The 144,179-nt window shown below is 38.1% G+C and overlaps 1 pseudogene; it reads right to left on the bottom strand.

Moving 5' to 3' along the window:
- Positions 1-123,805: 123,805 nt before the first annotated feature.
- Positions 123,806-124,178, bottom strand: LOC110219445 (small ribosomal subunit protein eS25 pseudogene; annotated as a pseudogene).
- Positions 124,179-144,179: the final 20,001 nt, after the last annotated feature.

Below are 144,179 nucleotides of genomic sequence, written 5' to 3'. Positions count from 1 at the left end.
AACAACAATACCTTACATTTTATAGCACTTCACAGTAACAAGGTGATTTCTGTCCATTATCTCATTTGCTTCTTCAAGCAACTCTGTGGAGTTGAGAATGACAGTATTGTAATTAACATTTTAGAATGGAGGAGCCTGAGGATTAGAGAAGATTAGGAATCTGCACCCCAACCATAGCTCCTGAGTGGCAAGGCCAAGATTCAAACCTGATTCTTCCCCCTCCCTCCATCCCTCCCTCCCTTCCTTCCTTCCTTTCTTCCTTCCTTCCTCCCTCCCTTCCTCTCTCCCTCCTTTTCTCCCTCTCTCTCTCTCCCTCCCTTTCTTTCTTCCTTCCTTTCTTTCTTTCTTTCTTCTTTCTTTCTTCTTTCTTTCTTTCTTTCTTTCTTTCTTTCTTTCTTTCTTTCTTTCTTTCTTTCTTCCTTCTTTCTTCCTTTTAGTTCCTTCCTTCCTTGCTATCTTCTTTCTTTCCTTCTCTCTCTCTCTCTCTCTCTCTCTCTCTTTCTTTCTTTCTTTCCTATTTTTCCTTTTAGTTTCTTTCTTCTTTCTTTCTTTCTTTCTTTCTTTCTTTCTTTCTTTCTTCTTCTTTCTTTCTTCCTTCTTTCTTCCTTTTAGTTCCTTCTTCCTTCTATCTTCTCTTCCTTCTCTCTCTTCTCTCTCTCTCTTCTCTCTCCTCTTCTCTCTCTCTCTTCTTTCTTTCTTTCCTATTTTTCCTTTTAGTTTCTTTCTTTTCTTTCTTCTTCTTTCTTTCTTTCTTTCTTTCTTTCTTTCTTTCTTTTCTTCTTTCTTTCTTTCTTTCTTTCTTTCTTTTCTTTTTCCTTCCTTCCTTCCTTCCCTCTCTCTCTCTCTTTCTCTCTTCTCTCTCTCTCTCTCTCTCTCTCTCTCTCTCTCCTCTCTCTCTCTTTCCTCCTTTCCCTCCCTCTCTTTCCTCCTTTCCTCCTCTCTCCCTCCCTCTCTTTCTTCTAATAGTATTTTATTTTTTGTAATTACATGTAATGACAGTTTTTAATATTCATTAAAAAATCTTTAGTTCCAAATTTTCTCCCTCTCCCCCCTCCCTAAAAAGAAAAGAATTTTAAATGGATTATATATATGCAATCATGTAAAACACATTTCCCTATTAGTTCTGTTGTGAAAGAAGGAACAGACCAAAAGCAAAAGAAAAAAATACAAAAAAGATAAAGAAAGTGAAAATAGTATGCTCTGATCTGCAGTCAGACTCCATTAATTCTTTCTCTAGATGTGTGAAACATTTTCCACCGTGAGTCCTTTGGAATTATCTTGGATCATTGCATTGCTGAGAAGAGTTAAGTCTATCATAGTTGATCATCACACGACCTTCTATTACTGTGTACACTGTCTCCTAAACCTGGTTCTTTCGATCTCCAATCTATCCAGTTTATTTTCCACTTTGTCAGGTTTCCTCCTTTGAGCTGTGTAATAACAAAGAAAGGTGTTTAATAATAAATAAAGAAAAATAACAAAGAATAACTTGGTTACCTTGAAGTTAAGCTATGTCACACCTCATATGCAATAATGTCTCATAAACAAATACAGATAGTGGAAATCCTGTGACTATTAGAATGTTTTAATGCCTGGTATAACTGGACATTTTAATATTTGTCCTATTCTAATACATTTATCTAAAACAACATTCAGGGCAGCTATGTGTTGCAGTAGATGGAGTGCCATGGAGTCATGAAGACTCACCTTCATGAGTTCAGATCTGACTTCAGACACTTACTAGCTGTGTGACCCTGGGCAAGTCACTTATGCTTGTTTGCCTTAATTGCTTCATCTGTAAAATAATCTGGAGAAGGAAATGGCAAACCACTGCAGCATCTCTGCCAAGAAAATCTTAAATGGGGTCATGAAGAGTCAGCCATGAATGATAATGACTCAACAACAACAACAACAGAATTCAATAGTCAGATTAAAAACAACACCTTGAGTAACCTGGCCTGCTCCTTCTAAAAGCTGCCTCATAGAGTTGTTCATTTCAATTAATGGAGAGGTAAAGGGGATGTGGCTGTCCTTTCACATCAGCAAGGGCTGAGGAGTGGGATCAAAGTTAGTTTTATTTACATAGAGTCCCCAGTGGGCTGTTAATTACCAGGGTTTCAAATCGGATGGCATTTGAAATAGAATATTGAATTACACCTGTGTTTGGGGTCAGTTTATCTACTGATATGAAGGTAAATTTGCGGCAGGAAGGAAAGGGAGGAAATGAAGTTAGAGTTCTTCCCGTATTAGATGGAGGGATGGTCTTTTTGTTAGGTTCCTTAGGGATTTGTGCACTAGGTTAAGCCATTAGGGAAAAGAAAACTTCAGAAATCTATAGCAAAAGCAGACCTCCAATTATGCTTCAAGCAGATTTTTAAAAAAATGTCATCTTAGACTTGTTAATATAAAATACAGTCTGTACGCTTATGTACAATGTTGCTTCAGTGAATACCCAATTTGGTGCAAAAGGAAAAATGGAATAATTTTGTTTTTTCTATCCTCAATTGATATCCTAATATTTGGCCTGATATTTTGAATTGCAACTGTAAATTGAGGACATAAATGTTGATGTGGGCATACATATTTATTTTATATTTGTTAGTGGTAGAGATATCAGTTTGGGATATTCAAAGGAAAAGGTGTGCGATATATTTCCTAGTGACAATTCCAGTAAAAAATACAAGCTCTTTGGTTATTATCTCATTGTCTTCTACTTTGGATAGCTTCCCTGTGGTTCTGCCTTGCTTCCTAAAGCTTTGCAAACATTCACCTACTAGACTTCTGCAATTTGGGGACAGACTTCAGCAGTTGGTTCCTCACCCCCCCCAACTCTTACCCCTTAAAGACCAAAATTGCAGAATTCATTTTATCTGGGAACCATAAGTTTAAGAAATCAGGCATTTTGAACTCATGTTGCCCCAAGAATCAAATGGTTACAGCTCTTCTACTTACAATGTGGTCACAACTGGCTAACAAAATGCTGTCTGCCAACAAAACTGTTGTACTATGGGTAATCTGCTGGTAATTAACCTTGTAAGCTTATTCTTTAAAAAACACTTGTATGTAAACAGAATGGAAGCTCAATAGAAACAAGGGTGGAGTGTTTATTTAGGAGGCAAGTTAAACCCTAGTAGCTATGAGAAGGGTTGTAAATCCTTGTGGACTATGCACGGAATAGAAGTTAGCAGCAGATTGCTCAAATATTAACGTACCATCAAGGGGGAAAGATTTACTAATGGACACAGAGCTAATAAGTGGCGAGGTTGTATTTCAAACTCAGACCACGCAAACTCTAAGATTCTTTTCACTATGTACCACGCTACCTATAATTTTCTAAACAAGTTACTTAGATGCATGCGTTGGAATGCAGTGTGTAAAAACCTTAAGATTTTTCTTATTGACATACAGTGCTGAGTTTTAGGGCCTCTGGTTGAAACAGAATTTGTCATCCTGGACATAAGAAAAAATAACCAAGATCATGATGAGTTCAGACAATGGCACCTAGAAGAAAAGATTAATGGAACTATATTTAAATGACAGAAGAGTTAGCTGAGGTTTTTGAATAAATGTTAGATAATAGTTTTTGAATATATGTTCAATAATAATTTTTGAAAATTTAAAGTGATATTATAAGAATGTTGGCAAGTGTATTTGCTGCCACTGAAGACAGTGTACCAAAAAAAAAAAAAGGTCTGCTATGGCAGCAGGAAGCATAGGGAGGGAGAGGGATATGAGACATTGGAATAAATTACCAAGGAAGGCTAAGGAAAATCCCTCTGGGAAGATTTCTATTTTTTTAAATTTTTTTTTTTTTTTTGGCTAGGCAATGGGGTTAAGTCACTTACACAGCTAGTAAGTGTTATGTGTCTGAGGTCAAATTTGAACTCAGGTCCTCCTCACTCCAGGGCGGCTGCTCTATCCATTGCACCACCTAGCTGCCCTCATCTATCTTTTTTAAAGGAAAGCAGCTTTTTTCCCCCCAAGAAACTTTGCATAATTAAAGGCATGAGGCAAACAAACAAATAAATAATAAATAAATAAATGGATAAACAAATAAATAAATTATATCTATATCTATAACATATATATACATACATATACATGGATATATGTGTATATATACACATGCGAATATACATATACACATAATATGCACAAGTATACACATATAATATGATATACACACCTATATACATACACATGTACATATACAAGCAATAGAAATTTTAATATATTCACATACATGCATCTATGCATGTATGTGAATATACATGTATATACCATTGCCTTCTTGCCTTCCATTTGTGTTTCATAGTTCTAGAATTCTGTGACATTCCTAATGTGCTTTGTTCTTCCATACAGAAGGGAAAGGATGCCATTTGAAAAACAGGATGATAACATCTGATGGAAAAACCACTTTACGTCTCCCCTTTAAAAAAAATGTGTAAAGGGTATTTCAGTGTGTTGAAATGTAATGTTCTGGTAAACTTGGCTTTATAACTCAAAAGTCTTCCAGAAGACAGACTCGTATAGAATTCTATGGGCATGATGTTACTAAGGGACTAATTCAGTGTAAATTAGGAATGATACAAGTTCTAGATTTAAAGGGCAAAAAGATTAAGGTTAAAAGGGGGAAAATTATTCCCTCCTGATTAGAATAATTATAATCATTGGTTTCATGCTGACAGTTTAAGAAATGAACTATGTATTTTTTTTCTTCTTTCTCTTGTGACTTTTGAGGTACATAAAAACTTGTATTTCTGACCATGTCATATTCTAGCAACTTAATGCCTTCTTTTGGGTTAGTCTAAGGGCAGTCACATATCTCCATTAGGTGAAAGAGAAGCTCCTGGAAAACGTTAAGTTGTTTTTAAAGGCTTTTGACATAAAACTTGGCCCAATATGAGAACTATTTAGTTTTTCACTAAGACTGAGTTTGTGTTCAACTCAAAGGTGGGGAACAAAACAGATTGTTGAAAAATGTATCTTATTGTACCTAGGTGTTTGCATCTCTTTAAATCTCATAAGAATAGAGACTAAATGGTGCAGTGTGAAGTACACCAGATTTATAGTCAAATGACTTGGAATCAAGAAATCTGGCTCTGTCACTTGCTAGTCAGGTGAATCTAGTCAGATCTGATAATATCTCCGAGCCTCATTATTGTCATCTGCAAAATGGGACTTTGTGTCTCTTGTTTCATTGACTTGTTCAGAGAGTGATTTGTAGATCATAAAATGATGGATAATAAGATCACAGGATCACAGATCTAGAGTCAGTCAATGAACATTTATTAAATTCCTCCCACAAGACACTCCATCTCATGACTCCTGGCATTCATAGAACAGGTTAGGAAAGGCTTTGAAAGCTAACCAGTGAGTTTTATAATTCATCTTGAAAGTAATAGGGAACCATTGGAGTTTATTGAGTAGAGGCATGGCATAGTCAGACCTGTGCTTTTGGAAGATCACTTTGACTGCTAAATGGAGGATAGATTGGAGTAGGGAGAGACTTGCAGCTAGGGGATCAACCAATAGGCTATTGTTATAGTTCAGAAGTAAGACAGTAAGAGCCTGTCCCAGGTTGGTGACAATGTCCAAGGAGAGAAGGGGGCATATGTGGAAAATATTACAAAGGTATATTTGACAGGCCTTAGCAACAGATTGGGTATGGGGAGTGAGAGTGAGGAGCTGATGTTGAAATCACAACCCAGGTTGTGATCCTGGGTGATGGGGAGGATGGCAGTGCCCTCAACAGTAACAGGAAGTTAGGAAGAGAGGGGATTTTGGGGGAAATAATTAGTTCAGTTTTGGATGTAGTGAATTTAAGATTTTTTATGGGGCATCATCAGTTCAAGATGTCCAACAGGCAGTTGGAGATGTGTGTCTAGATGTCAGCAGACAGGTTAGAGTTGGACAAGTTTTGGTTTGAAAATAATCAGCAGAAGTGATAATGGAATGAATGCATGGAAGCTGATGAAATCGCCAACTGACAAAGTATAGAGGGAGAAGAAAAGAGGGCCCAGGAGAGAGCCCTGTGAGGCACTCACTGTGAGCTTTAGAGCTGAAGGTGATTTCAGAGGCCATCCAGTCCAACACTTTTATTTTATAGGTGAGGAAGCTGAAGTCAAAGGAGATTAGGCGACACAAGTAGTAAGCATCAAAGTTGAGGTTTGAACTCAAGTCCTCTGCCTTTAGAGTCATCTCTTTCCTTTTCTTTTTTCCTCAGCTAATAAATATTTTTCTCTCTCCCTCTACTTACCTCTTTTCATTAAAAAAGAGGAAAATAAAAATATTTTAAAGTAAATATGCATATTTAAACAAAACAAATTTCCCCATATTTTGTTATTCAGTTGTTTCAGTGATGTCCAACTCTTTGTGACCCCATTTGGGGTTTTCTTGGCCGAGATACTAGAATGGTTTGCCATTTCCTTCTCTAGTCATTTTACAGATGAGGGAACTGAAGCAACAGGGTTAAGTGACTTGCTCAAGGTTACGCAGTTACTGTCTGAGGCTGGATTTGAACTCAGATCTCTCTGACTCTAAGACTGGTCCTCTGTCCACTTAGCTGCTTTGGTGGTGAAGATGGGATTTCCCCATTGGCCATGTCCAAAAATGTATGTCTCATTCTATATCTGGATTCCCTCACCACTATGTCAGCAGTGGGCAACATTCTTCATCATCAGTCCTTGAGAATCATTGTTGGTCATTGCATCGATTATAATCTTTCAAAGTCTGCATTTAACAATGTTGTTATTGTACAAACTGTTCTTCTGGTCTCGTTCGCTTTGTTATAAATCAGATTATACTTATCTAAGACCTGAGTTAAAATATGATCCCAAATACTTTCTAACTAGATAACCTTGGGCAAGTCACTTAATCTCTGCCTGCCTCAGTTTCCTTTTCTGTAAAATGGGGATAACAATAGCACTTATCTCCTAGGGTTATTGTGAGTATCATTTGATATAACGTGCATAAAATATTTTGCAACCTTTAAAGTACTATATAAATACTAACAATTCTAGTTATTTCCAGGTTTCTTTGAAACCGTCTCTTATTTTTTTTATGGCACAATGATATTCCATTACACTAATACGCTATAATTTGGTCAGCCATTCCTCAGTTCCTCCCATAGTTTCCATTTGTTTTCCATACAGAAAAAAAAAACAACCCCACAACCCTCCTCCCTCCCCCATAAATATCTTTTTACATGTGGGTCCTTTTTTCCTTTCATTGATCTCTTCAGGGTATAATCCTCATAGTGCTATTGCTGGGTCAAATAGTATGTATAATTTAGTAACTTTGCATCATGGTTCCAAATGACTTTCCAGAATGGCTTTGCTGACCCACAGCTCCACTAACAGTACATTAATATGGCTCTTTCCCATAGTCCCTCCAACATTTATATTTTCTTCAACTTTGCTAATCTGATGAGTTTGAGGTAAAACCTCAGATTTACTTAATTTGCATATCTCTGACTGTTAATGACTCCCCCCCACCACACACATAGATATTGATAGCTTGGATTTCTTCCTTTGAAAACCACTTGTTCTTATCATTTGACTATCAACTAGGGAAAAGTTCCTGAACCAGTTATATTTCAATTGCATCAGTATTCACGATTAGCTCTTTTGATAAAGAGTTTATAGAAATAAACATAATTGAGTAGAAAACCATGCTCTTCTCTTTAGGGAAGCTTTGCTGTTGAGACCAGAAATTCAGACCCAAGGTAACACTATGCATTTAATTGTAGTCATAGTGCATAAGAGGAAGTAAAATGCCCTTTGACTGCTGGCCTTGAAAATTTGTACCTATTTAATGGAAGTAAACAACACATACTCCCCAAGTGCTATTTGAACAATTCAGTCAATGAATTAAAAAATGAATTTAGCTTAAGTTAGATGTTATAGTGGCATTTATTTCCATAATAAACTTTCCTTAAAAATCAACTCTTTAAAATTTTTTAAAAAATAAAATGTATTATGATATTAAAATATTTAAAATAAAATAAATATGATGTTAAAAAGCAACCTATTTTACTTTTCTAGGAAATTAGTAATATTGGCAAAGACCATCAGATTTGGGGTTCAGAAAACTTGGATTCAAATCTTTTCTCCATTACTTACCATCTATATGACCCTAACCTTAAACCTCTATGGGTGTCTGTTTTCTTATCTATAAAATGAAGGGGTTGCTCTCTAGGGTCCCTTCAGGCCCTAAATCCTATTACCCTATGAGCTCAGATTATCAAAATGGGTATACATAGCTCCAAATGAAATGGATTGTGGATAATGGTCTGGCTAATTGATTTCAGACAGTCAAAAAGAGCTGTCTACATTGATCAGATTAACTGGGGAATTGCCTCTTTCCCACTTCACTTTCTGCTGAATAGACTGTTCTCTACTCATCATTTGTAAGTTAAACTGGAAGATGCATATTTTGCATTTCAAAAAAAAAAGCCATGTTGACAAGATCTAATATCGATAAAATCCCAGCATATGAATATTTATGGCAAACGTGCAGCCTTATATAGATCTCCTGCTGCCTCACAAAGAGCTTCACTCTTTGGGACTTTTCACCACCAAGGGAAGAAAGTTTTCCTACCGATTTGTGCCTGAATCCCAAGAAAAGCGTTAACAGACGCCCACTGCATTAAAAAGGGACGTAGACATGCATTAAATCCCTTATGTCTTACTTTTTAATGATGCAATTGTGAATTATGTTCTTGTTGCATTTGTAATTAGAGGCTGGAGCAGATGGTGAAGACTTATTTTAAAGTGATGTGTCTATTAAAATAAGCCACACTGCCAAGTGATTGCTCACTGTAACAGCAGCTTTATGCCCCTGAAACCCTCCGAATCTTTGTTGATGTGCACTTGATTACCACAGCTGATTACATATCTGCACATATTTGCCAGAGAATGTATCAGGGATCTTTGCTATGTGAGATACTTTATTTCAAAGTGTGCGTTACTACAATTAGAGATAATGAAGCTTTCAATGAATTATTCAGGCCCACCCTTGACAAAGGGAGGGTACTGATTTCCCTTTTCAATAAAATTCCACATGAATCTCTCTAAACCGTGGAGGCTGATTCTCCCCATGCAAAGAGGGAAGCCTGGGTAGTCAGCATGAGGTTTATTGGTTGTAGAGGATGTGTGTGTGTGTGTGTGTGTGTGTGTGTGTGTGTGTGTGTGTGTGTGTGTGAGAGAGAGAGAGAGAAGCAGGGGAGGGGTGCTTTATAAAGGCGGTCCCCAAAAGGAGAAAGAGTGAAGAAGATATTTAGGACAGGCCCTGTCTGTAAGCAGAAGGAGTGACTTCCTACAACATCCTTCATTGTGATCAAGGTCTCATCTCCCCACAATTCTCCCTCACTCATATGCTCTGGAACTATCCATTCCTTCTACCTATATCCAAAATTTTCATGTTAAAGCCACTCCTTTAAGTAAAAAAATCCACACTAAATGGAAGAGTATCCTTTTCAGAAAGCCATTACGGGCTTGTTTTCTGAGAAAGCAGGGCAGGGAGGGCCTTAAGACATCTTTGATGACCAGATATACTCATCTCTTATGAAGCACAGAATTCAGTTCTGAGAGGATGGGTTACACAAGAGATGTGTATTAGAAAAAGGAGAAGGCCAGATGCATAATCCCAATGGCAGAAAAGTAGGCAGGGAGGGAAGATGAGGTGGAACAACGGGTGGAATACCAAAGTGAGTAATTCTGTTTGTCTACAGAGAAGCATCGTGTACTAGTGTATGGTTAAGTAGATAGAAGGGTGGCCATGGAGTCCGGAATACCTGAGTTCAATCTCAGATATGACACATACTAGCTGGGTGACCTTGGGCAAGATATTTCAGCTTTCGGCACCGTAGGCAAATCTCAAACTCTAGAAGTTAGAGGAAAGTTACTGATCCACATTGATGGAATGTTCACACAGAGAGTTCTTTAGAAGACGCCTTCAGGGACTTTACCTCATTCTATCTTTATAACCCTTGAGGTACATAGTTACTGTTGTTTTATAGATGAGGAAATGGAAAACAGAGAAGTCAAGAGCTTCCTTTAAAGTCACACAGCTAGCAAATGGTGGAGCCAAGATTCCAATACAGATCTTTTCATCCTAAGTCCAATCTAAGTCTACTCCTGGGATACTGTGGATAGCGAGAACAAAGATATCAATTTAGCATTAGCAGATCTGTTTTTTCAAGCCTCCATGTTGTGATTAAGTAGCTGTTATGTAAGTTAATTTTCTTTTTTTTAAATAGTATTTTACTTTTTCCAATTTCATGTGAAGACAAATTTTAAATTAAAAAATTTTGAGTTCTGAATTTTCTCCCTCCTTCCTTCATCTCCTTTCTTCATAAGATGGTAAACAATTTGATATGTTATATATGTGCAACCAGGTAAAACAAATTTCCATATTAGTCATATTTTTTATATATAAATTTATTTATTTTTAATTTTCAACATTTACTTCCACAAGATTTTGAATTCCATATTTTCACCCCATCTTTCCCCTTGCCCCACCCCAAGATGGCATGCGTTCTGAATACCCCTTCCCCTAGTCTGCCTGCCCTTCTCTTATCCCCTTCCCCTTCTATTTTCCTGTAGGGCAGGATAGATTTCTGTACCTCATTTCCTGTATATCTTATTTCCCAGTTACATGTGGAAACATTTTTTTTAAAACATGTGTTTTTAAAACTTTGGGTTCCAAATTTTCTCTTTTCCTCCCACCCCACCCACCCTCATTGAAAAGGCAAGCAAATCAATACAGGGCATACATGTGCAGTTATGCATATTAGTCATATTGTAAAAGAAGAAACAGACCAAAAGAAAAAAAAACAAAAAGAAAAATAAAGTAAAAATAGCATGCTTTGATCTTCATTCAGACTCAAGCAATTTTTTCTCCAGAGGTGGATAGCATGTTTCCTCATGAATCCTTTGCAATTGTCTTGGATCATTGTCTCTGAGAATAGCTATGTCATGCATAGTTGATCATCATACAATGTTGCTGTGTTCTTCCGGTTCTACTCACTTCACTTCACATCAGTTCATACAAGTCTTTCCAGGTTTTTCTGAAATCTGCCTATTCATCATTTCTTTTAGCACAGTAGTGTTCCATTACACTCATGTACCATAACTTATTCAACTATTCCCCAATTAATGGGTATCCCCTCAATTTCCATTTCTTTGCCACCACAAAAGGAGCTGCTGTAAATATTTTTGTACATGTGGGTCCTCCCCTACTTTTTTTTGATCTCTTTGGGATATAGACCAAGTAGTGGTATTGCTAGGTCAGAGGGTATGCACAGTTTTATAGCCTTTTGGAAATTGTTTCAAATTGTTCTCCAGAATGGTTGGATGAGTTCACAATTCCATCAACAGTATATTAGCATACCAATTTTCCCATAATTCCCCAACATTTATCATTTTCCTTTTCTATTATATTAGCCAACCTGATGGGTATGAGGTAGTACCTCAGAATTGTTTTAATTTGTATTTCTCAAATCAATAGTGATTTAGAGCATCTTTTCATATGACTATGGATAGTTTTGATTTTTTCATCTGAAAGTTGTTTGTATCCTTTGATCATTTATCAGTTGGGGATGTAAATTAATTTTCTATAGTAGATAGGTACTCTCTGCATTTGTCATCTGGCTTCTCTTCTTTGGGTCTTCTCTGACTGGCTTCTCCCTCATTCCCCAAGAAGACCATTATTGATCTCATTTATCTTGGGACTCTCCTCAATTACTCCCCTCTGCCTCTTGGATAAGAGGATAGGGCCATGAATTCCAAATCAACATTTAAGGAGAGAGCCCAGCTCAGACACCTCCTCATTTCTCAAGTGGCTGCACTACTTTGGGACTTCTCTGATGGACTACACCATGTGTCATGATCTTGTACTTCTCCCCACCTTTTCAGCTTCCTTTTTGTGTTATGTCTTCCTGTACTATATTGTAAGTTCCTCAAAGGCAGGGACTGTCTTTCTTCGTATTTGTATCCCCATCACTTAGCACAGTGCTTGGCACATAGTAAATGCTTAATGTTTATTGTCTTTTGAGTATAGTTTGGTAATGCTGTATTTGTGCCCTCCAAATCTGGCAAAAGCTACTAATGATGTGTGTGTTCTCCAAGTCTGGTAAGTAACTGATAAAAACTGGCTAATGTTGCTAAGAAAATAAAATTTTGATTGGTAGCTTCCTTTTATCATAAGCTTAAATAACTGATCATCAACCAGGACTTAGATATAACTTATAAATACCCTTAGCCAAAGCCATGAACAAAGCATGAGTGGGAAATGGCTGAACAAATTGTAGTACATGAATGTAAAAGCATAGTATGGTGCTGCAAGAAATGAAACACATGAAGAATTCAGAGAAGAATGGGACAATTCATAAGGATTGATACAGAATAAAGTAAGCAGAACCAAGAAAACAATGCCTGTAACAATATAAATGGAAAGAACAATAATAAAAAGCAACTGAACTAAGTGTAAAAAGGCCTTCCTGTTGCTACAGAAGAGATGAGACAACATATGTCCTTCCCTTCTTTGAGAAATTGGGCAAGCTTAGATATGGAACTTTGAGCAACCTGCCACAGTCAGTTGATATCTTGGTTAGTTTTGCATATGTGTTCTCCCTCTTCTCCTTATTTGTTACAAGGAGTGGTTTTCTGGATAGTGAAATTGGAAGAAATATATTTAGAAATGAAGGTGATGGGGAAAAAACAATAGAAATAATTAAAAACAGCAAGTTTTAGACTGAGAGGAAGAAGATCTAGGTTGGAGTCTCATCTCTGACAGTAATCAACAGGGTGACCTGAAGTCATTTTATTCAGTTCAATCAAGTTCAAGAAGCATTTATGAAGTCCCTAATATATTCAAAGAGTGTCAGATGTCCCTGAACCCCAGTTTCCCCATCTTTAGAATGGTGTTAGACTAGATTATCTAAAAGGTTCCTTCCAGTTCTAATTCCTCTGATCCCAGCTTATTAGAAGGGGGATAGGGTGACAAATATGATGGTTCTGAGATGAAGGAGGGAGGAGAGTATTCATGGATTGGCCAATTTTGCTTAGCTGAAATGAAAAAAAACCCATAAATTAGAGATTTGAGCATGGTGAAGGCAATTAGGAAGAGGTGGAGGTGAGCCAGCAGAATCATTTTACCAAATGCTTTGAAATGGGACTCATGGAGTACCTTCATATTTTAGCTCAGCTGAAAAAAAAATCCACATAATAGCTTAATGAAATACTCTCTCAGAAGGGAAAATGGAAATGTGGAAGATATAAGCAAGTTGAAGACAGAAAGAGACAATGGGTGCCATTCAGCACATTGAATCTGAAAAAATGAAAGAACAAAGCTCAAGCATGATTCATAATAACAATACCTACCATTTTACAGAGCTTTACAAACTATAAAGTGCTTAACCTAATAACAATACTGGAGAGGGAGTAATATTAGTGTTACCATGCCCGGGTTTAAAATGAAGAAACTGAGGCTCATAGATACGAAATGATATACCTGTGGCAATTGTCTGAGCTAGGACATAAATACGTCTTTTGACTTTCACTCTTATCATTTTTCCACCCTATCAGCTGCCATGATTAACAACAACAATAATGATAACATTAATTTGTTAGTTTATGTTCATTTGCAATCCATGTTCATTTTAGTATTAATGATATGTAAATTAACATTAATTTAGCATTAATTATTAATTATTAATAATATAAACAACAGCAACAATAATCTTCCAGATTACAGAAAGACATGGTCATGTGGCTAGAATTATATGCCAGGAGTTCTGTATCCTTTATAAACATGCAGATGGTATATTCCTATATTACAAATACAAATCCCTGAATTATGCCTGAGGTTTTAGAAATGACAATAATGTTCTGAAACAACAACATCCTTACAGATAGAATTGTTTCTCACATCTGTCTCGATATCACATTGGTCCTTAAAAATTTAAGAACAATGTTTTTAATAGATGTCATGTTAGTTAATATTCAAAATCTCTAGACATGGAAAAGCTTTCCAAATACAGAGACACAGTCGAAGAAATTTAAAGTGTGCAGGAACAGGACAAGGTCCAAGGAATGTTATCTACTGCTGGAGTTGAATGAAAGAGGTTTTCGGGGGTCTACAGAATATCAGCTTATGCATCAACTCTCTTATTCATACAGCCATAGATCTAGAGGTAAAGGTGACCTTGTTCAACTCTTAACCTTAACTCTTAACTTCTAATCATTCTCAAGATGTGGAAACTGAGACACAGAGAGGTTAAGGATTTGTCTAGGGTCACACAGCTAATAAATAAGCACGGTTGGATTTAAACCCAGGCCTTTGTAATTCCAAGCCCTGGCCATACCACCTCTGATGGACTTTTCTTTCCACATGATAAAGGATCAACATCTATATCAATATCTATCTACTAATAGATATGGAGACATCCGTATTGTGAAGCTGTTCCCTTTAAATCAAGTTGACTCATCAATATTTTGCCTCATTGAGCTGTTTTGTTGGGGCACACATGTTTCTACTCCTCACTAAACAGTTCTCATTCCAGAGCCAAAACATCCCTCCCTCCCAGACAGGGAGTATTATTAATGATCAGACCCATGGAATCAAGTTTTTGACCTTGTGGGCAAATGCAGCTCTGACAATTAAAAGTCTTAAGCCAGATTCTAAAATAAGACCATGGGATTGTATTTGTTTTCTTTTCCCCCTAGCCCTTGCCTCCCAGAGGTGAGATCACTTCTTTGGTCTGATTCACCTTTTCTAAAATGAAAGAGGATTAAAATCCTCTGGCTATATGGATGCAGTTGGGAATTCACCCTGACTCCATGCCGGGGAGGATCAGATGGGATCTTTGAAAAATCCTAGAAAGAAACATGTGTAGACATTCCAGTCATTAACCTGCCATTGATTGTTGCACTGATTTAATTTCTAATTAGTTCTAATTGCTGAAAACACACAGATTGCCCCCAGTGGGCTGAGTGCATCTTCCTTTCATACAGACAGAAATTGTGGGTGAGAGAGTGAACATACTATTTGTCCCTCTCCTGATGGTTTTATATTTCAAACTATAAATTTGACTGCTTTTCTTTCTGACTCCTGTCTTGTAGGTTATTGTTATGTTAATTCTGATACATGTCTTCCTGGACCTCATAAGTATATAAATCTTGTGTTCTTTTGAACAAATTGGGTGGTTAATCCTTTAATCAGCTACTGAGAGACTGCTACCAGCATAAAGAAGGCAGAGGCTCTAAGCTCAGCGATTTGAAGGTCATCATTGTTATTCATTTGGTGTTTCTTCTTGGTTTTCTTTTATTCTTCTATTAAACAATAAAGGTAGCCTCCTCTGACAGTGACCTAACAATTTCATCTAAAGCAGAGAGATTGAAATATGGTGGCAGAAAGAAGTATGGGTAGCTCAAACAATAAATGAAGATGTGAAGTGAGGTGCAAGGTGTTTTCTCTCTCTCTGTCTCTCTCTCTCTCTCTCTCCCTCTCTCTCTCTCTGGCCATTCATCTATATTTGTGAATTGTGAGCACATTCATGAGTTACAGTTGCTGGTTTGTGGTTCCATTCTTTTCACTATGCCATAACCAGCCAACTGAATATTCATCAAGCCTTTATTAAATGCCAAATATGTGCCAGTCACAGTGCTAGAAACTGAGGATATGAAGGAAAAATGGAAACTCCCTGACTTCAAGTGCCTTTCATTCTATCAGGGGAATCTACAGATACACATAGGTATATACAAGGAGATGCAAGTTAATTTGGCGGGGAGGAAAGGCTGTAGCAGCTGGAGGCAGTGATCTGGGAACCTAAAAGATTCTGCTTTAGATCAAGTCTTGAAGGACTTAGCTATCAGAGGGCAGATGTGACTATCATTCTCCCCAACCCCACCCCAATTCAGTCAATTCCAATGGTTCACTATTACATCCAAGATCAAATATAAAATCCTCTGGCTTTTAAAGCCCTTATTAAACTGGCCTCTTCCAACTTTCCAGTCTTCTAACACCTCACTCCCTTCCTAACATCCAAAGACACTGGCCACTTTGCTGTTTCTCTCACAAGACACCCCAGCTCCCAAATATCTGCATTAAACTGGCTGTCCCATAGTCTGAAATTTTCTCTCTCCTCATCTCTAGGACCTGGCTTCCTTCAAGTCTCAGCCAAAATCTCATCTTGTGCAAGAAGCCTGGTCCTCCTTCCCTCAGGGATAATCTCCAACTAACCCTTATTTGTGTCCATGGCTGTCTGCAACTTGTCTCTGACATTAGATTGTGAGATCTTTGAGGATAGGAACTGTTTCTGCCTTTCTTTATATCCCTATTGCTTAGAACAGTGCCTGGTATATAGTAGATGCTTAATAAATGCTTATTGAATTGCCTTATAAGAATCATTGCCTGAAAATACTGACTAAGGCTCAATCCCTAATAGGAAATAGAAAATAGATCCAATTATATATTTGAGGAAATTCAGATTCACAGACAGTTGCAAATGATGACAATATGATGAAAGGCATGTTTAATCAAATGATTAAAGTTAACAATAAAAGTATAAGTGGATTTGCTATAAGTTCTTACTTGCTTGGACATCATCCCTGACCTTATCCACTGTCCTTTCTCTATTAAAGTTAGTTATTACAGAAGGTAATGTCTCCGGGTGACTGACGCCAACCTTTAATTATTTCTGTTGGATTCACACCATAAGGTGCCAGATCACCCTTCAGCTACTCTAGTCAAGGATATCTCACATACCCTTTCTCCTCAGGACCAATTGAATAATGAATAGGAAAGACCCTCCATTGAATTCTTGTCCAATTTAAACCCTGCTGTGGGATTGCTTTCAAAAGGAAACATGCTACTGGATTTCATCTGGAAAAATGAAACAAAACAAGGTGTAGAGATTGGATGGAATGATAGAAATGGAGATCTGGACCTCAAAGGAGAAAAAATAATATAAGCTTTCTCCCACCGAGTGAAGCTACAGTGCTATATCAGAATCAAAAGTGCTATGCATACTTCTGTGTGATATTTTTGATCTACTGTTCCCATGTGTTTTTTTTGTTCTTTTTTGTTCTTTCTTTTTTTTTTTAAAGTTACTATGTGATATATTAACTCCTTAGCTGGTGTTCTTCAGCTCCTGAGAAGGGAGATGATAGTCACCAGGCTGCCTATGAAGAGGGCAACTGGCCCAGGTTGGAAACGAATCAGAGTCAAAGCTACCTTGCTATAGGACCAAGCTTATTAGTGACTGTTGCACTTCTGGCATGGTCAAGATAGGGAAACCCAGGCTGGTTCCAAAATCAAAGGAAACAAAACAAATAACAATCAAACAAAACCTATTCCATAAGCATTTCTGTGGCCCAAGTGATACAAAATTCATGCCACCTGCCCTGAGATACTTCCATACTGAAAGGCTCTGGTTTTATTGAAGTGGAAATTCCCTCTACAGGTGACTATTCTCTGTTTCCACTTTAATGAAAAATCTTCTTGAGATTTATGTGGGAAAAAAAAATCCATCACCTGATGCCTAGTCTTTTGATAGCCTCTCCAAACTTAGTGAAGATAGTGTTTAGAAAAAGATAAACCATCTGTGGACTGGACCCACAGTCAACGTTTTTCCAGCATGGCTGGACCTGACAGTGTTCTGCAGATGTATCCTCCAAAAATGGTGGTCACTTCTGCTGGAGCATTAAAGCAGCATTTTTAGAGGAGGAATTGGAAGAAAGGATATTCTCATAGCTATGAGGAGGCTGAGTTATAGAGGTGTATTTTAATCTAATAGAAAGGTTGTGACAGAAACAGAGGACCTGGGTTGAAATCCCACCAACCTTGGCCTTAGTTTCTACATCGATAAAATTATGGAATGGAACAAGATGGCTACCAGCTCTGAAACTCTGGTTTTAAACTTTACACTTGTGTATGGGATACAAAGTGGGGTGAGACTAGATCCCAGAAGAGATGGGATATGAACAAAAACTTATAGCAGCTTTCTTTGGATCATATGTAAGCCCAATAAGCCATGCTTTCATGAGATACTTCCCTCTAAGTATAGATATAAGAAGAAAATCTTTGTTCATTTCTTTTTGTTCATCTTGACTCTGAAGGGAGACCTAAAGCTTCATATGGAGACCACTCTGCACAAATGCTGACTCCCCCTGATTCCTACATTCATTTGATTTAGAGCTGGGAAAAAACAAACAAACAAAAACTTAGAGGTCATCCTTTCCACCCCTTTCATTATATGGAGGGAAAACAAAACAAAGCAAAACAAGGCCCAGAGATATTAAATGCCTTGTCCAAGAACAGGTAGTAAATAACAGGGTTGAGATTGGAACCCAAGTCCTCTGACACCAAGTAGAGTGTTCTTTTCCTTATACTCTTCTTTACCTTTTGTTGGTGTTGTTGTTATTGTTCAGTTATTTCAGTCCTGTCTGACTCTTCATGATCCCCATTTAGGGTTTTCTTGGCAAAGATCCTGGAATGGTTGCCATTTCCTTCTCCAGTTCATTTTATATATGAGGAAATTGAGGCAAAGAGGTTAAGTGGCTTGCCCAGGATCACACAGCTAGTAAGTATATGAGGCCAGATTTGAACCCAAGAAAGAGTCTTTCTGACTTTAGGCCCAGCACTCAATCATCTACTGTGCAACCTCGCTGTCCTGTTTACCCTTAACCCCTAACAACAATCCATCAACCAATGGAAAGAGAGCCATACACCAGTCAACAAGCATTTACCAAATGCCCAGAATTATATTAGACATAAGAAATATGAAGACAAAAATGAAATAGGCTTTGCCTTTAAGGCCATTACATTCTATTGGAAGAAGGTACTTTTATATCTTTTATATCTGTTGTGCAAATTAATTAAGACAAGGTAAAATCATTTATTATTATTCATGACAATAACAATGGCATTTATATAGCACTTTAAGGTTTCAAAGCACTTTATAAATATTATCTCATTTGATCCTCACAACAATCCTTGAAGTTAAGTGCTATTGTTATCCCCATTTTATGGATGGGGAAACTGAGTCAGACAGAGATTAAGTTTCATGCCCAGGATGACACAGCTAATACGTGTCGAAGGCTGGAACTGAAAACTTGGGTATTCCTAACTCCAGGTCTATCCACTGCGCCACCTAACTGCCTTTGTTGCCATGTAGTAAGCCGTATAATGTTTTACACCATGAATAAAGAAAACTTAAAAGTATTCCACATATGTTCCTTTTGCTGCAATCATTTATTTTTATACGATTCGGCATTGAGTTCACAGGATTTTGATGCCTATTCTTTAATTTTCCATCATGGTTACACCCTTTTCATATTGAATTTAAGCCCACCTTTGGGAAATTGTACATCTTTCCAAGTTTAGCTTTGATTAGTGTTTTTATTTTTAAACTGTGGTTTAAATTATTTGAGTTTCCAGGCATTTTCAGTTTTTGATAAATTTATTAACTTTTTATTATGTGTGGCATAACACAAGACCATGTTGTAGAAGAACATCTTGATTTGGGAGTTTCTGTAATTTGGGAACAATTGTACTTCTTGGTATATTAGTATATTTATCAGAGCTCATCATCGTCTCCACAGAGACAAGGCTTCTAGGACCACTGGCAGTAAAAATGAAACAAATGAAGAAAACGATACTCTAGATATTTCTTTAGGTTGACATCTTATAGTCTGATGAAGATGCCCAAATCTTACAGTCTTACCAGGCTGCATCTTGATGACAGCCTTGGTGTGAACTCAAATGAAAAAAAGGAGTTTCATCAGTAAAAAATTACCTTTTCCCATCTTTGGCATTATAGTCTTTGGATCATCTTGTTTATGACAAATTTTTTTTTTGGTTTTGTTTTGTTTTGGTTTTTTTTTTGCTAGGCAATGGGGTTAAGTGACTTGCCCAGGGCCACACAGCTAGTAAGTGTTATGTGTCTGAGGCCAGATTAGAACTCAGGTCCTCCTGAATCCAGGACCAGTGCTCTATCCTCCACACCACCTCGCAGCCCCAAATGTTTTTTTTCTCTGCAATGTTACCGATTTCCTCAATTACTAGTGCTCTTCCCCCATACCAACATATTCAATTACTTAGCATTTATTTATATTTATTCTCTTTTCATTTACTCTTTATGCATTTATGCATATCCTTACTGTCTCTCCCATTAGAAACACAGGCAGATAGAGATTAAGTTACATGCCCATGGTCACACAGCTAGTAAATGTTTGAGTCTTGAAATGAAAACTCAGATCTTTCTAATTGTGGTTCTAGCATTCCATTTACTGCTCCTTGCAAATAAGGATAATTTCATTCACTATGCTTGTATCTTCAGTGCCTAGCACAATACCTAATACACAGTATGCACATAATAAATAATTACAGACTCAAAGTTATGATTAGCAAATTTTATTGGTCTAAATGATGTTCTTTTTAACTTTAAGAAAACTATACTCTACTGTGGAGGAATCAAAAACAACCTAGCTTCCAGGTACTTCTGAAGGTGTTTGTTTTCTGATGTTTAGAAGGCTTAGAGGATTAGAGGCTATTTTGTAGCAAAAATTTGTCACTTCTGGTACTAGATTTTGTTTTAATCTCATTCTCCTTTGTATTTTAGGTGTGACTGATCTTGTATCCAAAGTGGGCTTAAATCAACCTTGAAATTCTTAACTTTTCCACACCAATATTTACTGTAATATCCCTAACAGTCATTGAAATGTCCTCTTTAAAAGCTACAATGTTTCTTTGGAATATCTGTACTTAAAAACCATAAGATTAAAAAAAAACCAAAAGGAAGTGAAAGAACATGTGTATGGCATGGAATCTACCTCTCAACTAATGGGAACTAATAAAAAATAGGGAAACTAGATCAGTCTGGTAAGATGTTCTGAATCATTCTAGAGTCAGTAGAAACACACAGACACACAACTATTGTTATCACAAAATGAAACTATCAACATTTTTGCTTGTTCCAAATAATTGTCATACCACTCTCCATATATATGAAATTTAAAAAAAAATTTTTTTGAGGAGAAGGCACTAGCAGCTAGCACTTTGGAGGAAGAAAGAAGAAGCCACGGACCAGGAGAGTCTTCCTGAGAGTGCCAATGAGAGCCCTAGATTAGAGAGGGCTTCCAACATCTGTCTTCATCTCCTTGAAATCCCTTTTGATCAGAGGGAATATGTTTTTCCTTAAGGGTTTATTAGTTGCATGTCTTCTACAACTAACAAAGGGATTTTAAGAGTACCTTAGACCACAATAAGTCATCTGGATTGTCTGCCTCCATCGGAAATTTTGCATTGCTGCCATTGCTTAAATTGGGCTGTTTTTTTTTTTTACCATCAGTTGAGGAGAGAAAACCAACTTTATTATAATTTAGAATAGAAGTCAAGAAAGGCTTTATTCTACAGATTGTTATGACCCAAAGGAAAGAGAAACATCAGCTGACATATAGAGATACATGTCTCTGTAGGCCAAATGGTCATAATATGCCATTTGCCACAGGTCCTTAAAGCATCCTGAAAATATTTATGCTGGCTCACAACTGTTTAGTCCCTGGCTCTTCAGAGAAAGTTCAGTGTGTTTCCTGAGGTGTTAGCATGTTGCTGGCCTTGAATATCTAAAACAGAGTGACCCTGCTGGTCTTTTAGTTGACCTTGCAGAAGAACTGGCTTGTGGTTGATAGAGAGGGTTTGGGGGCTTATTTTAAAATGACATTACTAAGGGCAAGAAAAGGAAAATATAGTGCCCTACCCTACCTGCCACTTCTGTTATCTTTTGCATTGCTTTTTTTACATTTTGAATTTGCCTTTTAAATTTAAATTGAACCTTTTTTAAAAAAAAATCCAAATCTGTTTTAACATTTTGTTTTAGAATTGCTTACTTAGATGCTTTACATATGCGTCATGAAAAGTACCTGAAATAATTTGGTCTTGGTTTTAAAACCAAGATAATCTTTGTAAAGTGCTTGGCACAGTGAGTCACATATAGCAGGTACTTAATAAATACTCATTTCCTCCCCTCTCGCCTTTGATGTTATTGATCCTTCATAGAGGCAGTTGGCTGAGTTTCAGAGTTTCAGCTTCTGGCTGGTTTACTGTTTCAATCTGTACTTGAATTTGTTCTTATCAAAAACTCTCTTTAGCAATTTGTTTGAATTTAAATAAATGAATAAACACTTAATCAAGAGCCTGCTGTGTGACAGGCATTGTGCTAGGTACTAGAAATTCAGATACAAAAGGGAGTGGGTCCTCATGCCCAAGGAACTTCCATTGTTGTAATGAGGTGTGATATTTATAGGGAAGTGAGGGGACAGCAATGGGAATTTAGGTCTGGGGATTCAGCAGGTCTGTGAACAGAACCATAGGAGAGCCAACTGCTCAGTAGCAACGGTAGCATTGATTTGATTACTGTTCCCAGAGCAAGAATAAGAATTTGGGATTGGGGTTGAGGGTGTAGCTTTTTCTCAGGGGAAGGGTAAAGTTACAGAGAAGATGGCAAGATGTCTAGGAAGATGCTGGTTTCTGTATAGCTAAATGAGATACACAGCAAGGTATGGGGCTAGGTAGAATGGGTAAGGTCAGTTTGTACTTATTTATCAACCAATCAGAATAGCTCAGTCTCTGGGTGAAATCCCAGAGGTGAGTGAATTTTCCCAGTCCTATCGATTTTACCTTCATAACAGCACTCACATACACTCTTTTCTTTTCTCTGACACTAACTATATCAGGGTAGTTTTCCTTGATAATTTCTTGAAAGATGATGTCTAGGCTCTTTTTTTGATCACGGCTTTCAGATAGTCCAATAACTTTTAAATTCTCTCTCCTGGATCTATTTTCCAGGTCAGTTGTTTTTTCCAATGAGATATTTCACATTCTCTTCTAATTTTTCATTCTTTTGGATTTGTTTTACTGTGTCTTGATTTCTCATAAAGTCACTAGCCTCCAATTGCTCTATTCTATTTTTTAAGGAAGTATTTTCTTCAGTAAGCTTTTGGACTTCCTTTTCCATTTGGCCAATTTTTCTCCTCATTGGCTTTTTGGACCTCTGTCATTTGGGTTAGTTAGGCTATTTTTTAAGGTGTTATTTTCTTCAGTATTTTTTTGGGTCTCCTTTAGCAAGCTGTTGACTTGTTTTTCGTGATTTTCTTGCATCACTCTTATTTCTCTTCCCAGTTTTTCCTCTACTTCTCTTACTTGCATCTCAAAATCCCTTTTGAGCTCTTCCAAGGCCTGGGACTGATTCATATTTTTCTTGGAGGCTTTGGATGTAGGAGCTCTGACTTTGTTGTCTTCTTCTGGTTGTATATTTTGATTTTCTTTGTCATCAAAGTAAGATAATATAGTCTGACTCTTTTTGCTCTGCTTGCTCATGATCCTGGCCAATTACTTGAGTTTTAAACTCTTTGTTAAGGTAAGAGTCTGCTTCCAATGTGGAGAATGTACTGTCCCAAGCTTCGGAGGTTTGTATAGCTGTTTTCAGAGATATTTGTAGGGGCCTATAAATTTTCAGTTCTTGCAAGGTGGTATGATAAGGGGCTAGGTGTTTACTCCTTTTCTGGCCTGTGCTGTGTTCTATTAGTGACCACAAGCACTCCTTTCTGTCCTGGAACTGTGAGGAAGGTTTCCTGTCCACAGCCACTACAAGCTCCACCATGCCAGCGCTCCTCCTCACCCCAGGACCCTCGTCCAGAACTGTGACCCAGATCCAAGCACGGGCAAAGCAAGAGATTCCTGCCTCAGCACCAGCAGACAGATCCCTGCAATAACCCTCTGATCAGCCACTCGATTCCCCCTCAGTCTGTGGGCTGGAAACCAGGAAGCAGCTGCCTACCCCCAGGGCCACACTCTTGGGAAATGGAGCTGAGACCCCACCTTCCTCTCTCAGCACTGCATCAACAGACTTTTCCCACTGACCTTCTAAGTTGTCTTTGGGGTTCCTGGATTGAGAAGTCTGGAAACCACCACAGCTGCCCATGATTCAGTCCTCTGAGGTCTGCTCCAGGTTTGCTGTGGCCTGCACTGTGCTCTGCTTCCAGCCTGCCGAGATATACCTTTCTGATCAACCATCCAGGTTATCTTGGGCTGGAAATTTGTTTCACTCTGTCTTTTTGTGAGTTAAGTTGCCTTAGAATTTGTTTAGAGCCATTTTCATAGGTATTTGGAGGGGTTTGGGGGAGAGATTAAGCAAGTTGCTGCTTCCACTCTGCCATCTTGGCTCCATCCCCCCAGAACAATATGTTCTGATGACCACCAAGGTAGCTGAAGCAGGCACTGTGGAGTACCTAGAACTTGGTCAGACATTGAAGATGCCAAGGTCATCCACTGCATGCTGGGCTATTGCCGGTCTTCTTGCCACTGGACTTCAGTAACTCTGGAAGAGAGGGTGAGGCTGATGACTTTGTACAACCCTGCTTCACCCAAATCCAATTCACATGCAAGTCAAGACATCAACCCATGATGTCATTGGTTCTCTTTGAAAATGAAGGACAAACAACATGTTCTAAGAACTCTTCCAGTCAGTAGAGAGACAAAGACAAGAATGAAACTGGGAGGGTAGCACTGCCCTCAAGGACCTTACCTTCTTTTGATGGAGGCAAATATAAACAATATGTATGTATAATACACACACACACATATGTACATGCATACATGTGCCAAACAGCGTATTTTATACTTTATTTTAGAGGTAACAGGGGTCACTGGAGTATATTGATGAGACTAGTGACACGGTCAGACTTGTGCTCAAGGAAAGCCATTTTAACATCTTTATTTTCCTAGAACAGTTATTCAGGTGGTATATTTCCTGAGAAATAATGAATTGTAGAGATCCTCTTTGAAAGTCTCTCTCTATTACCTTCTCAGAGAAAATAAGTAGGATCATGGTGGAGGACATGGCCAGGCCAGGGCTTAGTAGCATTATTAGACTTTACAACCTGTTATTTTTAAGTTCTGGTCTGACCCGGGTGATTTCACTGGGTTTGGAAACCTCACTTCAGAGAAGCAGCTTCTCTGTAATTTATAGTGCCTGTGGCGCTGACGGGTGGTTGCCTGCCCATTATTACATAGTCAGTATGTCAGAAGTAAGACTTGGTCTTGGCTCTTCCTGACTCAAAAGCTGGTCCTGTATACTCCATGCCATGTTGCCTGCATTTTGCTTTGTAAGTTTTAAACTAAGTATGTTTTTCTTCCTTTTTTTTTTTTGTTATGCTTTGATACTGGAATTCCATCAGTGTGGTTACCTTTACAGAGACCTCTCTGAGTTTCTCTTACTACCTCTGTGGTGTTATGACACCATCTGATGCCTCAGTATATATTCTTATTATTGTTCAGGCTTTTTCAGTCATATCTGACTCTTTGGGCCCCATTTGGGGTTTTTTTTTTTTGGTTTTTTTTTTTTTTGGGGGGGGCAAAGTTGCTGGAGTGATTTGCCATGTCCTTCTCCAGTTCATTTTACAGATAAAGAAAATGAAGCAAACAGGGTTAAGTGACTTGCCCAGAGTCAGACACTTGTCTGAGGATGGATTTGAACTCAGGTCCTCCTGACTCCAGGTCCAGTGCTCTATCCGATGCTATACCTAGCTGCTATGGCTCAATATACACTCCAACTTTTTTCTTTTCTGGACAAACACCCTCAGTAATGTCTTCTACATTGTTTCTCACAAAGTAGTCTTCCCTGATATCATGGAGAAGCCTTCTTACACTCACCATGGTGCTTTTATTGCCATTTGGGTTGGCTTATTTTAATCCTTCTTAGACTGTGGAATTTGAGGTTGCACAGTCATGTAGCTTCCACTGGAGAGTGCTGGGGATAAGGAAATGGACTTATTTCCCTTTAAATTTACCTTCCTAAAATAAGTTTTGCTTTTTAGAAGCTTTGTTTGTTGCCTTGAACATTGACAATCTGTGTATGTGTATTGCTATTTTAATCCCCAAATCTGCTTCTGTCTCATTCTCCTATCTATTGTCCCTCCCCACATACACCAGCCCATTTTTATAATTTATTGTAGCTTCAATGTGTATTTTGGCTGCTTAAATTCACTCACCCACTTTCAGGCTCTCTGTCTAACATTAGTCATCCAGTGTTCATTGCTTTGGGGTCTATTGATAGAGAATGTAGAGTAGAGGAGTTAGGGCACTGGACCTTAATTCAAGTAGATCTGGGTTCAAATCCTGTCTCAGACACTTTTGAGTTGTATGACCATCAGCAAAGTAACTAGGTCTCTCTATGCTGGTTTCCTCATCTGTAAAATGAAAGGGTTGGACATAGTGGTTCCTAAGGCCATTAACTCTAAATCTATAATCCTATGATTTCTCCTGAACATTTAATGATGTTGGGTGGTTATATTTAAGCTATCAAGTCTAATCATTTCATCTCAGTGGTCCTCAGTTTCCTCATCTGTAAAATTTCAGAGTGTTTTGTAATAGTTCTCTGGTACATGGGAGTCTCTCCTGGGAGGACATAGGTTTCCCCTAATGACCCTTGCTTTCTACAACTGGGACCATAGTGCTTTCCTCCCCTCTCTGATTCCTACACCATTATAGGTGTGATTGTCAACTGATTAAGTCCTTATCTGGGTACCCAGTTTATGTCTAAGAAAAGACCCATGGGCCAACCAGAGATGTAGGGGAAAACAACCCCTTAATAAGTTATGATGCTGATAATAACATGTGAAACAATGGGAATCATTTCAATGAAAAGTTTTATTTCAAGCAATGGGCCAAGGGGGAAGAGAAGAGAGGAAAAAGGGATCCGGCATACAACTGAGACATACATACTAACATAGAGTATAACTCATATCAGGACAATGTTGTTTTGAAGACCTTAGAAAGAGGTCCATTCAGCAGAAAGGAGGTACTCCAGTGGAAAGGGGTGCTCTTGATGGAGGCGTGGGTGTGCTCCAAAGTACTCTACTTAGAGTGGGATTCTTACATTCTGATTTTCAATGGCCTCCTCGGAGCTGGCCTAATTGTGTATCAGAGGTCAGGGCAAACTATTATTTTGAGGACTTGTTGCCAGGCAGAAAAAAATGAGCTGGTGGTAGACAAAATATTATTTGGGGGAACAGATGTGTTAATCTTTGAAAATGATTGTCAGTATTTTTTCATTGGTAGGTTCTATAAGCTTACAGCTTCCCTTAATGTCATAATGGCCTCAAGATCACCAGCCCCACCTTATGACAGGGAGGTTAATGCCTGAAATGAGTTCTAAGGTTCCTTCCAACTGTAACATTCTAGGATGGTCTTTGTTTTCTGTTGTCAATTAATTGACTATTCTGGTTATAGGTTAGTCTTAGTTAAAGTTAACTATGATACAATCATATAAATTTCCCATAGTGATAGTTCAAAGACTGTGCTAGGGAGGCTGAAGGGGTCAGCTATAGACTTGCACTAATTATTCTTATCTGCATTTAATAATGATGATGATAATGATAGTTGACATTTATATAATTTTTAACGCAGGCAAAACATGTATGTACGTTATATCAACTCCGCAAGATAGATGCCATTCTTCTTCTTCTTCTTATATGAAAGATGAAACTGAGCCTCAGATAAGTTAAATGACTTGCCCATGGTACCACAGCTAGTAAACATCTGAGTTAGAATTCAAACCCAGGTCTTTCTAGTTCTAGGTCCTATAATCTATTCCCTATGTCAGGCTGCTAAATTTGGGGTACAGATGCATTTCAACTAACCAGCATTTGATGAGGCTCAGGAACCAAAAATATGTATCTCAGATTATTTGGACAGAGGACAAAGTCTCAGAATACGAGATAGTCCTAAGCACATAGGCTGTGTTCTCACCTTAATGTAGCCCTAAGGAAAATACTACAGGAGCAGCAGTACCATAGAGCCTTGGCATCATCATTTTCCTGTAAGAAGATGTTTTTCCATTACATCTGGCTCTATGGATTACCCAGAGTCAATGTGTGAATGCATATACATACATATACATACATACACATGCACATATGTACATATACACATATAGGGGTGGGTATATGTGTGCAGATACATATACACACACACACATGCATGCTTTTGACTATCTTTGTTTCAGTTTCCCATTTACCGTTTTGTTCTGTCATTTCCAATAAAAGGGTAATTTTCTTTGTCAGGGAAAATAACCAAAATCAGTTCTACCCTGATGTATATATTTATTGTCTCTCCTGTTAGGATGTAAACACCTTATAAGTGGGATTGTTTCATTCATTGTATTTGAATCTCACCCCTAGAACAGTGCCTGACATATAGCAGTAATAATAAAATGCTCAATTTATTTATTGATTGACTCCCCATTAGCTATTATAATCAAAACCAGTAATCCTATCTTCTCCCAAATAGTTACATTTTTTCACTATTCTCCCTTGCATCCATTGGCAGCTCTAACTTATTCTGAGCTCCTACTACCATTGTCCTTACAGAACCACCCTCTGATTTTTCATTCATCCTTCACTATCTGCACCATCTCTTCATGTCATTTACAAATCTGAGTTGCTTAATTAATTCCCTATGCATTTAAATCAGTCTCTTTTCACAACTCTACTTTTTCTCATTGACATTTTTTTTGTTTTCTTTTTGTCTTCAAAGTTATGCACACTCTATCCCTACTGGAATGACTTCCTCTGTATGTATTTAGTATGTGAGACCCTCCCTACTCTTTCTCTGATTCCTCTGAGATCATACCTACCAAAATCTAGGGGCCAGGTAAAACCACACCCAGCTTTCTTTTCCTCTATCAGGAATTCTAATTAGAAGTGTTCATTTCTGTTATGGTCCCAATAATTTCTGCTTCAGAAGTAGGTCGAGGATAGTGGTTACCCTTGTCACTTCTTTCACGTTTTTGAAGGATAGAATTATCATTAAGGTAAACCAAGAAATTGCTAGCTTCTCTTTTTTTTTTTTGAGAGAGAGAGAGAGAGACAGCTTTAGCAGATACTGAAGAACTGAAGTCTCACATCACTACTATATTAGGTCACAGAATCATGGATATAGAGCTATAAAGGCCCTCGGAGCTCATTCATTCTGACTCTTCCATCTTGCAAATGACGATACTGAGGTCCAGAGAGGCAGACTTGCCCAAGGTCACATAGCTTATAAGTGGCAGAGTCAAGATTTTAACCTAGGTCCTATGACCCCTGAATCCAACACTTTTCCCCAATGCACTGTATTACTTCTCTGCCTGGCTTGTGATATTTCCCAAGCATTGTCTATTTCTTTTTTTTTCTTTTTTTTTTTTAGGCTATTGGGGTTAAGTGACTTGCCCAGGGTCACACAGCTAGTATGTGTCAAGTGTTTGGTCTGAGGCCGGATTTGAACTCAGAGGTCCTCTTGACTTCAGGGCCAGTGCTCTATCCTCTGGGCTACCTAGCTGCCCCAAGCATTGTCTATTTCCTCCTTCAGTCCAGAGCATCACTGTTTCTTTTTTTCTCTCTGAAGATCTTCCTTACAGATGATCTCCACTGTATTTCCCTTCTCTGATTCCTGGCTCTCTGTGGATGAGTGTAGTTTTTTTATGTGCAATCCTACTCCTCACTCTTTTACCTTCTAATGTATAACTTTCCTTTTGAAAAGTGTCTACTCATCTTCGTAAGTTCAAATCTGGCCTCAAACACTAGGAGTATGACCCTGGGCTAGTCACTTAACCCCGTTTGTCTCAGTTCCTCACTTGTAAAATGAGTTGGAAAAGGAAACTGCAAACCACTCCAGTATCTCTGCCAAGAAAACCCCAAATGGGATCACGAAGAGTCAGACAGAACTGAAACAATTGAACAAAAATCCCCAACTATCCATCCAGAGCCAAACTGCAGTCTCAGGGATGCTAAAGATGTTAATACTTTTTCCTTTCATTAGCATCTCTATTTCACTTTCTTTAGTATTCTCTCTCTCTCTCTCTCTCTCTCTCTCTCTCTCTCTCTCTCTCTCTCTCTCTCTCTCTCTCTCTCTCTCTCTCTCTCTTTTTGCATTTGTTAGATACCTGAGGTCATGGTTTTGATGGCTGACTCTTTTCTTGGTTTTTTTGTCTCCCTTGAATTAGTGAAAATCTCTACTGCTATCCTCCTTTCTGTATTGTAGCTACTACTATATATAGTATCTAGCTGTTTTCAATATCCCCTGTCTGTCTTTTCAGTTTATAGCTCTCTTAATCAGGCTTTCAAGACTTCAGGAAAATATATATATATATATATATATATATATATATATATATATCTTAAAGCCCTTGTTAGTTACATTCCTTCCCTGGCCAAGAGCCCATTATTCCTGTATTTTTAAGCTGTGGTCTGGAGACCGAAATCTAGTTCTCAGACACCATCTTTTTCACTTCCTAAATTTGCCTTTCTCTTCCTAGTCCCTGCCTTCAATCATTACCAGTGATGAAAACAGCACCTCTGCCGCTAAGGTCTTCAGTTTCTTTTCCACCACTTCATAATCCCTGCCAATTATGCTTTCCAAATTCCTTCGGGCTAAATCACTTCATAGGCTCATAGTATCATAGATTTAGGGCTGAGAGAGACCATAGATCCTCTCTACCTCTACACCTTCATTTTCCAGATAAGGAAACTCCAAATAGGTCAAGCAGCTTGCCACTTTACACACATACCAAGGACAGAACCAGAACTTGACCTCTCTTTGAGATCTATTAACTCCAAATCCGACTTTCCACCAGCCCACACTGCTGATTATTTATCTCTATGTTCTCCTGGCCCTGGTCCTGACTTTCTAGACTTCAAAAACAAGCATTCCACCCATCCCCTTTTCTTTACCTTCCTGTCCTGACTTTTTCATTCCCTCTTTTCCCTTGTTGTTGTCTTCCCCCATTAGAATGTCAGCTCCTTGATGGCAGTGACTGTCTTCCTATTTTCCTGTGTTTGTATTCTCAGTGCTTAGCATAGTGCCTGGCATGCTGTAAACAAATGCTTGTTTCCTTCCTTATTCCTTCCTTCTGTGTGAATCATCAGATGTGGGGAGTTTCCATAAGTTTCTATAAATGAGGGCTGACCTTATGTTAAAGCGGAACAGTCCTATGAGGTGTAATTTGGAGGCGTTGCTAAAGGGTGCCTCCACCCAACCAAGTCTCTCAACGACCTGCCATTGTACCTACATATTTTATCATTCATTATTATTCTTTCATTTATTCATTCCAGAAGCATTTATTTAGTGCCTACTACACAACATGCATTGTACTAGTCCCTGGCTATAGAAAGAGGAAAAAAAAAAGAAACAATTCCTGTTCTCAAGGAGATTACATTCTATTCAAATCTTGACTCCGCCATTTTCAAACCACGACCTCAGGAATCTAACAAACCCCAAAATAAACACATAACTATACACACACAAACACACATATATACACACAGACACACATGCAGAATAATAATCTACAAATTAAATTTTAAAAATTGAGTCACACAGTCTTATACTCTTTAAATCTAACAGGGTTTACTGATATACAAACCATTGGAGATACAAATATATCACCTCTGTACACTAGAGTTAGATGGTTTGCCTGGAAAGACAGCCATATAAAGAGAGAGGTATGACTCGATTAGCTGAGAGGCACCTCTGGATGGTAGGACACAGGGGTGGGGAACCTTCAGCCTCAGGTCACGCATGGTCCTCTAGGTCCTCAAATGCAGCCCTTTGAATGAACACATTGTTTTGTCGTGTTTGGATTCAGTCAAAGGGCTACACTTGAGGACCTAGAGGGCCACAAGTGGCCTCCAAGTAGTAGGTTCCCCACCCCTGGGGTAGGACTTTGTGAGAGGCGATCTTCAGAGGCAAGCACAAACTTTTGAAGGTCTCCTGGGACCTTTAGAGCTGCAGATCTGCAGGGAAAGCTGCTCCCCATCATGTTTTTTGATTTTCAGTACTTTCAACCCTAAAGAATACTGAGAGTGGATTTCTCTTCAGGGTAATTATTTTGCTGTCCTTGGCTGAGCTAAAATATTTTATTTCTCTCCCTCAGAAGAAGAACATCATTATCATTGTATATTCTCTGGTCCATTCTCATCCATATAATTCTGTTTACTGTTTTGCCTGGATATATGGGTCTATTGCTATTTGTTATTGGTTGTGAACTTTTGTCTAACCAGTGTTTGGTGGGAGAGAGCTAAGCTGGCCATATTAAGCTAAGTGTTAGTTTCCTTTTGAAAGTCCTTAGGGATAGAGACTTTTAGTCTGCACCTGTTGACTTACAAATATTTGAGGTACAGTGGCTAAACATATATACATACACAAAGGATCAGTGATCTGTGTGCTAGTCACTGAGTCTCTCAGCTGTCAGCTCTGGTTTCTCAGAAGCAAAGCAATATGTGTCAGTGTTAGAAAACCCAGTCCTTGTTGGGATCAGCAAGCTCAGTCTGAGGGGCAACCGTGGTGAGCGATTGAATGCCCTGTTTATACTCCGAAGAGCTGGGGGAGAGAGGTATTTTGTGAAATGCCCTAGTCAAGGCTAGGCACAGCCCAGACACCTTTTGAATCATGGTAGGCTCAATCAGGATGCAGGTAGGGCTTTGGTAGAATTCCCTGAGTGTTAGGGGCTGTGTTGATAGATTTCTCAGTCATTTCAGTTATTTCCATCTCCATGGCAGAGGCCCTAAAGTCTGGACCAGACTCTACTGCTTTCTGATTGACTGTTGTCCCTTTTTTCCAGCTCTATTTAACATGATTCTAATGTCTCCTTAACAGTGATACTCCTCAGCCTCCCAGTAACTGCCGTTCCCATCTTCCATTGTTGAAATGGCATAATCCTCTCGAGTGTAATGGTCCACCATTTGTTTCTATTGCAACACAGGGCTAGGCACCCAGTGAACAGTCAGTGCACACTGAAAATGAATTAAATTGTGTATCACACAAGCTGAGCCCAGAATCTTTTTATTCTAGGCCTAGTGCAGAAGCACAAACAAGACTGATTTTGCCTCAATGCATTTAGACAGGCTGCTCTCATCCCCACATGGGCAAAATTAACAGGAGTTTCTGATGTTACAGGAAAATTAGTGATTATCTTATCACAACTGTTTTATGTTACCAAGATTAATTCCAGTGATGCCTTTAGCAGGGTCTCAGTTTCTGCGAAGACAATCAGCATTTTGAGCGGCACCATCTGGAAAATTCTTTTATAATATGAATACTGTAAATATTTATTTAAGCTCCCCCCCCGTTCCAGAACCAAGCAAATTATTCAAGAGGCCAGATTTTTGCACTGAAAACTTATTATGTTTATCCTTAGAGGAGACCCCAAGCAGGGAAAGTATAAACATTTCTGGGCTATACCTTCACCCTTATCAAGAGTGGCTTTCTCTGTAGCTGAGATGGCATTTTAGATTACAGTCCTGAAGACTTGAAAGTCAAGTCAGGAAATAAAGACTTTTTTTTTTATAATGGCTTAAATGTTGAGTTAAAATCTGGAAGTCCCCTTAACAATATCAATAAACAGATTCCATTTGGTAGATTGAAGGGAAAAGTGATCTGAATGAAAATAGATGGTAGGTAACCCTAGTCTGATTGTCTAAAAGTGTACTGAAGCTGTTCTGTAAGAACACACACATGGGCTTGATAGATAGGAAGAGAAATTATGGAGTTGATTGGAGTGGCTGTCGACTGAGATTATAGTCAGAACTCAAAGGGATATACTGATGGTAAAATGTTAAGCCAAGCTATAGATCTGCAAATACAACAGACTACATGAATACCCATGAAGATGGGGAGGAATAAGAATTAGAAGGTCATAGGTCCATTGGTCTGCACCAGGGGAATCAACGGCAGAAACAATTTTCAAAACTTAAATACATTGTCCTTTGGGCAGCGAATCTGTGGTGGGAACTTTACTTGTAAGCAGCTGACGGACTACTGGCCTAGCTTGAAGGATACAATGAAAATTCTAGCGTCCCCAAATATTTCCCCCATCAGGCTGTCCCTGATGTCAGAAACTCCCCCTTAAGGGATTTATTCTTTTGACGTAGAAACTGTCTTCTTTTAAAATCTTGCTGTTCTCATGCTGGACAAAGTGGGTAGAATTTGGAATCAGACAGCCTGGATTCTTTCTAATCCTGCCTGTGTCTCCTATAACCTATGTGACCTTGGATAATTCACCAACTTTTCTGGGCTTTGGTTTGTTTATCTGCAAAATGAGGGCATTGAACTAGACCTCTAAGATCCCTTCCTGCTCTAAATCTATCATTTCAGGAAATTTTTAAAACTTTATTTCTTCAAAAGTGAAACTTTATACAGGGTTGCTAGGTGGCACCATAATGTATACGGCACTGGGCTTAGAATCAGGAAGACTTCCTGAATTCAAATTTGGCCTCAGAAACTCATTAGCTGTGTGACCCTGAGCAAACCACTTAACCCTGTTTGCCTCAGTTTCCTCACCTGTAAAGTGAGCTGCAGAAGGAAATGGTAAACCACTCCAGTATCTCTGCCAAGAAAACCCCAAATGGGGTCACAAAGAATCAGGCATGACTGAAATAACTGAACAAAAGCAACTTTATATGAAATGGTGTTGGAGGGACCAGTTATTTCTATAGCTATATTATTATAACTAGCTAGCCACATTTTGGATTATAAGGGGCCACATAATTAGTCTTTACAGAGACTAGTCTAATAGAATTGGACTAGATTGAATGGGCATGTTAACACACTAGATATCATGGGATCATAGATTTATAACTAGAGGTCTTGAAGTCCAACCACTTTATCTTACAAGTGTGTAAACTGAGGCACAGAGCGTTTATATAACTTGCTCCATGGTTATACAATGGTAAGATTTGAACCCAAATCTTCCTGACTACAGGTGGAACAATCTCTCGTCTGCTCCATTCTGTTTTAGGGATGACTCACTGTTATGATAGTGGCCTCTCAGGTTTGTGTCAGTGGTAAGAAGTCAGGGGATGGAGAGGCTGACTAGAGGAGAAGAAGCAAAGAATCTTGGGATATCTTGTGTCGGGGATGGAAAGAGGGGCAAAATCATTCTTCCCCAGGAGCCACTTAGCTTCTCATTTAATATATATGCTAGAGATGTCAAAACTCACTTGTACTAGATAGAGTACAAATTAACTTTTTGCTTCTTAGTTGTGAATAGAGTAGTTATTGATAAAATCCTGGTTATATCAGTAATTGTTTATATAAAATACTTCACATTTCTCTGTGGTATTTATCAACCCAAGAGAATTTAGTTTAAAGTTTAAGAAACATTTATTAAGAACCTCATAGTAATGCAAAGTCCTATGCCAGGTGCTGAGAATATAAATATAAAAATGAAACTTTCTGCCCTCAAGGATCTCATATTTTAAAAACTTTACAAAGCGATGCAAAGTAATTTCAAAAATGAGAATGTCAACAGCTGGGAGGATAAGCAAAGATTTCATTTGGCAAGCAGTTTTTGAGCTGTGCTTTGAGAAAACCTAAGGATGTGAGACGTTGAAATAAAGATGGAGGCACCATGTCTGAAAAAGCCTGGAGGTGGGAAATTAAATGTCATGTATGTGAAACAGCTATCAGGCTAGTTTGACCTGAATGTGAATATGTGAATGAGGGGAATGATAGGAAATTAGACTGGAAAGACCGATCAGAGCCATTTTGTGGAGGGTTTTAAATGTCAGTCTAAGAAGTTTGCGATCTAGGTATAACAGAGAGCCACTCAGCATTTTTGATTTGGGGAATGCAATGGAAAAATCTGCATTTTAGTAATGTCAATTTGCCATTGGTATGGATGGTGAATTAGAAAGAGAGACACTGGAGGCAGAAAGGATAATTAGGAGGGGATTGCAATAGTCCAGGTGAGAGGGGATAAGGGCCTGAAATAGAGTAATGATCATGTGAGTGACTGTTAGTTGGCACAGTGGATACAGCACTGGTCATGGAGGCAGGAAGACTTGAGTTCAAATCTGACCTCAGATACTTACTGTGTGACCCTGGGCAAGTCACTTAACCCTGTTTGCCTCAGTTTCCTCATGTGTAAAATGAGCTGGAAAAGGAAATGACAGACCACTCCAGTATCTTTGCCAAGAAAACCCCAAATGGGGTTATGAAGAGTCAGACACAACTGAAAAAAAGAAACAATTAAACAACAAAATGAGAACCAAAAATGAAGAATGTTATCCACCTTCGAGAGGAGAGGTAATGAACTAACTGTGCAAAAAAGAGACATCCATTTTTGGGCAAGATCAATGTGGGAATTTGTTTTGCTTTATTATACAATGGGGTAACAAAGAGTCAGACGTGACTCAACAACTGAACAAGAAGATGTGACTAAAGAAAAGGGCATTGATCTAAGAGATGTAATAAAGGGATGTAATGAGAAGAGTTGGCAACTGTTTGGCTACGGGGAGTGAAGGAGAAGGAAAATCACTGCTAACTCCAAGCTATTGAATCTGAATGACTGCAATGCTGATTCCCCAACAGAATAGGGATGTATTGAAGAGAGATGAATACTTTTTGGGAAACATGAGTATTATCCTTGATATTCTGAGTTTGAGATGCATTCAAGTGGCAATGTCTAGCAGGGGGACTGGAGTTCAGAGGGCAGACTGGGTCTAGATAGACAAAAGTTAATTGGATCATAAGCTATTAATTTGAACAGGTATGGTCAAATGTATTTAAAAGAAAGATTAGTGATGCATAAGGATGGATTAACATGGACATGAGGCAAACGGAAATTTAGGAAGGTCTGAGGGTACAAAGACTAGACATTAGAATATAAGCTTCTGTAGGGCAGAGGCTATTTTTTTTGGTCGTTCTGTCTTCAGCCCAAACATATTGTACTGTACAAAGCAGTCACTTAAAAATATGTGCTGAATTCAATCAAATCGAAGCTATTTCATTAGTCTAAGAGGTAATTAATTAGAATCTTGATTTGTAGAAGTGGGGATAGAAAGGTGGTTATATATTTGAAAAATATTGATGGGGGGGTCAGCTAGGTGGCACAGTGGCTACAGCACTGGCCCTGGATTCAGGAGGACCTGAGTTCAAATCCGGCCTCAGACACATAACACTTACTGGCTGTGTAGCTCTGGGATAGTCACTTAACCCCAATTGCCTCGCCAAAGTGTATGTATGTACATATATATCTATGTATATATCTACATAGGTGACTCATAGATTGTGGTGGGGGAGGGTCATTCATTGAAAGTGAGGTATGAAAGAGGCTGAGGTTGTCTAGGAGAATTGTAGAATCATTCAGACTTCAGAAGGCAGGAAGCTGATCAAGTTTTTGGGAAAAGGTGATGAGTTTAATTTGAGATACGGTGACTTTAAGGTGTTGATGGGACATAAAGGCATTGAGGTGGAAATGTCCAATAAACAACTGAAGATATGGAACTTGGGAGAGTGGGCAGAACTGGGTTTATGGATTGGTGAGTCACCTTTATGGAAGCGATAGTTGAAACTCTGAGGTAGGTAACCTCTACCCAGAAGAAACCTCTTCCATAAGGACAAGTGAAGACAAGGCTCAGGAAAAGGACAGCTAGGCAGGGATGAGGAATGACTGCATAGAATTGAGGGCAACTCCCCCCAACCCCACCCCCACCTCCAATTCCTTAACCAAGAAGGATAGCCAAGTCAGCCTTATTATGTCTATAGGTGGCTTTTATAGTTCTGGATCTGAGCCTAAGTGTTGCATGTGGTTTTTCAATAGTTATTTTATCATACTGCACTATTACTGCCATTATGTATGGCTGACATTTGAGTCTTTTCATACTTGGTATGGATATAAAAGGCCTAAATAAACTCAATATCAGATGTGTCTGGTATTCCATTTCTTGTATGCATACTGTAAATAAAGTCCAGCAAAAAAATATTTTAGTTCCAAATCCTGCCACCCCAAATCCTACAAATATGCATATTAAAGCCCTCTAATCCCATAAAAGCCTTTTTACTTGTAAATAACCCTATCTTGTTTTCCATCTCAAATTTCTCCTCCTGTAATTACATGATATTTGGTTTCCCCTCTTTGGACAATTCAAATTAAAACTTATTTCATTTCATAATTACAAACATTCATTTTGACTAACTTAACTAATCTGCCTGGAATCTGGTTTCCAGTGATATTGTTAACCCAGACTTGTAATAGTGAAGTAATCCATCTCCTGAATCTTTTAAAACTTTACCTCAGCTAAACATTTGCATTTGGAAAGTTTTATCCTTTTTTCCTCAGATAGTAATACTTTATTAAGAACACAGCTATTTGATTTTCAGTGGAGATCTAAATCAAAGACTTTAAGATATAAAGTCTTTAAAGAAGCCAGTTTATAAGAGATTTCCCCTTCCCCTCTCTGCCCGCTTCCCCACCCCCCACTCCCACATGCACATTCTGAAGGTTATTTATCACTCTCATAATTTCTGAAGAATTTAGAATAAGACATGGCAAATTATAGTCATAAAAATCATTGAATGTTAGATTTATAAAGGACTTTAGAAATCAGGTATTTTGGCTTTCTCATTTTGGATATGAGGAAACATACCCAGAGAGGGAAAGGAAGTTGATAAAGGTCAGAGCCCAAGCAAGGCTAATAATCTCCACAATACTTATACACAAAGTTCAGTATAATGGCTAGAATGTTCAAAGTGGTCCAGCCCCTTTTATTCTCTCTTTATCCAGGGGGAAAAATGTTTAGGGCATTTTCATGGCCACCAGGGCTCCAAGACAATTCTTATAGAAGCTGAATGAAATTGTGAAGGATTTATAAAATATCAAGTGAGTTAGATGTTCAACTTGGTGGATTTATGAGTTTCCAGCAGTTTTGTAGAGGGAGTTGTGAAGTTTGTTCAGTGATAAATTTATTTTTATCAGGATTATGCAAAAGGAGAAAGAAAATGGTGATTTTTCTAATTTTCACCATGAGTGAATAATCTTTAAAAATAGTCAAAAGGCATTTGCATGTCATGTTGCCATCCAGATTGGGGTGGGGGGAGGAGGCATTTAGCAGTGCTGTAATGAGCATAAAGAATAACAAAACATTTTGCTGACCACAAACACGAGAAACTGCTGCCAGAATCATATTTGCAGGGTGCTACCAAGCAAACCATGGGTCGAGTTACTTTGGTTATTTTAAAGAATGAAATGGTTGCACCAAACCGTATCTGCTGTCTGAGTCTCCAATTGATTTGAAGTCATTCAAAATAGATGTGAACAATCAATGTCCAGCCATCGTTAACATTCTCCCCAACAAGTAGGCTGGGACAAAGGAAGGAAGGGGATTCAGGATTCCTGCAGCTACCCAACAAGATTTCCTCAGGTTTGGAGTGGAGGAAGCATTACCTGTTTATGAGCCAAAAAAAAAAACCTCTCTTCTCTCTTTCTTTCCATTTCTCTGTCTGTCTTTCTTCCTCTCTCTCTCTCTCTCTCTCTCTCTCTCTCTCTCTCTCTCTCTCTCTCTCTCTCTCTCCCCTCCCTCCCCCTTCTCTCTCCATCTCTCACCATCTCTCTCTCTTTTTCTCCCTTCCTTTTTTCTCCATTTCTCTCTCTCCATCACTCTGTCTGTCTCTCTGTCTCCCTCCCCCTTCTCTCTCTCCATCTCTCTTTCACCATCTCTTTCTCTCTGTCTCTTGCTATCTCTCTCTCTCTCTCTCTCTCTCTCTCTCTCTCTCTCTCTCTCTCTCTCTCTCTCTTCTCTCTTTCTTTCCATTTCTCTCTTACCATCTCTCTCTCTCTCCATATACATCCACATTTCTATATATTATGCAATACTGTTTGTCTCTACCAGTGATAGATGGGGATGGCTTATGGTCTGATGAAGACAGAATGAAAACACCCAAGTTCATATTAATTGTGTCCTTGGAAGAGTAGTTGTGGAATATATGAATAGCTCACAATCAAGCTCTCTAACATAGGGCTGGGGAACTGGAATCAAAGTTCTGGGCTAGGAAAGGTAATTCCTTTGTGGCTCCCAGAGTTGTCTTGCACTTTTATTCTGAGAAAAAAGGGACACAAGGAAAAGCAAAAGATAGGGTCAATTCCAGGTGTTTAGGTAACCTAGAGAGGATCAGTCAGATGCAGTCTTTAGCAGAACAAAAAAACATAGCTAGAGATGGAGGCTAGTCTCATCCAGGTGAAATAAGTCAAGTCAAGGAGACAAAAACCAAGGGTTCCTTTCCCTCAATGCCCCAGTCACCTGATCAAGAGCCTCTAATTTGAAATAAAACAAAACAAAACAGAAGTCTTTTACCTTGCTGTTACCTCTTCAGTCTCCCAGGAGGCTTGGGTTTGAGCAACACATACATACTGTTGCATATCTCAGTTTATCCTATATCTAGTTTATTTATACGTAGTTATTTGCCTCTCATCTACCCTATTAGACCGTGAGCTTCTTGAGAACAAGGAATGTCTTTTGCCTCTCTTATATCCCTAGCTCTTAGTACAGTGTTTGGGATACAGTAGACTCCTAATACATGTTGACTGACTTATGCACACATGGCTGTGTATGATAAGTATAATTATATGGTATATCTATTTCTAAGTATATCTATAGAAATAAATAGGCAGTTATATCTATATGAATAAATAGAGTGTTGGACTTAGCATCAGGAAGACCGGAGTTCAAATCCTGCCTGAGGCACTTAGCTATGTGACCTTGGGAAAGTCACTTTGACTCTGAGGCCTCTGAGGCTCAGTTTTCCATTTGTAAAATGGAGATAATGATAGTTGTTGTTTTTCAGTTGTGTCTGATTCTTCATGAGCCCACGGACCATAGCACCCCAAGCCTGTCTATCCTACACTGCCTCTCAGAGGTTGTCTAAATTCGTGTTTGTTGTTTCTGTATCCATTTCATTCTCTGCCATCTCCTTTTTCCTTTTGCCTTCAGTCTTTCCCATCATCAGGATCTTTTCCAATGAGACCAGAAAGAATTGTTAGGAGGATCAGATGAGATAATGTACATAAAGCTGATAGTGGTACATAATACTGTTGTGGTATCTTTGCAAAGAAAACTCATAAAGGGTCACAAAGAGTTGGACGCAACTGAAAAGACTGAACAATGACAACATTTAAGATCAAATATTATTTGAATACACCACTGGTAAATCTCATCCATCTCACCTAGTAGAATTTAAACTCCTTGAGGGCAAGCGGTATATATATATTTTTGGTTTTCCTAGTCCTAAAGCATAGAAGAGCATCTTGGCCATGATAGGGACATGATAAATATTTATTTTGGGGAGATACTATTTTTTTTTTTGCTCTGAATGTCTTATAACACTGGTGGTCAGAGGCAGATGGAAAGCAGATAACATACTACATTCCAAGTGAGGAACACCTGAGTTCAGCTCCTGCTTAGATACTTGCTAATATGGGACTCAGAGCAAGCGACTTAACCTCTTTCAGCCTCAGTTTCCTCATCTGTAAAACTGAGGTTATAGCAAAAGAATACACCTCACAAAGTTGTTGTGAGGGCCAAATGAAATAATATATGTGCCCTGCTTTGCAAACGTTAAAAAAACACTATATAACATTAATTGTCACTATCCTAAGTTTTTCCTGACTTGCTTAGGGACATATATCATATAAAAGAGTCAGCTGAATTTTAATGCAATTTTAAAGTGGGAATGAGGAGAATAAGAAGGGCTTTTCATTTTTAATTTTTGGGATGAAGTGTGATATAATAATTTTTGAATTGGATATTTTTAGTGCAGATGCACAACTAGATTTTATTTCAATTTCAAGGAAAAAAACAAATTAGGTCTGAATATAGGGGTATTGAATGAATAGGTTCTGGTCAATCAAGATGGAACAAGAATCCTTACTCTCTGAAAAATACCCTCAATGGAAAAATCATTAAATGACTAGGGGAATATCAGGATGAAAAGACACATTGTCCCCACAATTCTTCAGTGGCCAAAATTTAATGCTGTGAGGACAGGATTCATTTCTCGTTTCACTTTGGGAGAAATTGACTTACAATCAAAATGAGGACAAGAGTAATTAGACTGCAAAAATGGAATATGCAATTATATTTTGCAGTGCTTATGATGAGCATAAGGAAAAAGGAAAGCACCAGGAAGATAACTGTGGATTTGCACCAGTGACTTTTGCAGCAGATGAATAAAGAGGAAAAGTCCTATGAAAAACTTGGCAAGCTTGTCTTAACCAAATCAACATATACCATTATGTTTAGTGACTTAAAGGCAAAATAGGGCATCAGGAAAAATGGCAAACAATATTTTAAAAAAATATTCTTCAGGGATATATTAAGAAATAAAAGAAACCAAGGGCTTGGAAACTGTTCAGAAATCTCATGTGTTATGGCAGCAGAATGGTGGAGGAGAAAGAGTATGCGACTTGAAATCAAGAAGACACATTCAAATCCAGATTGCGGTATAGACTAGCTAGGTGGCAAGAAGACCTGGATTTGAATACAGCCTCACTCACTAGCTGGATAAATCACTTACATTCTGTTTACCTCAGTTTTCTCAACTGTAAAATGGATATCATAATAGCACCTGAATCCCGGGATTGTGGTGGGGTTCAAATGAGATATTTGTAAGCTGTCTATCAAATACTAGATGCAGAGTAGATGTTTTTTCCCTCTCTCTCTTTTTGCCTACCCAAATAGGGCCAAGTTGGTCTTTTTATGGTTGCTGACATTTCTGCCTTTTTTATCCATTCCTATTATCAACAAAATCACTGGTCTCTCTACATACAGATGAGGAAAATGAGGCCAGAAAAGTGAAGTGACCTTCTAACTTTGACATTGACTAGCCTATGTGACTCTGGGCAAGTCACTTAAAATCTCAATTTCCTTTTCTGTAAAATGAGGATAATAGCATGTACCTCACAGAGTGGGGATAACATAGGTAAAATGCTTTGGAAATCTTGAAGTGTGTTACAAATGATTGTTATTGTCATTGTTTTTGCTAAAGAGCATTTCCTTCAAGAAGAGCATTAGGTATAGAAGCACCAATGACATTGAAGAAAATAAAATTTCTTCTATTTCATGACATAGGAAATGACCAGTTATTGTCATGGTAGCCACTGAGGAATCAGGTGTCTGTGTGTTGTCAGATCATTGACTAATTAGGACAAAGGTCCAAATCCACACTAAATTAGAAGAAAGGGTAAGGATGAAAAGAGGAACAAGGAGTCTAACAGCACATGTATCAGACCACAGCTACTGATGGGCTTGGTTAAATTGATTGGACCCAAAATGTAAAAGGTGGAAAAGAATGGCTAGATCACAGGTGAGGGGCTGTGTAGCACTTATGGCTCCAAGTTGATTCCAAATACATAACCCCTGCTTTTGTTTTTTTTGTTGTTGTTGTTGTTTTTTAACAAAAACTTCCCAATACCTCTCCAGGGCAATGACTGTCAATTATGAAAGACCACACAAAGAATTGCAGAGGACTCAATAGACAATTCAAAAAATGTGTAGTGGGTATTATCAGGCACAGGGTAGTACCAATGGTGGTTTGTGACTAAGAAATGCTATGTAAAAGAAATATATGCCTGAAAAAAGGAGATTGGTCAGTCTCATAATGAGAGTAAAGGCTAAACAGCCCTAGTGTTTCATTTGTACCAAGGAAGTGTAATAATAGCATGGTATAATGCAAAGGGTACTGGGTTCAGAGTCAGAGGACCTGTGTTCCAATCCTGGCTTTGCTAACTAGAAGGGAGGGAGGAAGGAGGAAAGGAAGAAAGAAAGGAAGAAAGAAAGGAAGGAAAGAGGGAAGGAATAGAGTAAAAAAGAGAAAGGAAGGGGTAGAGGAAGGAAGAAAGAAGGGAAGGAAGGAAGAAAGGAAGAAAGGAAACAAGGAAGAAGGAAGAAAGGAAGGAAAAAAGGAAAGAAGAAAGGAAAAAATATGCATTTATTAAGTGCCCTAAATATCTCATTTGATCATCATGATAGCCTTGTGAGGTAGGTGCTATTATTATTCCCATTTTTATTGTTGAGGGAAGTAAGACAGACAAGAGGTTAAATGACTTTTCCAGGGTCACAAAGCTAGGAAGTGTCTGAGGCTGGATTTGAACTCAGGTCTTTCTGATTCCAGGAGGTCCAGTGTTCTTTCCATTGCTCCACCTAACTGCCTATATACATAGCCTCTTCTTTTCTTATTTAGAAGCATAATATCCAGAGTAGGGTGCTAATAGTCCTTGCTTAGATCATCCACCTTTGGAGTAGTGTGCTCCATTGCGGGTATCACATTTTAGCTAAAATAATCTGTAGTAATTATTTCTGATGCCAAGATGGTGGAGTGAAGAAGAACCCTCTGAAGCCCTCCCAAATTCCTCTCCAAACAACTAGAAAACCACCTCAGAATTGATCTAGGAGCAGGGAAGCAGCTTATCAGCCCCACAGGAAAGGTCTGTCTCTTTGGGGTGGGAGGGGAGTGAGGTCCAAGAGCAGCAGCCAGTCTCACAGCAGGGGGCCTTCAGCAAGGCTCCAAGCCTGGGACAATCCAACAGCAAGGCCCCACCCTCCTACAAACCAGCAGCCCCAGAAAAAAGTGAGCAGTCTGTGCAGTACACCAAGCAAAGCCCACCTCAGTGACCCTACCCCCAGCACAAGCCACTAACAAGGCCTTGACCTCATTTCTGACAAGAAGTAAAGCACCTCCCCAGGGCAGGACGACAGAGAGGTTCCATCCTCCAGTATAAGCCAAAAGGGAAGCCTACTCTCCAGTGAAAGCTAGAAGCTAAGACCTGAAGCTGAGTGAAAGCCAGTAGTAACACCCAGAGTCCCACATAAAAAAAAAAAAAACTGAGGACAATGTAAGATCAGAGCCCATCTCTCATGGAAAAGCACCAAGTCCAAAAAAGACAGAAAAAATGAGCAAAAAACACACACAAAAAAACACACAAAAAACAAAACAACAACTTGACTATACAAAGTTACTACAGTGACAGGGAGGATTAAGGCATAAAAGAGGACAATAATGTCAAAATGACTACATGTGAAGCCTGAAAGAAAAATGTAATTTGATCTCAGGCCCAAAAATAATTCCTGGAAAAGCTTAAATAGGATTTTAAAAAGCAAATTAGAGAAGTAGAAGAGAAATTGGGGAAAGAAATGAGGGTAATGCAAGAGAATCATGAAAAAAGAGTCAATAGCACGAAAAAAAAGATACACAAAAATTTACCAAGGAAAATAACTTTCTAAAAATAGAATTGGCCAATTGGAAAAGGAAGTAAAAAATTCAGTGAAGAAATAATTCCTCAAAAATTAGAATTTAGCAAGTGGAAGCTAATGCCTTTATGAGACATCAAGGTACGATTAAACAAAATTAAAAAAAAAAGTTAAAAAAATAGAAGAAAATGTGAAAATTCTCCTTGGAAAAACAACTGATCTAGAAAATAGATCCAGGAGAGATAATATAAAAATTATTGGACCACCTGAAAGCCATGACTAAAAAAAAAAAAATTAAAAAGACCTGGACAACAACTTTCAGGAAATTATTAAAGAAAACTGCTCTGATATATTAGAACCAGAGGGGAAAATAAAAATTGAAGGAATCCACCAATTGCTGTCTGAAAGAGATCCCAAAATAAAAATTGCCAGGAACATCATAACCAAATTCTAGAGTTCACGGGTCAAGGTGAAAGTACTGCAAGCTCCCAAAAAGAAACAATTAAAAAATTATGGAGCTACAGTCAAGATTACACAGGATTACACAGCTTCCACGTTAAAGAACAGTAAGGCTTAGAATATGATATATTAGAAGGCAAAAGAGTTAGGATTACAACCAAGAATCACCTACCCAGCAAAACTGAATGTAATCTTTCAGGGGAAAAAAAGCATGGATATTTAATTAAATAGAGGACTTTCAACCATTCCTAATTAAAAGAATAGAGCTGAATAAAAAAAATGACCCCCAAATACAAGATTTAAGCAAAACAAAAAGGTAAAAAAGAAACAAGAAAGAGAAGACATAAGAAATTCAATGAGATTAAATTGCTTATATTTCTATATGACAAGATAGTATTTGTAACTCTTAACAACTTTATTACTATAAGAGCAGTTAGGAGTATATGTAGACAGAGGGTGTGGATATAAGGTGACTTTGATGGGACGATATCCTTAAAAACAAAATAAGGGAATAAGAAATAAAATGGCACTGGAAGAAGGAGGGGGAAGGTTGATTGGGCTAAATTATTCCACATAAAAGAAGCATGAAAGAACTATTATAATGGATGGGAAGATGTGAGGTGGTGGTGGGCAAAGCTTAAACTTTACTCTCATCAAAATTGGCTCAAAGATGGAATAACATGCACACAGTTGGACATGGAAATCTATCTTACCCCATAAGGAAGTAAAAATAGACAGGGATAATAGAAGGGGGAGGGAGGACTGATTAAAGGGAAGGTATATTGGGGAAGGCAATGATCAGAAGTAAAACACGTGTGAGGAGAAAAAGGGTGTAGTGTAAGAGAGAAAGGGGTGATAAACAAGGGAAAATAGCATGGAGGGAAGTATATAGTTAGTTATATAACTATAAATGTGAATGAGATGAACTCACCCATAAAACAGTAGTGGATATCCGAATGAATTACAAGAATGTTTACAAGAAAGATGTTTGAAGCAGAAGGATACACATTGGGTAAAGGTAAAAGGCTGGAGCAGAATCTATGATACTTCAGCTGAAGCAAAGAAAGCGGGCAGTAATCATGATCTCAAACAAAGCAAAGCAAAATTAGACCTAATTAAAAGAATGAGGAAGGAAATTATATCTTGCTGAAAAGTACTATACACAATGAATTCATAGCAATACTAAACATATATGCACCAAATGTTATAACATCCAAACTATTGAAGGAGAAATTGAATGAGTTATAGGAGGAAATCGATAATAAAACTATACTAGTGGGGGTCCTCAACTTTCCCCTGTCAGAACTAGATAAATCTAACCAAAAAAAAAAAAAAAGAAGAAAAAAGTTGATAAGGTGAATAAAATTCTGGAAAAGTTAGATATGACAGATCTCTGGAAAAAATTAATGGGAATAGAAAGGAATATACTTTTTTCTTATTAAAAATGAGAGAGGGTGAATTCACCACCAATTAATGAAGATCAAATTAAGATAATTATTAGGAGCTATTTTACCCAATTATGTGCCAACAAATTTGACAATCTAAGTGAAATGGATGAATGTATACAAAAATATAAATTACCCAGATCAACAGAAGAAGAAATGAAATATTTAAATGACCCAATCTTAGAAAAAGAAATAGGTAATGAATGATCAAAGGATATGAACAGGCAGTTTTTAGATGAAGAAATTAAAGCTATCTATGAAAAAATTCTCTAAATCACTACTGATTAGAGAAATGCAAATCAAAACAACTCTGAGATACCTCATCACACTTATCAGATTGACTACCATGACAAAACAGGAAAATGATAAATGCTGGAGAAGATGTGGTAATATTGGAATGCTAATGCGTTGTTGGGGGAGTTGTGAATTGATCCAACCATTCTAGAGAGCAGTTTGGAACTATGTCCAAAGGGCTATAAAACTGTGCATACCCTCCGTCTCAGCAGTACCTCTTCTAAGTCTATGTTCCAAGGAGATCATAAAAATAGGAAAAGGACTCACATGTACAAAAATATTTATAGTAGCTCCTTTTGTGGTGGCCAAAATTGGAAATTGAAGGGATGTCCATCACTTGGGGAGTGGCTGAACAAGTTGTGGTATATGAATGTAATGGAATACTATTGTGCTATAAGAAATGATGAACAGGCTGACTTCAGAAAAACCTGGAAAGACTTACATGAACTGATGCTGAGTGAAGTGAGCAGAACCAGGGGAACATTGTACACAGTGACAGCAACATTATGTGATGACTGACTTTAATAGACTTACCTCTTCTTAGCGATACAAGGATCTAAGACATCTCCAAATGGAAAATGCTATGCACATCCAGAAAAAAAAAAACTGTGGAGTCTGAATGCAGATTGAAGCATACTATTTGCTCTCTCTCTCTCTCTCTCTCTCTCTCTCTTTCTCCCCTCCTCCCCCATTTTTTTTTTTTTGGTTTCTTCTCCCTTGTGGTTCCTTTCATTGGTTCTAATTCTTCTTTATAACATGACTAATGTGAAAATACATTTAATATGAAGGTATATGTAGAGCCTATATTAGTTTGCACACTGTCTTAGGGTCCAGGGAGGAGTGGGAGGGAGAGAAAATTTGAAACTCAAAATCTTAAAAAAGTGAATGTTGCAAACTAAAAATACATAAATAAATATTTTAAAAGAAAAGACAAAAAAATTGAAGGAGGCATCAATGCACTTCCTAAGAAAACACCTGTAAGACTAGATGGATTTGCAAGTGAATTGTATCAATCATTTAAAGAACAATGGGGGGTGGGGTGGGGGAGGTGGGGGGTGGCCCAGAGTCAAGATGGCGGAGTGAAAGCAGTGACTTGCTTGAGCTCTCCTCCAAACCCCTCCAAATACTCATAAAAAATGGCTCTAAACAAATTCTGAAGCCGCAGAACCCAGAAAAAGATAGAGTGAAACAAATCTCCAGCCCAAGACAACCTGGATGATTGATCAGTAAGGTGTATTGCGCATGGCTGGGAGTGGAGCGCAGTGCAGTGTGGGCGCACAGGCCGCAGTGAACCTGGACCAGGCCTCAAAGGACTGAATCACAGGCAGCTGTGGAGGTTTCCAGACTCCTCAATCCACCAATGCCAAAGACAACTTAGAAGGTCAGTGGGAAAAGTCTGTTTCTCTTGGTGCTGAGAGAAGGTCTCAGCTCCATTCACCAAGAGCTTGGCCCTGGTGGGGGGGGGCAGCTGCTTCCCAACCTTCTGGCCCATAAAATGAGGGGGAACCCAGTGGCTGATCAGAGAGGAATTACAGGGATCTCTTTGCCAGTGCTGAGGCAGGAATCTCTTGCTTTGCCCGTGTGTGGATCTGGGTCACAGTTCTGGGTAGCAGTGTTAGGGTGAGGAGGAGTTGGCATGGTGTAGCTTGTAGTGAGCGTGGAGAGAAACCCCTCCTCACTGTTACAGGACAGAAAGGAGTACTTGTGGTCACAGGCCAGGAAAGGAGGAAACACCTAGCCCCTTATCATACCACCTTGCAAGAACTGAAAATTTACAGGTCCCTACAAGTATCTCTGAAAACAGCTACACAAACCCCTGAAGCTTGGGACAGTACATTCTCCACATTGGAAGCAGACTCTTACCTTAACAAAGAGTTTAAAACTCAAGTAATTGGCCAGGATCATGAGCAAGCAGCACAAAAAGAGTCAGACTATATTATCTTACTTTGGTGAAAAAGAAGATCAAAATATACAACCAGAAGAAGACAACAAAGTCAAAGCTCCTACATCCAAAGCCTCCAAGAAAAATATGAATCAGTCCCAGGCCTTGGAAGAGCTCAAAAGGGATTTTGAGAAGCAAGTAAGGAAGTAGAGGAAAAACTGGGAAGAGAAATGAGAGTGATGCAAGAAAATCATGAAAAACAAGTCAACAGCTTGCTAAAGGAGACCCAAAAAATACTGAAGAAAATAACACCTTAAAAAATAGCCTAACCCAAATGGCAAAAGAGGTCCAAAAAGCCAATGAGGAGAAAAATGCCCTAAAAAGAAAAATTGGCCAAATGGAAAAGGAAGTCCAAAAGATTACTGAAGAAAATACTTCCTTAAAAATTAGAATAGAGCAATTGGAAGCTAGAGACTTTATGAGAAATCAAGACACTGTAAAACAAATCCAAAAGAATGAAAAATTAGAAAACAATGTGAAATATCTCATTGGAAAAACAACTGACCTGGAAAATAGATCCAGGAGAGAGAATTTAAAAATTATTGGACTATCTGAAAGCCATGATCAAAAAAAGAGCCTAGACATCATCTTTCAAGAAATTATCAAGGAAAACTGCCCTGATATTAGAACCAGAGGGCAAAATAGAAATTGAAAGAATCCACAGATCTCCTCCTGAAAGAGATCCCCAAAGGAAAACTCCTAGGAATATTATAGCCAAATTCCAGAGTTCCCAGGTCAAGGAGAAAATATTACAAGCTGCCAGAAGAAACAATTCAAGTACTGTGGAAACACAATCAGGATAACACAAGATTTAGCAGCTTCTACATTAAAGGACCACAGGGCATGGAATATAATATTCCGGAGGGCAAAGGAGATAGGATTACAACCAAGAATCACCTACCCAGCAAAACTGAGTATAATCCTTCAGGGGAAAAAATGGTCATTCAGTGAAATAGAGGACTTTCAAGCATTTGATGAAAAGACCAGAGCTGAATAGAAAATTTGACTTTCAAATACAGGACTCAAGTGGAACATGAAGAGGTAAACAGGAAAGAGAAATCATAAGAGACTTATTAAGATTGAACTGTTTACATTCCTGCATGGAAAGATGATATTTATAACTCATGAGACCTTTGTCAGTATTAGGGTAGTTGGAAAAAAATTAATGTATGTAATATAAGATAGATAGATAGAGGGCACAGGGTGAGTTGAAGATTAAGGGGTCATATCTGGAGAATAAAATTAAGGGATGAGGGAGGATTATACTCAGAGAAAAAGAAAGGGAGAGGTAGAATGGGGTAAATTATCTCACAAAAAAAAAAAGAAAAGAAAAGCTCTTACAGTGGAGGGGAAAGGGGAAGGTGAGAGGGAATGAGTGAATCTTATTCTCATAGGATTTGGCTTAAGGAGGGAATAACATACACATTCAATTGGGTATGGAAATCTGTCTTACCCTACAGGAAAATAGGGGGAGAAGGGGACAAGAGAGCAGGGGATGATAGAGAGGAGGGCAGATTGGGAAAGGGGTAATCAGAAGTAAATACTTCTGAGGAGGGACAGGGTCAAAAGAAAGAATAGAATAAATGGGAGGGCAGGATAGGATTAAGGGAAATAGAGTTAGTTTTTCACAACATGTCTACTATGGAAGTGTTTTGCATAACTGCACATGTACAACCTATATTGAGTTGCTTGCCTTTTCAATGAGGGTGGGTGGGGGGGGAGGAAGAGAGAAAATTTGAAACCTAAAGTTTTAAAAACATATGTTTAAAAAAATGTTTTCACATGCTACTGGGAAATAAGAAATACAGGAAATGGGGTACAGAAGTCTATCCTGCCCTACAGGAAAATAGAAGGGGAAGGGGATAAGGGGGTGGGGAAGAGATAGAAGAGAGGACAGACTAGGGGAAGGGATATTCAGAATGCATGCCATCTTGGGTGGGGGGGGTGAGATGGGGTGAAAATTTGGAACTCAAAAACTTGTGGAAGTGAATGTTGAAAACTAAAAATAAATAAATTTATATTAAACAAAAAAAAGAACAATCCCAATACTATATAAGGTATTTGGAAAAATAAGCAAAGAAGGAGTCCTACCAGATTCCTTTTATGACACAAATATGGTGCTGATACCCAAATCAGGAAGAGCCAAAACAGAGAAAGAAAATTATAGACCAATTTCCCCAATGAATATTGATGTGAAACTTTTAAATAAAATACTAACAAAGAGATAACAGCAATATATCACAAAGATCAGAAACTATGACCAGTTGAGATTTATATCAGGAATGCAGGGATGGTTCAATATTAGGAAGACTATCAGCCTAATTGACCATATCAGTAACAAAGCCAACGGAAATCATGTGATTATCTCAATAGATTCAGAAAAAGCTTTTGACAGATATATGACTGAACATATTTCTGTTAAAGACACTAAAGAGCATAAGAATAAATGGAGCTTATCTTGAAATGATAAACAATATTTATCTAAAACCATTAACAAGTCTTATCTGTAATGGAGATAAGCTGGAAGCCCTCCCAAAATAAATAGGAGTGAAGCACCTCTATTATTTAATATTGTACTAGAAGTGTTAGCTATAGCAATGAGAAGAAAAAGAAATTAAAGGAATTAGAATGGGTAATAAGGAAAAAAAAACTATCACTCTTTGCAGATGATATGATGGTATACTTGGAGAATCAACTAAAACAACTATTTGAAATTATTAACAACTTTAGCAAAACTGCAGAATATAAGATAAACCTGCATAAATCATCAGCATTTCTTTATGTGACCAACAAAGCCCAGCAGCAAAAGATAGAGAAATTTCATTTAAAATAACTGCAAACAATAAGAAATGCTTGGGAGTTTACCTGTCAAGACAAACCCACTAACTACATGAATACAACTCTAAAACACTTTTCACACAAATAAAGTTAGAGCTAAATAATTGGAAAAATATTAATTTCTCATGAGTAGGCCTAGCCAATATAATAAAAATGACATTCTAACTAAATCTATTTATTCAGTGCCATACCAATCAAACTATCAAAAATTGTTTTATAGAGATAGGAAAAATAACAAGATTCATCTGGAAGAACAAAAGGTCAAGAATATCAATGAATCAATGAATAAAAAAAGGCAAACGAAGGTGTTCTAGACATACCAGATGTCAAACTGTATCAGAAAGTGGTAATTATGAAAGCAACCTAGTACTGGTTAAGTAATAGAGTGATGGATCAGTGCAATAGATTAGGTACAAATTATACTGTAGTAAATGACCATAGTAATTCAGTATATGATGAACCCAGTGATCCAGGCTTTTAGGACAAAAATTCATTATTTCTCAAAAACTTGTGGAAAAACTAGAAAACAGTATGGCAAAAACTAGATATAGACAAATAATTCATGCCATATACCAAGATTAGGTCAAAATGGGTAGATGACTTACACATAAAAAGTGATATCTTAAGCAGATTAAGAGAGCATGAAATAGTTTATTTATCAAATTTATGGATAAGGGAAGAATTTAGGACCAAAGATGATATAGAGTACATTATAAAATGTAGAACAGATAATTCCGACTATATAAAATTAAGGTTTTGCACAAACAAAACCAATGCAACCAAAATTGTAAGGAAAGCAGAAAAATGGGGAAAACTTTTGCAATAAAAATCTCTGATAAAGTCCTCATTTCTCAAACATATAAGGAACTGCAAGTCATTCTCCAATTGATAAATGGTCAAAGGGTATGAACAATTTTCAGACAAAGAAATCAAAGTTATCTACAGTCATATAAAAAAAAGTTCCAAAACAGTATTGATTAGAAAAATGCAAATTAAGACAACTCTGAGACATCGCTTCACACCTATCAGAGTGGCTAATATAACAAAAAAGGAAAATGTTGGATATTAGAGGGGATATGGGAAAACTAGGACACTAATGTACTGTTGGGGGAGTTGTGAACTGATCCAACCATTAAAGAGCACAATTTGAATTATGCCCAAAAGGCTACAAAACTGTGCATACCCTTGCTCCAGCAATAGCACTGCTAGGTCTATATCCCAAAGACATCCAAAAAAAAAATGAAAAAGATCCTATATGTACAAAAAATATTTATAACATCTCTTTTTGTGGTGGCTAAGAATCGGAAATCAAAGGGATGTCCCTCAACTGGGGAATGGCTAAACAAGCTGTGGAATATGATTGTAATGGAATATTATTGTGCTATAAGAAATGACAAGCAGGATGATTTCAGAAAAAAAAAAACCTGGAAAGACTTACATGAACTGATGCAAAGTGAAATGAGCAGAACCAGGAGAACATTGTACACAGTAACAGCAATATTGTTTGATGAAGAACTTTGAAGGATTTAGCTATTCTCAGCAATATAATGATCCAAGACAATCCCAAACAACTAACGATGAAACGTGCTATCTGCCTCCAGAGAAAGAAAGGATATTGATTGAATACAGACTGAAGCGTGGTATTTTTCACTTTCTTTCTTTCTTTCATTTTTCCTTTTATTCTAGTCTTCTTGTTCAAAATGACTAATATGGAAATGTTCTACATAATTTCACATGTATAACCTATATCTAATTGCTTGCCATCTCAGGGATGGAGGAGGGTAGGGAAGGAGGGAGGTATAGAATTTAGAACTCAGAACTTTAAACAGAAATGTTAAAAATTGGAAAAAAAAATTAAGATGATCTGTAATACCTCCAGGAGAAGGTGACTAGAATGGAAAGATGAGATCTTCTGATATCAAGGCTTATTAAAGTAATTGAGTATGCTTAGCTTGCAGAAGTTTTAGTGGGGACATAATAGTTTTCAAATATTTGAAGGTCCATCATCTGGAAAAGATATGAGAGTTGAGACCATAGAATTTAGGGCTGGAAAGTACAGTAGAAATCATCTAAGCCAATTCCTTTTCTTTCACATGTAGTGCTCAAGGTCTACTCTCGTATGGAACGTCTTTGAAAGCTCCCGGGTTTGAGACGTCTTGTGGAGATAGATCAACATCCACTCAAAATCATAGCTTAGGAGCCCCCAGCAATGTGTTTCTTTTATAAGTCAGACAGAGTGTACATGAAACGTCTGCTTAAAAAGGTAAAAGTAAAAGCTGCTTAAGCAAAACAAAAGGAAAAGCTATTCTTAAAAATTTTATTTAAGCTACGCTATGTGTCACTGCAACACCAATAAAGGAAGCACATAAATAAGCATTATACATCACCAGGGAAAAATAATGACAAGGGCACACGAGCGGGTGACACATGCCACCAGGAAAAGCATATGGCTAGGACACGTGGATGTGCAGGGTAACACATGTCTCTGACTCTACAGAGCTGCTAATATTCTCTAGCAGTGTCTCTGCTCTGCACGACATCCTTCCTGCTCTGTCTTCTGTTAGACGTTTCTTTGCAAGTATCCCTGAAGCCGTTGTATATATCTGCTGCTGTTCCTGCTGCTATCTCATATCATCCGCTGGTCTTTGGCCACTGCATAGCTTCAGATGGACAGGACTGCCTGCCAATTTCTGAGTTTGTTAGACCCAGGGGCTGTCTTAGCTCCTTATTACTCTGAAGACCGTGTCAATTTTTTAGTTCTATCTTTTGAACTGCTATTCCTTTCACTGTGCTTGTGGTGCCTCAGACCTAAAGTCTCACCTGATTGATAATCAGAAATTTCTTTTACTACCTGTTATATCTCTGGCTCATTTGCACGGATCGCCATCAAATTCACATGGGAATTCATCGAGTAAAATTGCAAGTGCACTTACTGGAGCTATGATGAAGGATTTGTCTCAGCCCACTATATTCCTGGATGCCAGGAAAACTAAGTCGAGAGCAAAGCTGAATAGGGCCATGGTGGGTTGATGACATTTTTTGGGCACTCTTGTTTTTAATATATAGTCTTGCTAGCAACAAAATAGCTGTTATGCTCATATGCACATGGAGAAATGAGGCCCAGAAAAGTTAGATGACTTATCCTGATTCAGAGTCAAGAAGAAATAAGCTCTAATCTTGCCTCACACACTTGCTAGCTATGTAATCTTGTGTGAACCTCAGTTTCCTCATCTGTAAAATGGGGATAGTAATAGCACCTACCTCAAAGGATTATAGTGAGGCTGTAATGAAATAAGAGACCAAGTGCTTTGCAAACCTTAAAACACTATATAAAAGAAAGCTATTATTATTGTTATTATTATTATTAGTAGTAGTCTCAAAGTCACATCCTTTGACTCTAAATACAATGCTTATTTCTATCATTACATGTTTTGCTGTTGTCGTTCAGTCATGTCTGACTCTCCATGACCTCATGGACCATATTGGCAAAGATGCTGGAATGGTTTGCCATTTCCTTCTGCAGTAGATTAAGGCAAGCAGAGGTAAAGGGACTTGCTCAGGATCACGCAGCTAGTAAGTGTCTGAGGCCGAATTTGAACTCAGGTCTTCCTGATTCCAGGCACAGCACTTTATACACTGAGCCACCTGCCCGCCCCCATTATCTATTTTACTTGTCTCTCAAAGGCAAAACCAGCATCCTTGTACATATTTCTTCTTGACCTATGGAAGAACTTAATTATTTGTGCTATCTAGAAGCAGAATGAGTTGCTTCATAAGGTAATAAGTTCTCCATCACTGAAAGTCTTTCAACTGAGGCTAACAATAAAGGAGACTCTAACTTGGTCTAGTTAAATGTTGACATTTCTTCTTACTCTGAGTTTCTATGAAATAAATTCTCAAAGAATTCATAGTGAGTTCATTAGATCTTTTAGGCCCCTTTTGTCTTGTTTGCAATTTTGTAATTTGTGCTCTCTTAAAAGAAAATTTAAGCATGTATATATGCATTATATATAAATATGTGCATATATGTGTATTGTGTGTATGTATATATGTATATGTAATGGGCAGAGAAAGGATTCAATAAAAAAAAAAAAACAGTAACACAAATATTTCCAGATTCTTTGCAATTGCAATTTTCCTAGTTACTCTCTTGGGATAATATATTTACTATTCTGTTGATTGAAGCAATCAGGAGCCCGGCTATGAGGTGTTACAAGGGAGCTTAGCACCTACTGGAAGCTGGCTCCCTGGAGCAACCAGAGGCCTTTTTAAGTCAAAACTGATGTAATCAGAAGAGCCCAAAAAGGCAGCTTGTCGCAAGCAAAGGGGTTTGCAGAGAAATACAGGCTCTACCTTGCATACAGGCTTCAGGAGAACAGGACCACAAAAGCTTGACAGGAATACCAGCCCTGTCTTGAGGCCATTCCCTATGGACACCTTCTTAGCTCTGTTTCCACATATTTCCCAAATGGCTTTCATATTCTAATTTGATAAGAAACACTTTCTCTTCGTAAATTACAACAGTCTACTCTCTTTTCCCTGAACAACCTTTTCCCTGTACATTCTTCCTTTTAGTCATCTTTTAAAGCACAGATTGGATATTCCTTTCTCCCTGATCCTTTCTCTTCCAACAGTGATCCCCCTGCCCCCATAGCATTTTATGTTGCATCATCTTATTCATAATACAGCTCTGTCCTACTTTTCCAGACTTCTTTCATATTCCTCCCCTTCATGCACTCCATGTTACAGACCAAGTGGCCTACTTGTTCCCTAAAGCAGCTTCCACATCTGGGCCTTTGTGTTTTCCTTCACGCCTAGAATTTATTCTCCCCTAACCTCCGTATCTTAGAATACCAAGTTCCCTTTGAAATTTAGCACATGTTGGACTTAGCAAAATCTTCCCTGATCACTCCTCATCTCTCTCTCTCCTTTCTCCTCTCTCTCTCTTCTCTGTCTCTCTGTCTTTATCTCTGTCTCTGTCTCTGTCTCTCTTCTCTCTAATCTTTTAATTTAGTCACCTCTTTGTACATGTACATTCCATCTTCCAATAAAATATAAGCTTCTTGAAGGCAGGGACTGATTTTGTCCTTGTATTCCCAGCATCCAGCACAATACCATACTCGTAAGAGTTGCTTAATAAATGCTTATTGAATTGAATCAAATTTTCCATAATCAGATGAGTTGTCCCCATGTTTTGCATTTCAAACTGGTGGGTTTTTTTTTTTTGGCACCATGGAGACAGATCTTCTGGCTTAGCAGCCAAATTCCCACTCCTGCTTAGAATAGTAGCCATTTTCCCCTTGATTAGTTTACTTGGCTTGTTCTGATCTTTAATATTGATTCACCTGGTCCCCGGCACTGGGAGAGCTGCCAGTGACCACTAACCATTATGGGATTAGCGTATTTTGTCTATACAGAAGCTTTTTCTGACTCCCTTACTCCCTGGTACCTCTTTTTATGAATATTGCTTCACAGCTCCTAACCCAGTGATTAGGAGGCTCAAGTCCACAGCATAATTCCCAGTCATTAGACCAATGGGCAGATCATGCTTTGACACATCTGGCTCAATTGCCCTGGCTCCAAGCCACAACGTCTAGAAGGAGAGATCACAGCTCTTGCCAACACATTGAGTCACAATGCCGGCCTATAAGTTCAGATATTTAAAGGGTTTAGACAGCTCTAATTTTAATTAAAAGCTGTAATGTGCAGCTGCTAGCGGTCTACCCTGCCCTCAACCTCACTGCTTAAATTCAATAAATTTCCTTCATCTATTTCCAGGTGCTACTTACTGCCCACACTCAAGGATTACCTTTCAATAGAACAACAACAACGATTAAAGAAAATGGAGCAAATTTGTAAACTGACCACCTTCTATGATGGAGAAGGCTTTGGGTTAGCAATTAGCTTGTTGTGGATGGGATGTTTGTGCATCTCAAAATAGCCATGGGTTTTTAAACTATACTAAAAAAAGAGGACTAGAAGATAGCTTTAAAAAAAATAAAAGCCTCTTTAGAATTCTTCCATAGAAAATGTAGATTTAGAAGGAATAAATTTTAAAAGATCATCTAGTCCTGGGATTCTTAAACGTGTGTGTGTGTGTGTGTGTGTGTGTGTGTGTGTGTGATGGGATTATAAAAGAAATCAGCTACATTGAAATACAGCTGTCAAAATATTAAAAAGAAAAAAAAACAAGGTCATGGATTTCAAGTTGAGAATCCATTATTCTAGTCTAATTTCCTCATTTTTAAAGATGAAGAAACTGAGTCTCAGAGAAGCAGTTTCTCTAAAATAACATAGCAAGCTAGGGGGTTCAAATGCCAGTCTTCACACTCTTGTTCAATTTCTCCCACAAAGTACCACCTGCCTTTTGCTGATGAAAGATATCATTATTGCCTTTAAAAAATTAAGCTATTTCAGTACCTACTGAATCCTTTCAAACCCCACAGAAAGTGATTCTGGTCTGTGTGACTAAAAAAAGCCAGATTGTATGATTGATTTCATTAGTCAGAGAGGGGTGATAACACACAGCAATACTTTTCTATTTATGGGCCACTTTATATTAATAACTCATGAAGGCTGGAGTATTTGGGTGTATATTTCAAACTGAGGGCAGAATCCCATGCCATTAAGAATTTAAACACATTCTAATTTAATTATGGCCAAGAGTAGTTCCAGTAGGCTCTGTGTTTTCATTGCCTATTTGTAATATTACAACTTTCAAATAGGGAAAGATTTATTTTCTTTGACTTTCTCTTTTTATTCTGGTGGCTTGAAACCTTCATCATTTAAAAGAGCTCACATTTCTAAAGTGAGGACCAAAGTGAGAATAATTATTTTTCTTTAATGTCTTTCTTGTTACATTAATTTATTGCTGAAGATATGCTGATTATGTGAATCTTCTTTCTATTTTCTTATTGCTATTAGGTGTTTTTTGTCTTTTTTATATCTCTAGCCTAGGGCATAGCATAGTGCTGGCACACAATAGGTTCTTAATGAATGCTTATTGACTTGACTTGAATTTTTCAGTCCCATTGTTGTTTGGTCATTTCAGTTAAGTCTGACTCTTCATGACCCTATTTGGGGTTTTCTTGCCTAAGATATCAGAGTGGTTTGCCATTTCCTTCTCCAACTCATTTTATAGATGAGGAAATGGAGGCAAACAGGGTTAAGTGACTTGCCCAGGAGCTAGTAAGTATCTCAGGCCAAAACTGAACTCACGAAGATGAGTCTTCCTGACTCCAGGACTGGCACTCTAGCTACTGCATCACCTAGCTGCCCTCATGAAAGTAGCTGAAGATCAGAGCCAAGTAGGAGAAGCCACTAAGTGCCAAGTTATGTAGTTCAGTATTTATTTTATCAGTAATGGGGAGCCTTTGATGTTTTTGAGCAGTGACATGATGTTATTATACCTGCGCACCGGGAAAAGAGTTCTGGGAGCCTCCCATAGGATAAATTGGAAAAGGAAGAAGCTAAAAACAGGGAGGGTAATTCATTGGGAAATTGTTATGTCAGCACTCCAGGTGACTATGACAATGGCTAATGGTTGACTCATAACAGGTCTAAATGAAAAGAACACCGTGTAAACTATATTGCTAAGGAAAAAAATGACCTGTAACTATTAGTAAGAAATCTTAGTCTCAGTCCTAACTCTTGTGTTGGTGGGTAGTAGAGGAGTGGAGCTAGGCAAGATAGAAGGATGGGATTATGGCAATCTGTCACAAAACAGTGCTGTTATTTTCTTAAGCTTAGGACCATCCCTTACAACATGGCCCCTCCCAAGTGCCTGAATTTGAAGTCAAAAGATTTATTTTCGTATCTTGGCTTTATTGTTTCCTGTGCAACATTGATTGGTTACATCACTTGACCTTTTTGGAATCTAGTTTCCTCATCTATAAAATGAAGTGTTGAATTAGGTGATAGCTAAAGTTGCTTGCAGCTCTCAATGTAATGATCCTACGTAGGACTGTCAGAACAGGTGGAAGTCACATCCTTTATCCTGACCTCTAATGGTTCTCTTTAAAGATTGCCCTTAATGTCCACTGTAACTTAAGATCATAGAATTATATCTAGAGATAGAAGAAACTGTTGACATTTCATTTTACAAATGAGGAAACTGAGTCCTAGGAAACTGATTTGACAAGGTCACTTAGCTTTGCCTGTATAAAAAATGTTTGGGGGAGGGGGGCAGCTAGGTAGTGCAGTGGATAGAATTCTAGGCCTGAATTCAGAAAGACTCATTTTTCTGAATTCAAATCTGGCCTCGGAAACTTACTGTCTGACCCATGGGCAAGTCACGTAACTCTGCGTACCTCAGTTTCCTCATCCGTAAAATGAGTTGGAGAAGGAGATGGCAAACCACTCCAGTATCTTTGCCAAGAAAACCCCCAAATTGGGTCAGAGACAGTCACATACCACTGAAATGATTAAACAAACAAACAAAATGTTCAAAGGGATGGGGCAATTAAAGGAGGTCACACACTGTTGTTTGGCACAATCTTCAGGACAGGCTTGATCCGACACCTCCTGGGAATGGCTTTCATTATTACAGTCACATCGGAGAAGCTCAGACTTCTGAGACTAAATCTAGATGACATGAAAACATCCTTCCATTTCTAACATTTTCTGATCTACTATCCAGTGGATACTAGAAACTTTCAGTTAATCATTTAAATGTTTCCCCAGTATTGGATGTTTGGCATCATGTAGACAGAATATCTCAGTGATTACCTTTTTTCAGTTTTCATCGAGATGTTTTAGCAACATATGGATACAATAGTAGAAAGCATGATAGTGTCTTCTTTCCAGGCCTTCATTACAAACCGCCCATTTTGAGTATGTTTATCTCAGCCTCCTGGATCCCTTGGTGTTGTTCAAGTCCTGGTTGAAATCTCACCTTCTGCAGGAAGCTTTTCTCACTCCTCCTTAATGTTAGTGACATCCCTCTCTTGACTGCTTCTAATTTAACACACACAAGTATACATATATGTGTGCATATACACACATTTATACACATATATGTAAATACACACACACACACGTATATATATGTATAATCTTGTACATAGATGTTTTCATGTTGTATTCTGCATTAGACTGTAACCTCTTTGAGGTCAGGGACTATCTTTTGCTTTTCTTTGTATACCCAGTATTTGATACTGTACCTGACACTTAATAAATGCATATTAACTGATTGACTAATTATAGTGACTTCCAAATTTCCAAGTGAGGAAGATACAAGATCTGTGGATGTCCCTGTTCCCTGGCTATACCAAAAGCTAAGAAAATAGGGCTATGTTAGACTCATCAGCCATAAGATACATGGGTTCATCCACGTGGAACGTTGTTCTACTGGGAAGCAGACGGTATGATATGTGGTAGATAGGAAGCAGTGGGCATGTTTTTAGAGGAGTACAGTTGGGTCAGTTGATACTTTCACTTATTAAGCGAGTCAGTCAATAAACATTAGGTACATACTTTGTGCTAAGCACTGTGCTAACTGCTGGAAATACAAATACAAATATAAAGTTCATTCCCACCCTCAAGGAATTTACATTCTAATGAGGGAAGACGATACAGAAGGAAGCTAAAAATTGGATGGGGGCAATGTGGGAGTGGGAGCTGGACCATGAAGGAACCCAGGGCTATAGAGAAAGTCCAGATGTCAGGCTGGAGGGCATTGAGACATGGCTAGCCTGGGCTTCCTCCTTAAATGGAGCATGCAATCAAAGGATTGAGGGAGATGTATTAGGGGATGAAGATCCTTCCACTGTGTAAGTTCCAGGTCCAGAAGGAACTTCTAGGGTGGAGTGTCCTCCACCATCTGGCATGGTGGAGAAGGTAGACTTCAGCATAGACAAGAATGAGAAATGGCTGGCCGGTATACCTGCCTTCACTGGATGTTATAGATTTAGGATTTAGACCTAGGCTAAATCTTAATGAATAGACCTAGCTAAGCTTTCCAAAGACCAGTCATCCAGGGGCAGATAGATTCTAGCACAAAGTCTGAGGCAGCACTCCAAACAAATGTGACCTCCTTCTAAATGTTGTGTGGAAATTACAAAGATGTTCTGCAAGAGATAGGGAGTGGTCTAGTGGGTGGCTGTTAAACCTGCTGGGATACTACAAAACCCTGCTTGGTCCAAGCTGTGTATAAGTATGTGGATTTGAGGGGTAAATGGTGCCTAGGGAATAAAGGCCTACAAATAGTGTCATACATTCCCCAACCTCTGGAGGGTGCTCTGCCCACCGGAGTGAACAACACTAGGTCTAGGAGACAAGAATGATTAAGGACCCAGGGTCTCTAAAATCCCTTCTAGTTGTGGAACCGATGGTCCTAAATTAATCTGCAGATATTTATCGACATTTATTGCATGCCAGAGAACATTTCTCATTGCCTCCAATACTGCATTTTAGCATCTAGAATTGTCTGAGGGTGAGGACTAGGCTTTGACTCAAAGTTAGAATCTAAGAATTTGCAAAGGGCTGTAGGGTTAACCTAGCTCTGCTTCTTCATTGGACAGTTAAAGAAATTAACCTGCAGAGAAGAAGGGGAAGCAACTTGCTTGAGGGCACTTGGCTATGATTAGTGAAGTTGGGGCTTAGACCCAAGTCCTTAAACCCCATTTCCCACCTCCTAATCCTAGTCATCATCCTAGAGTGCTCAGCCTGGAGTCAGGAAGACGGGTTCAAATCTGGCCTCACTAGTGTAACCCTGGACAAATCACTTAACCCTGTTTGCCTCAGTGTACTTATCTGTAAAATAAGCTGGAGAAGGAAATGGCAAACCACGCCAATATCTTTGCCAAGAAAATCCCAAATGGGGTCGTGAAAAGTCAGACATGACTTACATAACTGAACAAATGTACGTGTTTATGTGGGTGTGTATATATACGTATACACACATTATGTATTTTATGTATCTATATGTCAGTGTGTATATGTACACACACATACAGACACACATGCATTTATACACTTATATACATATACATACACAAGTGTATATGTGTATATATGTGTACATATACGTATTATATATACATATACACATGCACATAGATACACATGCATACACACATATGTGTGTGTTTATGTGTGTGTGTGTGTGTGTATAAAATGCTTAACCTCTTGGGTTTCAGTTTGCTTATCTGTAAAATAGAGATTTTTATACTTGCCTCTTTTCCTTGCTGATGTGAGAAAAGGGCTTTGTGAACCTTAAAGCTAAGTAGAAGCTATTGCTAACCAGGAAAACATTTCCCAAGTGCAGCTATTGATGACAAGGAAGGTGACTAGGTACAGATGGCCATCCATGAGTATTAGCCATGAGTGACCTTTAGGATCCAGTTTCAGAGGTGGTCTGAGTTTAATACCTGATGAGTAGGCTGTTGTGCCTACAAGACCCAGTGTCCCAAGGTGTACAAGGATTGTCAGCCTTGGGGTGACCTATCTGACTGATTTAAGGTTCCAGTACAAAACCAGAGTCAAGGGAGTAGCAGCTTCAAACAGAATTGAAGCTCCTAATTCCAAAGCAGGAATTTAGTAATTTATGTTACCAGGCCGAGGGCTGAGTCAGGAAAATGATAAAAAAAAAAAAGGGGAGGAACATTTTAATAATAAGGATTTGGTTAGCTCAAGGTCAAGGTCACTTTCTAGCACACTTCTCCCCCTCCCCCAGCCCCCTGCCCCCACCCTTGTTAACTAACTGAAAAGATATCTGGGCCCATTTGGCTTAGATAGCTAGCCCCTATTCCCCGGACTCCTCCACCATACCTGCTCAGCTGAGCACAGCTGTGGGCTTGAATAATTATTGGTTGATATCATCTCAGACAACAGAGCTTGCTTTCCTCTGCTTCACATCAAAACAAAAAAAAGTACTGATTTATTTTATATAGGAGAGCAATTTTCCTAATAGCAAAACAAGAAATAAAATAATTAGATAAGTGATAAACTGCAATTTTAAAAAATGCTTTGAATACCAGTAAATAGTAAATACGGTGTTAAGTGGCAGATGAGATCATTGGCATCTGCTCCCCGTCCTGCCTCCTTTTTTTCCTATACTACGGAGTCACAGAATTTTTGAGTTGGAGGAGGCTTAAGTGGACATCTAGTTTAACCCATACCCATACGACATGTCCAGCAAGTGGTCATCGAACCATTGCTTAAAGATCTCCTGAGACATCCCATTGTACTTAAAGGTAACTATAATTGTAAGATTTTCCTGACATCTAGCCCAAATAGCACCCTATGATTGGCCCAGCCTTCTACTGTTAGTGCTTGGGGATCAATCTTAGTGCAGGCAGGCCAAGCTTTGCACTACATCACATTCTGCTCTGTTATTCATTCTGTGCTGCCCAACACAAGGCCAGACTTCTTGTCTTTGCACATTCAATCCATGATTCCTGCCTGCGTTTCTTGACTAAGTTTCCAAGAATACATTGCATCTAAAAGCACAGACTATATGTGATTTATAAATCTCCCTAAATCAGAACTTTCTAGATGGAGTTCAATTTATCTTAGGAATGGAAAGGAGAACACCCTCCTCTAGTGACTTCTCAGAATCTCCCATTTTCCCAGTCCTTGCATTTGGCTCCCACCCAGGAGCTCTACATTGGGGTTGAATAGCAAGGTCCAGATTCCATTCTCCCTGCATAGACATACTAGCTATGTCTTCCCAATGTCAAAACATCTGGATGAAAAATCCATTCAGTCATCCAGATTATGTGGTGGTATCCCCACTCCCCCCCAAGACATTGCCAAGGAATTGGATAATTATAAACATCTGGCTACTTGGCACCCTGGAGGCAGAGCCTTTAACATACATGGAGGAAACAGTAGGCAAAAGGTCAGTGAACCAGAGAGGACCTCCAGAGAAAACCAGAGGAACACAACCTCAGGTACTCTCCCAATCCACAGTGCCCTAGCATTGACCTCTTTGAGGCCTGAGTGTGAAGGGCTCCACCCATTGCTTCAATTTCTTTTGCCACAGAAGTCATGCTGATGAGGGAATAGGGCAATTCCCTTCCTCTTTGCCCTTCTCCCTGGCTACTCCCCAGGATAAACTCCCCAAAATTGAAGACAGCCTATTGAGTAAGCCCTACTCCTCACTAAGCAGGAGATGGATAGAGCTGGGAAATATGTGACTCTGAATTCCATAAGCAAAGTCAGGATAAATGGATATTCAATTACCTTTTAAAGTAGGATAACCTGTGGAAAAGCAAAACAAAACAAAAAACAGCACACAAAAATCCTTTATTGATATATATATATATATATATATATATATATATATATATATATATATATATTTTTTTTTCTTTTTTCCCCCCGGTATCCTTCCTTCCACCTTCTCAGAGAGTCATCCGATATAACAAATAATATTTTTAAAGCCAAAAAAAGAAAAGAGAAAGAGAAAGAAAATTAACATAACTGATGAGTATGTTGAAACAGTTTGAGAGTATTTACATTCTGCTACACTTGTGGGGATCCCACCTCTACTAAAGGGTGAGCTAGGGTTGTTTTTTCATAGCTCTTCTTTGGGGCCTTTCTACGCTTATTGCCTCTTCCTCACCCATTGGTAGAGAACAGTGTAGAGTAGAGAGGAGAACACTGGACTAACAATAGCTAACATTTTTATACTGCTTACAATGTGCCAGTCACTGTGCTAAGTGATTCATAATTATTATATTGTTTGATCCTCACCACAACTCTGGTAGGTAGGTATTATTATTATCTCCATTTTATAGCTGAGTAAACTGAGGCAGACAAAGGTTAAGTGGACTTTTCCTGAATAATATTTTACATATTTTATTATTATTATTATTACATTCCATATATTTTATTTATTTCATTAAATGTTTCCTAATTAGGTGTAAAAAAAGGAACTTTCATTTTCTGAAATTTTGAGCTCTAATTTTTTCCCCTCTCAGCCCTCCTTCACCCACTTAGAAGGTAAATGATTTGATATCAGTTATACATGTGAAGTCATGCAGAATATATTTCTACATTGGGCATGATGAAAAAGAAAACAGCAAAAAAAAAACAAGAAAAAAAAGAAAAGAAAAAGTATGCTTCAATCTTTATGCAGAGTTCATCAGTTCTCTCTTTTGACGTAGATAACATTTTTCATCATTGGTTCTTTGGAATTATCTTTGTAGTTTTGATCAGAGTACCTAAGTCTTTCACAGTTGACTATCCTGATGATATTTTTATTACTGTGTACACTGTTCTCCTAGTTCTGCATACTTCACTTTGCATCAATTCACGTAAATCTTCCCAGGCTTTTCTGAAAGCATCCTGCTCATCATCAGTGGATTTTTTCAATTTGTATTTTATCTTCTGGTTTTAGGATATCAGGGAAGCCATTAGGTTAGTTTTCCTTAATAATTTCTTGAACTGTGATATCTAGGCTCTTTCTTTGATCATGGTTTTCCAGAAGTTCAATAATTTTTAAATTATCTCTTCTTGATCTATTTTCCAAGTCACTTGTTTTACTGATATTTCATTTTTTGTTCTATTTTTTCATTCTTTTGATTTTGCTTTATTGGTTCTTGATGTCTCATGGAGTCATTAGCTTCCATTTGCCCATTTCTGATTTTTAAAGAATGCTTTTCTTCAGTGAGCTTTTGTATTTCTTTTTCCATTTAGTCAATTCTGTTTTTTTAAGGTATTATTTTCTTCAGTATGATTTTGTGCTTCTTTTACCAAGCTGCTAACTATCTTTTCATAATTTTCTACCTTTGCTGTCATTTCTTTACCTAATTTTTCCTATGGCAGTCTTAATTGATTTTGAAAATAATTTTTAGCTCCTTCGGGAATTCTTGTTGGGCTTGTGTCCTATTCACATTTTTTTTTTGCCTTTGAAGCTTTGCTTGTAGTTGTTTTGACTTCATTGATTTCTGAGTTTGTTTCTTTATCTTCCTTGTTACCAGAATAGCTTTTCTTTTTTGCTGTTTGCTCATTTTTCTAACCTATTTCTTGATTTTTAACTTTATGTTAAAGTTGGTCTCTGTTCCCTGTGTGTGCACGTGTATGTGTGTGTGAGTGAGACACTGTCTCGAACTTCAGGCTTTTTCTGTTGTTTTCAGATCTAGGTTTTGGGGCTCTGGAAGTTTTCGATGCTTCTATGATGTTGTGATCTGAGGCAAGATGCGGTTACTACTTTCCTGGTCTGAATTCTGATCTTCCCCAGGAAGGGTCCCTGATCTCTTGGGATTGCAATTGACACTGCTCCTCAGGGTCCTTATTCCCTTAGGACTGGAAATAATACTGCTCCTCTGGGTCCCTGATCCCTTGTGACCAAAAGTGACACTACTCCTCAGAACCCTTGCCCCTATTGACTGAAAGTGCTTTTTTCCACCCTTGCACTATGACCCAGAAGCGAGTATGGGCAATGGATTTACCAAACAGTACCAGGTCCTGCATCCATTGCTAGCACAGGGTTTCTCAGTAATCTCTTTCTGACCAATTGTCATGTTCTCTTATTGTCATTGACTTGAGAGCTCCTGAAATTACACCTGATTTTGTTGCCATCACTTTGTCCCACCATTGTGTTTCATCCACATAAGCTCTGTGCCAGCCTCTACTGTGTCAGAGATCTTTCTTTCTGACCTCTTAATTTCTCTTGGACTAGAGGAATGTCTCACTCTGACCTTTGTGCCCCAGAATTCAAACTGGAGGTAGTATTTTAAAGTTGTTTAGAGGGGAATGTTGGGATGGTTCAACTGAGTGCTTTCTTGACTCTGCCATATTGGGTCCGCCCCTATATGTTTTTAAAGAGATGAAGTTACTTGCTGGAGGTCATGTAGTTTTCAGAACTAAGAACCAAAACCAGGTGTTCCAGCTGTAAGTTTAATGTTCTTTTCCATTCCACTATTCTTTTGTATTTGGGGTTATGGTCACAGCCCATGAAGGGAGAAGAACACTTTTCTCTTTGCAAAGTCAATACATCACCACAGCCATGTATATCTTGTTCATCAATGGGTTAGCACCATGCTTTTGACTACCTGACCTACATGGCCCAGATACTAACCAGTCTTTGGAGATGACCATAAGGAAGTTTAATGGCATTCATTGTTATGTGCAATAATTTCTTACAGTTCTTTGAATTTAAAGGGCTATTTGAATTTACTGGATAACCCAGGCATTATCATTGCTCGTTTCAGATATATGAGAATATGCGAGTGTGATAAATTATTGTTCAAAGGGCTAAAATGTAAGTGATGAACATTTTTGTTAGAAAACATGTTAACATGATATTTTATATTAGCATTAAAGAGGAAGATCAATTACTGAGACATGTTGCATGTTCTGAAGTCAGGAAATTTTGAATTATGATTCCCAGAATGAACATAAGTTAGCCCCCTTGCACATGCAGTATTTTATAAGACTTTATATGATGTTAACTTTAATGCCCTAACAGCTATTCTTAATGTGGCAACTATAAATTTGAATTTCCTGACACACTCAAGCTTATGAATGTTAGAACTGAATTGGGGTCTTTGGACATAATCTAATTTAATTCTCTAATTCTGAGTCTCAGAGAGATGAAATGATTTGCCTAAGATCATTCACATAGGTAACCAGCAGCAGAGCCAATACTAAAACCTGGGACCCCTAACTCCTTTTCAAAATATTGAAATGTTCTCTTCCTTTGTGACACTTCCTTTGACCATCCCCTAGATTTGTAACCTCTGTTCTGAATTCTGATGGCTATTCCCTGAGTGATCTTGGCCAAATCACTGAATTTCTTGGGGTGTCAGTTTCCTCATTTGTAAAATGAGGGGCTTGGATTCCCCAATTGATTTATATAGGCACTTTTTCAAAGAAAGAAACCCAAGCTATTAATAGCTAAATTACTAATGATTAGAGAAATGCAAATTAAAGCCATTTTGAAGTTTTGCCTTACAGCCATCAGACCTGCAAAGATAAGAAAAGAGGACAATGACAAATGTTAGAGGGTCTGTAGGAAAACAGCCACACTGATACACTGTTGGTGGAATTACAAATTGGTGTAATAACTATGAGGAGCAATTTGAAACCACAGGACTCCCAAATTTCTAAACTGTGTATGCCCTTTGGTCCAACTATCCTATTATTAGGCTTATACCCCAAAGTGATCAAAGAAAGAGGAAAAGGACCCAAATATACAAAAATAATTAGGGCAGTTGTTTTCATAGTAGCCTCTCCTTTTAGTTCAGTCTCTGATAACTAAAGAAGGAGAGGTTGGGTGATAATGTCAAGGGATTTTGAGAAGAAGAGATGAAGACAAAGAAGAACTCACAGGAAATTGTCTCATTTTTCTCAATAAAACAAGAGATAATAAGATCTTTAGGTGAGAAGGTGGCTCCATTCAATAGGACATGAGTAGGAATGGATCAGACAGATGGCAGGAGTAATCTAAGGCTGGCATTTGGTAAGGAGAATGGAAAGGTTATTTCTTCTGACAGGGTATTAAGAAAGTCTGCATGGAGGAAGTAGGATCTGGAAGGTTGAGCAAAATTTTTGAAAGCAGAGCTGAGGAGTGACAAGACTATTCCAGGGAGTAGAAGAAAAAGGAGTAGAGGTGAGAAAGTAAGACATGTATGGAGGACAGCAAGAAATAAGAATATGGCTAGTGTATAGAGTATATAAAAGGGAGTAGTATGAGATAAAATTGGACTTAAGTTGTGGAGGGCTTTAAATGTCAGAATCAACAGTTCTGTCTTTATTTAACAGAAAATTGGGAAAGACTGGAAAGTTTTGAGCCAAGGAGTGCCATGATTAGATCTATGCATAAGGAAGGTTGGTCTGATAGGATAGATTGGAAGAGGCAAGAGTGGAGGCATGAAGACCTGTTTGGAGGCAATTGTAAGAATCCAGGAAAGGAAGAGATGGAAACGAGAGATATCTCAGAGGTAGAATTCAATGATTAGATATTGAGAGTGGAGGTGAGAGAAGATAGTAAGATTCCAACTTGGGTGATTTGGTAAATGATAGTGAAAATAAATGAGGAAGAGAAGTCAAGTTTGGGTCAACAAGACCAAATGGCACAGAGAGGCAAAGGAGAAAAGACTGAGAAAAATCTCTTAGATCCTGGTCTTTGGTCTTCAGTTTCTTCCTTTCTAAAATGAGGGTATTAGACTTGATGGGCTGGTAGATGGTATGGTGGATAGAACACTAGTCCTGGAGCCAGGAAGTCCTGGTTCAAATCTGTCCTCAGACACTTACTAGCTGTGAGACCTAGGGCAAGTCACTTCATTCCTTTTTGCCTCAGTTTCCTCAGCTATAAAATGGGAATGATAATAATAGCATCCACCTCTAAGTGTGGTTATGAGGGTCAAATGAAAAATAATTGTAAAGCATTTAGCACTGTGCCTGGCACGTAGTAAGTGCCATATAAGTTTAGTTGTTGCTGTTGTTATTATTATTATTTCATGACCTTTAAGATCCTTTCCAAGGATCCTATGATTTGGAAAGAAGGTTAATATTTGTAACCTGGGCAAGAACATTTTCCAGAGAGTCATGGAAGGGTGATTGCGGGAGGGTTTGGAGTATGGTTGGTGAAGGAAGTTGGATTAGATGATCTGTAAAGTCCCTTCTTCCTTGAAGTTTCTGTGGCTCTATGAAGTCTGGAGATGTTAGGTGATTTGTCCAAGGCCCTAGAGCTTTCAGGAGCAGAAATGGATCTAGAAGCCAGGAAAGATCTACATGTATCCAACAGTTTCCACTGGTAACACATCACTGGAATTCTTGACACTGAGTAGGGCCCTAAGAGTGATCTGATTAAGAAGTAAACCTTGAGACTGGGTTGGGAGGCAGGGTTTTGTGCTAGCTTGAAACCAAGCTCTGATTAAGCTACTATGGAGTAGGGTATTTTGAAATGTACATATGAAACAACAGAAGACAGCATGTTCTAGAGGGCCTCTCCTCTGATTTTAATTAATGTCACCATTGAGATTGACCAAACACCAGGTAGGAAGAGCAGGATGATTAACAATGAGGCAGCCTATTATTGAAGAAGCCAAGGTCATCCACTGCATCCCGGGCCATCACCAGTCATCTTGACTTTTGTCCTGCCACTGGACTTCAATGACTGTGGAAGAGAGAGTGAGGCTGATGACTTTGTGCAACTCTGCCTCACTTAAATCCAATCCATGAACAAGTTGAGACATCACCTCTGATGTCATTGGTCCTTTTTTAGAACAAAGGACAAATAACAACAACAGCCTATTTCCCATTAGTACTGCTCCTCCAATGGAGCTCTGCTTCTCTGAGTCATGACAAGGTGAAGGAAAGGCGCAATAGGATTGGTAATGATTTACTGTTTACATTAGGGATACAAAGTGCATTATAGTGGAAGTAGAAAAGGTCTCAGGAGACCTAGGGATAAATTTTGGCATATAATCATAGACAAGTCACTTTGCCACTGAACCTCATTTACTTATTTGTAAAATAAGGATAATAATGAATATATTACCTCCTCATAGAATTGCTATTTTTAAAAATGTAAACATTAGTGAAGTATATAAATATGCTTTCAATCTGTTGCTAAGACCTGACAATTTCACCTTTGCATCATCTCTTCAACATGCCTCCTTCTCTGTTCTGACACTCCCACCACTCCAATGGAGATCCAGTAGCAATAACCTACTTATTGGTGGGTCTTCCTGCCTCAAGTCTTTGCCCAATACAATCCATTCTCTATTCAGCCACCAGAGTGATTGTCTTAAAGTGCAGGTCTGCCTCAGTCTTCTCAATTCACTTCATCCTTTGCTCATATATCAAAGTGATCTTCCTAAAATACTGGTCTGACTATGATTCAACCAAGCCCGACCCCAATTCAATAAACTCCAGTGACCCCCTATTGCCTCCAACATCAAATGCAAAATATTCAGTTTGCCATTTGAGGCCCTTCATAATCTACTTCCTTTCTGCCTTCCCAGTCTTCTTACACCTTACTACCCATCATGTACTCTTTCATCCAGTGACATTGGCCTCCTGGCTATTTTATAAGCAAAATACTCCGTTATTCTGCTCCAGGCATTTTCTCTGTTTGCATATTATCTCCCTTATTATGTTGTGAGCTCCTCAAGGACAGAAACTGTTTTTGCCACTTTTTTTTTAATCTCCAGCGCTTAGCACAGTGCCTGGCATATAGTAGGAACTTGATGTTTATTGATTGATTATTATTATTATATTGATAGCAAAACACAAGCTAAAAGAAATTAAGTTACCTGTTTCAGGTCACACACCTACTAAGTGGTGGATGAATGACTTAAAATCATTATGAAGCCAATATTCTTGGGAATAATAAAAAGAACAGAAGAAATACAAGTACTTTATTATATTGAGCTCCAAATCTGGAACCTTGTATCTTCTGTGGATTCATTCTCATTCTGTCCTTCCAAACCGCACAGAACAAGTTGAATCTCCTTTCTACACTACATCCTTTCACTTACACTCACTTTCCACCAGCCTCTGCCACAGCCTTCTCTTCTCCAGGCTGAACTTGGTCATTTTTTTCAAATGACCTTTATGTGATATGGTTTAGTCCTCTGACGTCCTTTTGCTCACTTTTAGGCATACTCCAGATTATCCTTGCTTTTTTAATAATTTTGTTCTATAACTGGGCATGATGTTCCTGGTAGAAACTCTACAGCCATACAATGTCAAAACTTCAGACACTGTCCACTCTAATCTAGCATGAAATCCACCCCCTACAATTTCCCCCACAAATAGTCTGCAAGTTGCTTATATCTTTTTGTTTTCTCTCTACCAGAGTAAATTTCCTGGCTATTTTCTTGGATATTGTCTTCTGTGAGTATTCTTTCTACTTTAGGTCCATTATTCTATGAATTTAGACTTAGCAATGTACATGTCCAGTTTTCTTTTTACCCTGTTGATAAGATATATCCCCCCAAAAATGTATTTATCCTTCACTTGATTAGAAATGTTCTATCTCTGGCTAAGAGTCAGTATCTTAATCCCTGGCCTGAAAATCTGGATGTGTTCTTCCAACATAATTTTATTAGAACATCAGTTCTCAAAGTGTGGACCTATAGGGGTCTTGGGGACCTATGAGGTCAAAACTATTTTCATAATAATACCAAGACATTGTTTGCCTTTTAAATTACTTTTACATTTTTCAACTATATATCTGTGTGAAGCCAGATTTCCTTATATACTTCAACTAAAATAACATCATAAGAGATTGAATGCTAAAGTAGATTGGAGAATCCCACTTAAATTAAGCCAAATATTAATTAGATTTGCAAAAATAAGTAAAACAATGACCTTCTTCTCACTGTTTTTGAAAATATAATTGTTTTTCACAAGCTGTCACAATAATATGCAATATTAATTGTTAACATTATCATTTTATATAACATTAATATATTAAATCATTAAATTATAGTATTAGTATGTAATGGTTTTACTATTTTAAAATGAAAAAATAAGTTAAAAAATTAGCAAATATTTATAGATATAACCCACATAGACAAAATCTCCTTAGAATCTTCAGTGATTTTAAAGATTGTAAAAGGGTTTGAGAAATTGTCATATTAGACTATCATTGATTTCCTATCCCTTATAAAAATTCCTACATTTGGTATGTAGTCATGTTGAAAATACCATTTGTGACCTTAAGTTTTGAATTTTCCTCCTAGACATGCATTCTAGGCTCCTTCTACCATTATAATTTGTCCCTACATGAATCACTGAAAGTGAGTATTGGTTGTCAGGTTTGACAAGTTTGAGGAAGTTTTTTATCATCTCCCACACTCCTATCGTAAAATCCTGGAGAGCATACTATAAGATAGATCAAATGACTTTCTGGTTCTGGTTTCCAACATAAGTTACTGGGAGAATAATAGTGCCATGATCAGAAAGATTGAAGCCATGAGGAACAAGAATCTTGGAAAGGATGATGGCTATGGACATGGTAAGTCTGATGAACCATCAAGGCTCCCTAGTGGAAATGCCAGGAGCAGAATTGAAAATATGTGTCTAGAGTTTGTGAAAAAAGTAAAGGCTGAATCTCTAGATCCTTGGTTGTCATTTATATTGAGAGTGATACAAGAACTGAAGGAGTGAATGAAATTACCAAGGGAGCGGGTACAAATTAAAAAGAGGAGTGAAAGCCAAACTTCAGGATCATCAGCCATTAAGAGCTTAGGGAGAAGAAGGGAAGCTAGTGATAGAGAGAGAAACAAAGTTGTTAGTGAAGGTGGAAGATAAATAGGAGTGTGTTCATTCATTCATTCATTTTATAAGCACTTACTGAATCAAGAGTTCATAACCTGAGGACCATAGATTGTAAAGGAGTCTATGGACAGATGTCAGGGAGTTTATGAACTTAATGGGAAAATATATCCTTATTTCAATATAATTGTTTTCCTTTGCAATTCTGTCTATTTCATTTTATGCATTTAAAAACATTCTTCTGAGGAAGGGTAGATAGACTCACCAGACTTCCAAAGTGGTCTATGACAGCAAAAAAATTAAGAACTCCAAAATCAAACACTTGTTATATGTCAGACACTGTTCTATTTCCTAGCAATAAAAAGATAAAAATGAAAAAGTCCCTTCCTTCAAGGAATTTATGTTCTATTAGAGACAAAACAAAATATAAACAGATAAGTAAATCTAGAATGTGTATAAATTAAACAGAGAGTAATTCTTTTTGGGGGAAAGTACTTAGCAACTAAGAAAGAAAATCAGGAAAGGGCTCATGTAGAAAGTTGCATTGCTAAGAATTTAGAGTATTATCTCTCAAAAATCTAGGGAAGAGACCCTAAAAGAAGGAATAGAGCACGCAAAAAGTAAAAAAAAAAAGATTAGTTATTAAGCACTCACTTTATGATGAGAGTACACAGTTCCTGCCCTCAAGGAGCTTACATTCTATTGAAGGAAGACAACATATAAAAGAAAGTTAAGAGCAGTGAGGAGTGGGATGGAGAGGAAGTACACAGGGACATAGGAGAGAAAATCTGCAAAGTTGGAGTCTGCTGAGGAAAGAAGACATATTTGACTGGTGAATTTTCCCACAAAATAGAGGTTCTGGAAGGAACCAGATAATTAGAGGAAAGGGGTACAGACATAGCAAGTACTTCCCATGTGAGAAATCCAAGGGTGAAGTTCCAGATTCAAAAGGCTTCTGTGGAATGGTAGAGAAGGTCTGGAGAGTAAAGCATTCCATGTGCTTAAGAAAAGTCAAAGAGGTATGAGAGTTGAGAAGAAAGAAGGGTTGGGGTATAGGTGGTTATTGGAGACTTTCTTTTTTTCTTTAATTTTTAAGGTTTTTATTAATTTATTTTGATTTATCAACAATCACTTCCATATGCTTTTGAGTTAAAAATTTTTCTCCTCCTTCCACCCCATCACCCTCCCCAAGACAGTGCACAATCTAATATAGGTTATTCATATACATTCCTATTAAATATATTTTCAGATAAGTGATGTTATAAGTAAGAATTAGAACCAATAGGATAAACCACCAAAAGAGGAAATAAAACTCAACAGAAGAGAAAAAAATAGCAATTCAAATTCCATAGTTCTTTCTTTGGATGTGGATAGCATTTTCCATCACAAGGCCTTTGGAGATCCTTGTATTGCTTGGGAGCGTTGAGTTTATCAACATTAGTCATTGCATAATGTGGCTGTTATTGTGTACGATGTTCTCTTGGTTCTGCTCACTTCACTCAGCATAAGACCATACAAGTCTTTCCAGGTTTTTCTGAAGTCAGCCTGTTCATCATTTCTTATAGCACAATAGTACTCCATTACATTCATATACCACAACTTGCTCAGCCATTCCCCAATTGATGGTCATCCTCTCATATTCCAATACTTTGCCACCACAAAAAAAAAGCTGCTATGAATATTTTTGTATATGGAGGTCCCTTGTATAGCCCTAGAAGTGCACACTGCTGGGTGAAAGAGTATGCTCATTTATGTAGCCCTTCGGGCATAGTTCCAAATTGCTCTCCAAAATGGTTGGATCATTTCATAACTCCCCAAACACTGCATTAGTGTTCCAATTTTCCCACATCTTCTTTAACATTTATCATTTTCCTGTTTTGTCATGTTGGCCAATCTGATAGGCATGATGTGGCACCTCAGAGCTGTTTTGATTTGCGTTTCTCTAATCAATAGTGGTTCAGAACGTTTTTTCATATGACTATAGATGGCTATAATTTCTTCATCTGAGAACTGCCTGTTCACATCCTTTGACCATTTATCAATTGGGGAATGACTTGTATTCTTATAGATTTGACTAAATTCTCTATATATTTTGGAAATGAAGCCCTTCTCAGAGAGATTGGTTGCAAAAATTCTTTCCCAATTTTCTACCTTCCTTCTAATCTTAGTTGCATTGGCTTTGTTTGTGCAAAAACTTTTCAATTTAGTGTAATCAAAGTTATCCATTTTGCTTTTTGTAATGTTCTCTATCTCCTGTTTGGTCATGAATTCTTCTGTTCTCCATAGATCTATAGGTAAACTATTCCTTCCTCTCCCAGTTTGCTTATCATATCAGCCTTTATATCTAAATCATGAACACATTTTGACTTTATTTTGGTATATGGTGTGAGATTTAGGTCTATGCCTAGTTTCTGCCATACTCTTTTCCAGTTTTCCCAGCAGCTTTTTTCAAAGAGTGGGTTCTTATCCCAGAAGCCTGGGGTCTTTGGATTTATCAAACAGTAGATTACTATAGTCATTGACTACTGTGTCTTGCATACCTAACCTATTCCACTGATCCACCACTCTATTTCTTAGCCAGTACCAAGCAGTTTTGATGATTACTGCTTTATGAAACAATTTAAGATCTGGAATAGCTAGGCCACCTTCCCCTGCATTTCTTTTCATTAGTTCCCTTGATATTCTGGACCTTTTGTTCTTCCAAATGAATCTTGTTATTATTTTTTTCTAACTCTATAAAATAATTTTTTGGTAGTTTGATTGGTATGGCACTGAATAAGTAAATTATCTTAGGTAGAATCGTCATTTTTATTTAAGACTTTCAAGAGTGCAGGACTCAAAGGAGTGAGATGCAAGCTGTATTGTGGACTGATGAAGAGGGAGTGGATGGTGGGGATGAGGAGGGAACAGGTATGTTTTCATTCTAGAACTTCCCTGTTGCATAGACAAACATGGCTGATAAGGATTTTAAAATTGAAATTGAAGAATGTCTGAATATCTCATTTAAACCCACATGATGTATCAGAAGCAATATAAAATTTCTTTGAATAATGGAAAATACTTCTATGCTGTAATAATTTAAAAGCAACTAAACCTAGTTTCTTTCACAGTTGACACATTTGCACAAATTCTCCTGCAAAGTGCTAAACAAGTAGAAGGATCAATATCAAAATGTAATTTTGCCCTGAAACATAAGAGTCACTGGAAAAAGAGAATTAGAATAAACACTTCAACTCATCTTGTACACTGTCATGCTAGATATCCAGATCTGAAATTAATCTGTTGTTTTACTGTTTCTTCTTAAAAGGTGATTTAAATAGGTCACTTTTTTGCACTTCTAATTAAAAAAAACACTTTAGATTCCAGGTTTTTTATTCATGTTATACTCCTGGAATATAGCATTTTTTATATATTTCGCCCCCTGTTTTAAAAATTAAATAGATTTGTATTTTAAAAAAAATTTTAGGCAATTGGGGTTAAGTGACTTGCCCAGGGTCACACAGCTAGTAAGTGTCAAGTGTTTGGTCTGAGGCTGGATTTGAATTCAGGTCCTCCTGACTTCAGGGCTGGTGCTTTATCCACTGTGCTATCTAGCTGCCCTGCTGTTTTTTTTTTTTTTAAATCTTATTAAATGTGTTAACTTTGGGATCTTTAGTCATGTTCTTCATATTACCTCTTCTCTCTCTTTGGTTTGATTAATTACTCTCTCATCTACTAGTTCTCATCTCTTTTATTTATTTAGAAAAAAAAATTGCATACCCGCTTCCTTTCTTTATTCAATATCTTATCCTGAAATGTTTACACTTTTCTTTGTCCATTTTTATTGAATCTTGGTTTTTAAGTTGTCCCTTTTGCCGAATTTCAGGTTTATTATGTACTTATACTGATACGTATGTGGTTATTTTTTCCTCTCTATCAAGTGGCATTTACCAGTTACGATAGGAAATTGGAAAACAATAGTTATCTTTTGCATATGTGGGACAATAGGCTTTATATAAGACATACAATCACAGAATTTCAGAGTTGGAAAGACAACTTGGAGGTCATCTGTTCCAGTCCTAGCTGAGCAGATGTCCCCTTAAATCACATCCTGAGAAGCAATCGTGCAAACCTGAATTTGGAGTTTCCAGTGATAGTGAACTCATTCCCTTTTGAGTAGCCAATTCCATATCCAGATAACTCTAATTTTAAAGAAATTCTCCTCAAACAAAATTGAAATTGAAATCCAATTCCTTAACTTCCACCAACCATTCATAGTTCTCTCTGGCCAAATCAATTGAGTCTAATCTCTCTACTATAACAGACCTTCAAATACTGGAAGTCTGCAATCCTGTTACTTCAGTCTTCTCTTCTCTGTTTTAAATATTGTTAGTTCCTTTAGCTGATACTTCTGTGGAATGATGTTGTCCGTCATTGTCCTGACTCTTTTGAATAAACTCCAGCTGGTCAATATTCTTCTTTAAATGTGGTTGACAGAACTAAAAACAATAGTACACATATATTCTGACCAGGACAGAGAATAGTTGCATTCTAACTGCCTTTATTTTGGATATTATGTTTCAATTAATGGACCAAAAGTGTATGTAAGCCTTCTTTTTGTTGGCATTTTGGACTGTTGAATTGCATTTGATTTGCAGTTCACTAAAACTTCTAATCTTTTTTTTTTTTTTGAAAATGAACCATTATCCAATCAAACCACCCTTATGGTATGAAGTGTGGTGAAACTGAGATCACATTTCATCCATTCATCAAGATGAGGCCAGTCTTAGAGGATTCTGAAAGTTCTTAAGGTCAGGGGTCAGGCATTTCTAAATTTTGTACCTCTCCAATGATATTTACAAAATACTCTGTATTGATGGTTGCTTACTAATTTAGCAACAAATATTTATAGTTTCTGTTGTATCACATGGATCCTTTTGGTGACTGAAAAAAAAATCAAAACTTATGAAGATTTTCAGTGGCACATAGATTATCATCAGCATGGTGGAAAGAGTGTCCACAGAGGTAAGATTCCAGAGATTTTTGAAGGCATAATTGAAGATTGACTGAATTTACATGATAGAATATCAGGACTATAAGGAACCTTATAGAACATCCAATACAGTCTTCTTAAGTTCCAACCTTCTTAGTAAGGGAATTAAATTTCTTGATTTACTGAAAATGATCCTTCCTTCTCAAATTTCCCTTATTACTTTGGTTGGATGTCTAAGTTTCACTTCACATAATAATAAATAAATTAACAAATGTTTGTTGATTAGTTAGGTAACACATTTTGCACTTTTACACACTTATGGGTGTGAATGTTATATCTCCCAATAAGGTAGAAAACTATTTGACAGCAAAGACTGTTGCTTTTCGCTTTTGTATACCTAACAGAAAGAATAGGGTCTTACCACAGTAGACACTTAACAAATGTTTGAATTTAATTGAATTGTCTTTGAATATCCAATCAACTTCCCATGTAAATGGCCACTCACCAACACTGTTGGTATCAGTAGGAATCAAGTGGTGAACATAGTAGGGCCATTAGACATCCAGTAGCTGACTAAATCAATTGATTTTTTGTAACTTCAGCTTTTCGTTTGATATCATTTAGACCCAGTCTAAATAATAGCATTAGCCTTCAGAGTGTATTTAAATTGAATTCCTGGGTACTTTGGCCCATTTCCAGTTTTAAATAAGTTCCGATCTAATTGCATCTAATCACCAATCACAGGTTCTGATCTTAGTTTATGGAATTTTCCCGTTAATAATGATACCTTAGACATCCATTAAGTCTGGACATTAATTTTATGGAAAATTTCCAATACATCTCCATTAGAATTTTTCCCATCTAAATTAGCAATAAAAGCTTTTAATAAATGTCATAAATAGCTATGTTCAATGAGAATATTATCCAAATTAAAACCAGACCAAAATAGAAAATGCTGCTCCCTCTTCATAAGTTATGACCTTCAGAATGTGTTTTGCAGAGTGGCCTTATATCCCACACATTATTTAGGATTCCTGTTGCTAAAAGCATGTTAGATAATAGGGAAGAAGATAGCATTAATCTTTCTACCTGTGTATAGATTAGTTAATTCAGTACTGGACATAGAGAGGGGACATCAATAAATGAAGACTGACTATTGCGTATATAGAATTGAAATATGGAGAATTTGGGTGAATGCAGCAGCGCGTGTGTGCGTGTGTGTGTGTGTGTGTGTGTGTATGTGTGTGTGTGTATGTGTGTGTGTGTGTGTGTGTGTATGTGGTGTGTGTGTGTGTGTGTATGTGTGTGTGGGTGTGTGTGGGGGGAGTGTGTATGTGTGTGTGTGTGTGGGTGGGTGGGTGGGTGGGGGTGGGTGGGTGGGTGGGTGTGGGTGTGTGTGTGTGGGTGGGTGTGGGTGTGTGTGTGTAGGGTAGGTGGAATGGTGAGAACGGATAGGAAAGAACACTTTTTTGTTATTGTTGTTGTTGTTTTGATTCATTTTGTTTTGTTTTTCAGTGATTTACTTTTCATGTCCCAGGAGTGGGTAGGAACAAACAGTCTTTCTTCCCTTCTGATCTTCTTCACTTTCTTGTCCTGGTTTAGCTTTCTTTTTCTTTCTCTTTCCTAATTCCATCTCTCCACTGAGCCAGAAATGCTGGTCACACAGGGCTGGGTTGTATATCTATAATCAACATGGCTTGGGGGGAAAACAAAGCAAAACCAGACCATTACTGGTTCTTTTCCTTTTTACCTCAAATTCTTCCCACCTCAATCACACATGTTGGCCTGGCCTATATAATTGTAGAAAACCAAATGAGCACCATAAAAATCTTGTCAGAGAAACTGGGTGGGCCTCCCTCCGGTAAGCAATGACATCCTCCTGCTAGAAGCCAAGAGCTCTGGTCTCCTTCCATATTGGTCAGGACTGTGAACTCTGACCTTTGAATCAAGATGTGGAAGGATGTTTAAAAAAATCTAGTTTTTTTTCCTCATTTCAAAAGTGAGGAAACTGGCCCAGAGAGGTTAGAGAAATAGCAAGACTGTTGCATCTGTATTTTATGTTTCTATAAACAGTTTGTCTCTGGCATGAAAGCTTTATCAGTAGGCATCAGGCATTTTGTTTGTTAAATGATAAACTCTCTTTCTTTGCTATCACTGCCAAATGGGTAAAGGCTTTCTCATTTGGCTACAGCTTTGGTAACATAATACTCATTTTCCATAGCTGAAATCAATTTCATTTGAAGGCTTGGGGCTCATTTGTGGGGTAGGGTCCCTCCCCTTCCTTCTATTCTTCTTTAATTCACACCTGGCCGTGTGGTGTTTTTAGGTGACATGTTCTAACAACCATAGACTGTTAGAAACAGTCTGCAGTAGAACAAAGGAATGTTTTCACAGAATCTTGTGGTTTGAAAGAAATGGGTCCATGGGAATGTTTCCTTGGGTGACTGTAGTTTAGATGTGAAGATATTGCTACTCATACCTCCATGCCCATAGTACCAGTTCATTCCCTGAGAAAATGTATTTTATTGTGAATGGAGCAGGGGGTAAAACCACAAAATTAACCCTCTGAAGTGATAAGCAGATAAGATATCCACTGATTGGTATTCAGTGTCTTCTTGGATGGTTGTAATTATTCTTCTATTGAGAATAAAGCCTTTGTCTAAAGTTAGTAAAGGCATCCTTCCATTGCCCCCTTTATTTTTGTGAGGGATAAGTCTACATTTTTTTTTATTCCATTACACACACATCTGTGGTTACTCTCTTATTTTTCCAAATGTAATTATCCAGGCAAGCTAAATTATGGAAAAGAAATTACAAAAATTTCTTCTTGCCAACCCTCCCAATCTGGCCAGCACATTCTTGGTGGTTTGGGTTTTGATCTTTTATTCTTATTCTTATTCCCTTTTTCTTTTCTTTCTTTTCTTTTTGAAAACCTCTTAGATTCCTTCCTGCTTTTGGCAGGCTTGCTGGTGCCTTGAGTAGGACCAAATTGCCAAATACCAAATGGACATTTTTCTGTGGAAGATTGATATTTGATTTTTTACCATTAGGTTGATTTTTACATAAGAAGTAATAATATACATGGTGACTTTTACACGTCATGAGGCATGTACAAGGTGAAGTCATATTTAAGATTAGAAGCGGAACTGGGAATATAGAGGTTGTAAATGAATGAATGAAAAGCCATTTACTAAGCACTTACTATGTACCACACCATCATATTGGCTTCTGAGAGAATAAAGGCAGTAATTAGATGTTTAATAAAATTTAATAATAACTGAAATTAATTTTAGTTGCACAGGGTTAGAAGCAAAATAACCAAAGAATAAGAGAAGAAAGTGTGCTTGAGTGATACACTTTTAGGTGTGTCCTTTTTAAAAATTTGAAAACATCCCTATTCCAGTGTCAGACCTCAAAATAGTACATACATTTCACAATCAGAAACAGGGAAGTTACAGAGGAGGGCATTGTTGTTTTTGTTTGTTTTTTGTAGGGGGGCGGAAGGTGAAGGTTTTAACACTATTATGAAAATGTTGTATAATATGACAATAACATGACAAAATAATAAGATAATATGACAAACTATGTTAGTATCTTATGACTTATTTGAGGGTTAGACTTCTGATAGTTTCAATCTTCTGAAACATAGCTATGAATATAGAAGTAATGTAAAACGCTCTGGTACAGCTATAATGGTTGTCACAAAGCTCATGTACTAAGGATCTTGAACTTTAGAACACAGAACTGGCCCTCAAGGTTTCAAGTAGAAGCTTTTTATTTGAATACTTCAAGGATCAGTAATTTCTTTGATGTGAATACTATTTCTATCTACCTACGGTACAACTCCTCCTTCCACAAAGCCCCGTCCACATCTTAAACAGTTTTCTAATTTTCCCCTGAAATTCAAGATCCCTTTATACTATTAAATATTATTGAGGATTTCTCAAAGAGCTTTTGTTTATGTGAGCTATACCTAACCCCATTTGCCATAGTAGAAATTCAAAAATCTTGCTTTGGTCATGAAAGTAGCTTTGACCTTGTAGACCCACTCAAAGGATCTCAGGGACCTTTAGAAGTCTCCCAAGCATACTTTGAGAATTGCTGCCTTAGATGATGGTCTTCAAGAATTTCTGTGTTTTGAAAAATTATCTAGACTGTAGACAATTTGGTAATAGCCTCCAAACTTAAGTTTGCAACAGGTCTGCAGTCTATCTCCAAGCTGGTAATCAAAACAATTATAACTTGGTATAACCTGGCAGAACTTGTGAATCATTGGCATCAAGGTCAGCTTCATACCATAATAAGGAATCAGAGTAGGCCTTCAGTAGAAACTGAGCAGTAACTGTCACTCAATGCATCATTCTGACAAGCCTGAGTATCTGGTTTCCCATTCCATCATTAATTAGATGTAGCACATCACAAGTGAGAAGGGAAATAGCACTGACCTAAATGGGAATTCATCCATTAATTCATTACTTAAGTAAGCAAAAAAAAAATATGAAGAGCCTGCTTTGTAGATATTATAAGAGGTACAATGGGGGCTTATCAAGGTAGGAAATGTTCTCAGTGAGAGTTGATAGATTGACTGCAAAGGAGGATATTTAAAAAAAAAATTCAAAAAGTGAAAACACAGAATTAGCAAGCAGTCTATGGCCATTTAGCAAAGGGATAAGCAGTTCTATAATCCTTAATAAGTTCTGAGGACATTATGACATTAAAGCAAAGTACAAAGATTAATATTCATAATTTTGACCCTAATTCATCAAAAATTTAGTTATGCTCAGTATATTTTCAGTAAAAGAAGTAAAAGATTAAATAGAAAATAAAATTTAAGTTTAAAAGTGCAAACTTCAACTTATCTAGATAATTAAGATTTTTCCAATTGAACCCCGTTATTTAGAGCGTTGAGAAACATTACTTTTAGTGAGATAGCTTTGCACAGTGGAATGCATGCTGAATTTAGAGTCATAGGACCTGATTTTAAATTCAGGCTCTGCTATTTACCCCCTGTGTGACCTTGGGCAAGTCATTTAATGTCTGTGAGTCTCATCTTTCTCATATGTAAAATGAGGTGGTGGGGTGGGTGGGTATAGATTAGATGAAATCTAGTGTTTCTTATAACCTTAGATCTATGATAAGCCTACTAGTTTTTCTTAGAATTTTCTCTTTTGTTTTGTAAATTATCTCACTGCTCAACAAAATAAACAGGAAGAAAGGATTTTTAAGTTGAGAGGGCCTGTGGAGATTACATAGTGCAACCTCTCATTTTATAAATGAAAAGACTGAGAACTCTCAGAGGTGATGCGACTTGTCTTAAGTAATAGAGTTGTCAGTCAATCAGTAAGCATTTACTAAGTGCCTGCTATGTGTTGGGCACTGGGCTAAAGACTAAAGACACAAACATGAGAAAAGGACAGTTCCAACCCTCACAGAACTTACAATATAATGAGGGAAGAAAAAACACAAAAGGAGAGGAGGTGGAGAGATTTCCTTCTCTGGGGAATGATGGAGAAGTTCAAGGGAGTACAGCTAGATGAGAAGTAACAAGATGTCCTCTGAACTGAGGTGTCTCCTTAAATGGTGGTTTGGGGGTCATGGCCCTGCCCTCCAATGAGGAAGCTGAGAGGACTGATGATCTGGAGCACCAAGATGAGATCTTACAGGCTGATGAGGTTGTGGCAATAACAGCTTCGTGGATCGTGGTGGAGAGAGCAGTCAGAGAAGACAGATAGTAGAGCCAGGTAGAGAATCTACCAAGTGACAAATTAGTGACAAAGCTGGGATATCAATCCTGGTTTGCTCAGTCTAAGTACAGTGGATGTGCCACCAACATGGAGATTTTGTCTCACTATCTGACCTTGAAGCTGCAGCAAGTCTCTGGGCTCCAGAAGAAACAATAGCTTTGTTCTTCATCCCCACATCTCTGAGGTATGATGGAACAGCATTTCCTAGAGGAGGAGTTCTTCTCTCTCTGGTAGTTGGGGTTCAAGTTTTGCTCTATATATACTACTTGTGTGACCTTGGACAAGTCCCATACCTTTTCTTTTTCTTTTTTTTAACTAGTTGATGGGCATAAGTGACTTGCCCAGGGTCACACAGCTAGTATCAAGTGTCTGAGGCTGGATATGAATTCAGGTCCTCCTGACTCCACTAAGCCACCTAGCTTCCTCCTCCTATATCTTTGCCTGACCTTTGTTTTTCATTTACAAAATGAGGAAGTTGAACTGGATCAGTGGGGAACCTGTGGCCTTGAGGCCACTTGTGGTCCTCTAAGGCCTCAAGTGTGGCCCTTTGACTGAATCCAAACTTCACAGAATAAGTCCTGTCATTTAGTATTATTCCTGATGTATTTATCTGGCATTATTTATTTATTTATGAATTTATTTATTATTATTTTATATATGATTTATAATTATTTATTAGTCACTAGATGGACTCTAGCTTTAAATCTATGATCTTAGAGAAAGATGGGATAAAGTTTGGAAGAAGATTCTTTTCTTTGAGGCTGAATGATAGAGCAAGGCAATTGGAATCATCCCTAAATGCTATTAGGTCTGCAATTTTATTGCTTGTTCATTCCGTCATAACTTCATGAAGATCTTTCTTATGCATATTTGCCCTAAGAAAATGTGTTCTTTGCTTCATATTTATAGAAGAACATCAGAGTGGGTATAAAAAAAAATAGCCTGAAGCAGTGACTTGGGCACAAGGCCTGAAAAGGATGGGAAGGGACCGTATATTTCCAGCTATTACTTGTATAGTATATTTTCTAGGGAAAAATAAAATTGTGTTGCACTGGTAGTGTTCCACTGCAAAGAGGGGGTGTCTAAGAAGCCGCTGGGCAATACTCCCTGTTTTTGGTTTCTATAGCTTTTGATGAATTGTTGAAGCAGGTTTCATTTGGCAAATTGCTTTGTTTTCTGTTTTCCAGGTTTGGTATCCTCATACCTCAGCCAGGTCTATAAAAGGGCATAGATATGTTCCTGGAACCAAGTTGTATCTCTGCCCTATGGGTTGTAGGCATGCACCGAGGGATGTGTCTGTCAGAATATATGCATGCCCTGTGGGAAAGATAGAGTAATTGATGACACTCTTTGAGATGATCTGCCTGTGATTGTTAAGAGCTCAGCTACTGGAGTACCATTATTTTCCTGTAAGCCAAAGGGGTGAGGGGTGGGAGAGATTCTCCTAAAATAACCAAGTATTTATGATCTTTTCACAATGTTACTGGGGTGGGGCATTGGCACCACCTAGCCCGTCGGCATAACTTGCAGATGTCTATCAATAGAAGTCAGCAACGGAATCCTGTATTTTTTTTTTTATGATTTTCATGTATATACTAGTTCTTTCTGACTGTACTCCATAGCCTACTCCCTCTCCCTCACAGTGGATAGAGATATAGCATTGAATTCGGGAGACCCAAAGTTGATTCTCATCTCTCACATACACTGACTATGTGACTTTTGGTGACTTAATTTCTCAGTGTCCCAAGCTACAAGTCACAGAATGTACTGGCATGCATTAGTAGTGCAGAAGTCCTCACTGAAAACTCTTTACACTGATAGAATCACATGTCCAACTTAAAAACAAAACAAAAGAAAAGGAAACAAAAAAAGTCATCATTCTTTGGGCATTTTTGTTGAAAGAGGAAGTTTATAGGACCCTATCCCTCAGAGAGCAATTGTCCTGAAGTACTGGGTGAGACACTTTTTTTTTCCTGGCATTGTGACTTATAGATGGGCCTTTCTTGGCCACGGGGGTCAGCACTTGGTACAGAGCAAAAGTGTCATTTGGTTTGTCTACCTAGGAAAGTGGGGTCCTCTTGTGGGATCCTGGAAGAATCCAAAGATTAGCACTAGGTTGACAGGGCCATTGGAGCATTGAAAGCTTGTGATAAGAGCTGACTCACAAACGAATGAGCTCATTGGTGCCTGGCTCAAACATGATTGTCTGATACTCCCTTACCTGCCAGCAGAGGAACTGGAATGAGGATCAGGAAACAGACTTCACAATGATTTGGGCTTCTTCTCTACTCTGAGTAAACTTTCTGTCCTAAAAAGGCCACCCTCAAGTTGACTGTAACCTCGGCATTAAAAGCCCTTGAAAATTCTTTCCTTAGGGGCAGCTAGGTGGCACAGTGGATAGAGCACTGGCCCTGAAGTCAGGAGGACCTGAGTTCAAATCCAGCCTCAGACCAAACATTTGACACCTAATAGGTGTGTGACCCTGGGCAAGTCACTTAACCCCAATTGCCTAAAAAAAAAATCTTTCCTCTCTTTAAAAAGTATCCAGCTATTTAGCATCATCAGTGCCAAGATTTTCCTTTACTAAAAACAACAACAACAAAACAAAACAAAAACAAACAAACAAAAAACCCCTTTAATTTGTACAATACTTTATAGTCTGCAAATTGTCTTCACACATATTGTCTTGTTTGAACATCACAATAATAATTTGGTGAGGCAGATATCAATATCCTAATTTGACAATAGTGGAAACTGAGATTCATAGATGAGAAGTTATTTATCCAAGGTCACACAGCTAGTGAGTGAACAGAGCCAGGGCTTTCAATTCTAAGTTCCATATCACCCTACTGAACTAGCCTACCTTTATTTTTTAAGCCCCTCCAACTAGCTCAGGAGAATAGCTTTTCACGGTATTTATAAGAGCTGTTTTCTTTCTCTGTCAGAAGAAAGAAGATTGTTCAAAGGAAGACAATAAAAAGAAAGAATCACTTAGCTTACCCATGATGATCTTTCCTTCCCTTTTCCCCAAATCAGGTATTAGTTACTAAGGAAACTGCTTCATCAGCATTGCTATCTCCTTCTCCACTCTTCTCAATCCTTTCTGATCAATTGAACATCTAAGCAGAAAGGCATTTCAAAATTAGACTTAGTATCATAATTTGATTTTATATTGAAGCTAGATGGCTCTCTGAAGGAATTTTACCTTTAAAAATAGACACAAAAACATACATGAACAGACAAGACAGTTTATCTATCTGTCTATCAGTCTGTTTAATATCTGTCTACCTGATTATTCATTTATTTGTATTTATATATCAGTTTCCTGATATCCCATTTTTGTCACCCTGACCTTGGGTAAGTAGTAGGTCACTTAAAACACTGTCTACTCATTTATATATTATATTAAACAATTTCTTGCTGTCTTCTGTGGGGTAATGGAATATAAGAAGAGGGAGTGGAGGCTCAGTGCCCAGGGGAGGAATGGTGAGAACCAATGATCAGTCTCCATTTATGATGCAATTGCCCTTATAAAACCAAGCATGCTCCCTTAACCTTTGGGTTTTTTAATTGAATTTTAATTTTTCAATTGATGAGTATTTTTTTCTCCTTTTTTGTATCCCTACTGGAAAATGTAAAACCCTTGCAACAAATATCATGCTTAATCTTTTTCTATTTTTTCCCCTTATTGTGTTCAGATTTTTACTATAATATTTGTTTTGGATACTTACCTTCTTTTATTAGTGGAAGTAATGTCTCTCTGGTATTATAGATCTCCTTTTTAGCTTAAAGTATAAAAAAATGAAAATCCCCTTTTCAGAAGAGAGGGACTATGGATATCCTCATTTGGACTGAGAAAAGAGAAAACTCACTCCTGCGATTTAAACCCATAGCTTTGTAAATTAACTAGAGATTGGAAATGGAGCCAAAATCATCCACTTCTAGAATGCTCTTTGCATTTATTCATATGGGTTTTATAATTGCTAAATTATAAGACCCACTAAATTAAAAATTATATAATGGAATATCAATATGCGCTCTTATCTTCATTCCTTTGTTCCCTTCTGTACTTGTCTATTTCATGTGCCCTCTTCCCCACCGCTCCCCTGCTTTCAGTGCTCTCTTCTCTGATTTTGATCAATACAGTTCTCCATACCCAGATTTTGAGACTAAGCTTATATCCTCTGTCTTCCTTCCATGGTCTTCCCCATTATTTCTATCCCTCCTGAAATGGGAGCCCCCCTGACCACCTGCAGTGTACAATATCTATATCACTATCAATTGCTACCTTCTATCACTAGTTGTTTCTTCATATATTTATGTGCTTTGCCTCCTCAACTAGATGGTGAGTTTTTTGAGGTTTGTTATATTTATTTTGATGTAATGTTTATTTTACCTTTAAAAAAATAAGCATTTATTTTCTCTCCAGCCCACATGCCTTTCCATATTGAAAATAAAACAGAACTCTTGGTAAAAAATGTGAATAACCAAGCAAACCAAATTCTCTCATTGACAGTGTCCAAAAATGTATATCTCTTTTGTCTCTTCAGTCCATCATCCTTTGGTCAGTTGGTAGTTAGTTGGCTTCCTCTTTGGTCCTCTGGAATCATGGTTGGTCATTGCATTGATTGATCAGAGTTCTTAAGTTTCTCAAAGACAGCCAGATGGGGGAGTGGATAGAAAGCTGGACCCAGGGTTAGGAAGACCTGGGTTTACTTGCTATCTTACTAGCTGTGTGATCCTATGGAAGTCATTTAACCTCTGTTTGCCTCAGTTTCCTCACTTGTAAAATGGGGATGATAATAATAACACCCAGATCCCATGGTTGTGACGAAGATAAAAAGAGATAACACTTCTAAAGTGCTTTGTAAACCTTAAAGCACAATGTTAATGGTAGCTTATTACTTGTCTTTACAATGTTGTTATTTTATAAATTATTCTTTTGGTTCTGCTCACTTCACTCTGCATCAGTTCAAGTAAATCTTCCCAGGTTCTTTTGAAACTATCCTTTCAGGGATGTGGAGCCAAGAACCCACAAAAAGACAGAGTGAAACAAATTTCCAACCCAAGACAACCTGGATGGTTGATTGGAAAGGTCTATTGTGCCAGGCTGGGAGAGGAACACAATTCAGTGAGGGCACTCAGGCAAAGACCAGGCCTCACGAACCTAGAGTAGTCGTCAGGGGACTGAATGATGGGCAGCTGTGGTGGTTTCTAGAATTCTCAACCCACAAATGCCAATGACAGCTTAGAAGGTCAGTAGGAAAGGTCTGTCTGACTGTGATGAGAGAGGAGTTTGATCCAGCCCCAGTCCTGGCACAGTCCTAGGGTGGGGGCTGCTTCCAGAGCTTTTGGCCAACAGACTGAGGGGAAATTGAGTAGCTGATCAGAGACGGATTACAGGGATCTCTTTGCTGGCACTGAGGAAGGATTCTTTTGCTTTGCCCATGCTTGGAATTGGGTTGCAGTTCTGATTGGCGATCCTGGGGCAATGAAGAGAACTGGAATGATGGAACTTGTAGTGGTGGTGCAGAAAGAATCTTCTTCACAGTTTCAAGGCAGAAAAGAATACTTGTGGTCACTCATAAACCAGAGCACAGGCCAGGAAAGGAGTAAACACTTTGCCCTTGATCATACCACCTTGCAAGAACGGAAAACGTACAGGTCCCTAAATATCTCTGAAAACAGCTGCACAAAACCCCCAAAGCTTGGACAGTACATTCTCCACATTGGAAGCAGAACCCTACCTTAACAAAGAGTTTAAAACTCAAGTAATTGGCTGGGAACATGAACAAATAGCACAAAAAAGTCAGACCATAGAATCTTTCTTTAATGACAAAGACAATCAAAAAATACAACCAGAAGAAGACAACAATCAAAGCTCCTACACCCAAAGCCTCCAAGAAAAATATAAATCAGTCCCAGGCCATGGAAGAGCTCAAAAATCATTTTGAGAAGCAAGTAAAAGAAGTAGAGGAAAAATTGGGAAGAGAAATGAGAGTGATGCAAGAAAATCATGGAAAACAGGTCAACAATTTGCTAACGAGACCCAGAAATTACTGAAGAAAATAACACCTTAAAAATAGACTAGGGGCAGCTAGGTGGCCCACTGGATAGAGTACTGGCCCTGGATTCAGAAGGACCTGAGTTCAAATTGTGTCTCAGACACATAGCACTTACTAGCTGTGTGACCCTGGCAAGTCATTTAACCCAATTGCCTAACCAAAAAAAAAAAATATCCTAACCCAAATGGCAAAGGAGGTCCAAAAAAACAATGAGGAGAATGCCTTTAAGAAGCAGAATTGGCCAAATGGAAAAGGAAGTCCAAAAAAGGAGGAAAACACTTCCTTAAAAATTAGAATGGAGCAAATGGAAGCTAATGACTTTATGAGAAATGAAGAAATTGTAAAATAAAACCAAAAGAATGAAAAAATAGAAGACAATGTGAAATATCTCACTGGAAAAACAAATGACCTGGAAAATAGATCCAGGAGAGATAATTTAAAAATTATTGCATTATCTGAAAGCCATGATCAAAAAAAGAGCCTAGACATCATCTTTCAAGAAATTATCAAGGAAAACTGCCCTGATATTCTAGAACCAGAGGGTAAAATATAGATGGAAAGAATCCACTGATCACCTCCTTAAAGAGATCGCCAAAGGGAAACTCCTAGGAATATTATAGCCAAGTTCCAGAGTTCCTGGGTCAAGAAGAAATATTGCAAGCAGCCAGAAAGAAGCAATTCAAGTATTGTGGAAACATAATCAGGATAACACAAGATTTAGCAGCTTCTACATTAAGAGACTGGAGGGCTTTGAATATGATATTCTGGGGATCAAAAGAGATAGGATTACAACCAAGGATCACCTACCTAGCAATATTGAGTATAATCCTTCACGGGAAAAAATGGATGTTCAGTGAAATAGAGGATTTTCAAGCATTCTTGAATGTAATGAAATGAATGAATTGAATAGAAAATTTGACTTTCAAATACAAGACTCAAGAGAAGTATGAAAATGTAAAAAAGAAAAAGAAATCATGAGGGACTTACTAAAGTTGAACTATTTACATTCCTACATGGAGAGATGATATTTGTAACTCATGAGACTTTTGTCAGTATTAGGGTAGTTGGAGGAAAAAAAAAATTATATGTGTATAGATACAGATATAGATATAGATATAGATAGATAGATAGAAAGATAGATAGATAGATAAATAGAGGGCAATGGGTGAGTTGAAGATGAAAGGATGATATCTAAAAGTAAATTAAGGGGTGGGAGAGGAATATATTGGGAAAAGGAGAAAGGAAGAGGTAGAATGGGGTAAATTTTCTCACATGAAACAGACAAGAAAAGGCTTTTACAGTGGAGGGGAAGTGAGGGAAGGTGAGAGGGAATGAGTGAATCTTCTTCTCATTGGATTTGGCTTAAGGAAAGAATAACATACACACTCAATTGGGTATGGAAATCTATCTTACCCTACAGGAAAATAGGGGGGAAGGGGATAAGAGAGTGGGGGATGATAGAAGGGAGGGCAGATTGGGGAAGGGGGTAATCAGAAGCAAACACTTCTGAGGAGGGACAAGGTCAAAAGAGAGAATAGAATAAATGGGGGGGATAGGGTGAAGGGAAATATAATTAGTTATTTACATGACTACTATGGAAGTGTTTTGCATGACTACACATATATAACCTGCATCTAGTTGCTTGCCTTCTCAGTAAGGCAGGGTGGGGAGGGAGGAAGGGAGGAAATTTGGAACCTAAAGTTTTAAAAACAAATATTAAACATTGTTTTCACATGCTACTGGGAAATAAGATATACAGGCAATGGGGTACAGAAATCTATCCTGCCCCACAGGAAAATAGCAGAGGAAGAGGATAAAAGAAAGGGGGTGATAGAAAGGGGCAGATAAGAGGAAGGGGTATTCAGAATGCACAATGTCTTGGGGTGGGGGAGGGGGCAAGATGGGGAGAAAATTTGGAACTCAAAATCTTGTGGAAGTGAATGTTGAAAACTAAAAATAAATAAATTAATAAAAGAAATAAATAAATAAAAAAGGAAACTATCTTTTCATCATCAACACAGTGGTGTTCCATCATATTCATATTCTCTTTTGTTCCACCCTTCCCCAACTGATGTTAGTTTCTAGTTATTTGCCAATGTAAACAGAACTACTATAAATATTTTTGGACATATGGCTCCTTTTCCTCTTTTGTTATCCTTTTTGTGGCATAGGTCTAGTAGCGGTTTGTTATTCAGTTGTTTAGTTATGTCTAACTCTTTCTGACCCCATGTGGGGTTTTCTTGGCAAAGATACTGGAGCGGTTTGCCATTTCCTTCTCCAGCTCGTTTTTCAGATTAGGAAACTGAGGCAAACAGGATTAAGTGACTTGCCCAGGATCACACAGTTAGTGAGTATCTGAGGCCAGATTGAACTCAGGTCTTCTTGATTCCAGTTTCAGTGCTCTACCCACTGTGATATGTAGCTTCCTCACTAGTAGTGTTACTTCTTGACAAACTGACATACATAGTTTGTGACTCTGGGAGCGTAGTTCCAATTTTTTTTTTTCTAGAATGGCTGTATCAGTTCATAGCTCTACTAACAAAGCATTAATGTGTCTTTTTTTTCCCCCATAGCTCTTTCAACATTTGTCATCTTCTCTTTTTTATCATCTTTGACAATCTTGTAGATATGAGGTAAAAATATCAGAGTTGCTTTAATTTGCATTTTTCTAATTAGTAGTGATTTAAGACTTTTTTTGTGGCTGTTTATAGACTGTATTGTTTTTGAAAACTTTCTTTTCATGTCCTTTGACCATTTATCAATTGTGGAATGTTTTCTTTCTTCACGCTTCAGAGTACTTGGCCAAGGCCAGGGCGGGAATATAGTAAGCACCCAATAAATATTTATTGATTTATTGATTTTAGATGCTTCCTATAGATTATCATTAAAAATATGTAATTTCTTTCATGTGGGTACCCTCTTTGCCTATGTCCTCTCTTACCCTTTCTTGAAAGTATTTTGTATTTGCTTTGTAAATATTCTATTTTTATTTGCATATTATGTACATATTATGCCACCTTATTCCCTGTTAGTAGAATGTAAACTCCTTGGGGACAGGGAACATTTCATTTTTTGTCTTTGCATATTCAGTACCTGGTCACTTAGTGAGTGCTTGCTGCCTTGAATTTTGTTAAATTGAATTTAACCCCTCTATGACATGGCAGATCATAGCTAGAAGGGATCTTAGAAGACTCCTAGTCCAATCCCGTCATGTTTCAGATAAAGAAACTAAGATCTGTAGAAGTGATTTTCCCATAGTTATCAGGGATAAATAAATGGCAGTGCCAGATGTTGAACCTAGATATTCCACCTATAGACCCATTACTCTTTCTATGCTTCTGTGGTAGAAAAGTCGATCATCAGTAGGGCTATATAGTGAGTCCAAGTCAGATTTGCTAGGTTGCTCCTTGGATAGCAGACACACAGTGTACCACTGGGCTTGTACTCGGAAGCTTTGTAACTGAAGGACTTGTCAGAGTTTTCAATTCTCTGGCATAACTTTTTAGGAACCTAGTGCTATCTTCAAATCCCAAGGATGAATCAGAAGAAGACTTGTTTGCTTGCTTAGAGAAGATGCTTACTATGACAAATTTTAAGCTTAGAGCAATATAATGTCAGAGCTGCAAAGGATCTTAGCCATAATCTCATTCTACCTCCCTCACTTAATAAGCAAGGAAACCGAGACCCAGGGAGATAAGGTGACTTGCCATTGTCACAACATCTGGTTAGCAGCAGAACAGGGACCGAAACCTAAATCTCTTGATTCCCGGGCCTCTGCTTCTTCTATTACAGAGCTTTTTATTAGAGAGACAATCTGGTCGAAAGAGCTCCAGAGAGGGAATTGGATCTATTTCTGGATCTCTACGTGCCTTTGGGCAGTCATTTAAATCTTTCCCCCCTAATTTGCCTTATTTAGCTTCCTTATCAGGAAAGAAAATGAGGCTAATACACAGCCCTTATCAATCTCCCAGGGATGTTTTGATGGGAAAGTTAATGTGATACTATGTGAATTATGTTTCAGACTCCTTTGGAAGTCAGTGCTGCATAAATACCACATGGAGTATGCACTCACCCAAAGTGATCAACTTTGGAAGCTGGTTTATCCAAAACCTCTTTTCTTCATCCATTTCATAAACCTTCCTAATTGTTCTCTGTTGTTCATTTTTTTTTCTGAGGAAGAGGTTTTGAAGATGAGAATCATGATAAGACAATTCTAGCTGCCCTCTTATTACCTTGTTATTTATCTGACATGTACACGATGGGGATGTACCAAATAGAGAGGGAAACTGATAAAAAGAGTATGTGTGGCAGGCACCCATGGTGGGATGCAGGGTAGAAGATGGAGCTCAGTAATAATAGTGAATACTTACATGGTGCTCTAAGACATTCAAAATACCTTTCCTAGGTTATCTCCCTTAAGCTTACTTTGGCCTTGTGAGCTATGTACTTTGGTTTTATGCTTTCCATTTCACAGATGAGAAAACTGAGGTTCCAGACAGTATTCGAACCCTGTTTTAAGTGGCTCCAACACTCTAGCCATCATACATCTAGTCTGCTTCCTTAAGGTTCTCTTGAAAGCAATGTATCCACAGAGCAGAATCAAGTGGTAACGGAATTGAAGAAGGAAGATGGTCAATATTGTATGGATTAGCTATCCTGTGAATTTGACATTTATACAGTGGAATAGACCTAGATGGTATTCAGTTTGTCTGAAGTACTACTTTTTTAAAGCTCTCTCCTAAGGCTGTCAGAAATTCTTACCTGTTCTAAGAAGGGAGTTTAACATGTATCTCTGATTTTCCTTAGGAACTCATTGTCTCAATACTCAATTTAATTCAACAAGCATGTATGAGGCACTTATATGTTCAAGTCTCTGTGACAGATGTTGAGGCTGTCACACAGGTTGAGACTGGGTCCCTGACCTTAAGGGGTTCCTGATCTAAAGAAGTTTACCATTGAGTAGGGGAAAATAAGACCCTTTTTGAAAGAACCATAATATAAAAAAGAGTGTGAATGAATATGAGAGTAACATATGCTGTGAGATTCCACAAGAGGGAGATACTGCTTCTAGACTGGGGTGGGAGAAAGGTGAATCAGGGAAGGCATCATGGCAAAGGTGAAATTTGACTTGGCCATTGAAGACTAGGTTTGATAGACATCAACCATCATGTATGAGGAGGTAGGACATTCCAAACACATTGAATAGTTGGAAGAAATCCTTGGGAAGTTGTAAGTAGGGAGGCACTATGCAAAGATACAAGATGCAACATGCTTCTTGGGTACTTCTAAGTGCCCCATTTAGGAAAAGGTAATTTTATTTTATATTTTATTTTATTTTGTTATTTCCAAAAGTAAGCCAACATTTCTCCAAGACACAATGGCTGAAAGGAACATAGATGATTTATAGTCAGGCTCCTACAGACCATGGCATCTTGAATCAGTTCCCTCAGTTAAGATATGCATACAACAATTGATAAAACTGTGTCCCTGACTATGTTCTGTTAAGTTCTGAATTGTTGCATGTGACTTCCAATATATTAGATTTCTCCAAATGCTCATACTTAATTCCAAGCTTAACAGTTGCACCACAAACTATCAAATATTTATGGTGTTTTTTCTAAAAGTATGTATTATTTACTGTACAGTTTATAAAATATTTATACTGATTTTTAAAGAAAAGATATATATTATTTACATCTCCCTGAATTTTTCTTTGATTCAGGTAAAAGGAACAATATAGAATACTATAAGGATCTAAAAAAATCACTGGAATATGGTTGTGCCTTAGGAAGCCAATGGAGGCTGGGGGAGAAGAATTGTCTGCCCCAGGAGAGAATCTACCATACTAATTTAATGAGTCTAACCAGGGTCAAAACTAGGGTGGAGCAAATGGGGCTTTGGTCTGGGGTGTAACATTTAAAGAACATGTAAAAAGGAGACCACCTACTTCACAACTGTAGCCTGTCTTGCTCTGGGGAGGTCTCTGGTTCCTATCTGAATACCTCTTCTATCCAGGGAAAATAGCCACCGTAGAGCTTTCTAGCTTTCCCTACCTAGTAACCCTTCTTTACTTCTTAGCAGTTATATACGATGGTGAGGAAATTCCTAATGGGGCACAGGGTAAAAGGAGTTTTTCAAATTGCAAAGAAAGCATTGAGAAAAGGTACACTCAGTGATGTGTTTAAACATGTGAAGTGGAACTTAGATCATTGTATATGTTATTTGGTCAAGAAGAGCCAGCTCCTTTTTGTCTATTATCAGGATATTTCAGATCAAAGTGGAGTTTTGGTCTGAATTAATAGGATAGTGACCTCAATTTTCCTGTGCATTTGGGAACTTTAAAACTTTCTGGGGTGGGAGAACTGCAGAACCACATGTACATAAAATACACATTTTGGGGAGAGAGACATTGACTTCAGAATTAGGAGACCTAAGTTTGAGGCCTGGCTTGGAATTTCCTAGCTCTGTGATTGTGGGAAAGTCACTTAACCCCTATAATCCTTATTTTCCTTATCTGAAAAAAACATTTCTTGCACTATAGAACTTTGTAAACCTTCAGGCACCACATGAATTATTAGAGTTTTTATTTTTATTACTATTTTGATTGTTGCTAAAGGGCACCATGACTACATGGTTGGAAGGATTAAAGCCCATATTTGGTGAAATCAAAGGGATAATTTTTGAGAAACTTTACCACAACCCAGTCTTCAAATAAAGCTAATTATGGCCATTTACATACTACTTGAAAATTATCAAATTCCTTTATTTGTATTATCCCATTTGATCCTCACAACAACCCTGTCAACTAAATCCTACAGATATTATCATCCCCATGTTACCCAGAGGGAACCAAGGCTCAGAGAGGTTAAGTTATTTCCTCAGGGTCATATAAGAGGGTCTCATACAGGAATCTAACCCAGGTTTTCCTGTTTTGAAGCCCAAGGCATGAACCATTCCATCACGATGTCTCTCCATGTAATTTCTTTTCTAAAATTAGATTTTATATTTTATCAATTAACATGAACTCATTTCTCTTCCTTCCATCTCTTTTCACTAAAAAGGAAAAAAAATTCTCCTATAAAATATATATAATAAAGCAAAACAAATTCCCACATTGACCTTACCCCCAAAATGGACATCTCTTTTTTTGCATATTTAGTTCACCAACCCTCTGCCTGCATAGCACTATTCATTTTTATTTGTTTCTTTTTTTTTTTCATTCAATTGTTTTTCAGTGGTATCCAACTCTTTTGACCTCATTTGGTGCTTTCTTGCCAAAGATACTGGAACAGTTTGTCATTTTCTTCTCCAGCTCATTTTACAGATGAGGAAACTGAGGCAAACAAGGTTAAGTAACTTGCCCAGGGTCACACAGCTAGTAAGTGTCTGAGGCCAGATTTGAACTCAGGTCCTCCTAACCCCAGGGCTGAAGCTGTATCTACTACTCCACCTAGCTATTCTCTGGCCCATGTAATGTCATGACAGAAATGATTACGTGCTGAATGTTGTTTTATGTACCTTTAATCCCCACCCTTGGGGAGACTGAGGCTGGTGTTCTGAGTTCCAAAAGCCTAAAGTGCTCAGAAGTCCACACTGAGTCTGGAATTAATATGGTGAGTTCCCAGGAGCAAGGATGAACTAACCCTAGAGTAGTGAGCCAGACCAGGTTAGAAATGGAACAGGTCAATGCTCCCACAGCAATCAGTAGAAGATAAAGGCTATGAATAGCCTTTGTACTTCCAGTCTAGATAAGATAGGTTGATGCAGTCTCTAAAAAAGAAGAAAAAATTGTTGTGCATGTATGTATATATGTCTCTAACCATATCTCTCTCTCTCTCTCTCTGTCTCTCTCTCTCTCTCTCTCTCTCTCTCTCTCTCTCTCTCTCTCTCACTCTCTCTCCCCCTCCTGTCAACTTTGGTAAGGCTTTGGACACCAAAGAAAGTCTCAGGGTCTAGCAGTATCCCTATTGCTTCCTCTGTTGTTAGTTCATGCATCTCCCTCTGCAAATGGCATCAGCCTCTGTCTCTCCTCCACAGCCTCTCAGGATACCTGGCTAGTGGGGTTGGTCCCCATTCTAGTAAAAGCTGTCTTCTTCCTGCTTTGTGGTTTTGCCCTCAGGTATTTACTCTGTCAGCACTGAAGAGAGGCATGGAGGCTGCCAATAGGGTGATTTGTGGGTGTTGCCTTTCCCAGTGGCTCCAACACAACAAGGCACCACCTAAATGATGGAAAATCTGGTACAGCAGCCAATTTTATCGTTTTGGCCTTCAATGAAACATTGACATAGTGCCAGGCAGGGATCAATCCATCAACAGACATTTATGAAACACTTGCTATGTGTATAGCACTCTGCTAGGTGCTGTGGGGATTACAAAAGTCTAGTAACAACCTACATCTAATGGTGCTCTGTGGCTGCAAGTACATTTACTCATGTTATCTCGTTTGAGCCTCAAAACCTTCCTGTGAGGTTCATAGCAGTTATTCTCATCTGACAGTTAAGGAAATTAAGATTCAGCATGAATCATACAGCTAGGGCAGGAACAGACCCAAACCCAGGTAATCTGACAGCAATCCTGCCCTGTACAAACTCTTTATATAATATGTAGTCCCTGTCATCAGGGAGATTACAATCTAGTTGAGTAGACAAAAGAAGACACATGAAGCAATATTCAGCCAAACACTTTACTATGTTATTAAATGTTAAATACAGACTCTAAGTGCTATGGAAATTCAGGGAAGGTGTGGTTTCCTGGAGGAGGTTTTGAACCATGCTCAGAGTAATAGGAGAACTTGATTAGATGAAGGTGTGAAGGGAGTGCATTACTAATTAGAGAAATAACTCAAGAAAAGTGAAGAGGCAACAGCTTTCTATGACAATAGGAGACTCTCTTAATGGGAATTTCTTCTCTTCTTTCACCAGGCTTCTGATTTAATTGGTATAGGGAACTTCTGGTGAGGAAGCTTCATCTACCAAAGCAGATGTATAAATGCTCTGCAATTCACAATCTTAGAGAATTACCTGGGGTACTAAGAGGCTAAATGACTTGTGCAGAGTCATGCAGCCACTATGGATTAGAAGTAGGACTTGAACCCAGATCCTCTTGACTGGCTGTCTAACCATTGTACCAGGGCTGCCTTTCCACGAGAGGTGTGTAAAGGTTAAAAATTTTACCTCTACTAGGCTTTCAGTTAGTGGTCACCTCTAAAGGGAGAAATGTCCAGAGAATGAATCACGTCTGTCATGGCAAAAGGGTCGTCAGATCGCCTAACTATGCTGAGTGAAAAAGGAACCTTTTAATATGGTAAGCCATTTTTTCCCTAGTACATTTCAAGGGGTCACTCCACAATCTTTTATGCCCTTATCCTCTATTACGCCACCCAACTCCCATCACCATCACCATTTTAATCTGGATGCAGGAGGCAAAGAATAAGGCATTAAAGGATCTAGATTGATGGCTCTTTTGCCTACACTAAAAATTAACACCATGAAGTTTATTTATGAATGGATACAGAGATTTGTGTTATAGACACATATGGTAATTTGAAATAGTGGAAAACAGCCCATATCCATCAATTTTTGAAATATTTATAGGCGAGGGAAGCCTGTCAATGCAGTCATAAATTGGAATTCTTGCTGACTTAGCAAAGTCCATGAGTTCCCTATTCCTTGGGTTACCTCATTGCACTCATCCCTTTTCTCTTGTATCTTCAATTTCTTCAGCACTCATTCCTTTTCTTTTGCTTAAATAACATGTTTAGATGACCCTTATATTTGTTAGTACTTCCATATATCCTTTGCTGTGAGTGTTTTCCTCATTGGCATAGATTGAAACTTGTCCAGATCTTCTCATCTTGTGTGGCTTTTGTCCCTATTCTCCCATAAATCTTCAATGGAGGATCTACCCAACATGATGGAGGCCTTTCTCTATATCCTATAGCAACCCATGAGTACCAGTGCAGCATTTATGCAGTCCATTTATTCCTTCTCTCTTTTGCTAAATGACTGGCCCACCTCCTTTTCTGATCATACATTTATTTGATGATGATGATGATGATGATGAATAGGTAAAATTCATATAGTGCTTACTATGTGCCAAACATTTAACAATTATCTCATTTGATCCTTGTAACTACCTTGAAAAGTAGATGCTATTATTATCCCCAATTTACAGATGAGGAAACTAAGGCAAGCAGGTAAAGTGACTTGCCCAGGATCCCACAGCTAGGAAGTATCTGAGGTTGTATTTGAACTCAGGTCCTCTTGACTCCTGACCCAGTGCTCTATCCACTGCACAACCTAGATGGTATTATGTTTGTTACTTCTTGTGTCCTGGTAATTGGTTGAAGCTTACACTCATCATTTATTTCTTTACTGTACTTTAGGTTACCCATAGTTTTTATTCTTCAAATTCATGCATTATTTACCACCTCATAGAATCACTGAAAATATATGACTGTTAAAAAGATAATTTTTTAGATAATTTTAGTAAAAAAAAAATGCTATGTAATCTCCCAAAAGCTACCTAGTTTGTTCTCTTCTTTGTATTCAGTTTGGGGATCTGATCATTATCCATGTACACTGTCCAAGCTATCTATTCAGCTGTACATCCTAGTTTGGAAAACAGGCAACCCTCTGGGGTCTGAGATATATATATATATATATATATATATATATATACACACACACACACACACACACACACACACACATATATGTAGTATATGTGTATATATGTATGTATATGTGTGTATGTATGCATACACATATGCATAATAAATTTATAATAATGTAAATAATATAAATTTTATAATAATATAAAATGTAAATATCTAATTGAATGTAATAGCTGTAAAGAGTATTGTAAACCTTAAAGTGCTATATAAATATTGATTATTACTGTTATTAAAAATCTTTAATGATTATTTCCTGTAAAGTCTGTATTCTTTAGGCTGGTCTTCAAGGGGTCTTTCACATTTTGTTTCCAGTCTATTCCAATTTTATCTCACACTATTCTCTTCATGTTCTCTATACTTCAGCCAACTTTGAATGAATCACCATTATTAAATAAATCCTGCATTTCTCTGCCTCTATTCTTGGTGCCATTTCCTAATTTAGGTTATCTAGAAAGCTCTCACCCTAGTCCCTGCTGGTTGAAATTTTGTAAATTCTTCAATGCCCAATTGGGCTGCTACCATCTTTTTTTATGAAGTCTTTTCATACCCTTTTAGCCAGAAGTGATTGCTCCCTCATCTGAAGTCTCTTACAACTTTGTACTTCTTTCACATACTTTCCATTTTTTTATTTTGTCTTATTATTCTTATTATCAAGCACAATTTTGTCTTTGTTACTAGATTTTAAGCTCCTTAAGAGCAAGGATCATGACAAAATCAACATATATTTAAATACCTACTGTGTGCAAGGTACTAGAGTGACACATTAAAAACACATACATAGCTTCTGCCCTCGAAAAGCTTACAGGCTAGTAGAGTAATAAATGTACCAGAATAACCATCAGGAAAATTATATGTCGTGTTTAAGTGTGTAAGAGAGGTCAAAAAGTGTCACTTGAGACGTGAGAAGAATTGGGAGTATGACAGAAAATGACTATTTATCTGAGCCTTGAAATAAAAGAGGTTCAGCAGGCAAAGATGTGGGGAGAGACTATTTCAATTGTGTTTATATGGAGGTAAAGAATAATTCTGAACAACTGTATTTCTAACAAAAAAGCACAAAGACGAAAACGCAATTGGAAAGATTCAGGGAAGGAAAAAAAAACAATCAAAGAAAACAAACCAAAAATGCCACAAATATTTTCCTCTTGAAAAATAGCAATAAGCAAAGCCAAAGGTTGATTTCGTTGAATTATTTGAACACTTGTTTCAATCCTTCACTTCATTTGACATGTGTAGACTCAGACATAATGGATATAATTCCAATTCCTTAGAGCTCTCTTGAGGCTCCTAAGGATTTGAATCTGGGCCAATACATCAGTTTCTCTTGGATGTGCATCATCAGGACAAGACTTTAGATCCCCACTTAGATAAGTTCTGTTATGTTTGAGTAGTGTTTGTACTAACTGTTTTGTGCCTTGAATGTCAAAAGACATTTTCCCTTGTGTTCTGTTCCTTTAGCCCATCAGACTATGTCTGTAGGAAATGTCATATATATTCTAAAACAACACTTTGAGCTTAGGGGGAAAATGGAATTATGGGTGGGGCAAATCTATCAAAAGTACAAATATCTCATCTTAAAGTGACAATGGTACATTGAATGCATAACTGATTTCACCAGATGAAGAATTGTTTTGATACTTTAGAGCCACAGTCAAACTTGAAAGGCAAAGCATAGAAATTGTTACCAAACCTAGGTATATTAGTCTTATTTTCCAGAGGCTGAGTCATGTTACCAGGTATGCTAGAATGATTAAAGCCATTAATTATTTTAAAAGCATCATTTGTAGCAAAAATTTTCAGCCTTTTCATTTTCCTAAAGATTTAGGATCTAGGAGTCATGAGAGGGAGGACAGCATTTATTATAAGAGTTATTGAGGCGGAGCAGCTAGGTAGTGACGTGGATAGAGCACTAGTTCTGGAGTCAGGAGGACCTGAGTTCAAATCTGGCATCAAACACTTACTAGCTATGTGACCCTTTGCAACTCACTTAACCCTGATTGTCACCCCCAAAAAACAACAACAACAAGAACAAAAAGTAAAAACCAAATAGTTATTGAGACAAGATGGTCAGCAGTGTATACAGGGGTTGTTGAGGTTGACTGCCTTGTGGGGGCTGTAGCAGGGTGGGGAAAGAGGCCACCAATATTCTGGTTGTCCTAGACTTTCATGGTATTATAGTCATTTGAGGCTCCTTTCCCTATCTTGGTGGTGTAAGACCACTAAGAAATATTAGTAGTTTCACTCCAACCTTGAAGACTCACCACATGGAAAGCAACAAGAGGTTTAGGCAAAATGTTTTGACTATGATTTGCTGGTCCTACAATTGACCTGATCTTTGGATCAATTGGCTGTCAGATGAACCCTGATGTAAAGCAAGCACAAGGTGTGTGTTGCCCATGTAGGTTATGTGTATGTCCACATCAGTCATCTAATGTAGCTTGTGGGGAAGCACGAATAGATAGCAATAGATCTTGTCTATTTATCTCCATAGGAGACTTTGATTCCTGCCTGGAGGGGAACAGGAGAAGGTCCTGTGAGGCTGTTTAAGCTATTCTCCTCTAAAAGAGAGAAGTACCAGATTAGAATTCTATCTGTCTACCCACCCTCCAAATGCTGTTGGTCAAGGAGAATGATTTTTTAGGTTCAAGTCTCTTTCTTGGTCTCCATTCCTTAAAAGAGAAAGGGTTCCCCAAGCTTTAGTTCTTCTCAGTAAATGATATTTATCCAAAAGATCATCGCTAATAATGAATATAGAGTAAAGCTATTTGAGTCAACAGCTAACAGAAATCAAAGAATTTATGCAGATTAGAATTTATCAGAAAATAAGCAGAATAGATGGGCTCTCCCATTGGGGAATGCTTGTTGATTTGATCTGGAGAAATTTATTTCATCTGAACCAAGAGAGAGAGGTCCCAATCTCACCCACAAGGAAATTCCCTGAAGTCTCTAGGGAGGCAAGCTGGAAATCAGGAACATTTTGAGGGTTTAGCTTTCCCCTACATAGTCACCTTTCCAAATCTGCTCTTTCTGTACACTAGGATCTCTCTAGGACCACATATGTGCTTCTCTCAAAGAAAGAATAACAAAGGTTTTTTTTTCCCTTTTCCAAATTCTTGGGCCGGCTCAACCCTTTATGAAAGCGAAACTGCATCAAGTCATTATTCCTTCCACCAATGAGAGAAGTTTTATGTAAATGCTCCAGGCTTAAACCTGGGCTACACAAAGAATAATGAAATAATTACCCCAGCAAAGATGTTACAGAATGTCAAAGTCGGAAGAGCCCTTACAGGTTATTTTGTTCAACTGCCTTTTTAATAAATGAGGAGATTGAGGGTCAAGAAAGGAAACATGACTTATTTGGAGTGACAGCTACCTAAGGGAAGAGTTAGAACTAGAGCTCAAGTTCCCCAATTCCTAGTGTGTTCCTTCCATTAGAAATACTTACAGATTTATTGTGACTACCTGTGCTCATTTTTCATCTCTATTCTTGTCTCCTCTTGTCCCCTCTTTTTTCCCTCTCCTCTCCTCTTCTCTCCCTTCCTCTCCTCCAAAATCCTCTTCTTCTTCTTCTTCTTCTTCTTCTTCTTTTTTTTGTGAAATCACTGATGTTCATTATTGGTCTCATATTCCTAAGGGTGAAAATGATGGGGCTCAAAATTATAATAACATTGTAAAGGTCTATATTTTGATTCTAGACATAGTAGGTTTGTAAAGAAAAATTGTTTTCATGTACATCTTTCACAAGATTGTAGAAATATGGGGAAAAAGTAGCTGCTAATTTGTTGAAGTAGTACTTTGCTCCAAATCAATTACCATAGCAAAGCTAACCTAAATAAATATCCTATCTAGAAGAGCTTACATTAGAGGGCTAAGATGAGAAGGAATTCAGTCACTTACTGCAATGTCAGTATGAAGTTGAACTTCCCATGCTATTGCTAGAAATGCAAATGATTAAAACTTAGCCAGGTACTCTATACAAAGACCTCTCAGTGATCCAAAAATTATTGTTAAGTCAATGCTTCAGCTTACACAATTACAATCAAAACAAGAGAAGGAGAAGGAGAAGGAGAAGTGAAGAAAAAGAGGAAGTAGAGAAAGAAGAAGAAGAGGAGGAAGAAGGAGGAGGAGAAGGAAGAAGCTTTGCTTCTTTTCCTTTCACACATCGTTAGGCTATGTGACATTTGCAGAGAAAACTATTGGTCATTTTGTGCTGAATTCATCTAGATTGTCTTGAATTTGGTAACTGATGCAGATGTTTGCTGAAAATCAAGAGTCTTCTGAATACAGGGAGTGATAGGCAGATTCAAAGTTGTGTCTCTATGATTGTGAATTAGGAATCACAAATCTGTTGATCACACATCCGCAGCACTGCCAAATAGTTCTTTAAGAGGCTTGTGCAAATATGGCAGTGGCGCTATGTGTCTCTCACTGCTCTGCTGCCTTAGAATAGAGAAAGTTCAAAAACAATTGTCTCATTTATTCAAACTCTACTATTAGTGCATATCAAAGACCAAAAAGGGAAAATAAAAGTAAAAACAAAACAAAACAAAATTTAAAAAAACATCCAGGTTGTAAGCACATCTTGGAATCCTGGAAAATATGTAAATTAATTTTGTCTAAGTTGCAAATGTAACCAATTAGTGTTCTATAGTGAACTAATGTGTACCTTTGAGCAGAAAGGCTAACCCAGCATGTAAGAGTTTCTGGACATTTGTCAATATGTTGTTTCACAATAGAAAATACAACCTACTTGGTTATAATTAATTATGGGCTTGAGAAATTTATACAGTGAATGCATAAGCAATTAACTAATTGTGAGTATATCCATAACTTATGATGTCAGTCAATATCATCTAATCATAACCTTAGGCAATTGGGGTTAAGTGACTTGCCCAGGTCACACAGCTGGTAAGTGTCAAGTGTTTGGTCTGAGGACAGATTTGAACTCAGGTCCTCCTGACTTCAGAGCTGGTGCTCGATCCACTGCGCCACCTAGCTGTCCCCAGTGTGGGTATTTCTTACAGTGATATAGGATCATAGATTTAGAGCTGAAAGGAGCCTTATGGTCCAACCCCTTCAGTTTATGGATGAGGAAATGGAGGCACAGAAAGGGTAAACAGATTGTCCTGTCCACATAGCTATTAAGGGTTTGAGATGGGATTTGAACCCACACCTTACTTATTCCAAATCCAACTCTCTATCTTCTCTTTTTGTGTGACTCTTAACCACGGCTCCCTATAAATCCTCCATGGGGAGTTGGGATAAAACAAACATTTTAGGGGCTTCTTCTAGATCTCTTGACATTTTGTGGATGTCAAGCTCAATCTGTTTAGTTGTGAAAGTCTTTCTGTATACACAATATCTTTAAATGCCTTTTTGTTGTACATGCAACTTAGATTACAGTGAAATATTCTACTCCCAGCACATTGGGTTGGCCTACTGTGGCAAGTTTTGGGGAAGACATAGATATGAGTCACACAGAGTGAGCTGGATTGAGATCTTCCTCAGTGGGGGTAGTACTCACATCAACGAAATCCCCAATCTAATGGGATATTGGCGTATGAAACATAGGTGTCACTTGATGTAGGTTAACTGGAGACAGAACATCCTGGCTGATAAAATCAACAGTAAATAATCACCTTTTTGTTGGCAGCTTTTTGCCCTTTCATCATCTTGCAGCAGGAGGTCAGTAGTTTAAATAAATGACACAGAAGACTGTGGTATTATGTTAGTGCTACTCAGAGTTTCAATCCTGAGATTCCCTTGGACACAAAGAAGAATATGTGGAAGGATGCTATTAGGACTTATGCATTCAGAGGATGTGTGACTCCCAAATTCATTTCTTCAGGGAAATATCAGATGGTACTTGTATTATTAATAACCTTAAGATTCAATTCAACTCAATTCACTCATCCATTATGGACTCAGACCTGTATTAGTTACTTATCAAGACATCTCACATATATTTAATACTAAGGTTTTTCACATTTATTGGAAATTGGTTTATATTAATTCTTTAGTTCTGATTTGACTCAAAATGTGGTGATTTCTTCAGTATAATATGATTCATATAATTCTCATTAATTTCAAGAACTAATACAGATGTGAAATAGAGATAGGACAAAGACTTATTATGGTATCACACATTTAGAACCAGAGGGGACCTTAGAGATGCTTTAGTCAAATGTCTTCATTTTACAGATGAGGAAACTGAGGCCTTGAGATGTAAAGTGACCACCAGAGGTCACTTAGGTACTTTTGGCAGAATAGGACCTGGGCATTTTGATCACTGTAGGGAACTACATATCAAAGTATGTAAAAGAGTCAAACTAGTCAATCGAAACTCCAAAGTGATTTTTTTTTCATTTAAATTATCTAGTTCGTGGAAAAGAGTAAGCAGAAACTAGGCATAGACCAAAATCTTACACCGTATACCAAAATAAAATCAAAATGGGTACATGATTTAAATATAAAGGCTGGTACTATAAGCAAACTGGGAGAGCAAGGAATCGTTTACCTGTCAGATTTATGGAGAATAGAAGAATTTATGATCAAACAAGAGATAGAGAACATTATGAAATGCAAAATAGATAATTTTGATTACGTTAAATTGAAAAGATTTGCACAAACAAATCCAATGCAACCAAAATTAGGAGGGAAGCAGAAAACTGGGAAAGAATTTCTACAACCAATGTCTCTGATAAGGGCCTCATTTTTAAAATATATAGAGAACTAAGTCAAATTTATAAGAATACAAGTCATTCCCCAATTGATAAATGGTCAAATGATATGAATAGGCAGTTTTCAGATGAAGAAATTAAAGCTATCTATAGTCATATGAAAAAATGCTCTAAATCATTATTGGTTAGAGAAATGCAAATCAAAACCACTCTGAGGTATGATATCACACCTATCAGATTGGCCAACATGACAAAACAGGAAAATGCTAAATGTTGAAGAAGATGTGGGAAAACTGGAACACTAAATGTGTTTTTGATGGAGTTGTGAAATGATCCAACCATTTAAGAGGACAATTTGGAACTATGACCAAAGGGCTATAAAAATGTGCATACTCTTTGACCCAGCAATAGCATTTCTAGGGCTGTATCCCAAAAAATATCATGAAAAAAGGAAAAAAGACAGAAATATTTATAGCAGGTCTTTCAGTGGTGGAAAAGAATTGGAAATTGAGCGAATGCCTACCAATTGGGGAATAGCTGGATAAGCTGTGGTATATGAATGGAATGGAATACTATTTTGCTATAAGAAATGATGAGCAAGTGGACTTCAGAAAAACCTGGAAAGACTTGTACAGACTGATGCTGAGTGAAGTGAGCAGAACCAGAACACTGTACAAAGTAACAGCCATGTTGTATGATGACTAACTTTGATAGAATTAGCTCTTCTCAGTAATGCAAGGCTCTAAGACATCTCCAAAAGTCTCATGATGGAAAATGCTATCCACATCCAGAGAAAGAAGTATGGAGTTTGAATGCAGATTGAAGCATACTGTTAGCTCTTTTTTTGTTTTATTTTGTTTTGTTTCTTCTTTTTTGTGGTTCCTCCTATTGGTTCTAATTCTTCTTTACAACATGACTAATATGAATATATGTTTAATAGGAATGTATACGTGAAGCCTATATCAGATTGTATGCTGTCTTGGGGAGGGAGGTAGGGAAGGAAGGGGAGAAAATTTAAAACTCTAACGCTTATGATAGTGATTGTTGAAAACTAAAAATAAATTAATTAAAAAATAAATTATCTAGCTTGTGTCTTTACAATGCTTAGGTATTTAATATACCTTCATTTGCCCTGTTCCTCCTCTTCAGACATCTGGAAGAGTTCTAGCCTGGGGCTAGTCTTCCAGGAGGTTAGTTGGGAGAATAGTCTGTCAAGGCACCTGGTAATGACTCTAGGAGTGAGCAGAGCTGAAATAAGAAGAGGCCTATTCAAGTCAAATGAGCCCATACAAACAGCAAGGTATGGTGCCTCAAGAACCGGATTTGGAAGCAGCATCTAGGATCCAGATCTTGCCTCAGATACTTCACAGCTGTGTGGACATGGGCAAGTCATTTAATATCTTAACATTTATTTCTTTTGTAGTATAATGATGATGATGATGCTGCTTGTACTACTGATGCCACAGGGTCCTTCTGAGGAAGGTATTCTCTAAACCTTAGATGCCATATAAATATAAGCTGTTGTTGTTGTTAAGTATTGAGGCATTAAGCAGGCAGGAGCCAGGGTTAGGAGGAATGCCCCAGATGTGAAAGTAAAGACTCAAATTGTGTCATGATTAGGATACAAAGGGCAAGTGTGGTTTAAGATCAGACAGGAAGGTGTCTTGAACATCAGATGACTAAGACTAAGCAGGCTTAAGCTTATATAAGAATTATCTTCCCAATATGATTTGCTCAATATGGTGACAATACTGACATATTTTTGAATCCAGCATTTAAAGCTACCTAATCCTAGGGCAGCCAGGTAGTACAGTGGATAGAGTGCTGGGCTTGGAGTCAGGAAGACTCATTTTTGTGAGTTCAAATCTGTCCTCTGACACTTCCTAGCTGTGTGACCCCGAGCAAGTCACTTAACCCTCCTTGCCTCAGTTTCCTCATCTGCAAAATGCATTGGTGAAGGAAATGGCAATCCACTCCAGTATCTTTGCCAAGAAAACTCCAAACGAGGTCTTGAAGAGTTGGACACAACTAGAAACAACATCTAATCCTATGACCCCTTGACCTTCTTGATGAACTTCAGATGCCTCTGCTTGTGTATTCTCAATGAGAAATAGCTGTGTTTGAGTCACCACAATGATTTGTAGGGTGTGTAGATGGAACCCCACTTCCATGATTACTGGATAAATCAACATAGATACTCAGGTCAATTACAATCAATCTACTTGGCAATATGCGGTTGTAGAACTGTGAGGGTTCTTATAAATCCAGGGATATGAGACTATTTTGGGAATGTAGGCAAATTGTTTTGGCCATAAAGATGGGACCATGGAATCATGGAGTTAGTTTAAAATTAGAAACCATCTAGCCCAATCAATTATCAGAAGGATTCCTTCGTATCATCCCTAGGTGGAAATTTAATGTGACTCTGAGGATCTTCAATGAGGAGCCATCCATTATATCCCAAGGAAACCTATTCCATTCCTTTCATGCTTCTTTGCAACTCTAACCTATTGCTCTTAGCCTTGCCTTCTGACACCAAATATACCAAGTCTAATTCCTTATCTATGAACTTGAAGACAGCTTATGCCCTCATTAAGTCTTCTGCAGGCTAGATATTCCCAGATCCTTAACTTGATTCTTGCATGGCTGTGGCATGAACCCAAGGACCTTAATCACATTGGTTGTCTTGTTATGGATTAATTCTTCAATTGACATCCTACCTGAGATGTATCAACAAAAATTGAGCACAGTATTTCAAATATGGTCCAAACAGGACTGAGGAAAGTGGGACTATCACCTTCCTATTCCTAGAAACCATGGTTTTCTTAATGCAGCTGAAGTTTGCATTTGTTTTCTCTTTTTAGTTCCTATATCACATTAATAACACTTATGTTGAGTTTGCAATCTGTTTTCCAATGAATTTCTGTGTAGTCATACCTCCTCTATCTTATATTTGTGGAATTGAATTTCCAAATCAAAATTGAGACTTTAATTCCATTCTCCATGATCTTAAAAAAAATCATAACTGGCCATCATCAAGTAACTGCTTTTGCCAATTTGTTGAAGTGTTGGTCATCTCAACTAGGTGACCTGAAATCATCAAGGGCAGCTGTATGATCTAATTTTTCCTTATCCCATGTATCAAATTAATAATTTTCATTCTGTCTTTTTCCATCAAAAGATCGATATATATGAAAACTTAGGCCTGAGCAGCAACGCCTTCTCTCTGAATTGGTTTCCTTAATTTAATCTCCTCTGGCCCTTCTTTGATTCTTTCCTTTTCCCTAAAGTACCCTGGGGAAAAAAAAAACTCTCCCCCTTTTTTTAGTTATTCTTAGCCTTCCCCAGCTCATTCTGAACTTTGTTCCTCTGTATGCTATTCTTACATAACTGAGTCATATTTGGAAAAAGTTCTGTGACCAGTTCCTGACTCAAAGTTGCACATATATGTTTTAAAATTCATATTGGTGAGTTCCCTGTGTAGTAGTCTTTTTAAAGAACTACCCCCTCTTTTTTTCCTCATCCAAAATGTTTCCATTTACATCTTCAGAACTTAATGGTTGAGAGTTTCATTTGGACATCCTACCTCTCCTTTATCTGAATAGACTAAAATCTATCCCATACAAATCTTGGGCACATGTTACACCATACTAAACTTTCTTCTCTTTCTTTATGGTATGTTCTAAAAGGAAGTGGTTGACTTACCTTAAGGTTACCTTCATTTCCACTCCTTAAAACCAGTTCCTCTATGCTGATGAGAATTAGATCTAGAAGTAAAATAGGCAACAATCATTTTAATGTGCTTATTGTACTGTGCTAAACACTGAAAATAACAAAAAAAAAAGGAAACATAAAAACAAAAACACTCCCACCCAAAAAAACAAAACCCAAAACCAAGCCACAAAACAACAATACCAACAGCAGTAGCAACAACCACCTTGTAAATAGAATATCCTATTCTTGGTTCCTCTACCTTTTGAAGAATGAAACTTGCCCATTAGGGTAATTTATGAATTCCTACATTCCTTCAAGGCTCCATTCAAGCAAAACCTATATGAAGTCCTAGTGTTCTCCCTGCCCAAATTCCCTTGTGTGTCTTTTGTATACACACATCTTGCCTCTCCCAAAAGAACAGAAACTTCCTAAAGGCAAATTTTGGTCTTATTTTTGTCTTTGCATTTCCAGGACCTAGCAAATTTAGCACATAGTTGTTGTTATTTGTCCATTTTTGAAGAGGACCAATGACTTCACATGGGTGATATCTTGACTTGTGCATAAACTGAATTTGAGGGAGGCAGAGTTGCACAAAATCGTCAGCCTCACTCTCTCTTCCAGAGTCATCAAACCAGTGGCAAGACAAAAGTCAGGACAATTGGCAATGCCCTGGCATGCTTGGGATGACCTTGGTGTCTTTGATATTTGACCAAGCTCTAAGCACTCCACAGCACCAGTTTCTGCCCCCTTTCTGGCCATTAGAACAAATTGTTCTCATCTGCAGATAGTAAGTGCTTAATAAAGGTTTGTCAAGCAATTGATTGAAAAGTGGCAATGTATCCACTAAACAGTCTGACTTATCTGATAAATATCTATTAATAAATACATATTTACTATTTACTATGTTCATGGCATTATGCTACATCATCAGAGCCAGGCCTGATGATTTTCAGAACATTCATCTCTCTCACCTCTCAGTTTGACGGATTCTTCACCAAGATCTATGCCACTGATGGGATCGTCTGAACGGCTGTTCTAATTTAGTCATCAATAAACTAGAAAATGAAAAAACAACGGCATCTCAATGGAGTCAATACATACAGTGAATCCAAATCCTTTCCCTCACAGATGTTGTATTCAGTCACAGTCAAGATTCTAAAATATCTCTTAACCTCAATTTATTATAGATTTGGAGCCTCCCAGAGTCAGAAGGGTCCCAGAGGTCACTGAGTTGATTCCACTTCCCATGTAATATAGACATCTTCTCTGCAGCATTACAGTTCACTAAAATGTCACATCTCTCTTCTATATAGCAGCACAAGGCTCAAAAGAAACTTGAATAGTTCTGTGTGGATGCCTGACTTGCTATAATCTCTGGTAATAGACAACACCATGATCACTTTTAAAACTTTAGCATTTATTGGATAGGTCAGGTCAAAGGAGTATAGGACTTAAAATTGGAAGGGATCTTAAAAATACTCTAACTCAATTCTTTTCATTTTCTTAGTGGAGAAACTGAGGCCAGAAAACTTAAGTCACTTGCCTAATATTTTACAGTTACTAAGAAACCAAGCCAACTTTTCTTAATTCTAAATGTAGTTCTTTTTCCCCTACAAGAGAAACAGAAGTAAAGGTTTGTTAAAGATTCATGACCTGAAGTTAATTTTCCCTGCAGCCTGTTTATTTATTTAACTTGGCCTAGTGAGTACAGGTGAGTGGCTAATGTCACTGCTGGCATGAGAGAGTCAGGACTCCAATTATGTGTAAGAAGGAAATCATTTCTGAAGATATATTTGGAAGCCTAGTCCAAATTGCTTAGTGATCTTCCTGTTGGACCCTTCTGGGTTCAGTGTTCAGGCTAAAGAAATACTCTCTAAATAATTTGTGCCTCTCTGAAAGGAGATTAGCTTATCCTGGAGAAGGCACCCTTGATGAAGATGTGACTGCCCTGATTTGTGCTTCGGATTTATAGCAGGAGCTCATATCCTGGGTGCCAGGATGCATTTACTGAAGCAGATATTGCAATTCAATTGAGCTCCAGAGCCGTGCTTTTCCTCTTATATCTCTTGCAGTTCAAAGACTTGGGCATCATGTTTTTTTAAAAAGGCACAGTTATGCTGGGTCTTATTAATTAGAATGTTTGATGCAAAAACTGGATCTGCTCCCTGACAGCTTTCTTTTCATCACTCTCATCTCTTTCCCCTGGCTCATCCATTTCCCTTGTCAACATCCTTTATTCCCCTGTAAACTGTATTGGAAATGCTGTCCCACATATCCTCCATTACAGTTTATGAGTTTGACACTTGGGGAGGCAACATTTCCTCCTACTATGTAACTGACATAAAGGTCAGAGATGCATGCTTGCGATGGTATTTTGTGAAGAAGGAGACTGGCAGCTTCTTGAAACAGTATGGTCAGCAATACTGACTAGGCTTATGGTCTAGCAGACTAATACATTCTTTCTTTCTAGTGAGATGCAGATTCTCCATTCTTTTCAGCTCACTGGCGAGAGAATTTCATTAGGTATCTTTGTAGCACCTGGTATCTGACCACTGGGTAGTCATCTTCTTGGCCCTTAAATGTTCTTTATATTGTCTGTATTAGACATAAAGATTTCAAAATGGATTTTTCAATTCAATTCAAAATCTTTTAAGTACCTACTATGTATATTCTGGAGCTACAAAGCCCCCCCCTCCCCAAAAAAAAGAAAGAAAAAAAGAAAAAAAAAGAAACAGTCCCTGCTCCCAAGGAGTTTTTGTTATTCTTTGAGGGGTGGGGATAAGGGATATCACATGTATACAGGAAGGAAAGTTTTTGCTGTTGTTGTTATTCAGTTGTTTTAGTTGTGTCTGGGGTTTTCTTGGCAAAGATACTAGAGTGTTTAGCCATTTCCTTCTCCAACTCATTTTACAGATGAGGAAACTGAGACAAACAGGATTAAGTGACTTATCCAGGGTCACACAACTAGTAAGTGTTATCAATTTATTTGTCTCTGAGCTATAGGTCTCAGACCATCTAGTTATTTACTTGCCCAGATTCTGTACTGTCTAATCAGAAAACTGAGCTGACACTAAGGGAGCCGGAAAAGATCTCTTATTGTGCTAGAGATGACTTGGAAGGTAGTTAGGGATTCTAAGAAGTACAGATGAGGAGGTAGAGCATTCTAGGCTTGGAGAATAGCACATGACAAGGCATGGAGGTGTGAGATGAAGCATCCTGTGTGAGGAGCAGCCAGTATGCCAGTGTTGCTGAATCACAGAGTGAAGGAGAGGGATCATCATGGAAATTGCTGGCTTTGGGGGTAAGAACATATAGCTATGAATATCTCTTAAAAGGCATCTACACACACACACACACACACACACACACACACACACACACACACACACACACACTCTGAAATCTACTTAAGTACAGCTGTGACCTCATCAATGTGGTTAGATTGTAAACTCCTCAAGGAGCCCTCAAGGGCAAGTACTATCTTTTGCCTTTTTGTATCCCCAGTGCTTAGCACAGTGCCTGGCACATAGTAGACACTTAATAAATGCTTATTGATTGATCGATTATTCTTTGCAGTGATCCAACTGAACTGATGCTTGCCTATCTTGCACCACTCTTGTCTGTGTCTTCCTATAAATTTGCCACATTAGTTCTATTCTGCAAGTTGTGGCCTTCCTCGCTTTCTCTTGATATCATGTGGATAACTAGTGGACCACATGAGCTGTCCGCTGGCTATGCCGTGCTTTCTTCCTGGAAGTATCCTTTTCCCCCCTTTTTTCAACAATACATTTCTTTGATGACATCCCTTACACTACTTCTCCCTGGTAATGCCTTGTTTATAATGCACTGAAGCCTGTTCACACCAAACTTCTTCCTCTCCACTGCCCTGTGGGTGATTCTCAAATTTGATTCTTTAGTGCCTCTAATGTTCCATGACTCATAGCCCTGTAAAAACATTTGAAAACAATTAGTGTTAGAACACCGGCCTTTGCTTCATAGAGAAGATTGGGATCATTAAAAGGCCTTTGCAGTTTCTCAGTGACAGCCTAGATGACACTGTTATACCAATTCCATAGGTATTGTAGTAAGAGTTACTAGTGGGGTTCATTCCCTTGGCTTGGATGACTGGACAGGAATTCTAATAGTGTGAGAATAATGGCTGGGTCAGGTTTCTGGGAATTTTTTTTATACTGGCTGCTGTTGATTAATCTCTGTATTAAAGAAAGCTAGAACTTTCTAAAGAACTATTTAGCTGCAGGATCAGCCCTAATCATAGACAGAGCAGCATCCAGATCTGTAAAATAAGCTCTAAGATTCAGTCAATCAATAAAGCATTTATTAAATGCTTTCTATGTGCCAGGCACTATGCTAAACACTGGCAATACAAAGAAATGGAAAAGTAATCCTTGCTTCCAAAGAGTTCCCACTTTAATAGAGAGACAACATGTAAATAACACGGTATGTACAAGAAATATACAAAGTAGATGGAAATTAATCTCAGAGCGGAAGTGACTTAGGGGACTAGGAAAGGGAGAATATGGGATCTGAGATTGATCTTGAAGGAAGGTAGGGAAGCTAAGTGAAAGAGGTGAGGAGAGCTTCTAGGCCAGGAGGAAAAGGCAGTGCAAATGCATTCAGGGGGCGGTGTGTCATGTGTGAGGAATGTCAAGTAAAACAATGTAGCTGTATTATAGAGTGTATCACATAGTGTATCACATACACACAGAGTGTATGAAAGAGAGGAAAAGACTGTAAATGGAGAAATAGGATGAGCTGTGAGGAGCTTTAGAGGCCAAAAAGAGGACCTATGTTTGGCACTGGAGGTATTAGGGAACTGCTAGAATTTTTTCAGTGGAGGAATTGTGGGAAGGTTATATGCACAGAATTAAGCTCCAGGAAAATAAGTTTGGGAGAGAAAAGAAAGAGAGAAAGACAGAGGGAGACAGGGAAGAGAGAGAGAAAAAGAGAGAAGATAAAGAAACAAACAGCAGAGAGAGACAGACAGACAGACTTGAGACAGGGAGTAAAATATTACAGTGGTCATGGTGAGAGATGATGAAAATTATGTGTGTGGAGAGAAGGGCACATACATACAAGAGAAAGGGTGTGAAGGTAGAAATAGCATAATTAGATATATAGCAGAAATGGAAGTGAGAAGTTGAGGATGACCCTATGTCTCCTAATGGTTGACAAGGAGGATAGGATTGCTTTTTATAGTAATAGAGAAGTTGGGAGAATTTAGGACATAGACAATGAGTTATGGGTTGGCTATGTTGAATTTAATATGCGTATGAGACATCCAGTTTGAAATTGTCAAAAGGTAGTTATTAGATTCAGGAATTTTGCTCAGACAAGAGATTAGGGCTGGATTTAGAAATTGGTAATCATTTGCATAGAGTAAAAACTGAATCCAAAGTAGTTTATGAAATCACTAAATGAGATACAGAAGAATAAAAGAAGTGGGCCCAGGGCAGATCCTTGTGGGATATCTTCACTCAGTGGGTACAGCATGGAAGAAGACACAGTAAAGGAAAATGATGACTGGTCAAATAAGCAGAATAGAAGCAGGAGAGAGCAGTGTCATGGAAATCTGGAGAGCAGAGGAGTCAGGAGGAGAACGTAATCAATGGTCTCAGATGCTTCAGAGAGGTCAAGAAGAATGAGGGTTGAGAAAAGGCCATTATGTTTGGCAATGAAGACTTTGTAGGAAAGTTTGGTGAGAACAAGTTCAGGTGAATGATGAAGTCAGAAGTCACATTGCAGAGGTCTTCGAAAACAGTGAAAAGGGGAGAAGTGGAGGTATTTGTTCTATGTAAAATAGCACAACTGACTATCTCAAGGAAGCTACCTGAGAAGAGAGCTAGACTGATACCTACCTAGGATAAGCGAGTTAAGTCTTTGTTGTTGTTGTTATTGCTGTGGTTGTTGTTGGGATTTTGGGAAAGCCTCAGCAAGGAAGCTGTAATGCAGGTGGGTGTCAGTGGTATCACATCACACTATAAGCCAACATTTATAAGTAACCAGGGTTTAGAAAACAGAAATGGAATTTAGTGTCTGGCTAAAAGAAGATGAAAAAAAGAGAATGAAAACAAAACTTGATTCGGCTATCAAAAAGCATTGATAAATTACCCCGGAGCCCACCATTGTGCTAAATATTGAGGATACAAAAATGAAAATCAACCAGACTGAAGGAACTTACATTCTATAGAAGAGAGAATGTACACATCCTCTCTAGGGAAAGACTCATTGTGTCTCTGTATTAGGCCCCATGTTTGGATGTTGAAATAACTGTCGGGGTCTGCATTTCACAGTTTCCTCAACGTCCTACATTCTATATGTGCGTATGTTTTCATATGAACTGGTTGGTGCCAACCCTGTCCTCAAGCTCACTAGAAATTCACAGCAGCTGGACAGCTCCAAATGTGCACATTACTTCTAACAACGACAACAACAAACGCAACAACAATGATAGCCAGCATTTGACTATGAACTTTAAGGTTTTGCAGAACATTTTATATGTTAACTCATTTGGTCCTCACAATAACCCTGTAGAGTAAAGGCACATTAATCATCTCTGTTTTACAAATGGAGAAACTGAGAAAAGGCAGAAGTGAAGTGACTTCCTCCGGGGCCACACAGCTAGTAAATACCTGAGACTGGATTTGAATTCAGAGCTCCTAGCTTCCAGATCCAGTGTTCTATCCAACTACATCACTTTGGAATTTTTTGATTTTGATCCTCTAAGATTTACAACTCTCTCTCTCTCTCTCTCTCTCTCTCTCTCTCTCTCTCTCTCTCTCTCTCTCTCTCTCTCCCTTAAATCCAATTCACTTGCATGTCATGGCCTCACCTCCCTGATGTCACTGTCTTCTTTGAGAATGAAGGGCAAACAACAACTTTATCTATCTATCTATCTATCTATCTATCTATCTATCTATCTATCTGTCTGTCTGTCTGTCTGTCTGTCTGTCTATCCATCTAGTTATAGTTATGTAAGTATGCATGTATATATGTTTATGCATTTTTATATTCAAAACAGAGAAGTTTATATTTTATCTTAGGGATAGCAAAGAGTAGCCACTAGAGTAGTTTCCTAAGTAGAACAATGCTTAATTAAAAATCACTTTGATAACTATGTAAAGGACAGATTACAATGGGAAGAGATTTGAAGCAGAGACTAATTAAACCCATGTCTCTCCTGACTCCAAGTAGCCCTTCCTACTACATCATAATGATTTTCTAAAGTCATACATATTTGAGCTGGAAGGGACTAGTGATCTTCTATTTTTATCTCCTCATTTTACAAAAGAGGAAACTGAGGTCTAAATAGGTGGAGTACCTTGTTGAAAGTCATCTTGTCATCCAGTGCTTGGGGAGACCCTGGTCTCCTAATTTTTATTGCCCATTCTTCCCATTGTACCACAAAGACTCCATAGTGAAGGTAAATAACTTGACTCTGAGGTGGCAGTATTAATAAATCCACTGAATGTGGAAGATTTTCATAATGACGTCTTGCCAGACCGATGTACTTCAGGCATTTCCACAACTTTTTTCTTTAAATCTTTATTAAAAGACAAACAAATGGCAAGTTAAGAACCCCGCTTATTTTTTTTCCCCTAATTTCCACTCATTATGAATCTGCCTAAGAGTGGTGCCTTCCAATAAAACTACAACGATACGTAGTTTGACTTTCCCTTCCAAAGAGATGAAAGGAAAAGTCTGTACCTATAGAGCCACAAATAAGAATGGTTGAATTTCTGGCACTTCTTGAATATGCCTGGAAATGGGGAAATGAAAACACCTCAGAAAGGTTAGAAAGGCTATTCTCTGAGGACAGATTCTCCCTTTTGCTTTGTAGCACACTGAGCTAATCTTTCCAATTAATGGTCTCTGCTGAGATTACTTCTGCAGGGCAAGGAGCAAGCTGAATGGGCCTCCAATTGTTTCCAACTTAAATGAAACCTAAGCTTACTGAAAATCCCAAGAGTATGCCTATTTCAATAGAGTTTCCTGCCCAATTTCCACACCAAGGCCAGCTCTAGGAAAAATGACTAAGTAGGCACAGTCTGTTTTTATTGTTATTCCTCTTCTCCTTTCAGCAATCCCTCCCTGTTGTTGTCATTCTCATTTCCCAGGAGCTAATGGTTCATGCTAACCCTGAATACTCCAGGGCCCATTGCAATGACCCATCAGAACTAGGACAATGCCAGCTCCTGATTTTTTCCCCTAACCTCTTCTTCAGTAATAACTTGCCTTTATCCTATTTCCTCAAGGCCCTCTTAGCATACTAAGTGGCAAAATAGGATAGTCAACCAAGAACTGTATTTATTGAGAGGCCTACTAGAGATGGGCTTATGTTTATGTATTCATAAAGCAGATAAAGTAATTCTTTACAAAGTGGCAATCAGGCATTGCATTGCTCCTCCAACTGGAATAAGGAATGCTCTTAAAGACCAATGATAATGATAGAATTTCGTTAAGAAAAAAAAAAAGAAACCTTTTTTTGTCCACTGCTATATACAGAAGACCATTTCCATGGATAGGATATTAGAAATGGAGTTTAGAAGACCTGAGTTCAAATCCTGTCTCAGATATTTACCAACTATGTGACACTGACCATGTTACTTAATCTCTGACTGCCTCAGTTTCTTCATTTGTAAAACAGAGATGATTAATGTGTCTTTACCTAATAATGATAACACTTTCCTTGCCAAGCTTTTTGGAGGATCAAATGAAATATTTTTAAGGCACTTTACAAATCTTAAAGCATTATGCTAACAATTATTATTGTAACTCATTGGAGAGTGGACATGTATCAGGAATGTTATTCCTGAAGCCTAATGCTTAGTGCCATCATCTGAAGTCCTTCTGAATAATATCCCACAGGGATCTTCCTGGAAGCTCTGAATACAGTGCAACACAATGTGTAAACACCTGGCTGTAGTCATGTATCATAACAAGAAAAAAATTGTTCAAATGATTATGCATGCATGCCATCACATTTTGACCAGCCTGTCACTCCCCACCAATGAATACTTCCCTTTCTTAAAGATGCTGGCTCCCCACCCAGACACATACTGCAGCCAAGTCATCATGTCTCATGTCTTCTATCATTTTAGTTGCTTAAAGAGTCAATACTTTTTCACTCACGTGCTCAGTGATCTCATGCCGCCTTGACTGACCAGGCTATTACTTCTCTGTCCTCATTGGACCTGCCTGCCCTTTCTCTAGGTCACCCAAATCTTAGGATTCGAGATATAGACCTGGAAGAAGCTTCACAGATCATCTGGTCTAACCTCCTCACAGTACAGATGTAGACAATGAGGCCCCAATAGGTCAAGTAACTTATGTGAGGTCATTCACGAAGAAAGCAGAAGACCTAAGATACGAATCCAGGGCCTTTAACTGCAAATCCACTGCCCTCTGTGCTCTATCCCACCAATCCCTGAGATCTGTGTGACCATGGTCACTCTCCTGTAGAGTACGGATAATCATGTCTACATGAGATGTTAACCTCATGGGATTGTTATTAGGATAAAATAAGCCAATACTTGAAAAAAAGTGCTATGCAAATGTTAAAGCTCTCTATAAATGTCAGCTAATGTTACTCTATTCTTTGCAATGGGACGTTGTGCTGGACCACAAATAATCCAACTTAAGACACAAGAAGGAAATTGATAATAATAATAACTAGCATTTGTATAGTGCTTTAAGGTTTGCAAAATATTTTGCATGATATCACATTAGATCCTCACAACAATCCTTTGAAGGAGGTACTATTATTATCCCGACTTTATAGATGAAGAAACTGAGGCAGAAAGAGTTTGTGGCTTGCCCAGGGTCACTGAGATAGTAAATATCGGAGGTAGGATTTTAATTCAAGGCTTAGTGATTCCTAGTCAGGCTTTTTATCTGCTTATGCCACCTGTCTGCTTCATGAATGCCAACAAACACTTATGGCTTCATGACCACAAAAATCTTCAATGATTCTTTTGGACACTTGAGCAAAGAGCAAACTCTGAAACTGGTACAGAGCACATTCTATTGCCCCATAGAGGCAGGGATGTATGTGAGAAGTGTGAGATTTGTTCTTAATGGGCTCAGAGGACAGTGTTGTTGAGTCCTGTTGGTTACCTGGAGACACAGACACCTTTGAGCCTTTGGAGGTGGCATGTAATGGCTTTATTATTTACAAAAGGAGGTGGTGGGAGGATAAGCAATTGTGTATTGAGGACAAACCTTTTCAATCTGCCTGTACAGACCTAGTTAACTATGAGCTAGAGCCCTTCCAAAGGAGCTGATGTGGGGCAGGCAAAATATCTCTTGGTGCACAGCTTTCCTTGTGGGATTCATTCTGATCAAAGTTATGATTTTTAGAGCAAATTATACTGGACATTTTTTGGTTTGGGGGAAATCTAGATGTACATCTCACCATCTTCAAAGTGACACAAGAGGAAGCCAGTGCATTATAACCTGTCAACAAGAAGATTCCCAATGGGGAGTGATGTTTGAGGACTTGAGGATCACATCCTAATTTCATAACATGTACCACTACACATCGACCTTTCTTCTGTGGCTCCCCTAACTGACAAGGACAAGAAAGGCAGAGAAGATTGTCCAAAGTTAAACCAATTCCACTGATGGGATATCTCAGATTTTCAGCTGCACTTTTGAGGAGTTAGGATCTTGCTCATGGGCAGCTAGGTGGTATAGTGGATAGAGTGCTGGACCTGAAGTCAGGAAGACCTAGCTGTGTGACCCATGGCAAGGAATTTAACCCCATTTGCCTCAGTTTCCTCATCTTTAAAGTGATCTGGGGAAGAAAGTGGTAAACCACTCCAATATTTTTGCCAAGAAAACCCCAAATGGGATCACAAAGAGTCAGGCATGACTGAAACAACTGAACAACAACAAAGTGGACTTGCTACCTCTGTGTCACAGATCACCTGATTCCTCTCTATGGATATGGTCATGGATTCAAACATGTAGGGTCTAAAAAAGAGGACATCTGCATCCATATTAGTCTGTCCTGGGTTGTAAAAGCACATCGAACTCAGAGTTGGTCAATCTTAATACTTAGTACTGTCTGCCAGATCATCAGAAGAAGATGAATTTCTATGTATCTACCCCGTGCTGGAGGTTCATTTCTTGGATGCTCTTTGCCAGAACTTTCTGTCCTCCATCCTTTTATATGGATTACTATGGTGTTTAGTTAATGATGTGTCCCTTCCCTCTACTTTCTCCCCCTACTCCTCACCCCATTGTCTACAATACTTTACCTATACTTCAAAAGAGCTGAAGTTGGTCCCAGGCAATGATAAAACTCCAGAGATGTTTTCCTGCTTCAAACATAACAGGGTTATAGTGCCTACCTTCTTAATAATATCTATGACCTTATTAGAGAATTTCAAGTTCACTCCAGCATGACCCATATATAGGTCATCCTCATTCAGTGCACAGAGGCTTACTCCCTCCATAATTTGGAAATATACAAGTGTCCACCTTAACAAATGGAACATATTGGTCATCTGGGAGTCACAATCTATCTCAGAACAACATTGCATAGCTTCAAGTCTCACTGTCACAGTTTCACAGGGTCCTATAAGTCTAAGGGGAAAGGACTCATGAAAGGTTGTTGAAACATGAGTTAAGGTTATTGGCCCTTGTTGCTTACTCATTTTTTTTTTAGTTCAATAAGTTTATTTTTGAAAATGTACACAAAAATGTTGAACCATTTCATCCATCTTCAGCAGCTGGAGCATCTCCACCCTTGGTGTTCCTGGTATAGATCACTTGTTCTATGTGTTTGGAAATTAGCTTAATCAAACCTTTATTAAGCAGTTCCTTGTGGCTGCCTGGGTAGAGAACCCTGGATCTTCAGTCTCTCTGAGACTACTGCTGGGGTGATAAGTTTATAGTTGGGGACCTCCTTGCAGAGTTTGTTGTTCATTCCTTTGTCAAACAGAACCAGATTGTCGAGCTTGTCTTGAACTTTTCCCTTGGACCACTTTTTCTTCTTAGCCTCGCCCCCAGACTTGTTCACCGGATCTTTGTCCTTCTTGGCCAATATGCTGGCATCTTTCTTCATCTTATCATCTTTGGGTGGCATGGTGAGGCTTCAGGAACTCCTGCTGCTGCCACTTCTAAGCTAAGATGTTGGACAGAAAGCTGACTCATTGTTAAATGAGGTGACCACCATGCCATGTGTGATGCCCTCTGCCCTCCCCCCCCCCAAATAAAATATATTGAATTCCTTAGGACAGTATCAGTAGACTGCAAGTCAACTTCCAAGCCTGACTTCTGACAAAGGTGTGACCATTGAGTCATTGGTTTCTGAGGAAGGCATTGCACCCCTCAAAAGGACTTTTGTACATCTAGATGTAGTGCCCTACATCACACTGGTCATAAAGGGGAAATAATAATACTGCTTGTTCCCAAGATCACTTATAGACTATCCATTTGTTACCATCATTTGGCATCCTCCCCTCCTTTGAAATGCACTGTTAGACATTATTACTCAATATAGGTCATAGTGGCTTTTAATCTACTGCTCCTCACCGGTGATTTTCCCTCCTTTCTCAAGGAGTATAGTAGTTGGATCATTGACTTTGTCTCCTCCTCAGCTTCTGTCCTCATACCAGGAAGCTGCAACGTAGGTTGATTTTTCTTTCCCAAGTGCTCTAACCAACAAATTCCTACATCTCTTCAAATCTCATGATGTATTGCTCCACTCCATTTCAGCGCAAACAGGAATGGTGATATACTAGAATAGCAGTTCTTAACTTTTGTTTGTGTTGTGGACTCCTTTGGCAGTTTGGTGAAGCCTATAGACCTCAGAGAAATTTTTTTAAAACTTGTGTGTGTGTGTGTGTGTGTGTATGTGTGTGTGTGTTTTAGATTCATAATCGAAGTAAAATAAATTTCTCTTAAAGATTAGCAAGCATAAAGATGTAATTTTTCATGTTCAAGTTCATGGAACCCCCTGAAATCTGCTGAAAGACCCCTTGGAAGTACCACATACCACAAGTTAAAAACCCTTGCTCTATATCTTACCATCACATACAAGACTGCATACCCCATGATAAAAAACAAACACAACAAAAAAACCCTCTTACATGACTTTATCTGATGATTTTCTTTTATCATTCCATCTTTCCTATGTATTATGCCTGAGAATCCTATTTTTCATCCTCAACATGACCTGAAACATTGCATATTTTATTAGGCCATTAGCGTGCTCTGACGTTCTTGTCTTCCAAGTCATGACCATATGGTGAACCAATTCAGCTCCACACTGTTCTCAGCTCTTGAATCTTTCGTACTTATGTCTTATCATAGGATCATAGGTTTAGAGCTATAAGGGGCCTTGGGGATCAAATTCAAACTCCTGCCTTTATACATGCAGAATTTGTAGCACAAAGTGACTTGTGCAGTGACACACAACTAGTCAGGGTCTGAGGTGGGGTTTGAAACCAAGTCTTTCTGATTCCAAATCCAGTGTTCTAACTACTTACTATATAGCTGTAGCTCATGCCTTGCAAAATCCTGGTCTTGGATCATTCCGACCATTTGTCTCCTCTGTTCTTACTTATGTATTACTAAACAGAGCTAAACAGAGTAATGTGAAAGAACTGGAGAAAGTCACACATTCAAACTGATGGGCTCTATTAAAACTTTGTATTGTCAAACCTCTACTGTGCCCTCACTGCTGTATGGCAATTTTTCTCTACCTTCCTAATTGATTCTCTGTTCCATTCCCTACAAAGGCTATTTCAAACCTTCTCTTTTCTTTTCAAACTTTCCATACTCCTCCCTTCCCTACCTTCTTAGCTGAGGACAATCCTCCCAGCTGAGAAAATAGACAATTTTACCAGGAAAATAAAAGCCTTGATAGTATGTCTAATTGTAGTCATCTCCAGAGTGGGGGTGGGCAGGGATGGAGTGGGGTGGGGACAGGGAATTTACATGATAACTTTATTATATATTTAAAAAGAATAGCAAGTTGTATATAATAGATTTGTAGTTTCATGTGCAATCATCTTTCTTAAAAATTAAATTATGTTATGGAAAAGCTTGTTTATGTATGTTTATAATTTATTTTATAATTTTAAAAACAATTTCATATTTTAAAAAAATTATAATCTAATATATAAATTTATACTTTGTTTTATAAATTTTGTAATTTATTCCACAAATTAAAAATAAATAACAATTAAAAAATAAAAATAGAATAAAGTACAAATTTTTAAAAGAGTTTTTTAAAAAGAACAGTCATTTACCACCAGCTACGTTTTCTTTCCTTATTTTCATCTCAAACCCACATGACATCATCTCTCATTCTCTTCTCTTTCACTCTAGTCTTTTAACGAAACGGCCTTCCTTCCCACCAAGCTAACCTTAGCGTCCTTGATTCCTGTTCCCTATCCCTGATCTTTTAGCATCTCTAGTATATTGGCCTCTCAATCATTCTTCTCACTCTCTGTGACTCTTATTTCTTTGTTGCCTACAAATATTCCCATCACCCTCATCCTAAAAAAACAAACAGATCTTCCCCAAATCTGCATTCCCTAAAGCATTCATTTTCTAATATTCTTTTCCACCCAGTCCATCATTTACACAGCTGCCAAGTTGATTTTCATGAAGGACAGATCTTACTGTGCCCCTTCTCTAGTCAGTAAATTCCCCTGGCTCACTGTTACTTCTAGAAGCAAATACAAACTTTTATCTTTACTATTTAAAGACCTTCACAACTTGACCCAACCTAGTTTCCCAACCTTGTATATGACTTCCCTTCCTTAGTCTGGTCAAATTGACTGCTATTGCTCAAACATAACACTCTACAACCTTACTTTGGACTTCTTGTTCCCCTTACCTGGAATATATTGTCTCTTTATATCAAAGTCATAGCATCTCTTACTTCCTTTAAGACTCATCTCAAGCACTACCTTTCACGTCTTCCCACTTCCTTTTCTCCTTAAACTGCTTTGCATATCGTTTGGATTTATTCTGGTATTTATATTTGCGTAGCTTGTCTTCTCCAATTGAATGCAATTTCCTTAAAAACATGGGCTATTTCATTTGGCTTTTGCATCCCTAGCACATAGCACGTGCTTAATATTTAATAAGAGTGAATTTATTGATTGATTGACACTTAGCTTACCTTATCTCAGAACAAAGGCTTCACACTTATCCACTCTCTCCTACTCAATGGTCCAGGTTTTCATAATTAGGCTTGGAGTTTGTTGGATCTTGAAATATCCTATGACTTCAGAGAGTTCACATAGCATAATTACCACTTTGTCCAGCTTCTTGCGGACCTCACATAGCACCTGTTCCTTCCTCCAAGAGGCCCACCACATGCGGCAAGTTCTTAAAAGAGTATTATTATCGCAGTCAATAGATACCCCTTGTATCATGGGGGATGATAATGCTTGCCTTGATGTACCATGGAGCTATTATGAGGCTATTAAAAGCATATGTATGTGTGTAAATATATCTATATAAAATATGTATATAATTTATATACGTATATATACACACATACTTGATAGAAACAAAAATATATATTATATGAATTATATAACTATATTATACATAATGAAGACATAATATATTATATACAGATCTTTGATAACATCAAGTGCCACATAAATCTCAATTATTACTACTATTATTAATACTACATAGGTCAGTAATGATGGTGAATTTAAATATATCATCAAAATAAATTTATCCAGAAATACACATTAAAACATGTCAAATTTGTCATGCAGGAACAATGAATATCATGTGTTTAACCAAGGCAAAGGTGTGTAATGATGTGTGCATTCTACATTAAGTGTATAAGAAAAGCACAGATTTGCCTGAGTGCAGCAACTCTCTTTGACATGATATAAGATAGCCCACCAAGACAAATATTGAGGAAGGATTGTTCTTCTTGTTGTTTTAGTCATTTCAGTCATGTCCAATTCTTTGTGACCCCATTTGGGGTTCTCTTGGCAGAGATAATGGAGTGATTTGCCATTTCCTTTTCCAGCTCATTTTACAGATGAGGAAACTGAGGCAAACAGGGTTAAGCGACTTGCCCAGGTCACCCAGGTAGTAAGTGCCTGAGGTCAGATTGGAACTCAGGAAGTAGTGTCTTCCTGACTCCAAGCCACATGCTGTATTCACTGTGCTACCTAGCTGTCCTCCAAGGTGGGGTAGAGACATGCAATACCACAAGAATTCAAATCCTAGCTCTTTCTATCTGTGTGACTTTAAATGTAATTTAAACTCACAGGGTTTTAATTTCCTCACACATGAGAATCGCTTGTATATCATGTTCTCTAAGGTCCCTTCCAACTGTATATCCTAGCAAGCTACAAAAACTCCAGAGGTGATTAATTCCAACAAATCAGTCCTTGAAGTCCATAGAGGAAAAATAACTTTCAACCTATTCATTTGTTTTATTTTTTGGAGAAACATTGAATTGTTAAAGATTAATTGTTTTGTTTGCTTGTTTAGTAGAATTTAAGAAGTCATAACTCATGAAGGTCAATAGTTTATAGAAACGAAGTGGAAAAAACTATATGGAAAATGCAAAATGAATAATGGAATTGGTTATGCCACCTGAATTTTTAAAATTACTGTGCATTTTAATACACATTCCAAAGGGTATTTTTCTTTTAAGTTTTATCCATTAGGTTTCTCCTCTTTCTAGGAGAAGAAAAGAAAAAAAAAGAATCCAAGATAAAGGTGGACAAGAGAATTTGGAAATAGATTGAGTGTTTTAGGAATTAAGGGCAGTGAATGTCTTACCACGATCCACAGGGAAAGAGCAACAGCCTAGGAGGCAAAAACTCTGCTGTTACACTCTCAGCTCTACACTCTTGAGTGACTTACTTACCTCACATGCCTCTCTTTGCTCATCTTTGCTCATATGAGAGAAATTTTAGAGGAAATCTCTCCACTTACAGAGATCACAAGAAGTCTATCTTAATACAGGATTCCTAAAGAATTGCCTGAGGCCCATAGAGGTCACACAGTCAATGCCTGGGTTGGGATTCAAACGCTGGTCTTCCTGACCCTGAGTCCAGCACTCTATCCACTTAGTAAAGAACTGTAGAGAGACATATATGTATAAAACCTAAAATAAGAGTCTTCTCAGTCTTACTATAGAAGATATAGAAGCTATTATGAAAAAAATAAAAGAATCAGTTCACTTGAAATGTGTACAGGGACACCAGGACATCAGAAAACTACACAATTTTATCCTTCTCTGTCAGTTGGTAATGAAAGCCTTGAAAGTATTTCTCTTGAGATATTCAGTTTTTGATGGATTTTCTTTGTTCACAACGAACCTCAGACTTAAATATTGGACCCTATGATAGCCTGACAAAAATAACTGAACACAATATCGGGAATAATAACTCCCATTCTGTGTTATTTGCAGGGTACTGGCTTGAATTGTGTCTCTCTTCACACTAGGTGGGCAGCTGAGTGAGAAATAATTTTAGCAGGGCTGTGACTACAGAGCCTGATCCTTGGACTGTGGCCTGATGGGTCAGGAGGTGGGCTGTCATACACCCATGAAAGAAAACCCTTCCTCTGGGTTTATGGAAGGGGAGACTTTCTCCCCTTTCTCTATAGAATTAGAAGAGCTTTGTTCATGGTTGTCTTGCCCCCATTTCTCATGGTGACCTGCTCCCATGAAAAGTGCGAAGGTCACCAGGTCATAGGATTTCAAGTTAAAAGGGACTTAGGAGATGAGCATTTTTATAGAAGAGAACTGGGGGTGGGATAGTTCTGCAAAGTCAGCAAAAGCAGCTTTCAAACTCAGGTCCAAAATCAAATGCTTTTTGTGTTACGTGATTCCTGTTCTTATCTCCTGGTCATGCCACATCTGTGCTCATTTTTTTTTCCTGTCAGGTTTAAAGTCTAAGACAAGTAGAAAGCAGAGACCCTCAAATTTCTTTAGTAAAAAAAAGGGGAGAAAGAGACAGACAGAGAGAGAGAGAGAGAGAGAGAGAGAGAGAGAGAGAGAGAGAGAGAGAGAGACAGAGAGAGAGAGAGAGAGAGAGAGAGAGAGAGACAGAGAGAGAGACAGAGAGAGAGAGAGAGAGAGAGAGAGAGACAGAGAGAGAGAGACAGAGAGAGACAGAGAGAAGGGACGAAAGGGAGAAGAGAAGAGAAGAGAAGAGAAGAGAAGAGAAGAGAAGAGAAGAGAAGAGAAGAGAAGAGAAGAGAAGAGAAGAGGAGAGGAGAGGACAAGAGAGGACAAGAGAGGACAGGAGAGGACAGGAGAGGACAGAAGAGGAGAAGGGAGAGGGGAGGGGAGGGAAGAAAGAAAGGAAAAAGGGAAGGGGCAGCATGGTGGCCTTACTGTCAGGATAACCTCAAGTCTTTCTCTTAATACCTACTGGCTGCATTTCAAGTCTAATGATTCACACAAATTTCTATATCTATCAATTGTGTAACTGGTGCAGACTTAAATTGGTAAGTGTTTCCTCAGCAGTATTTCCTTGCATGAATACAATCACAGGTCTGGAGTATTAAAAATCTATCAATCAATATTTATTAAGCACCTACTATGTGCCAGGCATCATGCTAAACACTGGGAATACAAAAAGAAGCAAGACATCCCCTGCCCCTCAAGGAGCTCACAATCTAACAGAAAACAAGTCTTATATTTTCAAGCCATCCATTCACTGTTCATTCTCCTTCACCATATATAATTTAAAGATAATTGTTACTCTGTACCAAGAAGAAAGTTCATGTGTATGCACACACACATAAGCAGGTACATGTACACACAAATGAATGGGACAAATGAAATGAAAATTGCCTTGCAATGACAACTTCAGGGCACATGCTATGTGCTCTGTGTGTCTATGTTCTTATTTGTGTGTATGAATTCCTCTGTGTGTTGTATGCATGAAGAGCGTGCAAAGGCACTGTAGTGATGTTTTTAGCAAATGCCTAGTGAATACCTTAGTCCCAACTCATCAGCTCCATCCATATTGTCTCTTACATGTCAAAGAAACCTCTCTCAAGGCTATGGCAGCCCAGCGATTTCAAGCATTGAATAAGACTTACTATAGAATACTGCATGAAGCAGGATCCTGAGGCATGGCCAATCTTTCAGCTTAATGAGGCTCATTCATTCAGGTCTCTCTCTAGCTGAGGCTTCCTCCTGAGGAAGTGTAGCGATAACTTTAAAGAGCAGACATGCACTACAGAAAGCACTCAGCACACTTATTTCCACTATTCAAAGTCAAAGATTCTAATGTAGCTTACTGCAAAAGACCCGTGGATTGAGAATCATCTGTGAATTTGTTTTTTAATATTTTAATAGTTGTATTTCAACAATCCTATGCCTTTTATGTTATTAGACATTAATTTAATTTATTAATATATTAATATATCAATATAACATATAAATATATAATATATTAATAATATAGTAAATTAAATTCATTAAATATTGATTCAAACATTAAAACATTATTCTGAGAAGGGGTCCATAGGCTTCCCCAGAATCGCAACATAGTCCACGGCACACACACAAAAAAAGGTTAAGAACTCGTGCCAAGTGAACTCTAAGGTTCAGGCTATCTCTGATCCCAGTCTTTCTGTCAAGGAAAGAATGTCAGATGTATTATGTTTTGTTTATTTAAATTTAAATTAATTAATTTAATAATGATGATAATAGATGGATGGCATTTTTATAGCCCATTATATGTCCTTGATACTGTGCTAAGTGCTTTAGAAATATTACCTCATGTAATTGAATAATTTATTAATGAATGAGTTAGGCTACATTTTCTCCCAGTACTTGTAGTGGTAAATCCTATGATAAGTCTATGTGCATGTATGGTTATATTTATACAATACTCTTAAGAAATCATTGTCTTCTGTGCTACCTGCTCACCTGTCACCTTCAGAATGGATAGAGCTTGGTGACCAAGAACTCATAAAAAGGATAATCCAATCCACTGCAACCTGGGAATGGGGTGAAGAACTGACAGACAGCAGAGCTTCCCTGGAGCAATCCAGGAGAGTTTTACTGATCTCAGAGTTTTCTTGGTTAATGTACAAAAGTTCTTTTGATTAGATCAGAGTCAAGTGAATAAACAGGCAGTAGAGAAACTTCATACTTTTGTAATCAATTTTTAATGTAGTGAATGGATCTATTATATTCCACAGAATCACAGAACTTGAGAGATGGAATGGACCTTACTAAGGTCCCTTTAGAATAGTTCCATCTCTCTAAAAGCTAATGTTTTCTTTACTTCTCTTAGTGCATGATAATGAAATGAGAGAAGAATGCTAAAACTTTTGGGTAACCACTTAGGAAATGCACTTCTTCTCAATGAACTATGAAATTTCTGGATGATTAATAAAACCATTCAGAGAAAGTAAATATTTTTACATGGGAGTAGGGTGGGAAATAGATATAATCACTGTAAATCCATCAAGGTAATCATGGTAATAGTGGTCATTATCAAAATTGTTTTCAGGGTCATTGAAACAGGACACAACCCAACACAAATTGCTTATGCACTTTAGTAATTGTGTTTTAATCAAACTTTAGTTTAAAAACAGAATGCAATCAATTAAATCTAAAAGGTAGGGTTAAAAGATCACATGGGGGCAATTCCTAGAGCTTATAAAAGGTGTTGCATATAGAATCACTGTCAGTTGCTAGAAACAATTACATATTTTCTTGGGTAATTTCTTGGCAATTAAAATGTCACTGAAGCATAAGATGCTATGGTAATAAAAAGAAATTCCACATACGAAAGAGTTTGTTTTGCTCTTTTCTGTTGAAATGTGGTTTGATGTTTATTATCATAATTTCTGATTGTTATTGTATAACCTTGAGTGATATTAATGCACAAAATGGGGATGTGAGCCAAATAATAGCTTGCTGAGGAAAGAATGCATCACTTGAAGTTGTGCAATAGCAATCAGAAATTATGATAATAAACATTAAACCATACTTCAACAAAGGGAGAATAAAAACAAACTCTTTAAAATAATTTTTCTCTTCATTTCAAAAAGCATTTATGCAACCATGACACTAATTACTCAAGAATTACCCCAGGAAAAAAATCGGTATTATTTGTTTCCAAACATTACATACTGAACACAATAGAGTAGACTTAACAAAGTGTAAACAACAATAACCTTGTAATAGGCCAGTTAAGAATCAGGTTTTTGTGGAAATGATGTTAGAAGAAAATCACAACCTGTGGTCTTGTGTACAAGAAGCTAAAAGATTGACCAGGAGGGATTATAATTCATGTAATTCATGTAGATGGCTTTGTACTGATCCATCCATACTCTCTCTCTTAGCTTTATCCTTCATATGACCATAAGCAGGTGAAGGACCACAGGTCTAGGGATCTAGAGTTCATGGAAAAAAAGTAGAATTAGTTACCCCTATGGGGATTGAAAAATATACCCTTGGCATCATTGATTCTGGTTCTCTAAGCACCTGGATCATAGATTAGAAAGGCAGCTTTGTTATAACAACAGTTCTAAAAGTCTGTACACAGGGCTATAGATGTCAGATACTTCTTGTCACCAATTTTGGATTTCTGCCACACTTTGAACTGTGCCCTGATTCTACTTCTACAAAAAAGGAGGCTCATCAAGTTTATAGATGACTTTCTATGAACATGACATGAATTAATTAATCCTGATAATGTGACAATGTGAACAACTGTCTTTAGCATCATCCCTTCCTGATCTAGACTGGTAACTCCATTGATGTAGGGTCCTTCAAGCATGGAAACTCCTTCCACTAAGGCAGATTAGAGACTAGCAGCAATAGGGAGCCACTGGTGGCTAGATGGCACAGTGGATAGAGTCTGGATAGAGCCTGGAATCAGGAAGACTCATCTTCCTGAGTTCAAATCTGGCCTCAGACACTTACTAACTGTGTGACCCTGGGCAAGTCAATTAACCTTGTTTGGATCAGTTTCCTCATCTGTAAAATGAACTGGAGAAGGAAATAACAAACCATTCCAGTGTCTTTGCTAAGGAAACCCCTAAAAGGGTTCATGAAGAATCAGATACAACTAAAAATGACTGAAGAAGAAGTTTCATAAGTAAGGGAGTACAAAATCAGAGTTGTGCTTTAGAAATGTCAGTTTGATAGCTGTGTGGAATATACATTGGAAAAAGGGAAAGACTTGAGAAAGTTAGATTAATTAGAAGGTTATTGTAATTTTCCAAGTAAGAGGTAATGAGAATCTGAATGAGGATGGTTTTGGCATGAGCAGAGAGGAATGTGGGGGTGAGTAATACTATGGAGGTAAAATCAAGAGAACTTAGAAGTTGATTGGGTCTGGGGACTAAGTCAGCATGAAAAGTCAAGGATTTCTCATAGGTTGTGAACCTGGGTGACCAGAAGAATGTTGGTGCTCTTGACAAAAATAAAAAAGTTAAGAGGAGGAATGAGTTTAAAGGAGGAAAATAATAATTTCTATTTTGATCACATTGAATTGGAGGCAATATTTGAACGCAGATCTTCCTGATGGCCAAATTGAACGTGTATTGAGAATGCTATACTGTCTTTCATCTCCAGCTGAATACTACATTATTCCTATTCATAAGTGTGTGTACATATATGCATGTATGTATGTATGTATTGGGGGAGGTATTCACATACTTCCAGAAGTATTAAATAATGCTTGACCTGGAACCTCTCCCTAATTTTTTGCTATAGTAGGTAACGTAATAGAAGGAAGGTTCTTTTGGAAACCCTGCTAAAGAGCATTTAGTTCTTCTAGTTATCACTTACAAAGCCATCTTAGATGGAAGATGATTCCATGACATGGACCCTAAAGAAACAATGAGAAAGTTGCTCCAATAGATGCTAGGATTCAGAATTCTGAACCTCCCCAAATCTGAAGGAAAATGTTGATTATTGGGGTTGTTATTTCTCAGGACCTCTGTGAATGGCAGAGGTGTGCTGGAGCCACCTGCAATGAGACCACCAATAGTTAATTTTTCATTGTGAGTATTATCCCTTGGAAATTGGTTAATGCAATAAATCAGGGCTTGATTTATTGTTTTGAAGATTGTTTAGACCCATGAAAGTAATAGAGTAATTGTTAATAATAAACTAGATTAAATTTAAAAGTATGACATATGTACTTCAATTTTATTTTCTGGTGAGTTGGTGGTTAAATATTTACCTTAGTGCACCACAACTTATCAGCAAGGGATATATGTTAAAAACAACAACAACAACAACAAAGCTCTATCTCCTTTAGTTTGAAATTCTTTTTGTTGTTGTTACTAAAGCTATGAGCAGAAAGAGTGTATAGTACATACTGAGTATGCCAAAATAAGTGTAATCAAGTAGAAGATTAATTGAATCATCTAGATGACCCAGGTTAAGGAGAGAAAAGGGAAAAAGCAACATTTTTACTTGAAATCATCCAATTCAATAAATAATGGAGTAGCATGAAATTAGACTGAAAAGTTAAGTTGAAGAAATAATATGGAGGACTTCAAAGAACAGGCTTTCAAGAGGGAGAAGGCTTCCCCAGAAGTGGGAAAAGAAGGAAAGAAGGAAAGAAGGAAGGAAGAAAGAAAGAAAGGAAGGAAGGAAGGAAGGAAGGAAGGAAGGAAGGAAGGAAGGAAGGAAGGAAAGGAAGAAGGAAGGGAAAGCTATAAGTTGAACCATACAGAAATCTATGTTACATGAATTAGGTACACAGCAAATTCCTCTATGTTATTTTGAAGGGAGGAGAGAGTTTATTAGTTATTTGAATTAAGAAAGAAAGGAAGGAAGGAAGGAAGAAAGAAGGAAGGAAGGAAGAAAGGAAGAAAGAAAGAATGAAAGAAAGGAAGGAAGGAAGGAAGGAAGGAAGGAAGGAAGGAAGGAAGGAAGAAAGGAAGAAAGGAAGGAAGGAAGGAAGAAAGGAAGGAAGGAAGGAAGGAAGGAAGGAAGGAAGGAAGGAAGGAAGGAAGGAAGAAAGGAAGGAAGGAAGAAAGGAAGGAAGGAAGAAAGGAAGGAAGGAAGGAAGGAAGGAAGAAAGGAAGGAAGGAAGGAAGGAAGAAGAAAGAAAGAAAGAAGGAGGAAGGAAGGAAGGAAGAAAGGAAGGAAGGAAGGAAGGAAGAAAGAAAGGAAGAAAGAAAGGAAGGAAGGAAGGAAGAAAGGAAGGAAGGAAGGAAGGAAGGAAGGAAGGAAGGAAGGAAGGAAGGAAGGAAGAAAGGAAGGAAGGAAGGAAAGGAAGAAGGAAGGGAAAGCTATAAGTTGAACCATACAGAAATCTATGTTACATGAATTAGGTACACAGCAAATTCCTCTATGTTATTTTGAAGGGAGGAGAGAGTTTATTAGTTATTTGAATTAATTATAATAATAATTATTACTTTTCTCAAAGTAGAATGTAAGTTATTTGAGGTCAGGGCTGATCTTGGTTTTCCCCCCTCTTCCTATCTCCAGATACTAATATGATACTTTAAATATAGTAGATGCTTAATGAATGTTTGCTGAATCAAATTAAAAGTCCTCTTCAGTAAATAGATACTAATAACTATTATTTGCAGTGGGGGCAAAAGTGAGGAAATTTTCCTACTAATGAAGATAGATTTCTTCTGCAGTTTAGTCTTAGAGAGTTGTCTGAGGGCACAGGGAGTCTCAGTGACTTACCCAAAGTAACACAATAAGTCTGTATTGGAGCCCAAGCAATTTGGATTTTCTTGCTTCTGAGGCTAGCTTTCAATCCATCTTTTGCTCATGTTACATGGCTTTTATACTTGTACGCATGTATACAACTTGCATAACAAGCATTAATCAAGCATTTATTACATGTCAGGTGCTATGCTAAACCCTAGGGACACAAAGGGAGTGAAAAAAAAAGAAGAAAATCCTCCCTTCTAGGAGCTTATATGCTAATAGAAAAGACAATATGTAAATTACCAGATATATACAAGATCTACATTTATGTATATATGTATACACATGTTTTTATATATTATATATATATATATATTTATATTTACATTATGTGTATCTATACACATATATGTGTAACATGATATCTCTAACTTTGGGCACTTCCTCTGGCTCTCTCTTATGCTTGGAATGTTCCCCTATCTCTCCTCTGACTTTTGACCTCCCTGGCTTCCTTTAGATCCCAGGTAAAATCCCACCTTCTGCAGGAAGCCTTCCCCAACACTTCTTTTTTTTATTTTTTCCAAAAGACCTCCCTTATATTTTCAAACATAGCATTCTGCCATCTTCTAGCTTGACTGCATTAAATGGACCTGGATGCTTACACTTACAAAGAGTTTTGAACTTGGTATAATTTTTTCATTTTTTTATTAATTTATTTTGATTTATCAACAATCACTTCCATATGCTTTTGAGTTTAAAATTTTTCTCCCCCTTCCTCCCCACCATGGTCCCCAAGATGGCATACAATCTGATGTAGGCTATACATATACGTTCCTATTAAACATATTTTCCCATTACTGATGTTGTAAGTAAGAATTACAGCCAATAGGAGGAATCAACAGAAAGATGAAACAAAACTCAACAAAAGAGAAAAAAATAGCAATAGTGTGCTTTGATCTGCATTCAAACTCCATAGTTCTTTCTTTGGATGTGGATAGTATTTTTCATCACAAGGCTTTTGGAGATGTCTTAGATCCTTGTATTGCTGCGAATGGTTAAGTTTATCATATTAGTCATCACACAATGTGGCTGTTGTGTACAACGTTCTCTTGGTTCTGCTCACTTCGCTCAGCATCAGACCATACAAGTCTTTCCAGGTTTTTCTGAAGTCATACTGTTCATCATTTCTTATAGCACAATAGTATTCCTTTACGTTCATATACCACAACTTGTTCAGCCATTCCAATTGATGGACATTCCCTCAGTTTCTAATTCTTTGCCACCACAAAAAGAGCTGCCATGAATATTTTTGTACATGTGAGTCCTTTTCCCATTTGTATGATCTCTTTGGGATACAGCCCTAGAAGTGCTATTGCTGGGTCAAAGGGTATGCACCCCCAACACTTCTTAATTCCAATGCTCTGTTATCTATTTCCTATTTGTCCTGTTTATAGCTTGTTTTGTTTGTATGTGTCTGCATGTAGTCTCCCTCATGAGACTGCAAGCTCCTGGAGGTCAGGACTGTCTTTTGTCTCCTTTTGTATCCCCAGTGCTTAGCACAGTGCCTTGCACATAGTAGGTACTTAATAAATGTTTATTGATTCATGCAAATTCTACATGCACATGTATTTATATACATGAATATACATGTGTGGGCACACACACATGTGCAGAGGACCACATGTAGTATGGGTCTGTGTACAGTGAGGCCCCATGTAGACAGAAGCTCCCCCTACATGTACCAAGGGCTTAACATTGTGTGACTAAAAGGGAGATGTATTAGTCATCTCTATCTTTTTCTTTCCCCCATCCTTCCCCAAAGAAGACTTTCATTCTTCCAGGAGGAGGCTATGGCTGGAACTTGCTCTTTTCTCTTTAGAGAGAGGGGGCACCAGGCTAGAATTATATCTCTCTGCTTGCCCCCTTAGATATGGTTAGTCTAGGGGATATATGCAGATTCATATTAATTTCAGATTGCTGTGTTATTATTGAGGGGAAGGAAGATCCCCAAGCTTCATATTCAAGGCTTGACCCCTGTTTTCTGTGTGCTAGGCATTATGCTAATCACTGAGGTTACAAATGCGAGCAAAGAAGACAGTACCTATCCCCAAGAAGCTTACATTCTAGGAAGGGAAGACACAACATAAGAGGAAGCTGGAGGAAATGGGACAGAGTCAGAGGGGAAGGTATTTTCGAGGAGGTAAGGTGGCTGATGAGGAGGTGGAGAAGCCAGGGGAAGGAGTCAGGAGGAGGAGATAATGAGCATGACTGAGATTCCTCATGCAATGGTGCCATGGATAGCAACCACCAATCAGGAGTATAGGCCTCAGGACAGAGGTAGGGAATAAAGTAAACAGAGAAAGGTAGGAAGGGGCCAGGTTATGGAGAACTGTAAATGTCAAATAGACATTCAGATTTTAGATTAGAGCCAACAGGGAAATTGTGGCCAGAGAAGGATATATTGGTTCTGAGAGTTATGGGGATGATGAGTGAAGTCATAAGGGAGTAGATAAGTATACCCTTTCCAGGAGCAGTGACAGAGTTAATTAGATTATTGTTACAAAATTGGAAAGCAGGAGAAGCAGAGGACATAGAAATGCATAGAAAGAATGAAAGGAGAAAGGGAGGGAGGGGGGAAGGAAGGATGGAAGGAAGGAAGGAAGGAAGGAAGGAAGGAAAAGAAGGAGGGAGAGAGGAAGGAAAGAAGGGAGGGAGGAAGGAACAGAGAAAGGGAGGAAGAAAGCAAGGAAGAAAGGAAGCAAAGAAGGGAGAGACAGAAGGAGGGAGAGGAAGAGAGGGAAAGAGGGAGAGAAGGAATAGAAGGAAGGAGGAAGGAGGAGGGAAAGAAGGGAAAGGGGAAAATGGAGGAAGGAAGACAGGAAGGAGGAGGGAAAAGGAAAGGGAGGAGGGAGGCAGAGAGAGAAGGGGGAGGGAGAGGAAGAATGAGGGAGGGAGGAGGAAAGAAAGGAAAGAAAGAAGGAAGGAAGAAAGGACATAAGGATTTCTTTAGCATTTCTTACGTGCCAGGCAATTTTTTTAAGTACTTTACCAATGTTAACTCATTTTATTCTGACAAGAACCCTGGGAGAAAGGTGCTATTATTATCCCCATTTTACATATAAGGAAACTGAGATGAACAGAAGTTAAATTAGTTGCTCAGAACCATACAGCTAATAAGTATCAGAGGCTGGTTTTGAACCCAGGGCTTCCTGACTCCAAGCCCAATGTTCTGTGCACTGAAACATATGTCTAGTGAGGAGACAGCTAGACAGCAAAGTGAATCATAATTGGAATCATGCCTAGATAGTGGACTATCTGTCCAGTAAAGTGTGGCTTCTAGGCCAGGAGTTTTAGAATTGAAAAAGCTCAACTCGTCTGGGGTGTTGCTTCTGAGGCATAGCAACTGTCAGGAAGATGGCCCTGGATGGAGGAACCCTTGAATCATATATTTTTAAGAAAAACTTCGAAAGGCATTACTTTCTCTTCAGAATAGAATAATGGGTAGTCAGGCTGGCTGTGTGTGTGTGTGGTGTGTGTGTGTGTGTGTGTGTGTGTGTGTATCTAAACTCCCTGTACATTCTTACCTCATCTTGGATTTTAGCTGGAAACTAATTCTTAGAAGTCTGACTTTGCACTGAGGCTGCCCATTGAGGCAAAGCTCTGGAAAAGTCATAGCTCCGGCTGAACCAAGTGGCTGAAAGCTGAATTAGAGCTCATTAGCGCATGGGCCGACCACATTCCTCTCCCTTTCCTTCTCTAAGCAAACCCAGTAGTCCAGTCCAACCTTATCAAGAGGGATAAGCCTGCTCTACTCCCAAAGAGAGGATATTTAGACAGGACTTATTCTAGTGGAACCACTTTCGACAATGTAAAAAACCAAAACACGCTCCAAGGAAGGTAATTTCTCAACATTAAAATGCCTAAGTAAGAACAGGGATCCATACTTACTTAAGGGTTTTGAGGTTTGGGAATTCAGACAGAGCCCAAATCTGAAAAGCCCCAAATTACTTCTCGTTCCACTCCCTTATTCTTCTGGAAGGCGATTTGTAACTTTGGAGAGGAGTATTGTTTTCGTTCTGCTCAGGAACAACATCGTCTTAAATATTTCTGTCTCCTCACTCAAATGTGTTTCTCTTGGCAGGACTTCCGACTTCATCTTGGTGTAGGGGTGACCTGGGTTTTCCTTCAGCTATTGTTAGTGTGGCCATGCCAACGCAGAGAGCCAAGCGGCTCTCCAGCCGGAAGATCATAAAACGCCAAAGGCGAGCGCTCAAGGCTCTTTCCTGAGATGATGATTTAAATTACCATGCTCTCCTGGGGTCCTTGAGAAATAGGCCACTCTCTGATCATTTCTGAGCAGTTGCCAGCTTGCCTGAAATATGAGGAGAGGGAGAAGATGTGTCTGCTTTTCTAATTAGATTTTTCCCCAGTAAGTTATATTCTCCCCCTTTTAAGTGACGAAAAGCATCAGTCTTCTTAAAAGATGTCTATTTTCCACTGGGGTTTACATCATCGTTTTATCTAATTATTTCACAATTATGAATAATAATTAAACGAAATGGTGATGCAAACTAGAGCAGAAGTGGTATATCTTTTAAAAAGAGCTTCCTGAAGGATTTCCAAGCATATGAGCCAGATTAGAGGATTCCCCGCGGAAACTTCTTTGTTCGTTCAAACGCCTGGCTTCACAGGCTACGAGCCTCAGTTTCACAAACTTTGGCTGATGCCCTTTGGCCCTGTTCTGAAAAAGGTGAGAAGGTCACTTTTCAACTCCATTGAGTGCTTAGATGCTTTTTTATAGGGATTTCTTTTAACAGGAGGAATGGCCAGTGGAACGGTGCTGAGCTCATCCCCTCTTGCAGAAAAAAAAAATTCAGAGGATCTTGCACTAAGAAAAGCTGCAGAGGCAATCTTGTCCAATCTTGTCATTTAGCAGATGAGAAAACTGATAATCAAGGAGGCTAAGGTATTTGCCTGATGTTCACCAGGTAGTAAAAGGGTAAAGATTCAAGCCCAGGGTCTCTGGTCCCCAACCCACTATTCCCTTCACTTCTCCACAGTGCCTCCCACTTGTGCTTAAGATCCCTGATTCTTCCATTTCATTTAGCATGCCACTCGCAAAGACACTGCTAGGTAGGCCCTGGTGTTACAAAACCAAAGGCAAAGCAGTTCTTGCCCTAAAGGAGCCTACAATCAAATGTGGGGAAGGAAAAGGGATTACTTCTATTGTTGCTGTTCAGTCATTTTGGTCATGTTCAGCTCTTCATGACCCCATTTGGGGTTTTCTTGGAAGATATCCCAAATCTTTTTATTCTGTCCTGATCTCTACCTGCAACTCCCACATCAGCCTGTATGCCCCATGAGCATCTTAAATTCAAAGTGTCCAAAATTGGACTCGTCATTTTTTCCTCCTAAAAATGATGTTCTTTCAAAGATCCCTATTTCTGGTGAAGATGCCACCACCTTCCGTGTCACTTAGGTTTATAATGTCATAGAATCAGCCTTGACTACATTTTTCATCAATAACACTTCTTTCCCCAGTGCCCCATTATCCAGTAAGTTGCTGGGTTTGGTCAATTCTACCTGTATTATATCACTTGAATCTTTTCCTTTCTCTCCAAAAGTGTGGTCAGCATCTTAGTTCAAGTCCTCATTATGGCTACCTTGAACTACTGTAATGACATGTTAATTGGTCTTTCTGGCTATACTATTTCCCAGTGCATCTTATTCTAAGCTACCCAAATCATTTTCCTAAGACTCAGCTCTGATAATATGACACCTTCTCCCTGATCAAAAATGCAGTTTGTCTTTCACTCTTCCCTCTTCCTTCACATACCTGCCACTAGAATTAGCTTTCTTATGCATAAAACTTTTCAAGTTATTCTTTATTGAAAAAGTTTAGGCTCTCGATGCCTACCAAGTAAAATTCAAATTCATTTTCTTAGCAATCGAGACTTTCCAAAGTCTTCTGCCATCCCACTTCTACAATGTTATCCCATGTTATTCCTTTATATTCAAACTAACCTACTTTGTTCCCCCAATAACAACCTGTACTATTCTCACTCTATACTTTTTTACATTATATTCTGTGCTCATAGAATATTCGCCTTCCCCCTTCTCTCTCTGTTGAATTTCTACTCAACCTTTAAAACTCAGTGCAAATGTTGTTTTCTACATGGAATCTTTTCCTGACTACCTCTAGTAATGACTCTTCCCCAGTAGTTTACCCAATTGGTTGGTTTTGTTTTTTCCTTGTTCCTCTCTAATGGGTTTGTTATGTAATACATGCAATGTTAAATCAAGAACCATAACTAAAAATTCTGGTGCCTAGGGCAAATTCAGTTTTGAGAAACAAATCAAATTGTGGTCTGGGGAACTATCTGTGTTTGGGGAGAAAGTGTACCCATGGATATTGGGATGTGGAAAAATAACCTAGAGGTCTCTTCCTTAGTTGGATCTGATTATAGTTATCTGTTTTTGACTGTAAGCTTTATGAAGGGGTTGTATATGGGATACACAAACACATATATACATATATATGTATATATACATGTATATATGAAATGATTGCAAAATACATACACATACACACATGTATGTATGCATGTACACATATTGTATGTATACATAGCATACATATAACAAATATAACCTCTTTTCTCATGAAAGGGAGAACAACTTTAATATATGTATATATTATATACATACGTGTGTATATACACACAGGTGTGTATATACACACTCATTTAGAATTTGCATAACCCATCCATCATGTGTATATATATATATATATATATATATATATATATATATATATATATATATATATATATATATGCATGCAATCCACATATGTACATTATAATACATAGATACAAAATGTGTGGCTACTGCCTCACATGTTCATGTGTATATATACATACATATATATGTATATGCCTACATATATGTGTATATGTTAAAAGGAGAAATGAATGAGTGGATGGACTGGGCCTGAGCTTTTCCTCCTCTGACAGATAGCTTGGTATGGATACTTCTCAGGGAATGAATGGTAGGGTCAGGCATGGGAAATATAAATTTGATTTTGGAGCTCAGTTTTTGTCAGTTGTTTTCAGTACTTTCATCCTCTCCCACCCACCCCCATTTCAAAGTCTCAGGAATCAATCATTGAATAAAGGTTATTTTTGCAAACCTATGCTGAGGGTCTGAATTGTGTTCCTCCTTGCTCAGGGCTTCAGTGTGTTGCACCAGTCCTAGGCAGACAGGAAACACCCAATGGAGATTTGTTGATTGATTACTGATGAAATTCCCTTTTTCATGAAAGTCCTAATCCCTGATCTCTGCTTTTACTATCCCAGAGCAGCTGAGAAAAGGTTTTTTTTCTTTTCTTTTTCTTTCTGAATGTAATACAGAAAGAGGGCACTGAATCTAAGAAAGTAGAGAATTCTTTTTTCCCCCAAATGTTGAAGAGAGGAAAGAGAAATTGGA

The sequence above is a fragment of the Phascolarctos cinereus genome, unplaced genomic scaffold (assembly GCF_003287225.1).
Source record: "Phascolarctos cinereus isolate Bilbo 61053 unplaced genomic scaffold, phaCin_HiC Scaffold_7;HRSCAF=346, whole genome shotgun sequence".
Classification (NCBI taxonomy): domain Eukaryota; kingdom Metazoa; phylum Chordata; class Mammalia; order Diprotodontia; family Phascolarctidae; genus Phascolarctos; species Phascolarctos cinereus.
Note: the sequence above shows the minus strand (reverse complement) of the source record. Positions and strands in the feature narration are given on the sequence as shown.